The following is a 141,582-nucleotide window of genomic DNA, read 5'->3' on the forward strand; positions in this document are numbered from 1 at the left end:
GAACTCATGAATTAAGTTTCATTCATGAACATTTATATCTAGCAAAGGATTTCAAAACAGACTTTCTTTACATTAAGCGTTCCCCCAGAGGGAAAGGAGGCCGTGAGTAATTCCTGTACTGGTGGCCAAGTGTTTCCCCTCACAACCCGAAGTCATGCTCTAGCACGTGGGGTGTTACAGCTTCTGCAGGTGTTTTCAGAAGAGGTGTCATCCCACAAAAAGTCTTCATGCAGCAAACAGAAAGGAGACCTTCATAAATTACATTCAGTATTACAGAACGCATAAAAGTATCCGTACACGATAGAGCTGTGTGTGTGTGAACTTTACAAAATGGAAATACGTATTTCTTCTTCCACTTAAAGGAGTCAGAGAGACTGATGGTTTCTTAACACTGACTTGTGCCAGATGCTTCCCTTACCTGTTTCCCATTTCACCCTCCCGCAAGCCTGGGACTATTACTGTGACATTTTGTAGGTGAGGAAATGAGACCCTGCGGGTTAAACCTGAGGTCACAGAAGCAGCAAAGACAGAGTCAACCTGACTCCAAAACCCACGTTCTTCCTGCTCGTGGCTCTGCCTTCTCAAGGTCTATCAAATACTTTTGCCTTTTCCTGTGCACATCTGTCAACCTTCCTGTTGGCGTAATGTTGATAGTTCATGAGGAGACGCTGCCAGAAGACCTGAGAAGGAACAGAAGGAGTTTTTTGGAAGGTGCGGAAAGGATAGAGGTCCGACACGTATTTAGGCATTTCCAGAAGGTACAGCACAAGAACGCAATCTCAGCCTTAATTCGCGTCTCCTGCGCATGGGACGGGGCGTCCTTCTGTATCATGTTTAGGAGATACTTCCGGTGCCTTCATTCCAAGCACACACTGCAGCTCGCCAGCATCCCACCGTTTTTGTCCACAATCTCCCTCCCCCATCAGACGACGGTCTCGGTTGCAGGGGTGAAGGTGGTGTCTTCCACGCGCCTGGGTTGCATCTCATCTTTGAAAGCTCTGGTCAGAACCACTTTTAAGGACTCCTTGAACCGCTTCTTCCTGCTGCTGCCCACGAAGAAGTAAATGAATGGGTTGGCGCTGCTGTTGATGGTAGAGAAGAGGAGAGAGACGTGGTGCAAGTTTCTGAAGGTCGACCAGTACTCGTAGTAGAGCAGGTAGAGGAGCCTCATGGGCATGGCGAAGATGAAGAACACGACAATGGTAACCGTGATGACCAGGTACAGCTTCGAGGAATGGGACGCCCACGACTTCTTCTGGATCTTCACCACCAGGATGGCGCTGGACACCACCATGAGGGGAGTGAAGACCAGGAAGCTCAGGACAGCAATGAAGATGATCACTGCCCTGCAGTCGCTTCGAGAGTGGGTCTGCCCTTCGCTGTCAATGCACAGGACATACTCCATGGTGGTCACCAAGCAAGAAAGTGCCCACAGGAGGGCACAGACGAAGGCTGACTGGTGCTTGGGGCGATGACATCGGTACCAGATGGGGTACAGGACGGATAGGCACCTCTCCACACTAATGGCTGTCAGCAGATAGAGGCCCATGTTGTAGCCAAAGAGAAATGTCACTGATAACGTGACAATGGTGTAGTAGTAGCCGGAAGAGAGCTCGTAATCTAAAGCATAGTCAACAGTCAGAATAAAAATGCAAGAGAGTAACGAGATGTCTGCAACAGACAAGTGGGTGATGTAGACGGTGAAGGGGTTTCTTCTCATCCGGAAGCAGAGGAACCAGAGGAGAATCCCATTCTCAACAAAGCCCAGCGGGGAAACGGTCATGATCACCCAGTGCAAAACTGGGATTTCCCGACGCTGGTCCCCAGCGGAGGTGTTCCTGCTGGCGGAGGCATTCACAGAATCTTCAGCAATAAATGATGTCCCGTTTGTCTCATCCATGAGGAGGCCTCAGCCCGGGCTCTTCAGGTAGTTTTCTGTAAAGAAGCAAAGAACAAAACAAAACATGAAAGCTGATGACTTGCAGTAAAAGGGAGATTTCAGCTATAGCTTGTAACCTTCACATTATCCAAAAAAAATGTTTACTACAGTGTACAACTCTCTTTCTAATGAAGATAAAACTAGACCTTTCACCAAGACGGAGAACTGATTTAATGACCTTTTTTGATGCTCCGTCTCCCCCAAGTAGACTTTAATTCTGTAACGTGACTCGCTAGTTGTTAGGTGCCAAAGGGGATCTGGCAAAACAAGAGAGTCAGAATTCCTGGTGTCCATTTCTTGTCTGGCCTGAGCTTTTTGAATGGCATTTTGAAAATCATTGTATCTTCTGTGCCTTCATCTCCTGGCTTGAGGGACCAGGTTAATCACATTAAAATGTAATGACATGCACTCTAATATTCATAGTAGCACTATTTACAATAGCCAAGACATGAAATAACCCAAATGTCCATCAATGGATGACTGGATAAAGAAGTTATGGTATATGTATACAGTGGAATACTACTCAGCCCTAAAAAAGAATGAAATAATGCCAGTTGCAACAACATGGATGGACCTAGAGATTATCATACTAAGTGAAGTAAGTCAGACATAGAAAGACAACTATATCACTTATATGTGAAATGAACTTATTTACAAACTGGAAATAGACTCACAGACATACAAAACAAACTTATGGTTACCAAAAGGGTTGGGGGAAGGGATAAATTAGGAGTTTGGGATTAACATATTCACACTACTGTATATAAAGTAGATAAACAACAAGGACCTACTGTGTAGCACAGGGAACTATACTCAATATCTATCTTGTAACAGCTGATAATGGAAAAGAATCTGAAAAAGAAAAAAATATATATGTATATGTATGACTGAATCACTTTGCTGTATACCTGAAACTAATACAACACTGTAAATCAACTATACTTCAATAAAAATAAGATTTTAAAGATAAAAATAAAAAATAAAATGTGATGACAAAATACATGCTTGGGCAACGCTATTGTCACTTTTTAATGCATAAAATGTCATAAGCGATGGGTGATTGAGAGGGAGTAGCTAGAAAAATACACGTTCAGCAGAGTACCAATAATTTCAAAAGTGTAAACGATTTGAAGGCATGTATTTCACGTAGTCTCAACATCTGCGATGGCGCCAGGCCCCTGCTCAGACTAGGTCTGCCGCACAAAGTAGCAGGTGGCGCGCTTCAACAAGATGCATTCGAGTCCAGCACTCCAGAGGCCAGACCGTGCAAGAAAACAGAACCGACAGACATTACACAAAGCGCTAACCCGAAACCAATAAAAGTGCTGAATATTTGAGACTGCAAAGCAAAAAGCACCAGAAGCTTTCCCTCACACTTTAGGAATTGCAAAATAAACATATACACGGCCCCCACCCTCTTCCTGTCACGTAAGGAACATACATTAACCACTTCCACCACCGGCCAAGGGGAAGGGGGGCATCCAGAGGTCATCTCCTTTGTTCCAGCTTGTGCTGTCCTTGGCTTGCTTTCCCTTTCTTTCTTTCTTTCTTTCTTCCTTCCTTCCTTCCTTCTTTCCTTGCTTTCTTGCTTTCTTGCTTGTAGTAGTAAAGTATTGTTCTTTGCTTTTTTGGTCCTTGAAGACCAAGGCCCTACATGAGCAAAATAATCAACCTTTGGGAAGTTAATTAGTAGATACCTGCCTTTTCCTCGTGAGCTCACCTGAGGCAGCACAGTACCTAGATGTGATATTTTGTGGAGCTTGACTGTCTCTGATGGTATTAGATGCTTCCAGGGTTGACTCAGCAGATCCCCAGCATTGGCAAGGCTCCGAGTTTGGATCTCAGTGCACCTGTGCCTGAAACCTGGACCAGCAGATGTGCTGATGAAAAGGGTATTTGCCTCCCAGTGATGTCATCCAGGAACCTACAGAAGTCCCTGCCTTCACTGTCTGGATACCCCTCTCCCCACTAACGCTTCCCTCAGCTGTTCTGATGAGGTCCTGGAAATTATTTTTAATGGAACAGATTCTCCTTTCATTTCATAATTAGACCAAAGACCCTCACCCACCCAACACAAGGACCAGAATTCATAGTACCATGGCATGGCTGACCAAAGAGCTGCTGTACAGACCAGGCTTTGTTAGAAGTTTGTGGGTAAGCCAGCCATGTTCCCCAAGTTCATCCATCAAATATTTATTCAGTGCCAGCTTCGGGTACTGGGATACAGCAGTGAATGAAACAGAGAAAGCACCAACCTCTTGGAGTTTTTATTTCAGTGGGGAGGCCGTCGATAACCAATAAACAATAACAACAATAAACAAAAAGATGTCAGATTATAACAAGTACAGCAGAGAAAAGTAAAGCGTGGACCATGGCTGGACCAGAGAACAGCTGTGGAGACGTGATGGTAAGACATGGCTGGATCCTGAATGCAATTTGAATTGCTAACAGATGAGACATGAGGTATTGTAGAAAAAGAGAATACGTTTTTAGCCATTGGTTGAAAAGACAGCGCACAGGTGGAGGGGGTTTGGAAGGGGCACATGGAGCTTGGGAAGCTCATGCAACAGCCAAACTATCTCAGAGTGTGCTGGGAGCTGGGGGGATAGATGTAGGCTGAATGCAAACAGGTGAAATGCAAAATCATGAGGCTAGACAAGATTGCCTATGAAAATAGGGGGAATCATAAAAGAGAAGAGGTCCCAGGACTGAGCGCCGGGGCACTGCAAAGTGTAGAGGTTGGAGAATGAGGAGAAGGAAGAAAAAGAAAGTGAGACAGATTGACAGAGAGGTAGGAGACAGGCAAGGGAGCAGGGTGTCTAGGAAGCAAGAACCAAAGACAGTGTTTCAAGGTGAAGGGCGTATGATCAACTGTGCTGACCTCTACTGTAAGTTCAAGTTCGATGAGAACTGGAAATGGACCATTAGAGCAGAGTCATTGCTGACCTGGATAAGGGCAGTTTACCTAGAGTGGAGACCGTGAAAGCCTGATGAATCAGGTGGATCCCAGAGAGGGTGGGGGGGAGACAGGGATATAGACCACCCTCTTGAGGAACTTGAATGCAAAGAGGAGCAGAAAGGGAGCAGTAACTGGAAAGGGCTATGGGGTTAAGGGAGTATGGACAAGATGATAAGAAAGAAAACAACTGATGCTTCAGGATGTTGGGGTCTAGAACTCAGTGGAGTTGCTGGCCTTAGCGAGCAGCATAATTTATACATGGAAACAGGAGGGCAGGCAGAGTGTGTGGTTTCAGATGCAGCTAGGTGGGTAGAGTGATGGAGTGCTGGAAGTTGGAAGAAGTTCTCTTCTGAATGCACGGTATCTCTTTTTTCAGCAAAGTCAGGAGCAAGGTCATCAGCTAAGTGTGAGGAGCTGTTCAAGGTTTAAGGAGAGAGGGCAAGGTGTGAAATAATCAAGTGAAAGAGGAAAAGGACTGGGGAAACATACAAGGAGCAAGGTTGCCCGGCAAACCTTAGAGCCCGCCTGGACTAGTGCTCACAGATTTATAGAGAGAATTCAGTGTGGCATGCGCTCTTCTCCAGCTGTGACTCAGCTGTCCAGGGGTGAGTGTGGGGAAAGAGGAGAGTTGGATTTAACCAAGACTGGGGTTCTGTTGGACTGGTGCAGTGGAAAGCAGGGGCCAATGAAATGGAAGCACATGGAAGGGAATGGAGTACGGAATTCAACAGGCTCAGAGAACAGTGAGGCCAGGAGAGAGGTGGTGACAGTGAACAGGAAATAGAAGCCATCCGTCCTAGACCCCAGTGGTGTCAGAGAACTGAGTGCTGAGGTCCGGGGACTCAAGGCAGAGAACTAGAAGACAGGAGGTGGAAGCTGAAGAATGGGATGCTTGACACTGAGATTGCGGTGCTGTGGTTTGGGGGTTACTGGTATTGATCCGTGCAGAGCACGACCCTGGGAATGAACGACCGAGGGAGAGCTTAGGACAAGACCACCTGAGGTGAGATCAGGACCCAGAGCCAGGGTGTTGGAAGAATTATCCACACGGACATTGAAACCACTGGGAAATGGTGTTGGGATGCAGGAATATAATTTTGAAAAAAAGAAAAAACTGGCTGTGAGTCAGGTGCTAAAATCTTCCACAAATTTGGGAGAGTGACCCAGGGGTCTGTAGACAGTCATGGCAAGGTTGGCAGGTGATAGAGTTGAATGGCATGCCCTTCAGAGCTGGGTGTTTTGTTATTGTTGGTGATGGTGATGGTGATGGTGGTGGTGATGTTTTAGGGGGAAAGAAGAAGCAAAAAGAATAATCTGAAATACAAAAATGGTAGAGGGTAGGAAAGGGCTAGATCAGCGGTGTGCAATAGAAATATGAGGTGAGCCATATGTGTCATTTAAGGTTTTCTGGTAGCCACACACAAAAAAACTAAAAGGAAGCATGTGAAATGAATTTTAATAACATATTTTATTTAACCCAATGTTAAATAAATCCCAATGTGTTCAAAATATCATTCCAATGTGTAATCAATATAACAAAATTAATAAGCTACTTTACATTCTCTTTTCCACATTAAGCCTTCAAAGCCAGCATGTATTTTACTCTCACAGCACATCTCCCTGCATACCTGCCGCAGTTCACGTGTACATCGGCCACGTGTGGCTGGTGGCTACCATATTGAAAGGCTCAGATCTAGGGCCACCACAAAACCAAAAATAGCTTATACAAGGAAGCCAAATGTTTCCATTTTTTAAATAAAAAACCTAAATCAAAGACCAGAAATGTACAAGCAGGACCTAATCAGAATTTTTAAGAAAAGAGACAAGAACATCTTTCTGCCTCAGGTTCACATCCTGGAATCCCTCACAGGTCACAGCATCATTCAGCTTCTGGCTTCTGGCTTCTCATTCCAGGTGAGAGAACTGCATTCTGTTGATTCTTATTTTGTAATTGGTTTTATTCCCTCGGTAACTATGTAAGTTTAAAAAGCTAAAGCTCTAATCTGTTCTCAGAAACAATGATCAGTACATATACGTAAACTAAAAAAAAAGCAATATACTGTTTATATGTATTTACATGCAATATAATGTCCAGTCAAACTGTAATAATTCTACCTAATAAAATTGAAACAGGAAAATAAATAGGTCAGAAAAAAAAAAAAGAGAGAGCGAGAACTCTCATGTACTTCTCATAAAAATCCATTAGGAAATGAGTTCCAACCCATAAGACCAAATTCTATTTTTCTATTGCAGATAAACCCAAGTAACCAAATTAATTTTCTTTAGATAGATCATCTTTTTTCCCCCCATTTTTCAACGAACATGTAGGTTTCAATCACTGTAAGAGTTAAAGATACAGAAATAAATAAGACACGGTCCTCTGCCCACTTTTGCAGGCGAGACAGACAGAACTAAATCAAATTCAGTATGAGAAGTGGGATAAAGGAGGCTGTGAGTGCATCTGGGTGAGCACGCATCAGGAGGCACTGTCCCAGGGTTTCGAAGAAGGCTTTAGAGGGCTGGGCCTTGACAGGTTAGTAGGAGTTTGTTAGCTGAGGAAGGGAAAGAAAGGTATTTTGAGAAAAGAGAAAAGACGGGCAGAGGCATGGAGGCAAGAGGCCGCATATTTTGATGGTGGAGTTTGAGGAGTCTCGTGGACCCTGGGAGGAAGAATGACTTTACAAAGAAATGAACGTCTAGACTGAAGCATGAAGGCTGGTTATGACGCTTCTTTAAATATCAAACTTAGTTTATAGGTTATGCTTATCTGACATTAATGCTTAAAAATTGTGTGGGGTGGCTTATTAAAAATGCAAATTCCAGGGCCCCACTGTTTCAGGAAGCCTGGGTTGGTGCCCTGGAATCTGAATTTTCATAGCCCAGGGGATTCTGGGGCAGATGGGTCATGGGTCACCATTTGAAAAGCACTACTGTTTGCACTAGGGAACCATTAACAGTTTCAATGCAGGGCTGGGGTGGATGAGACCTCAACTGCATTTTAGAAAGTTGACCCTGGTCACAGTCTACCAGCTGGGTGGAAACGGATGGAGCAAAGAAGCCAGTAGGGGGTTGTTGAAATAGTAATGGCTGAAGGAAAGAATGGATTCCAGAGACATTTCAGAGAAGACTGGGCAGGCCCCCATTCCCATGAAGGGGGAGAGGGATGGAGGAGTCGGTGGCCTGAGCTTTCCATCTGATGAGACTGTGTAGATAAACTGCTAATGACTGAGATCAGGGCGGCGGCTGGGAGAGCAAGAAAACAAGGAATTTGCTTCGTCGTGCACAGACGGTGAAGCCCGGGGAGGCCAGCCCAGAGGCTGGGTTCCAGGCACCCTCGCCGGTGCGTTCTCTGCTCCCAGAGGGCTACATCTTTTAATAAGCAGAATCTCATAAAACAAAGAATAATGGACACACATATGAGACCTTTAGAACATTATTCATTACTGTGCACTTGCCTGATCATAAATTTCAAATGCAGAAGTCACCTAAGATCACATTCTCCTCTTCTATTCCCATGTGCCTGGCCTAGATCAGTCTTAGGATCAGTCTCATTTCTTTTTCTCCTTGCTCCCTACACCAATCTATCCTTCCCACATTCTCACACTGCCATCCCTTCCTTTTCTAACACCCCCTTCACCACTCCAGTGTTATTCATTAATTACCTCCATAGCCATGGGATTCCTCTTTATGCAGTTAAAATGATCTCTCTCCCATTAAACCGCAGCCTCCTCCAAGACAAAACTTTATTATACATGTCTGGATCGCCAGCACTTGGCATAGCTATTCAATAAATACTTACTGAATAATTCCAAGAAACAAAGCCATCACAGTGGTCCTGAGAATGCACCCTGGTTGCCGGTGAAAGAAAACCACCATCTTGAGCCTAGGCCATCACAGTTAATAAAAAGTCCTTGAATGGTTAGCATAACTCATAAATTGCATACTTGGGCAGATTTTGATCACGATGCGGTTAGAAAGCAAGTAAAAATCCCATTAAAACTAAGGCTCATTAAAAACTAACAATAGCCATCGAAATTGATTTGTTATAGTGTGGTTGTATTTAAACAAATACATTGCTAAAAATCACATTCCCAGCCTTACCAGACCAAAGGGAATTTCAGTCCCTCAAATGAAATAGCAGATGCAAGAAGAGGCTTGAACACAGCTGGTCCTACCTGCTCACCACCCTGCAAACCCTTTCTTCCTCCAGCCCCTTGGCCATTTGCATGCTGTGCATCTCTGTAGGTGGATGACTAGGATGTTCCAGGTTGGGAAGGATAAGGAGAGTTAGAAGGGTGATTGCTGCTAGCGGGCAAACAATCGCGCTCTGAAAGCAGTGAAGACGAGGGGAAGTAATTGCACAGCAGGATTAATCACTGTGGGTAACTTGTCTCTGTGCTGACCCAGTTCTGGTACCACAGGCTCCATTTTCACGCAGCCCCGTTCCTAGACAGCAGTCATAGTTGCATTTACGCACATTTACCCAGCAGTGGCTCTCTGCAGTGGAAGAAGACTGCATCCTAACAGCCCTCTGAGCCCCCGATGTGGTCGGTAACACAGCAACATGGCACAGGAAGCCCCACCACGCGCTTGAGAACAGATGTAAGTCCGGTAGCGGTGGCATCAGACAGGAAGCGCTATTGGCAACATCACAGAAGCATCTTCCAGCCCCTCTTCCCTCTCATTCCCTGCAAGTCCTACGGAGAAAGCCGCAAGATGGAGGGTGAAAACGCCATTGCGTAGGACTTCCGGATCCAAAGCATCTTTCCACTGGTGTTCATTGAGGAGAATTTGGAAAATTCAGCAGGGAAAAAATTCACACATAAAACCACTACTCAAAATTAACCTGATTTAACATTTTGGGATATTTCCTTTTAGTCTTGTTTCTACATCTCACACACACTCTCTTTCAAATTTGAAATTGCAATTTATAATCTGTTGTGGTTGCCTGCTTTTTTTTTTTCAATAGGACAGTATGATACTGAATACCATATTGCAAACATTTTCTCTGTCAGCATATAGTTTTTTTAAAAAGTGTATCATGCTTTTTTAAATGTTTGAATTTTTGTGTGTGTGTGTTTTGGGGGGCAGTAATTAAGTTTATGTGTTTATTTTTAGAGGAGGTACTGGGGATTGAACCCAGGGCCTCGTGCATGCTAAGCATGTGCTCTACCACTTGAGCTATACCCTCCCCCTCCCCATCAGCATATACTTTTGTGAATGAAAAATATTGCCAGTCATATAAGTAAATAAAGATTTCTGCGGCCATCAAGTTATCAGCCATTACCTTCACCACCCGCTACAGTGAGTGGAGGGAACTCAGGATGCAGACAAGCAGGCAGCCCGGCCTCTGCAGCCGCCCACAGTGGTGCCCCTTGAGAGAACTCAGGATGGAAAGGACAGGACACTGGCCCTAGACAGCTAGGTGCACATCAAAGGAATGATTTTAGTGAGCCCAGACCTTTGCACCTTCCCATACATAGAAAAGCACTAAATTCCTTAACTTGAGACTCTGTTTTTTTTAAATTAACAGTAATCTGTTATGTTCTGACTACCTGGTCTTTGCTGCAAAAATTCCTATATATCCTGGCTTCTCCCTTGCCTGGGTGGAACAGTCTCTTAGAGCGATCTGAGAGGCTGTGTCCCAGGCTCAAGCCCTCAGGAAGTCCGATGCATAAAACATAACTCTCAACTTTTAGGTTGTACATTTTATTTCAGTTGACCCTTAAAAAAAAACATGACTTTAATTGTCACTATTTGGATGCACCATAACTTATTTTTAATAATCCTCTAACTTTGAACATACCAGTTGCTTCTGATTTTTCACCATTATTTTTCAGAACAGCAAAGCAGTGTAATGAACTTTCTTGGATGCAAATTTTGTGCACATCTCTAATCATCTCCCTAGGACATATTTCTAAAGGTGGAATTGTTGGATCAAAGGGGGGAAATATTTTTCAAGCTTTTAAAACATTTTAACAAGTTATCTTTCAAAGTCTGTACCAATTCTACTGACCTCAGCAGTATATGAATGCTTTTTTTCCCACAGCAGATATACCCTTTTGGCCCCACAACATCTCCCTTTCTTAAAATTCCCAACTCTGATAAGTGATTAAAAAGGAACTTTGTTTTAATCTGCATTCATTTGCTCACTAATGAATTTAAATATTTTTTCATGTTAATGGTCACTTGAATTTCTTCAACAGATTATTTTTTCATGTTCTTTGCCCACTTCTTTTATTGAATTAGAAGAATTCTTTGTACATATAATACTTTGTCATATATGTTATCAATTCTTTCCCCTGGAAACTGGATATAGCTTGTCATTTTCTTAATAACACTTTCTTACTGTTACAAGGCTGCCTGTACTCTGTTGATCATTGAGGTTTACAAGTTGAAGGAATCATGTAGATACTGCAAACCACACTTTATTTTACAAGTGAGGAAGCTACCTTATAACTAGTTCAAGATTACATATTTAGCTAGCATCGAAGATGGAACCAGAGCCTAGATTGCCCACCTCCAAGTGGGCACTATTTCAACTCCTTGCCCTAGTCTTTTGTCAATAGTTTATCTATGCATGAAGTTCACTTACCCACGCATGTGGGTAGCAGACCTTTGGGGACATTTAACAATGACATTCATGTCACCAGAATGGATTATCACAATCAATTTGATTGTTAGTAATGATTTTTATTAAAATCCTCAAGGGATGGACTCTTTGTTTATCAAAGAATGTTGTTATTTATTAGAGGATAGATTTTTATTTATTAAAGCACCGTCTACCCAATGCCACACACTGAACAACAATAAAAACAGATGGGGATGAGCTGTTTTCAGTTTCTTCTCATTCCATTTTTTTCTGCGATATGGAGCAACTATAGTCATCACCACTATCAACAAACACTTATATTAAAAAAACAACATAAGGGGAAGGGTATAGCTCAGTGGTAGAGTACATGATTAGCATGCACGAGGTCCTGGGTTCAAGCCCCAGTACTTCCTCTAAAAATAAATAAATAAATAAACCTAATTCCTTCCACCGCCCCCTCCACACAAAAAAACCCAAAAACAACAACAACAACATAGAAAACAAAATTATGGTTACCAAAGAGGAAAGAGAGGGGAAGAGATAAATTGGGAGTTTAGGATTAGCAGATACAAAGTACTATATACAGAACAGATAAACAACAAGGTCATCCTGTATAGGGGACTATATTTGATAACTTGAAATAAACTATAATGAAAAAGAATATATATGTATAATTGAATCACTTTGCTCTACACCAGAAACTAACACAGCATTGTAAATCAATTGTACTTTAATAGGAAAAAAAAAACCCAATAAAAGTGAGATGGTCCACTCAGCGCATCACACTTTTAGACAAGTCCCCCCAAAAGTAAGTAAGATGTGGTCTCATTCTCATCCCAAACCCACATACACAATACGAATTGTGTGATCAATTTCTACTCTGTCTCTCCTTACTATGGTCTCGGAGGTGACACCATTGCCTAGACACACTGTCTTCCCTCTGGCTCGCCTCCTGCCTCCTTTTAGTTTTTCCTCTGTCCCCTTTCTGGGATCTCTTCTTGCCTTTGAGCCACCAGGCTCCATTCCTGGCCCTCTTTCCTTCTTACTCTATAAACTCTCCCCGAGTGGCTTCATCCTGCCCCTCATTTCACCTGTTATAGCATACTGGTGGCATCCAGATCTGCAGTCTGACACAGACGTCTCTCTGAGTATCAGACCCTATAACAAATAGCCCTAGATATCTCTTTTCATTAAATAGAGGTACTGGGGGTTGAACTCAGGACCTCATGCATGCTAAGCATGTGCTCTATAACTGAGCTACACCCACTCCCTAGCCCTGGATGTCTGTGATGGGGCCTCTGGTGGCAGCACACCAGCCTCAGTTGATCTAAACAGAAATCAGACCTTCCCTGCTGTTGCAAGCTTCTTCTGGTACTTTTAGTCTTTCAAACGAAAACACTGGATGTTTTACCAGCCACTACTCATCTTGTATGTTTCCCACACCAGTTCCTAGAATCAGCCATCTCTTCAAAGAGCCCTGGTTCCTATTAGCGGAGGAGGGTATTTAGAAGCCAAGGTCTGGATGCTGGGTGTATCTATTTGCACTGAGGTGTCACTGCTCCCAGGCCCTCTCAGTGGACAAAGCTAAGGAATATTTGGATACTAATATATGTGTACAGTCACACATATACACACTGTCATCTATATTTCTGTATCTTTCTACATATATATTGAATACCAACGACTTCATACCAATATCTCCAATTTTGAACCAACCTCACTGAGCCCAGTTTAATTTTCTTCCCTCTATATTTGGAATTCCTTTCTCTTGGTAAGAAACCTGGCCCCGTTATCCTCAATGCATTCACCTATTTGATCAGCCCACCTGCGGGTGAGCAATCTCCCGTGTCCACCACTGCCCCCCCCCCCCCCGCACAAGGGCCTCCTCACTTGAATGGGCTCTTTCACCTCATGTCAGGCCACCACTGCCACTCTCTCCTGTCCTGGGACGTAGTCCTCCCCCAGCAGAAGCTCTGAACTTGGCCCCGGGTCCCCACCCCCACCATGCATGCCCTCCCTGCCCTGCCATGTCACCATCAGCAGCACCTCCCTCACCCCAGCGGGGCTGCCCCCAGTGCACGCTCCTCCCCTGCTCAGGCTCCATCACCTCGTCAGAGCCACGGCGAGCCAGACTATGAAGGAGGGTATCCTTAACACCCACCTCCCTCCCACAAAAACCAGAAGAATCATAGGCAGTAAGACATCTGAATGCAAACGAGATGTTTGAAGAAAGAGGTCTGACACTGTTCAAACTACACTGCAGGATGACTGTCCATTCTGCCTGTGCCTAAGCCTGCTTTGTCTCCAAGCCACGCTTTCACTCAAACTGACTACTAGATGCGAGTCCTAAACAAAGCTTCTCTGAACCTCAGCGCCTATGTGTGGCACGTGGTTCACTGTATTTCTAGAAGGCTGAGGTATAAGAAAAGCCTGAGACTGAAAAGCACTTTGCCAACAGGAACCTCACGGAAATGTCACACTGAGATCAGAAATCAACAAGCAGAGAAAACAAGTTTGGTGGTTTCCACAGATGTTTAGGGATGAGGGCTTGCAGGTCTATTTGAAATCACTCCCTGCATTTACTTCTCAGTGAAAGCGGGAGGAACAGATGACGGGCACTGAAGCTGACAGAAGAGCAAGAAGGATCAAAGAAGGCAGAGCTGAGGGGTGGGGTTCAGCTTTATTGACGTACAAGGCAGAGGGTTTTTTTTTCCAGGGATTATATGTTTATTTTATTTTTTAAATTTTTTTATTGAAGTATGGTCAGTTTATGGAAACAAACTAAATGTCCATTGACAGATGCCTGGATAAAGTGCTGTGGTACATTTACACCGTGGAAGAATACTCAGCCATAAGGGATGATAAAATGACGTCATTTGCAGTGACATGGATCATCTTTCTAAGTAAAATAAGGCAGAGTTTTAAATGCTCTACTTATGTGCTTGCTGAAGTTTTCGCTAGAGACCTAAGAAGCAGGCATCCCCTTCCACATTCCCATCCAGATGCCCACAGTCCTGCCATGGTCCTGGATTCCCAGTCTCCCACATTACTCATCAAAGCAAGGAAAGAAGGGAAGGAGGGAAAGAAAAAAGAGAAAAGCCAACCAAACGAGGGTCCAGGGAAGGCATCTGAAACCTTGCTTTGTTCCTAGGCAACCAAAAGGAGAGGTCTGACCCTAGGCAGGAACTTCCACATCTGCGGCTCCAGAGAAAAGGGCAAATTCTTCCCACCACGTGCGCAGTAACCTGGACAAACAGAAATCCATTTGTGAGATGGAATTTCCATGGCAGGTATGGGACCTGATGGCAATGTTCTGGGCAGGAACAATTGTCCTGGTCTTAAACGCCTCGTTCCCAGCTTCCTAATACTTGAACCATCTGCACAGAGAAGCAGAAACTCCTTGTTCCCCTTCCAAGTGAACAGCAGCATCTACTCGGAGCTTGCGTCTCAAAAGGAGGGGAATGACTTTCTCTCCTAGGGGACATTTGGCATTTTGATTGTCACACTGAGAGGAGGAGGCTACTGGCATCTAGCTGGCCGAGGCCATGGGTGCTGCTAAACATCCTGCAGTGCACAGTGGAGCCTCCCACAACAAAGAGCTTCTGGCCCCAAATGTCACGGTGCCAAGGCTGAGGCACCTGGAGCCAGACTCGTCACCCCCTTCTCACTGCTGCCTACATAGCGATCGGACACAATCCTGCACATTCTCTCCCCAGTTTCCCCCACCCACCCTGCCTGGGAAATATTGCCAAGACACTTACGTCAAAGAGCAGAAGATTCCTTTCAAGAGTACCTTGAGCCCCATGGGCTGCACACCTGACTTTATTATAAGCAACAGAAGCCAGTCCTCATGCCGGTGCCCGCTGAGGAAAGGCGAGGGAAGTCAATCCAGCTTGTTCGCAAGCAGGTGATCTCCCCAGAGGCACCAAGCACGATCCCTGCAACGCCCCAGCTCCTTTATCATTTACAACATCCCGTTAAACAACCTTGAACTCCTCCCTCCAAGTCCACCACTGATCCCAGAATTGATCCTGAGATTCCTGCCCCCTGCCACGAGTCAAAAAGGAAAAGTTAGCGCCGAAGTTTCAACCCTGAAGTTGAAAACCAACGTCGGGGCCAGTTAACGCAGTGAAGAAGCAAGTTTTCCAAAACGAAGGCAGGAGGAGACAGGGGTTTTTGCCAACATACACCAAACATCTAACACACTATAAAAACAACTGGCACAGGAAGAGTGGCCCAGGCAATAGCTTTTTGAAGAGGGAGAATCTTACTCTGGTTGTCAAGGGCGGCTGAACAATGAAAAGCTGGGGTGCAGACTCACTAGCTCCACACGCTCAGGGAGGGCCAGAGGTGGCCGCAGCCGGGCTCGCCCTCCGCATCCAGGGGCACCGCTGCCCCGCCAGCCGGCAGGGTCTCCGGTCCCAACATCGCCTCCAAGACGGCTGCAGCCTCCCTTCTCTGAAGAAACCAGCGCTGCTCTCCCACCGCTGAAAATATTTGAGCTGTGCCAAGCAGATGGTCCCACGCTTATCAGCAGAAGCTGCGCTTCAAATGGCATCACTCAGCGACACGCTCGAGTGAAAGTCTCCACACAGACCCAGAGCGGGAACGAGCAAGTGATACTTAGAGGTGATTGATCCCTTTAAACAACTAGGGCCAGCCAGGGCTGAGGACAGAGATGACGCAGGGAGAGGCTGCTTGGAAGGGCAAAATCACGTGTGGAGCGGAAGGGCAGACCCAGATCAAATTCCCGACTCAGCTTGTAATTAGCCAAGTGATCTCTGCCAAGCTCTGGAAGACTCAGTTTTGTCACCTGTAAATGGAGCAAATCGTGGCCATCAAAAGTCGCGATGGTTAAATGAGATGAAGGTATACACCTGCCCTGTGAGGACACCTTGTTAGGGAATTCCACCTCCGTCCCCTTCCTACAACCCGGACTCGGAGAGTCTCATGCCCCCTTGAGTGTGGAAGTGCGATGCCACGGAGGGGGTGAGAGAGAGGACCCAGGCTCCCAGGGATGGAGGAACATCACCGTCCCGACAGATGCTCTGCCTGATTCGAAGACTATTCCTGGGAGCGGCCGTTTCTGTTAGTTGCAGATTCTCACCCAGGCAGTCAGGTAGCTTTTTCCCCTGCCCCTGCTCCCTTTTTCAACAGACCCAATGTAAAGGTGCCAAGGCCAAGCCGGAGGATTCTGGAAGGTCGGACTCACCAAGCCCTGTGGTGACGACCCTCCCCACATTCACAGCAGCATTTCTTTCTTCTTTTTTTCAAAAGTATTCCTTCACGGTAATTGTGTCAGTGTAGTAATGGGCTCCTGGGACTGATTAAATCAATCAGGGCAAGAAGGCAGATTTCAGATTCTCTGGGAAAGCAGACTTAGGAACCCACATGTGAAGCTTCCTCAGACTGTTTTCGTAAGCAGCAAGACGGAAGATGAGCCAAACGGCTCTAGTGGGAAACCCGACCTGTGGGTCCGTCCTCCGATGGGAAGAGGAGAGGGGGGACCGGGGCAAGTTCCCACAAGACCTTCAAGCCATAGGCAAAGCGAGCTGAGGTCGGGGCGTCTACAGGGAGGCAGGTGCTGAGTGGCAAATCAAAAGAGAGGATGAACTCAGTCCTGGGAAGCCAGCAAGCATTTTGGTTACCTGGTTTTGATGTTCCAAGGGAGGAAAGGTGATCTTCCTGAAGATCTTACATTTCCCACAGGATAATCAGAAACTGTGAGGATAGCCCGGGCCGTCTAAGGCAAACGGCCAGGCGGAGAGGAAGGAGCCCTCCGTGGAGAGGGCATCAGACCTGCAGAAGAAGACACGGCTAGGAGAGAAGGAGCAGGCTGGCTGAGAAGTCGTCAAGGTCAGGGGCAGGAAGAAGAGAGCGGGAGGGAGAGGGGAGTGAAGGAGAGCAGAGGGCTCTGCTCCTCGGCTCCACGGTTGCTGCTTCTCAGAATCTCAGGAACCGTCCAGATCTTATGAACGTTTCACCCTGTCCCTTCGGGGGCTGTGAAACGCCTAGCAGAGGGACCAACGGGAAGGAAGTCTCCAACGTCACAGAATAGAGGGCCTCACTGATTTGCCTTCCTCAGCTCCTAACAGATCAGAGACATCTGTCCATACTGCAGGGAACGACATGGTGCCCAGTTTGGAAACTGGTAACAGTTACAAGGTGAATGAGGAACAAGGCACCAGGAAGTGGTGCTTGGAGGGGCCGGATGGGGTCCAGGTAGGGGGAGAGGATCTGGGGTGGGCGTGGGGGGCTGGCCAGTCGGGGGGTGCCTGGAAGAGCTGGGGCTCTCTTCCCCCGGACTGAGTGGTCAGGAGAAGGCGCCCATTGTTTTGTGACTAATTGGCACCGCTCACAAAAGCAGGAACTCTTGCAGATGGAGCTGGAGTCTCGCTGTTGGGAGATAATGATTTCTACTCAGAGAAAATACAGCCACTCTCTGCAAAAATAAAACTGCTTGCATTTAAGCCACAAATAGGTTGGCTATTTCTGTGTCTGGCTTGTCTTTGTGAGTAATCATCCTCCTCTTGAGAGGCAGGGAGAGTTTAAGGAAGAGTAACGTAGAAAGAAACAGTAACGGAGCCAGGGGAGCCCAGGGAAAATGAAGTTTATGGTCCCAAGTGTCCAGTGTGGAAGGAATCCTAGCTTCACCTCCACAGGTTCCCTAGAGAAACCCTTCTTTCTCCCATCAAATGACAGGGAAACATGGTGGAGAAGGACTGCAGGGTGCTTTATGGGGTTAAAGTAGGAGGAAGCTTAGGAACCAAGGAGGCCATACAGTGGACCCATAAGTGGGAGAACCCACGAGTGGTAGACCCGTTAGGTGGTGGACCCTACTAGTAGACCCACACGTGGTAGAATTCCTTTCTTCCATCAAGAGTTTACTCTTAAGTTCCAAAGCTCCTCAATGCCACGTGGGCTTTGCTCAGTGTTCACCCCAGGGACGCCCAGTGGATTCCAGTCACATCCCAGAATGTTCTCCTCATTTGGACGGAACTCTGCTTTACTCTAAATGTTGAGCCCTTGTTATAGGGAGACAGCCATCAAGTGCCTCCCCAAAGCCCAGCACCGAGTGTCAGAAAGCTGCGAGCGTCAGCATAGCAAGGGCATGGGTCGCCCATACTGAGGCAAGGGCAGTGAGTGGGCCAGGGGCCAGTGCTCACCCTCATAGGAAGAAGACTGGCCCCTGAGTCAGGGCTGGAGACAGCAGATCCCCAGAGTGCCGGGCAATTCATTTAGGACCAATTGTCTTCGTTCACCATTTGGCGGTAGAACAACTTCAGGTATGTTAGAAATGTGGACTTGCAAACTTGACTAGAGTGATGAGTGATGCTTTATCCCCTCCATTTGATTGACAAGGTCGCAGAGCAGGGCTGGCCCCGCCCTCTGCCTTCCAGTCCTGCAAAAGGGACTTCAGATCCCACTGGTCAGATAAAAGTCCAAGATAAAACTCTGAGAACAGAACTCTGATCTGAATCCCATCGGCCTGAGGGAATCTTCGCCCTGCCTCTCCTAGCCTTCCCGGGCTGGGATCGGTTGGGTCTCTCCCAAGGAAGGTCTTTACTTTCAGCGCACGTTTCTTAAACAGCAAGTCTTAAAGAGAAATGCATTTTCCATCCCCTGCCGTTTGTTTTCCTCCCACTAGACAGGGGCACGTGAGAATACGGTGGGGAGCAGAACCCCCGGCGGGGGCCACACCAGGAGACACAAACCTACGCGAGGAGGCTGGAGAAGCGGTAGACCTTGGGAAGGACCCAAACCCAGATCAGAACCAGCTGTGGGAGGCTAGGTCTCCAGCCCTGAGCCTCCCAATCCCTCACCTCGGTATTTGGAATTTGCCAGAAAGACTCTTCCCGCCCAGCATGAGCACCTTTGCAGGTAGAATGTCGAGTGCCTGGGGAACATTCGTGACGCGGTTGTCACCCGTGTACACACAGCATCGGGCAGTTTCCTTAATGGTAGTAAACGGCCGGCTCCATCCCCTCTGAATCAGCACCTGGGCGGCCACACTGACACCCTCCTCTCTAGACCCCTTACTTAGAGCACGTGCTCTCCCTTGTCCAAACATCATGAAAAACCCCACTTGTGAGAAAGAGTATTTTTGGAGCATTGCCTTGGGACATGGAGTCTATCCATTCCTCTGGATGTTCTAAATATTACCCTGGGTTCAGCCCTGCATACTTGGCCAGCCTTGTCTTGGCTCTTCATAAAACTATAATTTCTAAATTATCCTTTGGAGATATTCATCAGCTAGCATTTAGAGGCTCTATTAAAAAAAGAGAGAGACATAAAAAGATAACTCTGTTCATGGAGGAACTGGCTAGCATCCTTCCCACCCTACCTCTGGAGTCACCTCTTGGCGATTGCTGCACCAGGAAGAGCTGAATTTCTTCTGAGCAGCAGCCAATCTATTTCTGTCAATAGAACCCCATATAGTGTGGGATCGGGGGGTTTCTTTTCCCACCAGGAAGCCTGAAGACACATATTGGACCTGCCTTTGCAAATGCACCACGTGGCTACTTTAAAGAAAAATGTCTGAAATTACAAATTTAGTGAAAGGTCAGATTTAGGCACCATTAAACTTGTGTTCATTGTCCTTTTTCTGCCAATAACTGTGGATTTGGGCAAACAATGTACGTTTCCCCTACAGTTTCCTCAAGGAGACTAAAAAAATAAGTTACCTGCAAATGACAGAAACTCACACCTCGGGACTGCTACGAGCAGCTGTGACTCTGGGCCCGCGCAGAAGAGCACTTACTCTGTTATGTTATTCGCGTTACTTGCTTATGTGTCTGTTTTCCCCCAGACACTTAGCTCCTCGAGGCAGAGGCCGTGCTCTACTCACTTAAGATGGGCTGAGTTAAAGAATAACTTGAATAAATCGATTATGTGTAAAACTGCTACTATAATTTTAAATATTGGTTGTTTTATCATTGTTTCTTGGGCATTAGTCTAATTTCTCCCACATGTGCACTTCTGTGTGTGGCCGCCTCTGGTGCTGAGAACACGAGCGGCTGAACCCTGGCCAGGGGTTTGACAATTATCTAGTTCCACAGGACTGAGTGAGACTCCTGGAGCCCTGGGTGATAGTGGCTGAGCTGATCCATCTCTGCTGATCACAACTAGCACCTAGCATAACCGAGCAGCACCCATGGGGCCTTCCCGGGACAGACCACCCCCCCATAGCCTCTGCTTTAGCTCCTCTCTGAAGGACCCAGATAATAGTATCCAATGTGCATTCCCTGAGTTGTTTTACAGACGCTAAACCCCCACCAAAGGGAAGAAATTAACTGCTTGATGACCATGAGCACAGAGCCCCCAGGCCTAGGGAGCCTGAGGATGGGTGATGTTAACCCCTGCGACACCCCCTTTACCTCACCATCAACCAGACAACTGTGCACAAGCTGATCACATGCCCTGCAGCTCCCCTCCCTCACCCGGCCTTTAAAATGCTTTGCTGAAACCTATCGGGGAGTTCGGGCATTCTGAGCACTAGCTGTGTGAACTCCTTGCTTGGCGCCTGCAGTAAACACTGCACTTTCCTTCCCTGCGACCTGATGTCAGGAGGTTGGCTTTACTGCACGCGGGCGGGCGGATTCACGTTTGGTTTGGTGACACCAGCAAACCCTTCTAAACAGAACACGCTATCAAGCCGCTGACTTCTGTTTCCTCAGGGTATGAGTGGACCTCTGTAGTGACTGCCCGCCTCATTTCAGAGGGCAAGGACTTGCTAACTCTTCTGTAAAACCAGAACGCCTTATCGGGGCCTCGTATGTGCTCGCTGGGTGATTCGGGTGGCAGGTTACGAAAGTGGAAACGGATCCAACTAGCTTTGCTGCAGTTGTCTGAAAACAGCCCGTCCGACAGCCTCACCATCGGTGAGTCACAGTCCACACATTGCCCTGACAGAGGGCACTCAGAGTCTGCAGCCAAGAAAACAGTAGTTAAGTATTTCTGGCAATCATGGCTGCTTTGGAGCTACCCAGCTGCCCTGTGCTTGGTTATGAAAATTGTATCGGACAAAAGCAAAACCGTCCAGCCTACAACAGAGTAAATTAGGCAAAATAAATAAAATCAACCTTCTTTTTTTTTTTGAGTGAAGGTAGATTTATTCGGAGAGATACGTTGAAAGGCAAGAGAGAGGCCACGAGGTGTGGGGGTTGGGTGCTCAGGTTAAAAGCAGGTACACACTCCACAGACAGAGTGGGGACCGTCTCCAAAGAGGGAGAGAGACGGGCGGCCATCAACCTTCTTAATTTGCCCCAGCTTTAATCACTATTCTGGGTAAAGAGGAAAGTACAGTCAAGTTCCCACTCGGTGTGTGGCTCTCCACGTCCTTGACCCATTCTTTCCATGTTTGCTCCTTCCTCATTTTCACAGATCTGTCATCATGCAGGGGTCAGCCAGGGAAACACCCACAAAACTCACACCTTTAGCAGAACGTGCTGGAGGAGGAGGTTGTACTACTGGCCCAAAGGAGCTCAGGGCTTTTCAGTATTTTCCACTGAACGTTCCTCCTGTGCGCTGCTGTCAAGGATGAGTTAGCTCACCTCTGGTCACCATCCCTGAGTCAGAGATGCTGGCCTTCACACGTCCTCCAAGCCCCAAGGTGGGGGGTGGGGGTGGGGGGACTGGTACGGAAGTGGATTCCTAAGTGCTGAGAGGAGAGAAGAGCATCACAGAGAAAGCAGGAGGCCTCAGGGCAAAAGTGAGTGACCGCTGGGACATGCACTTCTGCCCCTCAGGGCAGAGACCTATTGATACAGGTCAAGCCAAGCCCAACCTAGGTTAATTTCATCGTTAATCTGAATTACATTCAATCCCTTAAATAGTTTCAATACCCCGGAATTGTAAAAGGAGTAACCTGAGGTGAAAGTTCTAGAAAGTTCTAGAACGGGAGCATTCTAGGATCAGAGCCTTTCCTGAAAAGAGAAAGAGTGAGAGGGTAGAAATTAAGGCATGTTACCCACTGGGCGTTGGTGGATGGCTTTGTTACTAGCAAACATGCAGTCTGTGTAAACTGACCAGTCCCAGCCAGGCTCCGTTCTGCCCAGCTCAAGCTGGGATCGGGGTTTCCCCTGCACGCTTTCATCAGTCCACAGATGTCCAAGTGTCCCGCTCTCTTCTGGAGGACTGTGGGGCAGAATGCAGTTCACCTAGCTAGGGGGTGGCAGAGCTGGGCAGTCCTAGGTGCAGATGGACAAGCACCCTGCTGCGCCATGGACAACAGCTGACCTCAGGGACCAGACAGGATGAGAGGGACCCTCGGAGCTGAGTCTCGTCCCGGTGGCCCCCGCAGCCCAGCACATGCCCCCACTCTCTGGTCCACACAGTTCTTCTTCCAGCCTGTTACCATTTACCCTGTCACTGTCAGTGGGAAGGCACTCTGCAAATGTACACCTGATCTTCCCCTCTCGGGCAAATGGCAGCCTCCTGATCCCCACCCCCATCACTGAGATAGGTGATTATACTGAGCAGTGAGGGCTGGGGGCTGGGGAGGAAGCTTCAGAGCACAACGCTGAGAAGACGGAATATCAGAAATTTTTTGTGTCCTACTCCAGATTTCCTCCAAGAGCAGAGTTGGGATTCTGTCCCCGTCTCTTCCTCCAGAAGCAGACTAGCAAGGGGCTGAGTGAAGCCAGGGTGTAGGACGGCTTTCCTGCTCCCCCAACCCCCTCGCCCCGGTCGAAGGGCTGTTAGCCCTGCCCCTTGCCTGCATGCACTACTTCCTGAGGCAAGGGTAGGACCCTCCCTGCAGGCGGCAGTCTCCTCTGTGGACAATGATGTCTTGTCCTCGTTCAGCCTCCTCTACTTTATGGGCACATTCACTTCCTAGGGAAGACTGGGGGACCGAGACAACAGAAATTTACTTTCTCACAGTCCTGGAGACTAGAGGTCTGAGGTCAAGCTGCTGTCAGGGTTGGTTTCTCCTGAAGCCTCTCCCCTGGGCTTGGAGATGGCCGTCTTCTCTCAGTGTCCTCACGTGGTCTTGCTGTATGTCCCTGTCCTAATCTCTCCTTATAGGGACTCCAGTCATTCTGGATTAGGGCCCAACCTGGTGCCTTATTTTAACTTAATCATCTCTTTAAAGACCTTGTGTCCAAATGCAGTCACCTTGTGAGGTGCTGGGGGCTAGGGCTTCAACACGTGAATCTGTGGGGACACAATTCAGCTCACAAGAGCCAGTTAGCTGTCCCAGGACAGGACAAGGAGGGGCTTCAGCAGTTTTGGACCCTTTTGCTCCTGTCCTGCAGACCCCAGTCCCCCAGCAACACTCTGCCCTGCAACAGCTCCCAAGCCCTCACCCCGGCACCCATCCACTGCCTGTTCCCGTCTGAGGAGCTCCAGGACATGTCAGCAGCTACTCACACAGTTCTTGTGTTTGTCCCTGAAACTAGCTGCCACTGGACTAGGTTTCCTGTGCCTTGACCCTTTCCAGACAGACGTGGGCAGCCAGGGTTCCCCTCAAGTCCTCCAACACGAGATGGCTGTGGCATCACTCCCAGGGATATTATGGACATGCAACTGCCCATCATCTTTAGGAAGTGTCATTAATTCTCCCCACTTGAGACCTCTTTGGGAATTGTTGGTGGACAGTTCTGCACTTCTGCCCTTCCCCAGCTGGGTCCATGCTGTGTGCATCACCCCAGCGTGAGAGGATCCTAGCAGGAGGCCCACACCCTGAAATGTTGTGATTCCGACCCTGGCAGGACTTGACATGTGCATGGCAGTTGACCTGGGAAGACACACCAATGCATGCCAGGCTCATGGCCTTGAGTTTCCAGGACAAGTGGCCCAAGGAGCTCAAATAGAGTTGCCACATCCCGCCATCTTGGACCAAGAATGTGCCTTCTGGAAGTCCACAGTCATGTGGACCATGAACTTTTATCAGGAGGAAGGACCACCCTGGAGCACGGCTCAGAGGCACTCGGGTCAACACCCCCCTCTACTCTAGTTTGCAGTAAAATGTTGCAGCCCCGGAGAGGAAAGCCTTACTCTTCCCACTCGCTCAGACCCCCTCAGCTCAGAACCATCCCGTCTGCGTCTCCTTCCACTGGAGCTGCCTAGTGTCAGGGTGTTCTCGGCTTTGGGGGTGGGGCTCTCAACCACAAATCCTCACCAGACCTCCAGCACCAACATCTGCTGACCAATTTGAGCCCCAAATTTTCTCGAGCCTTTCCTGAGGACGACTCTTAGTGATCTGTACACAGGACCTGCAGGGAGAGGCGTGCACAGCTTCCGGGCTGTGGCTCGGTCCATACCGCAAATAATTGTTCGCTAAGACTGCCCCACCTCAGACCACCAGCATCTGTCTTGGACCCAGTGAGCAGTTACATGAGGGACCACTGTCGTCCTTCCCACAAAGACGGCACTGCACACAACCTCCTGCCAGCAGTGCCTAAGGGCCAACTTGAGGACTCGGAGAATCTAATTTGAGGCAGGGTTCAAGTCTCACTACCAGGCAGACTCTGATACACAAAGCCTTCTCTGCAGAGGACATCTTTTTCTTTTTTGTAATTTTTATTACACACTGTTGTGCAACCATCACCACCATCACCTCCAGAACATTTTCCATGTTCCCAGACTGAAACTCTGTGCCCATTCAATGATTTCCATTCAGCCTTTTCCCCAGGCCCTGGCAACCACACTGCTACATTCTGTCTCTGTGGATTTGACTTCTCTAGGGACCTCATTTAAGTGGAATCACACAACATTAGTCCTTCGGTGTCTGCACAATGTCCATCTTAGCATGATGTCTTCAAGGGTCATCTGTGTTGTAGCACATGTCAGGGCTTCATTCCTTTTAAAGGCTGAATAATATTCTATTGTACAGAATGGAATGTGTGTGTAACACGTTTCATTTGTCCATTCACCCAGTGATGGACACTTGGAGTGTTGGAGGACATCCTTTATAAGAGCACTGAGGGAGAGTGTATAGCTCAAGTGGCAGAGCGCATGCTTACATGCACAAGGTCCTGGGTTCAATCCCCAGTACCTCCTCTAAAAATAAATAAACCTAATTACCTCCTCCTCACACACACAACATTTTTTTTTTAAAAAGAGCGCTGCATTATAGATCAATGTCCAATACCCTCCCTTCCACCTAGTTTTCAGGAGCATTTCTGGAATCAACAGCCTGATCTACATCACTTAAAACTACACAGGAGGTTCTTTAAAGGCACTTCTGGTCCTAAACTCCACGCGTGCCAAAGGACCTATATCAGTTAGGGCTCTTAACTGCAAACAACAGAAATAGACTCCAGCTAATTTCAGTAGAAAGGGGATTTATTAAAAGCACATCAAGCTAGCTCACAGAATCTTCAGGACAGAAAAATCCAGCCTCAGTCAGGCTGCCAAAAACAACTGCACGATGCTAAAATTGTGCGGCAGAATTAGCTCCATCAAGTCGCCGCGGCCGCCTCCACCGAGCCTCGGATGACTCATTCGCTCCCTCATGACCACAGGCTCCCGGTCCTGCTGCCCTGGGCTCTCAGTCTCCCTAACCACCAACCCCACCCAAGAGATGATTCTCAGTGTCCCTGCTCCTGCTTGTTACCAGCAGCTGAAGCAAGGCCAGGATTGGACAAATCTGGCTGACTACACAGGATCGAGTGTCTCAGCCCACAGGAAGGGAGGCCGGGAAAGCGGGGTGGGGAATCCCCCTAGGTGGAAGGGCCGGTTCTGCGGGGCCAAAAGGAGAGAGAAAGATCCACGTCAGGCTTAATGGCCTCTCCAGCCTCACCCCACCCTCATCACAGGCAGTGCGTGTCCCAAACTATCCAGTACTGCCTGAGGCCTGATTACGTGGGGCCCCTGCCCTGAGCCCCACACTTTAAAGACCTCCAGTGACCCTCCCCCATCATGTCCCAGCTACCAAAGTGCGTGGGATCCAGGCCACGGGCCCATCTGCATCAGTAGGTCACACTCTGGGTACCCAGGACCCTGGTTCTCTGGGCCAAACAACACTGAGCCTGGTTCTGGGTCTACACAGGCTTTGTCCCTGGCTCCAGCCCCATGAGGGTAAACTGTGTTGCCAGTAGGTACACCCCTGGGCCAAGAGGTGGCCAAACTGGGCTGTCTGTAGTGGATGTGCATGGAACTCAGATATCCTGCGGGAGCAACCAAACATGTATGAGCGAGGGCCTTCGTGGTCAGGGTCACGGCCAAATGCAGAAGAGGGTTGACCAAAGGCCAGGGCCCGGCTCTCCAGTGTGTCCATGTTCCAGCACAGAACTCCAAGGAGTCCAAGACGTCTAAACTTGAACTTGGCCTTCCAATTGTTACAAAGGCATATTGTCAAGGTAGGATAGAACGCATATTATTTAACAGTTTGGTACCTTGTGTTTTTGTGTGTGTGCGGTAAGATGCACGTGACATAAAATTTACTACTTCAACCATTTTGAAGTGTACAGTTCAGCGGCACTAACCACAATCACACTGTTGTGCAAGCATCACTGCTGTCTATTTCCAGAAGATTTTCTTCTTCCCAGACTGAAACTGTACCCATTAAACAAACACTAACCCCACAGCCCTCCTCCTCCAGCCCTGTAACCTCTAATCTGCTCTCTCTCTGGGAGTTTCACTGCTCTAGGCACCTTATGTAAGTGGAATCATGCAATATTTGTCCCTGTCTGGCTTATTTCACTTAGCACGATGTTTCCAAGGTCCATCCAGGTTGTAGCGTGTCTCAGAACGTCCTTTTCAAGGCTGAATCATATTCCCACATGGATAGACCACATGGTGTTCATCTATTTGGCCATCAATGGACCCTTGGTTGCTTCCACCTTTGGGCTACTGTGATTAATGCTGCAAACATGGGAGCAGAGTCCCTGCTTTCCATTTTGGGGGCTTTATAATTAGGAGTAGGGGTGTTGGGTCAGATGGTAATCCCACGTTTAAGCATCTGGGGAGCTGCCAAACTGTTCCCCACAGTGACTGCACCATGAGCAACGTGCGAGAGATCCAGCGTCTCCACGTGCTCGCCAACACTTGCTATTTTGTGGGTTTTAAGTAACAGTTATCCCAGTGGGGATCAATTTAGATACTGAGACATAGAGGATGTGGGCTTCCATTTGTACTCTTATCTGGGCCCCCAGATTGCTAGGGTTGGGCCTGGTCTTATCATTATAATAATATTGGAGAGGTATATTAGCTTCCTGCGGCCGCCATAACAAATTACCAAAATCTGGGTGGATTAAACAACAGAAGTTTACTCTCTCACAGTTCTGGATGCCAGAAGTTTGAAGTTAAGGTGTCAGCAGGGCCAGGCTCCCTCCTAGGGCTCCAAGGGAGGTTTCCTTGCCTCTTCCAGCTTCTGGTGGCTCCCAGCATCCCTTGGCTGATGGCAGCATCACTCCACTCTCTGTCTCTGTCTCCATGGCCTCCTCCTTGGGTCTGTGTGCCCTCTTCTGACTCTTGCAAGGACACCCTCATTGGATTTAGGGCCCACTTTAATCCAGTATAACCCTAGCTCGACCCTCAGTTACATCTGCAAAGACCTTATTCCCAAGTAAGCTCACGTTCTGAGGCTCTAGGTGGACGTGAATTTGGGGGGAGACACTATTTAATCCACTCTAAGATGTAATTCCCTTCCCAATGCTCCATTCCACTAACAACACAGAGCCAGCACGCAGAAATGGTGCAGGAGAGGTGAGAGGTCACATGAATGGCCACAGATTCACAGTCAAGAGCTGCTCAGACAGGCTCCAAGTGCAATGAGTCTTGTGGAGGTCGATTCACTCTGACTCAGTGAGAAATACACTCGTCTTTGATTTTCTAGAACCAAGCTTATTTGCTCTTAAACTCCTGCAACTACTTTGTTCTGGAAACATCCTTCATCTTAGCACCCCAGTGTTACGCATCTCTTCCAGTTTAAAGTTTCTTTCGGGTAGGTAGGCAATTGAGATCTTCGTTTCAGTCATTTCAAAGTCCTGCCCCAAGTCTCTCTGCCTTCCCTTCCGCAGAGTAGAGATGGTGCTGTGTGTAGGGCCAGCTGTGGGGCCTCCTGGCGTCAGGAGGTGTGTGAGCAAGGACGGTACTGGGGGAAATGCCTGTGTGGGAGGAAAGGGGAATGAAGCAGCGGGCTGGGAGAGCCACCAGCCTACAGAGCAAGTCTGTCCCCGCGGGAAGGGGCAGGGAGGACGGCTGGTGGACTTGTCCTGACCGGCCTGCAGGAGGTTCAGTGGGGCCGATGGGGCATCCTTGAGCCCAAGCTGGCTGTCAGTGGAGTCCCATTCACCGCAGCGCCTGCAGCTCAGCCTTTGCTGGGAGCAGCCCCCGGGAAGTGAGGACTTGGGCACGCACAGAGGTGAATTCCCTGCCATGGACGCAGCCCTCCCCCAGCTGTCACCTGAGCTGCTGGCCTGGGGGCCTCAGCAGTGCCCTCCTGGCCTGACTCTGGGACGTCTCCTGACTGCATCCCAGTTCCATCCCCAGCAGAAATGTAAGTGCTCGTTCGCAGCCCCGTATGATGAAGCAGGAAGTCATCCCAGGCTGCTGTGGGACACCCACCCCACCAGCCCACGCCACAGCAGCCACCCTGGGTATGTGCAGGATGCCCCGAGGCCCCTCCAGCCAAGGTTCCCAGCAGGAAGCAACACAGGGCCACCCCTCCTGAGGTCCCCCGCTCTCTGGGCTACTCTCCCCCGGGGAACAAGTGCAGTGCCACGTGTCCCACAGTCCAGTCCCCTCCACTTCCCAGGCCCCCACGCCAGCTCTAGTAGGACTTCAAGGTGGCACCAGCCCCTGAGTGTCTGTAGTCTGTCTTAAAATAGACCCTCCAGGCTGTAGTCCTCCAGGCCAGACCTACTGACATTCACAGCCCCACCTTCAAGTTCCCAGGAAACCTTCCCCTAATTGTCACAGCCATCATTTTTCAAACTGTTTTAAACTCCAGCCCTGGCAATGATGTCCATCCCAGGCAGGAAAAAGACAGAGTCACAGATAACAAGCTCTTCTGAGAACAAAAATACATCAAAACGTATTTCAAAAAATAGTACCCGTCCCTCATATTGGAGAAAAATGGAGTTTTCAATGACTTCACTAGTTCTCAGGGAGAAGCCCTCTTAGGTTTCTTATTTTTTGGTGCCATCAAGTGGTGATTTAGGTTTTTACAAAATGGAAGTCATGCTAATGAATATTTTTCTTCTTCTGTTTCCTTGCTTCTATAGGACTTCGCATTTTTATCTCTTTGCAGAGGGTATAGCTCAGTGGTAGGGCACAAGCTTAGCATACGCAGGTCCTGGGTTCAATCCTCAGTACCTCCATTTGGAAAAAAAAAGTTATTTTAGGGAAGTTTTTCTCAAAAGATAAGGGAATATCCCTTTACCTTGGCAGACTAATTAAATAGGCTGTTTTTAAAAGTCGGTGAGTGAGATTCTGAATTTGCAAGAGGCAGCACTCAAAAGAAAATTTTTTTTTGAAGTACAGTCAGCTACAAGGTGTCAGTTTCTGGTGTGCAGCATATGTCCCAGTCGTGCAGATAGATAGATAGATAGATATTCATTTTCATACTTTTTCATTAAAGGTTATTACAAGATATTGAATATAGTTCCCAGTCCTATACATAAGACTTTTTAAAAATTTTTTATATATAGTGGTTAACATTTGCAAATCTCAAACTCCCAAACTTATACCTCCCACCCCTTTTCCCCCAGTAACTGTAAGATTGTTTACTATGTCTGCGAGTCTGCTTCTGTTTTGCAGGTGAGATCATTAGTGTCCTCTTTTTTTCTTCTTTTTCTTTTTTAGATTCCAAATATGAGTGATATCATGTGGTATTTTTCTTTCTCTTTCTGGCTTACTTCACTTAGAATGGTCTCTAGGTCAATGCATGTTGCTGCAAATGGCATTATGTTGTCCTTTTTTATTGCTGAGCAGTATTCCATTATATAAATGCACCCCAACTGCTTTATCCAGTCATCTGCCGATGGACATTTAGGTTGCTTCCATGTCTTGGCTATTGTATATAGTGCTGCTATGAACACTGGGGTGCAGGTGTCTTTTCAAATTAAGAGTTCCCTCCAGATAAACGCCCAGGAGTGGGATTGTTGGATCATATGGTAAGTCTATTCCTAGTCTTTTGAGGAATCTCCATACTGTTCTCCACAGTGGCTGCACCAAACTGCATTCCCACCACCAGTGTAGGAGGGTTCCCCTTTCTCCATACCCTCTCCAGCATTTATTGTTTGTGGACTTTCAAATGATGGCCATTCTGACTGGTGTGAGGTGACACCTCATTGTAGTTTTGATTTGCATTTCTCTGATAATTAGCGATATTGAGCATTTTTTCATGTGACTATTGACAATTTGTATGTCTTCATTGGAGAATTGCTTGTTTAGGTCTTCTGCCCATTTTTGGATTGAGTTTTTTTGTTGTTGTTGTTATTAAGTTGTATGAGCTGTTCGTATATCCTGGAAATTAAACCTCTGTTAGTTGCAACATTTGCAAATATTTTCTCCCATTCTGTAGATTGTCATTTTGGTTTACTTACTGTTTCTTTTGCTGTGCAAAACTTATGAGTTTAATTAGGCCCCATTTGTTTATTTTCACTTTTATTTCTATTGCCTAGGTAGACTGCCCAAGAACTCAAAAGGGATTTTTAATGAAGTTCTTTCATTTTCTGCTGAAGACAACATTACAATATTCAACTGTCACCCACACTGTTTCCTACACCTTCACCGATGTTTGCCCTTGGACTGTTCTAAAGGTCTAGTAGAGACTGGAGGGATGCCCCGTCTTACAAGGGTGGATAAAGGCAGACCCAGCCCAGCCACAGTTCCTCTCACGAGGTGACCCGTCTCCCTCTTTTATGGCCCAAGATGACAGATGACAATGACATCTGATTACAACCATCCCTTTCCTCCTTTGGGACACCAGAGGTGGGCTGGTTCTATACCTTAACAGAAACATGATGAAATGGCAACCACGCTGAAGCTGTCATGACATAAAGAAAGCTCTGAAGACCAAAGCACAGATTATGTTCTTGTTCCGTTTCATCATTCGAGCTTCCTGTGGGTGGTCTCCAGGGAAAGACACGGCTGAGGCCTTGCTGGGCCCAGCTCTCCCGGAGAAGAGAACAGTGCAGGAGCTTCTGTTGGTGACCTGTGAAGCCCTCCCAACCCTTGGGCCAGCCAGGGTCCCTCAAACACCTGCAGTAACCGAAAAGTTCAGAATAATCCTCCAGGTGCCACAAGTCCAGAGAATGTGGGTGCCAGATAACATAAACAAGATACTGGACAAAATCGATTAAAACTTCAGACACAAAACCAAACTTCTCATATTTATCAATATGGCATTTCTCAGGCAGAAAACACAAAAGCAAAGTATCTGGACCCAAATTAGCAACTGACAATCCTTGAAGTTCTCAGGCCTTCAGGCAAACAAGACTCTCCAAGGCCAAATAAGCCCCGAGTTCTGACCGGGCGCACACCAGTCCCCTGCCTTCTCCCCCGCAACTCTCATGGGGATTCCCCAGCCCCACAGGGTGACTGGTCCTGTGCCCACAGCAGCTACATTGCTGCAAGAAACAGGAAGCAGTAGCCAGTAAAGCCCACAGACATGCAGCTGCAGGAAACGTCCATCCATAAAGATTAATTTACTACTTGTCTTTACCTTCTTAATTGCACAAAACGTTTGAGATCACTTGCATGAATTCTTATAGTAAATGATGTATGTGAAATTAAGATCTTATCATATGGTCAACTAATATTTCATATGAGAGCCAAGAACATCCAATGGGGAAAGGATAGTCTCTTCCACAACTGGTGCTGAGAAAACGAGAAAAACACAGGCAGTAAAATGAAAGCGGACCCCTACCTTACACCACGCACAGAAATTAACTCAACGTCGATGAAAGACTTACACGTAAGACCTGAAACTTTAAAACTCCTAGAAGAAGCTTCTCGTCATTGATCTTGGCAAAAATTTTAGGATATGACACCAAAATTACAAACAACAAGACAAAAAAAATCAAGTGGGACTACAACAAACTTAAAAGTTTCTGCACTGCAAAAGAAACAAGCAGCAAATGAGAAGACAGCCTACAGGATGGGAGAAGATATTTGCAAACCATGTATGTGTCTCCCCCACTTTTCGAAGGTTTGCTTTATGCCAGTTTGCTTTTACAAAAGACCGCTTTACGTTAGTACCTGTGTTCCCTAACTCAACGAAATCAAAGAAGTTTTTCAATTTTATGGAAAAAGGCAAAAAGCTAAAAAGCATTCAGCATCTGTTTCGTAGCAAGATGTTATGGGGCAGTGCTCACCCCGAGCAGCGAGAGTGACACCACCATCTCCTTTCCCAGGAGCTACACTCAGCACCTCAGCACCACGCTGCCTGGGCTTTGAACTGTGTCTGACCACCTGCACTCTATGTCGATTTATTTTGTTCATTTGTTAGCAAGATGTGTCCTAAGGTAACTGCTTCTTCACCTTACTTCATTTTGGCTTTCAAAAGATTTCAGAGGAATGCTCTACTTTCAGAGAGTAGGGGAAACTTATATCAGATAAGGGGTTAACATCCAAAAAAATACATTAAGAACTGATAGAACTCAATAAAGAAAAAGCAAACATTCTGATTAAAAAGTGGGCGGAGGAACCAAATAGACATTTTTCCAAAGAAGACATTTTTCCAAAGAAGACATTTGAATGGCCAACAGGCACATGAAAATGTATTCAATATCACTAGTCAGGGGAATGCAAATCAAACCCACAATGAGATATCACCTCACCCCTATAAGAATGGCTGTTATCAAGAAAACAAGAGATAAGAAATATTGGTGAAGCTGTGGGGAAAAGGGAACACTTGTGCACTGCTGGTGGGAATATAAACTGATTTAGCCACTATGGAAAACAGTATGGAAATTCCTCAAAAAATTAAAAATGGAACTACCATATGACCCAGCAATCCTACTTCTGTACATATCCAGAGGAAATGTAATCAGATTATCGAAGAGACGATCGCATGCCCATGTTTATTACAGCATTATCCAAGCCAAGATGCGGAAACAACCTAAGTGTCCATCAACCGGTGAGTGAATAAAGAAGATGTGAGATACACACACACACACAATGAAACACTACTTAGTCTTGAGAAAGAAGGAAATTCTGCCATTTGCAGCAACACAGAAGGACCTTGAGGACATTATGCTAAGTGAGATGAGCCAGGCAGAGAAGGATAAATATAGTGTGATATCTTGTATATGTAGAATCTAAACAAACAAGCAAACAAAAAACTAAACTCAAGAAAACAGAGTGGAATGGTGGTTACCAGGGGCTGGGGGCTAAAGGAATGGAAAAGATGTTTAAGAGTACATGCCTACAACTGGTAGATAAATAAGTCCTGGAGATCTAATACACAGTACGGTGATTACAGACAACAAAACTGTACTGGGAACATTAAACTTGCTAAGAGACTAGATCCACCACTAGAAAAAAATGATAATTATGTGAGGCAACAGAGGTGTTAGCTAAAGCTACAATGGCAATTGTATTGCAGTTCGAATGTATCAAATCAGTATGTTACATACCTTGAACTTACAGAATGTTGTATGTCAATTATACCTCAATTTTTTTTTTAAAGATCTTAAATGCACAGGTAGGATGAGAGATTTAGTCCAAAGGAAAAAATTTTAAATGTAGATATCCTGACTGCAGTCCTACAGAAATTAACAGGAATTATTATTTATCTACATATTTTGATCTGAGCTTCCTGGTGGTTGAAGCAAAATGAGAAATACAGTACGGTACATAATTTGCATTCTCCAAAAGGAAAATACAGTTATGTTTCTTAGCTCTCCTTGCACTTAGATCTGAACAAAATTTCTCTCATGGTCTTCTCTGGAGTGAATAACGAATGATATTATAGCATTTAAAACACTATAGTCCAAGAAGAGCTTTTTAGAGGTCCAGCTTAGAACATGGACAAAACCTACATTATCCAGGAATAGACTAACAGCCTTCCAAATATCCTTCATAGATTTTTCTACATAGGTTTTTGATAAAAAGTGGTCAAAAGGCTATTCAGGGATACCTTCTCAGTCAAGAGCTTGTGGTATAACACACTCTGCATTGCTGATTAAGAGTAAATCCACATACTTCAAAAATTAGCTGCCCAAGGACTTTGAGTTAAACATAGTAGATTGACTACACACATTTCTGCCTCAACCTCACCAAGATCCCACTAAGATGAAAATAAAAGAACAGGAAAGTTGGGAGAGGTAACATTAACAGACAAAAAATATGAATGAAATTTCAGGAGTGATAACTGACTCACTTGGTAGAACAAGAGGCTGCATGCAGAGAAGGATGCCAGGTTGCTGTGGGCTGTGGGAGGCGAGAGTTCTAAGATGTTCCCAAGATTCCTGCCCCCTGGTGGATACACGTTGTATAATTTCCTCCCATGGAGTGTGGTTAGAACCTATACAATTCAGGTTCCTCATGAGTTGACTCTGAGTTAATAAAAAGAAATATTATCCTGGTGGGTCTGACCTAATCAGGAAAGCACTTCAAAGGGGGTCTAGAGGTAAAGACATGAGGCATCAGCAGATGCTCTTTTTTTTGCTGACCTTGAAGAAACAGGCTGAACGGAAGGGGGCCTCAGCCCTATGACTGCCAGACCCTGAATCTTGCCAACAACTGGAATGAGACTCAGAGGAGACACAGCTGCAGCTGGCTCAGGGATTTCAGCCTAATGAGACCCTGGGCGGAGGTCGCCACTAACCTGTAACTGGACTCTGACCCATGGAAAGCGAGGGGTGATAGATCTGTATTGTTTTAAACAGCTAAACGTCTGATTGTCTGTTATGCAACAGTAGAAAACGAGTAACATGGACCAAATCATCCTGAGGACCCTCTGAAAAGAAAATAAGGAACTAGGGGAAGGAAGGACAGGACAGAGGTGACATCAGACACAGGAAAAAAAAAATGTCACAAAAAGACCAGAAATAGAAAAAAGATAAAATGATCAGAGGAACAATTCAGGAGGATCAGCATCTAAAAATAGTTCACAAAAATAGAACAGAGAAGACCAGAAAGGAAGTTGTCGGGCAAATAATAACATAACTTCCGAGAAACAAAAGCCACCCATCTCCATGCTGAAGGACCCATGGAGGGTCCAGAACAATGAATGATAGAGCACTCTAGGGCCAATCACTGTGAAACTTCACAACGGCAGGGCTAAGAAGATTCTGAAAGCTTCCACAGAGAAAAAAATCAGTATACCTAAAAAGGAAAAGGACTCAAAAAGGCACTGACTTTTCAGTGACTCTGGGCATCAGAAAGCGTTGGAACCAGTCAGTTTCCTGGTTTGCTGCTGAGTAAGATGTCACCTTAGGGGAGAGTGAGTGAAAAATTGATAAATAATAAACCAAAAGAATCAATCATCTTTCCTGCCTTTCCTGTTTAAGCTTTATTTTAGGGCAACTAAATAGTTGACAAGGGAAAGCTCTTCCTGTAAGTTCTACATAAGTAGAAGGCATGGTAGATTTTTTTAATGCCACTTTGCAATCTCCGATGAAATGTGTGCCTGAGGGGGAGGGTGTAGCTCAGTGGTAGAGTGTAGGCTTGGCATGCACAAGGCCCTGGGGTCAATCCCCAGCGCCACCATTAAATAAATAAATAAACCTAATTACCGCCCCCCCCCCCGCCACATACATACACAAAATCACAAAAAACAAATAAAACTAAAACTTTAAAAAATAATGTGCCTAGAAGACAATCATCAGTGGGTGTAAAAGTCATTTGGTGAAAGGTTCATGGATCAGGCGTCAGACACCACTTAAGCCAACTGGTCAATCTGCCTCAGTAAAAACGGACCAACCAATCATCGGTCTCCTGATGGGATGTCATAACGGGCACACAGCACCACCTATGACAGCTGGGGGGCTGGAGGAGCGGGCACTGCTTTCTCCAAGGAAGGCTGACCAGGAGGCGCCCAGGCCGAGTTGGTGTATCAGGCACCGGTGAACCGGGCCCAGAGAACGCCGGCTGGGGAACCAGCTCTGGCCGCACACCGGCAGCTGCGAGGATGACCGAGGGCAGAGGGAGGAGGAAGGCCAAGCCGCGTGAGCTGTGAAGGGCCCAACGGTGAAGGCAAACATGGTGGGAAGAAGGGAGGCAGCCGGGGCCCCAGGGAGGGGCGCAGAGCGCAGGACGAGGGGAGAGTCTGGTTCGTCTGTTTGCTTTGGTTCTTTCATTCACTGATGGGAGACAGAGCTGGATGAGAAGCACCGACCTGAAGAACCAGAGCAGATGCGAGAGCAGGGGGGAGGGCAGCAGAAGGCCCCGCAGCGAGGGACCCGGTGGCCCAGGGAACCCCAGACTTTCCTTCTGGGGACACGGAGGGGGAGCTGATAAGAGCAGGGCACTGCCCCCACCCAGCACCCTGAAAGTGCACAGAGAGCCCAAGGTGAATCTAATGAACAGAGTCCCAGCACGGTCATGGGCCTTCACAGCTCAGAGGCCGGAGCCTTCCCGCCCCCGTGGTCAGCCAGAGCGCCCACAGATGGACGGCAGGACACACCAACAGCACAGACGCCCCACTGAACGCACACAGCAGGGACTGGATAATGACCTGTGAACAGATGACAGGCAAATGAATACTGTCTGATAGCATCACTCCAGGCTTGCACCCCAGAACCATGAAACAGCTCACAGCGGTCAGGCCCTGTTCTGACCCCGGGAAGTCAAAGTGATCCCCCAGTACACTTGGCTGAGAGGTCTGTTTTCACTTCTCAGATTTGCTCACGTAATTCAGGGCTTGTATAAATGAGACGGGGCCCCACAAGCTCACACAAAGGGGCGGTTTTCCTTAGCATGTACAAAAGGAACATCCCACGAGAAAACAAAAAATCATCCCACCAGGATGCTGTTTGGACAAACAGGGAAAACCTCGCTCCCACCACCGAGAGCAGGTCTGACCACACGCTGCCTGATCTCGTAGGGAGAGCAGTGCATCAGTCACTGTCACTCACACCCCAGGACAGGCATGTGACTCCTGGAATGGCAGCTCCCAAACTCCCAAATGGAGGGCTGCCAACACTAACACATCTGTTTTTACAGAGAAAAACTTCCACACGCAATTTAATAAGGTTTTGCTGAATCCTTAAGTGAAGTTCAAGGCTGAGCAAACAGCCCAGCTGAATTCAGCCCCCGACAGAGAAGAGCTTCTGGCAAAGCCAAGTGCCATGCACAGCAACACCAAGGCAACAAAACAACCTGATTATCCCTCGATTCTGGGTCCACACCTGGGATACAGGTAACTGTTTCTAAAGTGAATATTGATGGCTTAGGGTTTATAATATTTATTCAAAACATGGGTGCTCACCACATGCTCATGGACACTTGGCTTCATCGCTCCCTTTACTAAACTTAGGACACTTCTCAGGCCTAAGTCCCCGCCAGCCTGTTGGCTGGTAGCTCCTCTCCCACAGACAACGGCACCTTCTGTTCACTTGGTGTCCGGCTTCCACCATCCAGGTGGTCTGATCAGAAGACACTCTGGAACATGAGCTTAAGTTCCCACAGGTGGTGACTTCTCCCCAGTCATTTACAGAAAGAAACATTTGCGCCACAAAAGAAGGATTTACCATTGATAGTTTTTACAGAATTTCACATCAGAAAATGTAACAAAGTTTCTCATCCATGCAGATCCACCTGCAAGCAGGGTAGGATTTAAATGAACAAAACCCAGGACGGCCGCCCCGGGACGTGCGGAGACGGGACAGGGCTGCAGGCAGCCTTGCTGTACTCAGGAGTGAGGTCTTCCAAGGAGAAAGGCGACAAGGGCCCAGGTAGTGACCACGCCACAGACTCTGCAAGACAAGGACAGCGGTCAGCGGCCCGGATGGCGTGGGCTGGCCCCGCGTGCGAGCCGGGCGGGTCTGAGCTGACACGGCCTCGCCCCACTTCCTCCCCAACTTAGTTGCCCCTGGTGTTCTCTTCTCTCAGCGCCAACAGCACACATTGCCCCTTGAGGTCATCTTTCCTAGTGATTTACGTTGGAGGGTGAGAGGAGGAAGGATTGCCCAGCAGCCAAGTTTTCTTCAACAATACAATTTTGGCAGACACGGCTCCTAACGGAAAGCCCACATCCTTCAGAGCTCAGTGAATAGCAACTCTGTCTTTCCAGTTGCTCAGGCCAAAGATGCTGGATTTAAACTTGACCCTGGTCCTGTCTGATTCCGCTCTCACCACCCCCACTCCCCTACACGGCCACCAAGCAGTCCAAGCCACGACTGACCATGTGAGCAGTGGCCCAGCTTCCTGAAGTCCCCCTGCCCTGTGTCCTCCAGTGTCCCAGCACACAGACAGAGCGACGTGTCATCCTCTGCTTAGACCCTCTGATGATCCAGCCTCTTCCGAGGTCCTCACCTTCAACCCTCTCCTTGACTGGAATCCACCTAGTGCTCTGTCCTCGTCTCCTTGCTCCTCTGTCACCTCGACGTACCAGGCGCCTCCCTTCTTTGAACAGCAACCCCCCAAGACCCCCGCTCCACCTCCTGACCCCACCACCTAGCACACCGGGCAGCTCAGCTGTCTGTCACGTGTGACCTCCCTCTACGACCCGAGCTCCACGAGGACCGGGCTTGGTCTTTGTCACTGACGAAGCCCTGGGCCCAGGACAGGCCCATCCAGCAGATGCTCTGCGTGCACGCGCTGAACGTTACCGCGTCACCTGCAGGTCCCTGCACTCGTCAGCGACCTCTTTACAACCACACCAGCTGGTGAACGTGCTTGACCCACTGGACAGTCCAAAGCCGCCTCAGCCCGGCCACTTACTGTAACAAGCAGTTGATGTTCGGGGAGTGTCTCCAGTACCGGTACAGGGAGACGCGCAGGGTCGGGTGGCCCCTGTACTCCTTCAGGACGCTCCGAGCACTGCCAACACAGGGGCTGGGTCAGGCGCGGTGCCGGGCCTGCTTGGCATGGCCGCAGGCAGAGGCGGGCGGCTGCGGGCGGGAGGGGCAGCCCAGAACCTCGGCACCTACTCCTTAAACTTGTTGGTCAGGAGCAGGAACTGGCTCCGTGTCAGTCTCCTGACGTCGAATTTGCAGAGATTCTGAAACTCGCGGTAGACTTGCTGCTCGCTGACCCCACGCCAGCTCCTGACACTCAGGATGAGGATGGGAGGTCGGATGCTGGGATAATCTGGACCAGAAAAATTCTAGAAGACAGAGAGTGATCTTCTGTCTAGAAGACAGAAGACGGAGATTTTCCCCAGTTCCCACTGACCACCTACCCAGTTTGAAAATCCTGAGAGACTAGGAGAGGCTCTGTTGGAGTTGGTAGCGGGGCGGGAGGGAGGCAGAGGAGAGAAGGGGTTAAGAAGCAAGTTCACATTGATTCTGGCAGGAAAACACAACAAGCTTAGCAGGGCATGAGCCCCTCTTTGACTCTGAGTTTGGCTGTCATCACAACCCATCTAAGACACCCCAGAAAACCCGGCTGCATCCCAGCACCAGCCTCTGAATGAAGGAAAAAGCAAAAAGAAGTCTACTTACGATCTTGGGGACCCCGGCTCGGATAAGATTCACCTGGTTCACATAGGGCGCCAGCACATCGAGGTAGAGAGGGAAGGAGGGCTCAGGCATGGGCACAGAGCTACGTGGGCAGAGAACACCCCCCGGTGCTCAGGCACACGGGCGGCCGTGCACGAGCCCCAGCACAGCTCAGGTCCAGGGACAGGCGCTGCCTGAGACCACCCTCCCAGCCTCCCTCACAGCTTTGGGGGCTTATATCGGTGCGCTCCCCCCAAATGACCAATCTCCACAAGCTCTCGCGATGGCCCGAGCCAGAGCAGAGCTTCCAGGGCCACCACCCATGGGCAGCAGTTTGGTAGAGAGCCCTCCGTTGACAGACACGAGCCACAGGCTCAGAGAACGAGCGAGTGGATGCTGCTGAGAGGAAGAGAAGCTTTCTCACCCGGCAGGACACCACCCTTGATGCCACATGGCCGTCCCTCACCCCACAGCCTTGTTGGACCAGCAGCCCCGCCTCCCCCCAGACACCACCACACCCCTGAGCACGGGCCCCAGGAGAAGGCACCTGGCTCTGGGCTGCTACAGAACTTCTCTAAACCTGGGAGGGTTCTTAGGTTGTGAGGGTTAAAGGCAGTTAAGGACCCAAGGCCCAGGTGCCAGGGCACTGACAGGCCCCGGGGCTCTGTCCAGCACGTGCGGACCGCCCAGTCAGAGCACAGGGAAAGGGAGGACGGGGCAGAGATGTTCTTAAGCTATAAGCCCCAAGTCAATGTGTCGTCGGCTATTTCTACACATAACACCATTTCCCAAAATGGACACGTATGAGCAGTACCCAATTTAACAGGGTACAGTCTAAAAATGTTTCCAAGTCAGCCCCAAAGAACTCAATTTTGATTAGCTCCTTCACCCAGCCTGCTAAATCCTGTTTACCAAATGTATGCGGCAAGAGCGGTGCCACAGGGACGCGTAGCTCAAGTGTGGAGCTGGTTCCTCTAAGCCCAGCACTGTAGGCACCTGGGGTGATGCTGCCACGAGCAAATGCATTTAAGATTCCACCTGGGAGTTTTGAGAATCTCTCCCGTGTGCCTCATTCCAAGTCACTGCTTCTCCCCAGCCTGACTGTGTGGACCCCAGGGAGGGATCACTTGTTGACCTGAACACTCTGTCCTCCCTCACTGTGATTTACACGACACAAGAAAACAGGAGAGTGACAGACACAGCAAGCACACCTTGCTGGGAGCACTGAAGCAGGTGATGGAACCTGAGCCTGACCCTTCTGCCTCGCTGTTTGGCAGAACATTTTCCCATGGCCAAGAGACCAGGGTTCCAGGACCAGCCCCGGTGGGGAAGGCCGGGGCGGCGAGAAAGGCAGCCTACAGAGGAAGACCGCTTCCCCTAAGTGTGTCCTTACACAGCAACATCCGCATCCTCCCCCTTCGGGAGCCCGGGTCTGGGGGCTCACCAAGTCCTGCCACTGATCAGGGCACAGGAAGAAAGGACCACTCACCCGTGCACTCTCCAGAGAAGCAGGTGTGCCACCCTCAAGAAAACTGGAAAAAAAAGCTAGAAATGTAACAGACAATCAAGGCTCAACCTGATCGCCTCATCAAAACATGCAAACTCAGGCTTTATTTCCACATGTGCAACCCACCTGGAAGTAAACGGAGGGGCTGGGAGGTGGGGGGGCATGAGTCTCCCTTTAGGACAGCAACTCTCACCTGATCCGCAGAGGAAGGCATCGTACGCTGCTTCATGGGGGTACTTTGTCTCAACTGGAGTGTTTTCCGGAAGCAGGAGAGACAGTCAAGCAGCAGTGAGCACACAGCCTGGGAAAGGAGCCTCCCCTGCCACACCCGCCCCAGTTCCACACCCGCGCCAGCTGTGCGCACACAAGCAGCCCCTGCTGCTCCTCCAGAGGCGCGCACCCTCCTCAGACGCCGGCGCCATCCTCGCCAGGGTCCTCCCCACGGCGCCAAGAGCACCCACGGGAGGGGTAAGCAGACAGCTTCCCGGCAGACTAACCACCACGTCGGAGGGGAGCTGGCGGCCCCCGGGCCCTCCAACGCCTTCCAGAATGGCTCCTTTGGAGGGAGGGGGTTCTACGGAACATGGCTCAGGAAACGAAGCCCCCACCACTGCCCACGCTGGCCGCGTGGAGACCCGGCCTGAGCCCTGGCCGCTCAGTGCCGCGCCAGCCGCGGAGGGGCAGGTTTGCGGGGACGCACCGTATTTCTCACATTTGCTTGCGTGAATAATCACTGGCCCAGAATCCTTCGTGGGATTCAAGTCACTGTTAGAAAAATAAAGAACGTTCATTGAGAACAATCCCTTCTTCCTCTCCCTCTTAGGTTAACGTAAGTAACTGGAATCATCACTGGAATTAAAAAAAATAGAGGCCTCAGCACGGTCAATGATGCTGGGGGTGCAGAGGAAGGAACAGATTTTAAGAACACTTAGGGACTAAAACTGACAGGACTTGACTAGAAGATATAGGTGGCCCAGCCCTGGGGCCCCTTCCGGGTCTCGGCTCTGGCCCGCGGGTGAATGGCGGTGGCACTCAGTGGGGATGCCTTCCCTTCATTTGTTTTCCAACAACATCTCCTAGTGCCTCTCCATGTGCTTAACATCTCAGAGCCCTGTTTTCTCATCTGTCAAATGGCACATGCCGATGCCATGCAGCAGCCACTGGGATCAGGCGGACCGTCAGCAGCAGCCGCAGCAGGTGACGCTTCGTAAGCGTGGACTAAGTGCCAGCACGGCCGTGAGTTCTGCCCCACACGGGGCCCCTTTAATCCTCAGGCTACATTGTGAGTTTTGTGCAATGACTGCCTCACTTCACAGATGGTAAATGCGAGGCACACGGATTAAGCAGTTCTTACCAGGTCACTCCCAGAGCTAGTGAGCGGCCAAACTGGGAACGCAACCCAGGAAGCTGGGATTCAGAGCCTGTGTCTTGAAAACCAGGCTCTCACACCTGCACACATAGTGCCTGGCAGCGTAAGGACGGAAAAGAAGTCCTCCAGGCACGGAAGGTGCCTGGAGGCCACGTGGTGTCTGGGTCAGTGAACGAGGTGCCTGGGGCTGCCGAGGTCTGGGCACCAGTGGCACGGAAATGGTGGCAGCAGAGGCCGAGGGGGTGGATTTGGTCACCCAGGGACACGGTAATGAGCCAGAAGAGGGCTGTGGAGGGACCCCTGAAAGATGGAAGGGACACATGGAAGAACAAGGGCCTGCAAGGAAAAGATTAAAAACTCACTAGAAGAGAAGAGAAACCCAGGAGAGGACACTACAGAAGGTGAGACAGGACAGGGCCCAGGGTGTCCGGTGCCAGACAAGGTGACACCTGAGCACCACCACCTGCCACGCCTGTTCCAAGTGCCTTCTGTGCATCGTCCCATCAGCTGAGACAGGAGACGAGTTTGCACCGGGCAACCACCCCAGACGGAAGGGAAGAACAAAGATGGAGGTAGCAGGAGTGTAGAGCCGCAGGGCTCCGTAGCTCCAAGTCAGAAGAACAGAGGCTGACGCAGAAGGGAACGACAGAGGAGGAGGCTGAGGCCACAGCAGGTGGGGCGGGCTGCCGAGCGGAGGGAGGGTGCGGGGTCCGGGGCAGGGAGGCCAAAGGAGCGCAGCCTGCCCTGCCTGGGCCCCGCACATGGCGGCGGTCCTGTGCGCTGGCTGATGGGAGAGACAGTGGCAAAGATGACAGTGCTGCAGAAATGTCTAGAGGGGAGGAGAGGCGGGTGGAGATGCCTGCCTCTGGCCTCGTACTTATTTCTTAGAAATGAGGACCAGGAGGGCTGTCTGAGAAAGGAAACGAGGAAGCATGAGGGGCCGGAGGAGGCTCTCACTTTAGAAATAACTGCTACCGTGAGTAGGAAAGATCGGGGGAGGGTACGGCTCAGTGGCAGAGCACGTGCTTAGCACAGGGGAGGTCCTGGGTTCAATTCCTGGTACCTCTGCTGAAAAAACAAAAGCCTAATTACCTCTCCTGAAAATTTAAAAATAAATAAATAAACAGGGACTGGTCTTCCTACAGGAAGGCCAGGGAGGTCACTCATTCACTCAAGTACGTCCACAATGCCTCGCCCTACTGCAGGCCCAAGAGAAACAACAAGGTGCAAGAGAAAAATAAAACCTGGAGCTTCTCACTCCAATAGTCAGAAACAGATCAAAAGGAAAATAAAAGCCTGGCCAACAGAAAACACGATATAACTAAATAGCTGTAGGCATTTTTCCAGGCCCCCTCCCCTCTAGAGCAAGATTTCTCAGCCTCAGCACCAGGGACGTTCTGGGCTGGAGATCCTTTGAGTTGGGGCCTGTCCTGTGCACCCTGGCCTCTACTCACTAGCACCCCTGAGCTTAGCACCACGCACATCTCAGCATCACCAAACGTGACCTGGGGAGCAAAGTCGTCCTGATGGGGAACCCCTGCTCTATAGCAGCTCCGACAACCAGCTTCCTTACCTGTTCAGGATGTCGTGAAGCTCTGAAAGACTTGAAACCCTTGGGAAATTCAGTTCCTATAATTACGGAAGACAAATTAGACTAAGACATTTGTAGGTTTTCTTATTGTCTGTTCAGGTATTACCAAACGGCCATTAAAATCACCTGGAAAGTGCTAATCCCTCTCTTCATACATACCTACTCTTATTCCTTAACTTGGATGTCAGGGTACATAGTGTCTTCGGGTTTCCTATAAGGGACCTGACAACCCAGCCTACAAAAAACCTGCCACAAGCACACCTCGCACCATCTTCCTTCAAAGACAAGTGTTTAAGGGGTTTGAGAAACTCAGGACCCCAAGGCACCAGACTGCGACCAAGGACACATGTAGGGCAGTAGGCACTCTAAAGGACCTGCCAGGTCCCCCAGTCCCAGCATTCACCTCGTCCTGTGCAGAAAGGAGCACGTGCTGGTTCCCGCACGTCAGGCCCCGTGTCCCCCCCCTTCAGCTGAGGACCCCGCTGGGTGGAGACAGGCGGCCACAGAACCAGGGCTAGAAGCACACGAGGCCCAGTAAGAAGTGTGCCTCTGGGCAAGGACGCACCAAGTAACCCAGGCCCATTTGTGTGGCTCCCTTAGTGAACGATTAGCTTTGATCAGCTTAAGGCTTTACTGAAAACACTGATCGGCCTCTCCTTTCTCTGTTTCTCAGTTTAACATTGAAGCAGCAGTTACACCAGCTGGGTGCTTCCCTGCTCCACGTGCAGTGCACAACCCCCGCTGCAAAGTGGAAGTTACCTGGCAGCTTCAGAATCAGCCCCTCTAAACCAGAGAAGCTGCGGGTGGGGCCCAGGTCTCAGTACTTAGCTTCCCAGGTGACTCGAGTGTGTCATCTAGGTTGAAATCCCATGACCCTAATGCTCAGTAAACTTTTCCAAGAGGGAACTCCACCCCCTAACCCTGAAGCTCGTCTAGCGTGTTGCAAATACTCCCCAGGTGTGTGCCAAGCTCGAGATCAAGCTGTTCTGTTGTCCATCTAAATAAGCACGTGAACGTTACACAAACGTGGGAACTCGAATAAGAGAAAGAAAAAAATCACATGTGAGCCAGTAAGACTCAGAAGTGGTAAAGCAGAAGAGGAAAACCAATACTGGTTGTAAAATACAAGAAAGGGGTTCAAGAAAAAACTTTTAAAGAGCGAGAAAGCTAAGTGTCACTGGGACAAAGCTCTCCTTTCCCCGAAGCAACGCTTACCTTCCAGATGTCCTTTGTCACATTCTTGGTGTCGATAAGAATAGGAAATAGATTGTGGATGTTCAGCTTGAATTCATCGTAGCTTTCTGAAGGAAAAAACCCAGATAGTCAGAAGTGAGTTTGTTAGTAAAAGCGGGAAGAAATTCTCCAATCTGGTTGTCACCAACTTGGGCTAATAAAGCAAATAAAACAATAGGAATTGAAAATATCCTTACTCCTAATCATGAAAGATTTCTAAATCTCAAACCAATCTGCCGTCACCATTTGAAACAGCAAGAGCCAAAAGGTTTTCCATTTTTCAGGATACTGTCTATTGCCAACATTAGCTAATGCAGTTTGCAAAGTTCTAGCCAATGGAAACAGGAGAAAGAGGTGTTACTGGATAATGTGAATATCCCAACAGATGTGAAATTATTTGTAAATGACTATTCAAAGGAAAATCCAAGAAGTTAAAAAAATTTATCAGGGCACTTACAATTTTAAACTTTTAACTGGCATATTTATCAAAATTATACCTGCACAGAAGGGAGGGTATGGCTCAGTGGTAGTGTGTGCTGAGCATGCATGAGGTCCTGGGTTCAATTCCCAGTATATCCATCAAAAAATAAACAATCCAATTACCTCCCTCACTCCAAAATTATACCTGCAAGTAGTTTAAAGAGGTTTATTGCAAGACAAACCAAAATCCCCCCACTATCCCTCTTTTCATTGTCCTCCCCTTTCCTATTCCCCCAAAGCAACTACTTTTCAGTTTTTCCTTCTGGTGTTTATTCCCATCTCCCTAAATAACATGCTGATGCTGCTAGGGGACTTCCTGCTTTGGGGCACTAACTGCTGACTCCCAGGAGGTAAGATGATTGTTACCTGTTCCACCGCCAGCCCCTCCTCATTGCCAGCACCAGCCCATTACTTGCCAAGGGGCCAAGTGGCCTCCTCCAGTGACTTCCTCTCTGGCAGTTTTTGTTCCAGCAATGTTTTTGTTCATCTGTTTGTTTAGTTTTTCAGTGAGTGATCGTTAATTTTACCCCTAATTCTCCCCCAATACTCTCAGTGTGCTCAAACTGAGGTGTTTTATCATCTTAGAGAATCTCTCCTAGAACCCTCTTTCAATCTATACTGGTGTTCTCTGTACCTTAGTTCATTTAATCCCAGAGCAACTTTGATATCGACACTATCATTACCCCCATTTTACAGACAACGAAACAGAACAGGTACGTCACAGTAACTTGCTCACGATCACACACGACAAGGGGTGGTGGAATCAGGGCTCAAGCAAGACTTCTGAATGCATGTGTTTTAATGCTCCATCACACCGCTGTGTCAAATGGCATCAGTCACGGAGAAGACTGGGACAGCCGTAAGACAGTAACATGGCCTTTCAAATGATACTAGCTTAACGACACAAATAAATGCTTCTGATAAGTGAAAAAAAGCCAAGCAAAATCAAATAGTGTGGTCAAATATGTAAAAAGCCACAACAGAGGAAAAGCAAAAGTGTTAGGATTATAGCTGAGATTAAAAGGTAGCTGGTCTCCTTTGCACATTTCTGATTTTGCTAAGTTTTATACAATGAGACTGAACAACTTCAGCGGTGGGGGGAGGAATGTTAATTCAAGTGTTTTTCTCCCTGAGGACGTCCCCCAGCTCCAGGAGGATGGTAACAGGCTCCGAGGAAGGAGGAGGACAGGTGTGTCCCTACCTGGGAGAGGCCTGAAGAACTTCTCGTGGAGATGCAGCAGATCCATCATCATATTATGTCCCACTAAGGGCTGCTTGGAGGAAATCGACAGGTGAGAGAAATGAAATTTTAAAAATAAAACAGACACTGTAGACTAATCACTGTCTCTGGCAAAGGGTGTAGCATTAGAATCCACTGTACTCCGACAACACGGTCATTCCATCCCCAGCTGCACTCCACCCCCATGAAAGGGAGCTGGACTGCTTAAATGCCAGAAAAGCAAGCAGCGAGTCGGAGGGACTTGAAGCCTGGGCCACAATGGGCATCCAAGCTGTGAAGCAGATACATGCAGCCCCCGGGTAGCTTCAGGTCAGTTAGTACTGAAATACCCACGTGCCTGAAAGAAGCAAAGAAGATTGATTTGGGGAAAGACTGTCCCTATGAAATATTACTATCATCATTTGGTGAAAGCAAGGTTAGATCCACAAAGCCAGGTAACAAAAAGGAATCACTCATCTTAAGGAAACTTAGTTTACCACTGAAGGGCCTGTTAGTATCTATAGCCAGAAATGCAAAAGATGGCTAAGGACCGAGAAAAGAGATCTTTTTCCTGCCTTCTGGGCTTTCACCAGCATCTGGAAAAACACAGAGAAACCCCTTGCAGAGAGGAGAGTCTTCTCCTTCCAACAGCTCTCTCGATCACAAGAGGTGTTCTCAAGATACCAGCGATGCTGTTTACTCACTTTCTTCACTATCACCTGAAAGGAAAAGTAGACAAGGTCCTTGAATCCTGGCTTCCAGGGAACGAGGCCAAAGAAGTGGTCCTGCAGCTCAAAAGGAAGAGGGGAAAAAAAGCCTTTCCCAGAGGTCAGGTCTGGCTGAACAACAGAGAAATGATGAAGCCACCGAGGTGGCCCCACTCCAGGTGAGAACTCACCCCGTGTTCTCTCAGCATCGTCCAGATGTCGGGGAGGGCCTTCCTCAGCACAAGCTGGACCTCGAAGGCTTGGAAGCCTGCAGCAGGGAAACACATGGCTTGCACAGACCCCCGCAGACCCTGGGATGGCAGCCCATGCCCCGAAAAGCCCGAGAGGAAGAGCAGCTGAGAGATGGCTGGTCAAGTGGAAGGCCAGCTCTCAGGTGTACCCAAGCCCACGAGGCCGAGCAACAGGGATGGCATGGCATGGTCTAGGGCAGCTTTCTGAAAGTCCCTGATCTCAGGGCCACTCTGAAATCGAGGACCCCAAAGAGCCTTTGTGTGTGTGGGTTCTCGTTCTTGATACCCACCATGTCAGAAATTAAAACCACACAAGAAATTAAAAATTGCAAAGTTTAAAAAATAAGCCCATTATACTTTTGCCCTTGATTTTATAACATCAAGCATCGGTCATCTGAAAAACACTGGTTTGCTGAGTTACACGGGTCTTCCCAGTGTTCACACGTTACACACCATCAAAAGACACTTGTACACACGGCCACTGATCTCATTAGAGAAGACTCATAAAGCTGTCAAGCTTATGGTGGCAGACGCAAGTATTCCAAAATTCCAGTTTCTGACTAAAAGCTCAGATTTCATCTCTAGCAAATACTGTGAGTTAGTCTCCTCGAAGCAACAAGGCTTACTTTTTCACTTGAGAAAATGACTGAATACAACCAAGTCTGACCAACCACAGTTCAAGTAAAAATTATATTCCATGAGGGGGTGAAAAAAAAAAGCTAGTTCAGCTTTCAACACAGAAACTTACCTAAGTGCTTTTCCTCAAGCCAACCGGTAAGCAGCAGTGATGTTTCACGTGCGCTTATTTCTTTGCACGTTATTTTAAAAGATGGGCAATCAAAGGTTGAGATTTAATAAAACTAAGAATGACTATTTCACAGAGAAGATTAAACAAAATTGGAATTTTTTTTTAAACCATAAGTGGTAACAAAGAATACCATGACCACCAAGGTGGTCTGAAGCTCCCGCCCTCACTGTGCCGAGGTGCCAGCCAGTGTACCCACCAGCACTTCAGGACCATCAGTGCAAATGGCACGGTGACAATGGGGAGTGATAGCTGATTAATGTTTTGACTAAAGTTATGATTTTGTGAACCCCTTGGAAAGAGTCTCAGAGACCCCTGGGGCCCACAGACCAGGGCTGAGAACTGGAAATCTAGGGCATGTTCATTGCGATTCCACATTGTACTGGGGGGCAAAATTCAGAGATTAACAAAAGTAAATATAGTAAGAATCCACAGGGCACTGAGGATTGGGATAAAAAGGATGGCTCTGGATGGAACTTTGCTGCCTCAACCTTAGATTTCAGAATGGGATGAAAATCCTTCAGCCTCTGAACTGGGGTCAGGGCTTGATCTAAGCACAAGGACCTCACGTCTGCTGAGCCAATGCCCCGGACCCACGGGAGGAGAAGGGATGCTCCCCGACCCCCGGCGCGTGACAGCGACCAGTCCCAAGGTTCCCAGGCCAGGAGTCACCTCCTGCCTACCAGCAATATCAGGGAGGGTCATCCAGTCGCCTTCCTCAGCCAGGTCCAGCCAGCGCGTCACCTCGTTGATCACCGCCTTGATCTGGTCTTTGTGCAGAGAACTGGAAGTGGGCACGTGAGTGTGGAGATGCGGGAGGGGACAGTGCTCACGTGGGAGGGGCTTCTGAGGCCTTCTGTCTTAACATCAAGATCTCAACAAGGAAATGGGCCCAAAAAGACCACTTCTTTCCCGAGTCTTATTCTGCAACAGGAAACCAAACACGTGGCCTCTACCCTCCCACCGGCCACACGAGCACGCCCATCTCCTGCCGCTGACAGGCCAGTGGAGGGACAGGCGCTGGGAGCCAGCCAACACTAAGCAACGTTATCAGGCCTGAATCTCAATCCAGCTTTCAGAGGTGAAAAAGCACTGTCTGGTGAAATGAGGGAAAGGCAGGCGCTTTGGGAAGCACGTCTTCTCCTGCATTAGAAGCAGAAGGACGTGATGTTACGTTGAGAAGGGGAAAGACTTTTCTCCAACATTTGAACATAACAGAAGGTTAAAACTTCAACTTGTTTTTCCCTTACAAAAGCTGTATTTTTATATAAAACCACGAACAAAAATTTTAAAACTCCAACATTACATAATTATTTGGACCAGATAATTGTGATGTTCTAGAGTTTAAAACTGTCTGATTTAACTCCCTTCATGATAAAGGCAGACTCTGAAGCCCAAAGAGCATAAACACCTGGCTGAAAACCACACAACTGGTGGTCAGCAGGGCCTGCCTGGGCCCGGGCGGCTGCTCCCTCCAGCACACAGGGCTGCGGCTCACACATGGCCCCAGCGCTGCAGGCCCGGGAGTCAAGCAGGACAACTGGAACCGGGGACCAAAGGAAAAAGGCAGAGATCCTGCCCTTGGGGAACACAGCGGGGTCAAGCACATGGAGCAACATGCCGAGGAATGTGACACACGGTCAAGCTGCCTGAGACTTACCTGAAAAATCCCTAAGATCACATGGAAGGCCAGCACAGCATCTCACGTTGAGCCCAACAGAGCCATTTCCCCCTTTAGCACTGGGACGGAGTTCCTGCTTCTCTGAGTGCCAAACTAAGTCAGTTCTTAGGGGGCTGGGATATAGCTCAGTGGTGGAGGGAATGAACTCTGGGGTTCAATCCCCAGTACTTCCATTTAAAAACAAAACCAAAAAACCCCCCAAAAACCCAATTATAATAAAATTGAATAACTTAAAAAAGTCAGTTCTTTTTCCCCATCATTTTAAACACTAAAATCACACTCTATGCAGGGAGATTTCTTGTCTCAGGTGTAAGAATGGAATCACCAGCACTTCAGGCTACTGTGTTTGGCTCAACACAGGCCAAGGAAGCCACACTAGCTAAAGGAGACGGTGTAAGGTCACCACGTTCTGGACACAACACGTCTACACACAGGAAAGCCAGAAACACAACAGCAACAAAGAAACCCACAAAGCGCCCAGAGAAGCAGACTTACCTGCGAACTCTCCAGTTCCCAGTTAGGATGCTGTGTTTTATTGTCTTCTCCTGTTCTTCGTTCATATATGGGATTCCTTTTTTGAGAAACTAAAACAAGGAAGTAAGTCAGAGGCATCCTCCATGCCAGCAGCAGAGTGGAAAGAAACTCTGGTTTCGCACAGGCAGCAAGGGGAAGAGGAGGTGGACTCAGAGGCCAGGTGGACCAGATGGCCTTTAAACCCTTTCCCTCCCCACCTCTCCTCTGAAGCCATACCTTGTTATAGTCGAAGCCATACCGATTCAAAAACTGAATGCTGGAAGCCTGGAAAGAGAACTCTGAATCCAAAATCCCAAACGTTGTAGGGAAGAGAAAGAAGTTACACGAATGGGCTACATACCTAGGGGGAAAAAAAATAAGGAGAAAAAGGTGGAACCATTTTTAAAACTCTGGCTCACAGAGCCAGCCTCAGAGTGGGCTCTTCCTTTCATTTGAGAAGTACAGCCACGTATAATTACAGTCGGCCCTGTGTCTATACATGGGTCCTCCACATCCCAGTTCTTTCACATCCCGGGACTCAAACAACCACAGATCATGTGGTGCTATAGTACATATTTAGTGAAAGAAACCTGAGTGGGCCCATGCAGTTCACACCCCAAGTCATTCAGGGTCCACCACATTTGAATGTCAGCTATGCTTCAACTACTATGACTGGTACTGAGGGCCAAAAAAGAACAGCAGAGATCCTGCCCCACCTGGGACCAGTGGGGCTGCCATTCAGCACCCTGTCTGTTGGGGCCTGGGGGCTACACCACCCTCATCAGAACACTGTGTTAACTGCAATCCTGAAGGCGATATAAGAGACAAGGAAAAGAGTAAAAGGACACCCAAAGGTACACAGGTGCTAGAAAAGGCCCCAGGAATGGTGCTGCCCTGAGAAACCTGAAGGACCAGCCAGTATTGGGGGGGGGGGCACAGAAGCAGGAGAGGCCATGGAGCATCCAGGGCCAAAGTGGTCAGAGCCTGAAGCAGAAGCTGGAGGTGGAGCAGGTGGAGAAAATAAATGGGCAAAAACTATGTGTTTTGTCAAAGGTTTTTATACATACTTGCTTGACTCTCCTTCAATACTGGAGAACGCTGACAATCCTAGAAGAATCATGGTAGAGAGAATGAATACCAAAGAAAAGCTACCAGAAGTTAACTACAGAAAAATATTTTTAGCAATACATGCACCCAAAGATACTGTGTAGGCTTTAAGATTATCTCTTAAAAAAAAGAATAGATTCAAAACATGAGAACTGTCAAGTTGTAATTCACAGTGAGATGACTAAAATATCATTATAAATGTTACCTCAAGCATGGAATGCTAAGTTGACATTTTTAGTTTTAAAACTAACCAAAGGAAACACTATAAACTATGAAGATTTATCCGTTTCATTGCTTTAAGATGTCTCTGTTGCTAAAAAGACCACAAAGTGAAAAAGACTTGGAAGCAGGGGCAGAACAATAGAAACGTGCCCCAGTGCCGTTTCCCATACTTTGCAAAGAGTGAAGAAAAGCAATCACAGTAGAAAAGTAGCAAAAGACAAGGATAAAGAACAAAACACACACAGGTGTTCATCATTCATAGCAAAAGAATCAGTAAAATGTCTCATGACCTCTTTTTGTAGATAAGGTTTTATTGGAATACAGCCATGCTAATTCATTTGTGTATTAGCTGCAGCTGATTTCCCCCTTAACAGCAGAACTGAGTAGTTGTAACAGAGACCATATGGCCTGCAAAACGTAAAATATTTAGTCTAGCCCATCACAGAAAACGTTTGCTGATCTTGTATTAAAAACGTAAATCAGGATGACAATTTTAGGTCATTTTTCCTCTCCCAAGTGGGCAAAAAAATTTAAGATTGATAATACCCAGTGTGAGTGATGGAAACAGGCACATTCACTGTTAGTGTAAGTTGTTGGAAGAGCAATAGTTTGGCAACAAATCAACACTTCAATGCACATACACTCTCCTGCTATAAGTATACCAAACATACATGCCCACAAGCGCACAGTCATATATAAATACCAAGACAATCAATGCAACCTTGTTCCATTACACACAAATGGTACCCACCATATGCATCACTAGGAGTTGGTGCCAACAGATACAATCACTTCGGAATGCTATGCCATTGTTAAAAATGAACAAGAGATCTGTATAAGCTGACACAGAAAGATCTCTAAATGCCATTAGTGGAAAGATGCAGAACGTGTTTATAGTATGATCCTGTTTTGTATGTTTTCTTTCAGCAAAAATCATACACACACATTTTTCCTGAAAGATAGTACGAGTTCCTTAATGTTGATTTAGGCATGGAAACTAAGGTTCTGCTTATTTCAAAGCATTAGGTCTTGTAGGAATAACACGGTCAAAAACCAAACAAGCATGCAAACAGCCAGTATCTCAGAAAGGCGCCAAAGCTGTTGTACCAGTGGGAAACACAAAGACAATAAAAATATCCCCTTCAGTAACTCAAACAGCTGAAGATTAAACTCACCTATCTGACAGATTGTGAATTGCTGAACACTCTGACGAGTCTTTAGATACCACTCTGACGGCAAGTCAAAAAGACTGCGGAAAAACAGGCATCTCAGTCCACAGGCAATGAGAGCCGAACCGACTCCACGCTGAATGGCCACCTCTCTACCAGGGGCTGCATCTTTCCTATTACAACAGCTAGGCAACACTGCCAGCGTTTCGTGGACAAGGGCCTCAACCTCCCCACAAAATGTTGCCCTGCCCGCCCAATGCCAACACAGGGCCTGCTGAGAAACAGTGCTGGCTGGCTGGGGTGCCATCCAGCAGGGCACAGAAGAGCACCCCTCCAGCACAGCTCTAAGGCAGCTGGAGCTTTACCTGATCTGCTGGGGCCTGGACAGGTTAGAACGAAGGCCTGTGAATTCTATATCCAGACCTGCAAGGGAGGCAAAAAAGACAAGAGTCCCGGGGCACAGAACACTACCACCTCCCTCATGCTGTAAATGCTGTAGGTGGCAAAGGTACTGGTCACCTTCTTGGTGCTCAAGAGGCCAGATGAGGTCAAGAAGGGAAAACAGGGAGACAAAGCAAGGACAAGCCAGGCCACCCCGTTCCACCTGGACCACACTGGGGGGCAAGGGTGTAATTGCTGCTTAACTTCCCACCGCCCAGGCCCGAGAGGGAATCTCTGTCCTGCTCAGGGGCCCTATTTGAGCCTCCTGCGGCCTGGCGACCACCCGGCTGGGCCTCCCCTCTCCGCCCTGTCCCACCCGAGCCACATCCTCCGCAGGCTCGCCCGGCCAGGGGGCTCCGGCGACGAGGCCCGCAATACAGGCGCCTTACCCAGGAAGTCTGCGCCCAGGACGAGCTCCTGCAGCAGCGGGAGGCTCTGCTCGAACTCGTCGGCGCCCAAGTCCATGGCCACGCAGCTCGGCCGAGGGCGCCCAGTGCGGCCACGCGCTGCCACGCGCTTCCGCCGCGCCGCCGCCTTAAAGGGCTCGCGCGGGGGAAACGCAACGCCCCCGCGCGCCACTGGCCCCGGGAGCCTCCGTCTGTGCCGCCCGGCTGCGCTGGCCACCGCCCGCGCCCAGGTGTTTGCCCCCAGGTGCTTGCCCTTAAACACTTTGCCCGCTAGGGTGAAGGGTTGCTTAGACTCCGCCTTAGCAATCAAAGGCCGTTTACCCTGCTCCGCGGCGATTCCTTTGCAGTCACTAAAAGGGCAGAATGCCATTTACGTAGACCTAGAACATGAAGAAGCATGATAGGAAAAAGTAGAGCCTGTGAGAGTAAAAACAGTCCAGTAACAGCACCTGAAGGCACTGCAGTAGGCAGGTACTGACTGCAGCTGCAGTAGGGGGATGGGGGCCACCTCTTGTCTGTTTTCAAAATCAGCACCTCTCAACGTGGCAGTCACTGCCAGTGTTGGGCTGTCCGCATCCCCTCCCCCACACCGCATCTTTTCCCTATTTTGTCTGCATCATCTCTTTCTAATACCTTGTTTCAAACTTGCCACACAAAGCCCCAAGAAGTGAGGAAACTGAAGGAATCCTCGGTACGGAGATGATCTAGAACAATCATACTCCTTGCAGAAGAATCCCCGCCTATAGCATCGCAGGTGAACCCTATTTTTGTCACTGTCAATTTCCAAAGCCACACTACTCGTGGGCTTCTTTACATCCTCCCTTGAATTCTGACTTGTTTGAACAGCCTTCTAGAACTGTGGTCTTCAAAGTGAGATGCTCCAATCTTTAAGAGGAGGGGAGAAAATATTAGAACTATAATGTATACTTGTAAATGCCTCCACTGGAGTATTTATTGATCAAAAGGGGACTGCTGAGCCATTGCATTCTGAAGGCTCCTCAGAATCATAGTTCTTTAAAATGTTGGTGCATATTTATTTATTAAAAAATATATTGAATACTCAGACATGACAGTAGCCATGTTGTTTCACTTCTGTATAAGATAAACATACAATTGGAGTACACATTCTAAAATTGGGGGGAAATGCTCTAGAAACCACCTGAACTGCTTACTGAGACTTCTCTTCATATGTTTCAGAAACAGTTAACATCTTATTTTGACTTAATCAACTCATTTAAGAGAACTGCCATGATTCCCTTCTACCTCATTTCAGCTTTAGACTAACTTGAATACACTTCAAGCTTCATCTCCTAACAAATTTCCACTTCATGGCAAACTTAGCACATACTAACCCTGTCCCTATCCTTTCCTCGCTGCACTCCTTTCTTCTTTCAGATCTGGTTCTGCCTGTTAGGAACCAGAGCCCAACTGAGGCATTTGCCCCTCTTATCTTCACATTACTGAGTCTGTTTCTAATAAACTGATACTGACATCTCCTATTAACACCTCCACACCCTGAACAGCAACAGCTGCCATTTGCTGAGACCACCCACTCTGAGCTAGCCACGGTAACAAGTGCTCTGCATAAACCTCCTATGTGTACCCTTGCCACAGTCAGCTCAAAGGTGGAGAAAATTTCATATAGCCAGAAAGTAAGAGTTTACAATATACCTTTATTCTTTAACTTCTAAACAACATTTAATTTGTCCTTCAAAAGTTAATTATAATTGGCAACAGCTTTTCTCAGATAACTTCTCTCATGTCTCAATAGAGAGGAAGAATTTAGCCCTTGATTTAAAACACACACACAAGGGGAGACAGAGAGGACCTGAACTACTAGCGACACTCTGCTGTCAGACCGGTGTATGGAACGTCCAGGCCGGCGGTTCCTCCTGATGCTGTCTTCAAGTGGACGAGTAGCTGACAGCTTTATATTTACAAGTTCCGAACAGTGCTTGTTTCATTCATAGATTCTCCGAGGCTCCTGCAGCACCACACCACCTTCTGTCATAGCACTCTCTAGTCGTTTGAACTGGTTTTGAAGATGAGGAAAGAAGGAAAAAACTGAATCAGCTGACAGTAAATAGTTCACTTCCCAAGAGAAAAAGAAGTAAACTGATTTGCTCCTTGCTAACTTCCTAGCCTACACTGGTTTTTCAGAAAGTGATCTTAATAACAACATAGACAAGAAAAAAGAGGATGAAGAATGTCAAAGATTAGTAGCATTTTAAAATATCATACAGACAAGATGTTAATATATGAACAAAGAAGTAGTGCTCAACGTTACGATTGTAGAATCAGTCAAGTGGGTTTGAACCCTGCCCCTGCCACACTGACTGGGCAAGCCAGCCTCAGCTTACTTTATACAGAAGCAGGAACGCCAGTCCTGATGCTATGGGCTGCCGTGAGGATGATGTGAGGTGACATACATCTGGATACTCACCGTAGGGTCTGACACATGGAGAGAACTTAGTAAGTGGAACTATTATTATGTAAGTATCTGATGTCAAGAATTAACCCAATACCTTTTAAATAAGTACAGGAAAACAAAAATACCGAGTCTGAGGCTGCCTCCCAAGGAGTTGGTTGGTAGACCATGAAGTTGATTCCTGCTTCTAAGCATCGCTCTGCCAGCACTCGTCCCACACTCTCACAAGCCACCACGTTTCTGGTACTATAAAGGTGCCTTTTAATAGCCCATTCACGGGTGGATGCTGAAACCACAACCTGGCCACTGCGGTGTTCCACAAATGCTTCTACATGATGCTGAGTCCTTATGACTCTCAACCTAAATGAGGTGAGAAAATAAAATCATAAAAGAATCCTAAAGATAAATGACCTCTGGTGAATAAATGCCTAAATATTTCTCAAGAATGCAGTGTTTGGTTCATTTACATACATAAGTATGTTATGGTTCAACATACTTAACCTGGATTTTACTTGGGAAAGGTGTTTTTCTCTGTCTTTATGAGGATATCCTCAATAATAAACAAAATATTTCTAGTTAACTTCAAATATCCAGGAGAAATTTGGTATTTGAGAGCTAAGATTTATTTACACAGCATCCACTTTACAACCGGATTTGAGGAGGCAGAGCTAAGTTGCTGACGCTCCACTGGATAAAGATATACTTACTCTATGCTTTTATTTTCCAGCTAACACCAAAATAAATGTAAGATGAATCAAAGACTTAAATACAAAAATAGAAATCATAAAAGTACTAGAAGACAACATGGGAGAATTTTTTTTAATAATCTCAAAGAAAAGCCTATTTAACTATATCAAATTTTTTAACATAACATCAAACTATGTCATATGGCTTAAAAAAAAACAAACTGACAAAGTTTCCTGCATGGTAAAAAAACCAAAAAAACAAAACAGAAATGAAATCAAAAGGCAAGCAATGAAACAAAAAATATTTTAAAATCATATATTGTTCAAAGGGCTAATTCCCATAATATGCAAAAAGTCTCCTATAATAAAAAATGACCAGTAACTTAACAAGCAAAGAACCTGGACAAACTGTCCACAGAAAAGGAAAATATTAATAACTCAAACCCATGAAAATATGGGAGGAAAGGATCTGGCACATTCTTTAAATGAGTTGATGAAAACCAATTGTAGGGCACCGTGCACCGCTCTGTGGTCAGTAACTAGCAGGCTTAATTACCTGTGCCAGAACTCCCGGGAGGGCCACACTGTCCTCCAGCCCCGCTCTTTTCTGGCAAAAGCCAAGAGCTCCAGATTCCGGGGGTTCCGGTTGGTGAACTCTGGGGCAACAGCTTCATTTTCCACAACGTCCGCTTCAGGCTTCACCGCTGGCTTGGAACTGGTTGAGAGAGCCGCCACCCCACATCCTAACAATGGAAACAACCACATGGATCTTAAAAAATGACGAATACGGACAAAACAGGAATGTGATCTAAGTTCTAACTCCATCCTCTCCCCTGTCTTCGTACCCTGGAAGAAGGACAAAAGGTATGTTTGCTCAGGGGATGCAGGGGGAGTCATCATAGACCTGGTTCTTAATTTTCTACTAGTGTCATTACAATGCTGTTCTCCTTTACTTTTCGATGGGGCATGTGGAATATAAAATACGACTTGCATATGCACATTGTGCAGACCCTGGGGAGTCTGAGAGAAGTGGGGAGATTAATTACCCGGGTTCCTGCAAACCGAAGACAACTCCCAGAGCCGCGACCGAAGCGCCATCGCTGAGGAGATCGCAGCCGAAGCCTCGGACAAACCTCGTCTCCTTTCCTCAAGGGTGTCCCAGCGGCTGGCCGGCCGCAGCCATGTTAACTCAGGGAATAGCCTCAGGATCACACGGGTCACGACGCCTCCACCCGAACTAGCAGGCCCCACGCAGCTGAGTGGTGGAGAGGGCAATCTGTCACTTCCGCTCCTCCAATCAGCGCTTACGCTGGGGAGCCCTCAGGCGCTGAAGCCAACCAATCACCTCGTGGTAACGCACTTGGGGGCGGGGCGCGACCCGTTAGGTTGAGAGACGCCGAGTTGACTGCGTCCTGGATACCAGGTACGCAAGGCTTCTCGTTACCTTATTTGCGCGCTCGGGTCACAAAACATAGATCTTTGTTGGACCCACACACACCCCAGGTGGATACCGGGAGAAAACGGGACAGTGCGAGACACACAGTTTTCTTTTCAGGAAGGGTGGCTGTCATTTTCCTGTATGGCCCATGGAAAACGCTTGCCCTGTCCCACCCAGGTTAGGGTCCCCAAGGTTATACTCGTGAGCCCGGGAACAAAGCCTGCGCACCAGCTCCTACATTTAAGGAAAACAAGGAAGCCAGTTTATAAACTAACATTTAAGACTCGCTCAGAACACCGGACTACCTTAGACGACCCCACCCCTTACTGCCGTCACACTCCAAGCCCCGCCCTATCAACCACCTTTTCTAGAAGGCACTAGAATGTGCAAACGCGCACGCGCAACCCGGGCTTGATCCGAGTACCATCTTCCTCAGGGGTCCGAGATCCTGACTTCCGTTCTCCTACCTTCGCGCCCTTCTCATTCGCTTTCTAATTGGGCAAAAGTGCTAAGCCCGCCCCCTTCCGGCGCCTCGCTTCCTGCGCATTCACGCTTCTCGACCCCTCGCCCCATCTTTCTTTCCCGTCCTGCCGCGCGGCCCGGCTAGGGAGCTGGGAGCTGAGGAGCGGTGTTCCCAGCAGCCCCTGCGACGTGGCTCGGGTTCCTTTCCACGCCGTCGCCGCCGCCCGGCGTACCGATCCAGACGCTGATTGTGCGCGGTGTGAGTGAAGCTTGAGGAGTACCCTGCCGCGAGGATGGAGGGGCCTTTGTCCGTGTTCGGGGACCGCAGCACTGGGGAGGCAATCCGCTCCCAGAACGGTAAGGGCGGGCGAGGCCTGCGCCGGGCCCGCGGCGGTGCGCCTCCTTCCCCGCCTCGCTCTGCCGCGGGTACCGTCCTTAAACGCCTTCCCTTTTCTGTCTCCCGACAGGGGCCGCCCGGGAGGGGCGGGTGGTGTCTCTGGACTCCGGCGGGTCTCGCCGCTTCTGGCGGCGGCGCCGTTTTCCCTGAGGAATTCCCGAGAGCGCAGCGCGGTTTTAACGGGAACTGGGTGTTAAAACCCCTGGGCAGGCCCGGCCCTGCGGCTGGGAAAGCGCTCCCCGGCCTTGAACGCTAGCTCCGCGAACTGACACGTGCGAGCCACACCTTGAGTTCCCTGGGGTCCGGGTGCCCTGCGCTTTTTTGTTCCGATTCTTGCCAGGAAACGTATTCCTCTCAATCCTCGGCCTCATTTTAGGGCCGTTAACCAGAGAAAACTAGTTTTAATTGCTAGTTTACCGATGAGCGAATGGCCATCGGTCACAATTCAGATGACTTGTCTGTTGTACCCCGTTGGTTATCACCTGCGGTAGATGCCGCGTCCCCAATGTCTAAATTCAGTTCTTACCCCACCTAACAATCTCTTATAATAAAGTTAACTGACGAAATTATTGTTGCATGTTAGAATGTGCGATACTTAAAATGAGTTTATTTGATTTATTTGAAGTCATGAGTGCCAGTCGATCTTACCGTTGATAGATTCCTAGTTTTTGTCATGAAGTCAGAACCTTTGGATTACCGGGTTTTTAAATTTCACTTTTGAAAACTTGTGGCTTTTAATAGGATTTAAAAAAAAAAACTTGGCGGAATCTTAAGGAAAAGGCTGATAGATACCATTTTCTCTTCTGTATGAAGTGGCAGAATTCAAATTACGGCTAGTAGGTTTTGACACTCGGTGTCAAGTGGAATTTTCTGGTTAGCTTCTTCCTCCCTCCCCCATATTACGCTTGTAATAACTGATTTCCAAATTAGGACGGATCTGTAGACTTAAAAATTCAGAGGCTCTCGGATGTTATTTACTTTTTTTAGGCTGAAATGATTGATTCTCTTGAAATCATAGGTTTTCCTTTTTTTACCCCCCCCCCCATTTTTATAGTCATGGCTGCAGCTTCGATTGCCAATATTGTGAAAAGTTCTCTTGGTCCTGTTGGCTTGGATAAAATGCTAGTGGATGATATTGGTGTAAGTACATTTAAATGTGTTAGTTTAAAGGGGAAAAGGTTCATAAATACCTCACTTTGTAAATTCTGATTTTATCACCGCTGGAATTGGAAGATGTAGTGTAGGTGAATGTATCGTGGGGTTGTGCTAATTTAAAGGATATTCTGTTTCTGTGGGTGATTATATCTTTTTTCCCTCCTTGGAAATTTCTTAGGATGTAACCATCACTAATGATGGTGCCACCATCCTGAAGTTACTGGAGGTAGAACATCCTGCAGCAAAAGTTCTTTGTGAGCTAGCTGACCTGCAAGACAAAGAAGTGGGAGATGGAACTACCTCCGTGGTAGGTAGACCAGTGGTTAAAGAGTTACTTTTTTTTTTCCCTAAAATTAAACTTAAAGAAAGTGAAGCCATATTCACAAGTAAGTGATCTGCTTTTGAGTCAGAAATAAGTTACATACTTAAGATGGGGAAAATTTAAGTTGTTTTGGGGGTAGAGATTTAGAAACAAAATTTGAAAACTCACTATAACTTCTACAATTCAGGTAAAAAAAAATTAATACAGTCGTTTTAAATGTTTCCACAAGTTTTTCCCTTGGCTTTAACAGTATTCATGCATCACATAGAGGCATGGTTTTTAGGTTTTGTTTTCTTAATGGTTTCATTTTAAAGAAAGTTTCCTTCTCCCCTCACTACCTGAGGCTTAAGAATTTCTAAAAGCTTATTTTTAAAAAACAAGATGGCTTTATATTTTAAATGCTGACAGACCATCTTAAGGATTCATAATGAGAGTTGGAGAAAGTTGATAAAGATGTGATCAATAACATGACATAAGCTCCTTAAAAATTACCCAGCACACTGATATAGTAGAAACACTATTATTTGGTGAGGAATAAATAATAATTTGCTCTAAAGAAACAAGCAATAGTTTGTGAGGAAAATGTGTTTCTAGATTAAGGCGTAATTTCCCTGCAAACACGCAATTTTTTGAAGTCCAGGTCATCTGAGCGGTCAGGCTCTCCTGTTAGCTTATGTTGAGCACTCCATCTTGAAAAGTAATGGATGTGTCTCCTGTACTATTGTACTGCAGAACTAGTTTATTTGCCAGAGCATTTTTCTGACTCCTGTCTGGCTTTAGCCATTTGCATATAAATCACTGTGTACAGTTGCCTTTTCTCAGGTTTCTAATAAGCAGTCATACATTTCTCTGCCATCATCATTCTGGTTACTAATATCTGATGCATGTTAGTGTTGTTTTCACATATGCGTTGCACATGATGAATGGCAGGCTCATATGAGAGCAATGAATGTTTTCCCTACAGGTTATTATTGCAGCTGAACTTCTAAAAAATGCAGATGAACTAGTCAAACAGAAAATTCATCCCACATCAGTTATTAGTGGCTATCGACTTGCTTGCAAGTAAGATTGTTTACATTCAGAGAAAATTTTGTTATTTGATGTAATAGTTATAAATAATCTGTGTTCTTTAAGTGTTCCAATTAATGACTAAATTTTATTTTGAAAAGTTGTATTTGTGTTTAAGTAGTAACATTTGAAGTAAGAAGTAGACTCAGTATTTTTTTCCCATTTGACTACCGCATTATCTCCTAATAATAGATTTTAGTGGCTATGCTAATGGGATAGATTAAAATTGCCATGATCTGAAGAGGGAGGGTTTATTTGTGTCCTCCTCCTATATGAAATGGCTGAACAGAAAACTGAAGCCTCCTGTCATTTTGACACAATGATAAAACAAAATTTTGAGTGAAATGTATTCTCCCCCACACTTTAAACAGGGAAGCAGTGCGTTATATCAGTGAAAATCTAATTATTAACACAGATGAACTTGGAAGAGATTGCCTGATTAATGCTGCTAAGACATCCATGTCTTCCAAAATCATTGGAATGTATCCTTGTGATGGTCCAGTAAAGTTTTTAAAAGTAAGATCTTGTGTTAGTTTTTGTGCCAGATGATGCTGTATTGAAACTTCTTTTTTCTAGGAGGAAAGGTAATACAAAGTGTGTGTAAAAGTAGTAGCAGATAGTGTTTAACAGTATTCTGACATTTCAGTGGGATAATTAATGCTTGTTTCTTTCATGAGAAAGCTAAAAGGAAGTGCCTTTGAATTACTGCTGGTTTTCATGTGTACCCACTGTTCATCCCAAGTTTCTTGTTCTCCTTAACTGATGGCTTAGAAATGGTGATTTCTTCGCTAATGTGGTGGTAGATGCTGTACTTGCTATTAAATACACAGATATCAGAGGCCAGCCTCGCTATCCAGTCAATTCCATTAATATTCTCAAAGCCCATGGGAGGAGTCAGACGGAGAGTATGCTCATCAATGGCTATGCCCTCAACTGTGTGGTGGGATCCCAGGGTAAGGCTTGTGATGTAGTTGTGAAATGAAAGCACTAAAGGTTAAAGTTAGCTTTTTGTGGGTTGCGTAACTCCATTTTCAGAAGAACTATCTTAAGATGTGCACTTACTGTTCTTAGCGAAGCCCAGAGAAAAAGGAAATGGTACATCGTCAGTTTCTCTTTGTAACTTACATGTAACTTAGGAAGATGCCAGTTATAAGAAAGTACATGTGTTTAGTGCCATAAGCATTTGTTCCTAAGGTTAAAAGTAATAAAATCTAAATTTGTTTATATATAACAATTTAAAATCTCTGTGCAACTCTAAGGAAAGGAGTGTTTCATAAAATGTAGCATTGATATAGTTACCATTGAAGGTACTTACTGCTGTGTTCAATTATAGGCATGCCCAAGAGAATAGTCAATGCAAAAATTGCTTGCCTTGACTTCAGCCTGCAGAAAACAAAAATGAAGCTTGGGGTACAAGTGGTTATTACAGACCCTGAAAAACTGGACCAAATTAGACAGAGGTATGTTGAGAGATTGATTTTTGACCTGGGAAAGGAGTGTTTGTAAATTGTGGGTGTTTTGGAGGACTTTAAAAATTAACATTGAAAACCAAAGTTAAACTGTTTTGCTTAAACTTCCAGGAAAATTAGAAAACGTGGTGATGTTTTAAGAGAGATTTAGGTGATGATAACATGAAAATCAACTTTTTTGTGAAATTTTGGTCTTATAGCGTGTTCATATTAAGAATTCAAGATACAACCAGAATATGTTTCCTCAAATAAGCAGTACAAGAACCAAGCAGATAGTGGGGAGGGTATAGCTCAAGAAGTAGCCAGTACCTTCTCTAAAAATAAATAAACCTAAGTACAACACCTCCTTCCCCCAAAAAAGGAACCAAGCAGATAGTGTTGACTGTGTGCCAGGTTAGGGAGTGGACACGGCATTATCTATTGCTTGACAAGCTAGAGGATGTGCTCTTCTATCTTCTAAATCTGTGTGTGTACTGTTCTTTCCTTAACTGTCCCCATCAAGGGTCAGTCCTAAGAATGAGTGTTCCAGATCCTGTTGCCGCCTACCTTTAGAGTCTTGCTTCATTACTTTTTCTCAACTGCATCTTCAACTACTAGTTCTATCCTTCATTCCTTTCTCGAATCCACATGTAACCGTCTTATCCTTAAATAAGTGTCTTATGCACACATCCTGTTCCAGTTACTCCCTGTCCTTCCTCATCCCTCTATAGCCAGGTGTTGCAAGATTGATTTACACAAAAACTTTCCTGGTGCTTTATTTGTCGTACCCTTTTCAGGTCTGTTCTCCAGTGTAGGACCGCTTGCTAACATCATTTCACTGCTGTGAAATTCACTACACACATTCAGTCTTCACTTGACCTTTATCAAACCTTTGACTACTTCTTGAAAGACTTTTGGAGGATAGAGCAGTTTTGTGATACTACCCTGTCTGTATTCCTGTGCCTGGGGTGGCCAGACATCTCTGCCAGAGACTCCCAATTCCGCTCCTCTGAACTCCATACACGTGTGTTTGATTGAGTGCCTCTTAAGCCTCTCCAAGTCAGTATGTCTAAAACTGAACTTGTGATGATACCTCCACATCTGCTCTTTGCCATTGTAGTGTTAGGGACCTCTCCACTCAGGCAGAAAACTAGGAAATATCCTTAATTCCTTTTTACCTAATACTCTTTGCCTTCTGATCTGTCACAGAGTAAAATGTAAAATGGCTTCAATTATCTACATATTTCAAATCTATCTCTTTCCTATAGCTTGTTTGTGGTTTCCATACTATTTCTGGCTGCCTTCTGGAAGTTTTACCTGAACAGCTTCACGTTCACCTTGTTAAAATCTGAACTCTGTTTTCTTATCTGCATCCTCCCGCCCCCCCCCTTTAGTATTTATTTTATTCCAGGAGTCAGTGGCTGAACCTCCCAAGTTACCCAGGCCATAAACTTTGATTTCTCTGATCAGACCATCTGTTTTCATTAGATGCCCCCTTTCCTTCAGTCTATCTTTTGAAAACGCAGATTGGTACTACTACTCTTACTTAAAAATATTAAACTTCCCCCCAGTCCAGACTCTTACATCCCTACAAGGTTCTTCATTTTCTGGTCCTACCTGCAGTTTCACCTTCCACTACCTCCAGACCTTCAAGCTTTCCTTATCCCACCTGCCAGGCTGGAGTTGTGTCTTATGTGCTTGTAATCTCTTGTGTTACCCTCTGTAGTAACACTGCCCTGGAGTTTGGTTGACGGTCCATCTCCCTGCCAGATCCCCAACGGCGGGGATGCTGCTTCCTTCTAACCACAGTTCTTGGTTAGGAACTCAGATTGGGGTGGTGGAGAGCTAACTGGTAATTTTTAATCACTTGAACTTTTCTGTAAATTGGACTGATCTAAATTCTGGTCACAGAAGGGAAAGAATAGTTAATTTAACCTGCAATCTCGTAAAAAAATACTTAATGAAGTTAGAGCTATATTTAATATAAAAAACACAGATGGTAACTGTGGGTTACTACTCAAATACTTTGTCTTTATAGAGAATCAGATATCACCAAGGAGCGAATCCAGAAGATCCTGGCAACTGGTGCCAATGTCATTCTAACGACTGGTGGGATTGACGATATGTGTCTAAAGTACTTTGTAGAGACTGGTGCTATGGCAGTTAGAAGAGTTATAAAAAGGGACCTGAAACGCATTGCTAAAGCTTCTGGAGGTACGTCTCCTGCCAGCTCTCAGGTACCCCATGTTACCTCACGTGACCATGTCTCTTTATATTGGAGGTTAACTCTAAGCAGCTCCAAAAACATAACAGTTTTTACTTTTTCCTCCCTTAATGCTTTGTGCTACAGATGTATGTATACAGCCATTTCTCCTGTAACTGGGAAAGTTCTTTAACTTTCTTCACCTAGAAGTGATGTAGTTCCATCCTAGGATAAAAGGACAGTTGCTTGCTTGATGCCTAACTGTAAACCTTAAACTTGCGTTTATACATCATTTCTATCGTAAATACATGTTTCTGAATCTAAGGTAGGATATGAAAGTATTCATGGGAGAAAAATGTTTACAGGTCTTTGTAATTATTTTAATAGCGACTATTCTGTCAACCCTGGCCAATTTGGAAGGTGAAGAAACTTTTGAAGCTTCAATGTTGGGACAAGCAGAAGAGGTGGTGCAGGAGAGAATTTGTGATGATGAACTGATCTTGATTAAAAAGTAAGAGCTACTTGCTAAATTATAAAGCTAGAGATTTTATTAAGGAGTAAAAATAGATCACCTTCCCATTTATTTGCTGCTATAGTCTCTCAGTGACATGAGCAGTTATACGCATGGGATAGAATAATGTTGGACCATTGTAAATTGAGATGGACTAACCATTTCATCTTTTTTGCATGGTCTGGACATTGCTTCCATGTGTAAGTATCCCGTTAAACAGGATTTAACCAAGGTGCTTATAGTGAATTTCTGTGTGATCTTGTTCAAGTGTTGATTTAAGAGTTTCATTGTTTTTTTTTAATAGCACTAAGGCTCGTACCTCTGCATCAGTCATCTTACGTGGGGCAAATGACTTCATGTGTGATGAGATGGAGCGCTCTTTACATGATGCTCTTTGTGTAGTGAAGAGAGTTTTGGAGTCAAAATCTGTGGTTCCAGGTGGGGGTGCTGTAGAAGCAGCCCTTTCCATATACCTCGAAAACTACGCGACCAGCATGGTAAGAACATCTCAAAGCCTGTTTTCTTTTGAAGAAGGGCATGGGAGATGTCTTCAGCATTTTGTTAATATGAATATGCTTCGTCTGAGACCTTAACTGGTGGTGTGGGTTTTAATATTCTTCCTTTTGTGAAGACTCTTCATTGTCTGTCTTCTTAGGGCTCCCGGGAACAGCTTGCTATTGCAGAGTTTGCAAGATCACTCCTTGTTATTCCTAATACTCTAGCAGTTAATGCTGCCCAGGACTCCACAGATCTGGTTGCAAAACTAAGGGCTTTTCATAATGAGGCTCAGGTTAACCCAGAGCGCAAAAATCTAAAATGGTAAGGATGCTTTCCCTTTTTCATTGTCATCTGTATGTCTTGAATGGTAGTTTGGTTTTGTTTTAAACTCATGAAAGATGATGACTAGTGATTATGTTAGGTGTGTCTTTGTTAACAAATCTGATTCCTAATCTCTCCCTGCTTCTCTTTACCTACAGTAGGAAGGTCCCACAGAGGCAAAATGGAGATTAGTTTTGGGTGATACATACCTATTTTTAAGCAACCTCCTAAGATACTAAGTTACGCTTAGAAGCAGTTTCTTTATTACCATCCATAATTTTCTACAACTTTCAGTGCTGAATTTTATCCATAATCAACTGCTTTAGACTTAAAGGGGTCTCCCATAACATCCCAGCCTTTCCCAAAATGACCATCTGGATGGAATAGCTGGCATTAATGAGCCACCTAGTCAGCTTTTAAAGGGATGGGAGGGGGTGTGTGTTATATAAGGCGCTCTTTAATATTCTTTTCCTGAAATTGCAGGATTGGTCTTGATTTGGTCAATGGTAAACCCCGAGACAACAAACAAGCAGGAGTATTTGAACCAACCATAGTTAAAGTTAAGAGTTTGAAATTTGCAACTGAAGCTGCAATCACTATTCTTCGAATTGATGATCTTATTAAGTTACACCCAGAAAGCAAAGATGATAAGCATGGAGGTTATGAAGATGCTGTGCACTCTGGAGCCCTTGATGACTGATCTGATTTCTTTTATTTATAACAATGTTAGATGCAATTTTCTTGTACCTTGAGTATTACACATTAAATTGCAGCAAGCTGTCAAGCGTTCGGTTTCTTGTGAAATGGGACATCATTCCCATCCTCACTTTGGTCCTCTGACTTCACATGATTCAGTATTGATTAGCTTAAAAATGAGGTTCAGGTTTAGTTGAAGCATAGTTAATTGTTAAGCAGTTTCATGCTCTCTGAACACACATTGCTATTCCCATCCCACCCCCGACGCACAGGGCAGCAACACCACGGCGTCCACCCTTGCGCTCCATCGTGTGTAACAGGGTGACAAGGATCCGACAGCCAGATGCTCCAAGAGGATGGCCCAAGGCTATCGCCCCTCCTTCAGTGTTGACCTAAGGGGTAAAAAGACAGAATTAAAATCCTAAACTTAAATTTTTCCCTGTAACATCACACCAGTAATCTACCCTTTCAAATTCAATTTTTATTTCAATTGCTTAGGAACTGATTTATGCCCCTGTGACATCCATTCTGTTTTCGTTTAGAAGATTTGGTTGGGAAGTGAGTCCCAATAGGAATTTGCCTTGTTTCAGCCATTACCGTATGGCCAGTACCTGGGACATACCTGTACTTTGCTATTTACAGTCTTAAAGTTGCATTGTGAATGTTAATTTGCAAGCTCTCGTCCGGACTACAGGCTCATGTTTACCTTCTCTGGGTTTAATCCAAGTTCTTTAGTTATTGCAGCAGACACGGCTGCAAAGGCTTCATTGATTTCAAATACATCAACATCCTCCAGTGACCAACCTGCTTTTGCAACCTAAAAGAAAGGTTAACAAAACAGCTCTAAAAACTCATGACCCATTCATTGTAGATGTAAAACAATATTGTATACTTAAGGATCTCAACCCAAACTGCCACTTTTGAGTTGTTCCTATGTCAGCCTAGTGGTAACACATTTTGCCTTCGTGACACTAATTCTTAACGGTTAAGGATTAAAACATCCCTTGGAAATGATAAAGTATCTTAAAATTTGAACCAGTAACATGTATGTGTACATGAGGTGGTATGATAGTCCCCTAAGAAGCATAGGATCCAAATGTTGGCTGCTCTTCGTGGCAGGGAAAGAAGACTACAGATGGATCTAAATGAAAAAAGCTCATTTAAGGCTAAAGGGAAAACTTGAAACAACACAAATGGAGCCTGATAGGCATGAACAGGAAAACAACAATCAAGCTCAATTTTGGTGCTTTGGAGTGGGAAGGACCTTAGGGCAGAGGTTAGTAGGGGTCTGCAGGTTATTGGTCTGGTCCTGAAGGGTTACAGCAACAGAGTGAAGGGCAGGTGCTAACGTTCAGAACTATACTCACGGCTTGCTTTATTGCTGGAATTGGTCCTGTTCCCATAATGGAAGGCTCCACGCCTGCTTGTGACCAGGAAACTATCTGTGCTAAAGGTTTAAGGCCACGATTAGTAGCTTCTGACTGCTTCATGAGAACCACAGCTGCAGCACCGTCATTGATTCCTGTAAAACATGGATGCCTTGGATTTCCAAAGTACTGCTCGTTAAGCTATATATTTGTATCTGCTTTCTCCAACACCTGAAGACGAGTTAAATTAATCTCAACACCTCTTGGCAGTCACTTGCCATAATTCAGACTTCACGTTGTAATTAGAAATGGTCAGTTTGGCAATAGGACATAACACAGCAGAACAATGCAATGGGAGGGAGTGAAAGAAAAGCAGTGGGGGGAGGGAGATTAATGAAAAGAAATGGAATAAATAGCCCAAACCTCACAAGAGGCATTGGGAGTTTCTGATTTTGGAAAAGTACAAAGGTAGTACATAAATTCTGGAGTTCCCTCATTTGCTTTTTTGTGTCCTGGGATACTGTAGGGTAACCAAATCCATTTCTCAGTATGTATAGGTTAAGTCAATAATGAAGTAGGGAGAAACATGATCAAAACTACATTTTTCCCTAAAGCAACTGAAATAAGTTTTAGAATAATTTGTATAAATAATTGATCAAATGAAAAGTATTAACTTGGCAGACCTAGCAGAAGATGGTATTCTCCCAATTGCCCTTCAGGAAATCTAACCTGAAGCATTAGCTGCGGTGACGGTTCCTGTTCCATCTGTAAGAAAGTAAGGCTTTAGCTTAGACATGTCTTCTATGTTGCTCCCATGGCGAGGAAACTCATCTGTTTTAACTTCAGTAAGACCTGCAAAAGGAGAACAATTACCAAGACCAGCACAGAGATGGCAGGCAGTGTCTTGGGAATGGGGGATTCCTCAGGATGTGCAAGGATTCATACTTGGAAGAAAGGTTTATCATAAAACATGGTCATTCCAATAGGAGGAAAGTACACACTAATACGAATTATTGGATGTTCAAACACTAGCACTGTCTTCATGAGACATTTTGAGTGTTTTCTGTTTCCACATCCATAGCCCTTTCTGAGGGAGGCAGTTCAGGGAGTTCTTTGTGCAGGTTGCTAAGGTTTGGGGTATAGGTCTTGGCCGGTTACAACTGACTGGATCAGGGGTATCAAAGCCCATCTCATAAAGGCTGGATGTAATCAGTGTCATTTATCGGTAACAACTTGACAGGAGTGTTCCATATCAGAGAATAGCAAACTGACCCCCCAAAAAATCCACCAAGAAATATGAAATGTACACAGGAGCAACAGGAAGTAATGGGCGTCCGCGTCCCAGGAGACAGCCTACAGGGGCAGAGAGGTCGGCTGCTGCCTCCTAACCGCTGTGAGCCAGAGCGCCAATTTCTCATGAAATCTGCAGTATCTGCACAGCAGTGTGGATACTCTGGGGCCAAAAGTGGATGCCGACACTGCCTCCATGTGTCCTCCCCACCCCACGTTCAGATGTATCCTCAATATACTGCTTGCAACCTGAAGAACGTGAGCTAACACCATTTTTAAACATTCCTACGTATTCTTTTGAATATTAATATTACTCTCACCTATCAATATCCACATTGATATTTAAACTGTTGACTTATACACTCACCTTTTCTAGAAGATACAAAAACTGATACAATCTCTTTGTCAAAATGGCCGGCTTTCTGTGCATTCTCCGTTCTGTTCTGGGACAGAACTGCGACCTTGTCCTGGTCTTCTCTACTCACTTGCCATTTTTTGGCTACATTTTCAGCTGTAAAAGAAAAAGTAAATGAAGCAAAAACCCAAACATTTTTCAGTAACTGGCTTTTGGTAGCTCAAGTTTCTCACATGTAAACGAGCACTGACACCAGACACTAGAGGCTCACTGGTGGCTGAGACAGCGCTCGGTGGCGATCTTGCCTCCCACCTAATGTGGGAAAGTTGCAGTGATCCTTTTTTTTCACTTCACAAACAAGAATTTTATAAGTAAAACACTGATGAAGGAAATAGAGGATGATACAAAGAAATGGAAAGATACCGTGTGCTCTTGGATGGGAAGAATCAACATCATTAAAGTGGCCGTACTACCCAAAGCAACCTACAGGGTTTGCAGTGATTCTTAGGAAACCATATTCTTTATTTGCTTCTCTCTTTTCTATAAAATAAGAAACTTCCAGAAATTTCCTTCATGCAGCTTCACTAACTGCTTTTATTTTTGGCCCCATCTGCTTTCTCTTCTCTTTCTGAACCTTTGATGGAAGGTTGTAGGCATCATGCCCCTTTATCTCTAAATTTTAATTTCAGTGTATATTTCTGCCCCCCACCCCCAAAAGGCCATTTTCTTATATAACCACAGCTGCCAAAATCAGGAAATTTAACAGCAATACTATACTGTCTAATCCTTGGTTTATATTCAGTTTCACCTATTGTCCTAATGATGTCCTTTAGAGCTGATTTATTTGTTCAGTCCAGTATCATCCAAGCCAGGATCATGTACTGCATTTCACTGTCAATCCCTTTAGTTTCTCTTTACTTGGAACAGCTCCTTAGACCATCTTTGCGTTTCTTGAAGGGCTGGGGCCAGTTCTGTTATCAGATGTCCTCAATTCAGGTTTGTTTGACTGGTGTTTCCTAGAAATTAGCTGACGTGGGACAGCCCTGAATGGGGCTTGGTCTTCTCGTTCAGTCTCGTCGGGATGCCTGTGCTAGTTTATCTCAGGTGACGCTGGTCTTGCTCACTTGATTCAAGTGGCGTCCACCATATTTCCACGCTGTAAAGTTACTATTTTTCCATTTATAATTAATCGGTAATTTATGGGACATCATTTTGAGATTATAAAAATACCTCCTTAGCAAATTTCACCCACTGCTTCTAGCACTTATTCATTACTTTTTTAGTCCATTTACATTTTTATTTTTTCATTTATTACTTTCTAGCCCCAACATTCCTTCTGTACATACTAATTGACATTCTACTGTAGAGAACTCTTCCTTCTCTTTCCATCTACTATTACTTACATCAGCTAGGATCATGGATTTTTATTTCATTTAATATGTATAACCCACTATTATGATTATTTATTTTAACGCTCAGATGTGGGCGGTAGGAATCCTTTTGACGTGTCCCCATGTGCTTGCTCTAAGCACTTCACTTCCTTCTTTTTTTTTAAGCATTATTGTCCTAACCTTGGAATGAGCCATTTCTCTAAGGATCCCTAGTTCTTTTTTGTGGAGAAAGGTGTTTAGAAACAAAGATCTAGTTGTTGGCACTGCTCATTGCTACTAGCATGTCACTGTTTCTGTGTGTGCTCATTAGGACTTACGTACACATACAATTTACAGTTGAATATAAATACACACGGGGTATCTGAATGCAATCTAACGCAACTGCGTTCTTCCTTCTTTCCATACTTGAAACTCCCTTTGACAATGGTGAGACGCTTGGCTCCCATTATCCTCAATATATTCACTCATTTGCTCAAACCTACAATATACAGAAGGTAGTTTCAGAATTTGCTACCTGTATCACTGGAAAAGCAAACCTATTAACTAGAGTTCAGTATTTGTTTACAGCTTTTTTTCTTTTTTTAGGTAAAATGGAGTGAAATACAAAAATCTGAAGTGTATACTTCCATGGATGTTGACAAATTCACACAACTGTATATCCCAAATATGTAACATTTCCACCGCCCCAGAAAGTTCTGACATCCCTTACCCATCCCCCTTCCTTGAAGCAAATAATGTTCTGATTTCTATCACCATAAATTATAAATGCAATTCAGCATCTTCTGCTCAGCATTGGGTTTGTCGTATTCATGTAGCTGAGTTTATCACTGTTTGTTCCTTTTTATTGCTGAGTAGGTACTCCATGGTATGCATATACGACTATTATACATTCTCCTGTGGATGGACACCTGGACTGTTTCCAGTTATTGGCTAATATGAATACGGTTGCTAGGAACATACTTGTGCAAAGGTTTTAGTGATCAATGTTTTCATCTAGCTTGGGTAAAGAAACTATCGAATCTTTCTCCAAAATAGTCATACCATTTTATACTCATTCCTGCAAAGTATGAGAGTGGTAGTTCCTCCACATCCTTGCCAACATTTGGTGATATTTTCATTTCAGTCTTTCTAGTGGGTGTATAATGGTACCGTATTGTGGTTTTAATTGGCAATTCCCTCATAAGTAACGTTGAGCAACTTTTTATGTGGTTATTGGTCATTCATGGGTCACCCTTTGTAAAATACCTATCTGCCCAAATTTTTAGCTCATTTTTCAATTGGGTTTGTCTTTTTATTATTTTTATAGGAGTTCTTTGTATATTCTAGATGCAAATCCTTTGTCAAATACATGTATGCTGAATGTTTTCTCCCTATCTGTGACTTGCTTATTCACTTTCTTAACAGACCTCTGATGATGAGCAGAAGTTTTAATTTTTAGTAGTCTAATTTATGAAATTTTTCTTTTTCTTTTTTTTTAAATGGAGGTACTGGGGTTTGAATCTAGGGCCTTCTGCATGCTAAGCATTCACTCTACCACTGAGCTATTACCCTCCCTGTCTCAAATAAGCTATTCTCTTATGCTGACTTCTAGAAGCATTATAGCTTTAACTTTTATTTTTAGATCCATGATTTATCTCAAATTAGTATTTGTATATAGTGTGGGGTAGGAGTTGAGGGTCATTTTTTCTATATGAGTAATTTGTTATTCTAGCACCATACATTGAAAAAGCTTTCCCCATTTCATTCCATTGGTACCTTTGAGTCTATTTCTGAACTCCCTATTCTGTTCCCCTGGTCTACTTGCCTACCCTTATGCCAAAACTACACTGTCTTGATGACTGCAGCTTTACAGTAGCTTTACAGTAAGTGTTAAAATCAGATAGTGTGAATCCGTCTATATTCTGCTTTGTCAAAATTGTTTTGGCTATTCTACGTGCCTTCCACTTCCATGTAAATTTTAGAATCAACTTGTCAATTTCTAAGAAAAAGTCTGCTGCAATTATGATGGGACTACACTGGGGCCATAATTCTTTACATATTTTTTAGTGACTGTCCAGGAATTATAATATAGATCCTTAATTTATTACATTCTACTTATAGTTGATACAGGCATACCTTGGAGATATTCTGGGTTCACTTCTAGACCACCACAATAAAAGCAAATATCACAATAAAGTGAGTCACACAAGATTTTTGGTTTCCCAGAGCATATAAAGTTATGTTCATACTGCAGTGTAGTCTGTTAAGTGTGCAACAGCATTATGTCTAGAAAAGAAAAAGTACGTACCTTAACTAAAAAACACTTTAGCAAGCTGTAACATCAAAGATCCTTCTGTTTCATGGTTTGTCAAAACTGTTTTGGCTATTCAGATCACCATAACAAACATTATAATAATAATGAAAAATTTAAATATTGTGAAAATTACCAAAATGTGACACAGTGACATGAAGTGAGCAAATACTGTTGGAAAAATGGTGCTAACAGACTTGCTTGACACAGGGTGGCCACAAGCCTTCAATTTGTAAAAAATACAACATCTGTGAAGTACAGAAAAATGAGGTACACCTGTTCTGGGTCTCTTCACATAAAATTGAATAACCTTGTAACAGTATAGTTTTACTTCCCCTCTTCCTTAGTTCTATTACAACCATGTATGTTGTAAACTCTATAACAGTGCTGTGCTTTTCGCTTTAAACAGCCACATCCTTTTTAAAGATAAAGAGAAAAAAAGATACCCTTTCCTACTTACCGCACAGTTACAGTGGTGTTCTTCCTTCCTTTCTGTAGCCAAGCTTCCCTCTGGTGTCAATTCCCTCCCGTCTTTAGAACCCCCCTTAGTACTTCTTGTTACGTATGTGTGCTGACAGCAAATTTGTTTTACTTCATCTTTAAAAAAGGTCTTTATTTCACTAATTCTTGAAGAACACTTTTACTTGATGTTGGATTCCATTGTTTTTGATGAGTTATCTATCATTCATATTGTTGTTCCCTTGCACAAAAATATGTAGTTTTTCTCTGGTTGATTTCCTTTTTTTTTTTTTTTAATCTTTAGTTTTCATGTTCAGTGGTTTTACTACAGTTTACCTCAGTACAACTTTTTTCTTATCTTTCTTGGTGTTTGAACTTTGTTTTTCACCAAATTTGGGCATTTTTCAGCCATTTTTAAAAATTTTATTGAGTTATAGTCAGTTTAAAATGTTGTGTCAATTTCTGGTGTACAGCACAATTTTTCAGTCATACATGAATATACATATATTCATTTTCATACTGTTTTTTCACCGTGAGCTACAAGATCTTATATGTATTTCCCTGTGCTACACAGTATAAACTTGTTTATCTATTCTATATATGCCTGTCAGTATCTACAAATCTTGAACTCCCAGTCCGTCCCTTCCCACTCCCTCCCCTCTGGCAACCACAAGTTTGTATTCTATGTCTGTGAGTCTGTTTCTGCTTTATATTTAAGTTCATTTGTCATCTTTTATCAGCCATTATTTCTTCAATGTTTTTTTCTGCCTCATTCTCTCTCCTCTGAGACTCCTATTTCATGAATGTTAGTCCACTTTATTTTGTTCCATAGGTCATCGAGGCTCTGTTCATTTTTTTCTCAGTCTTTTTTCTTTGGGTTCTTCAGGTTGTATACATCGCTCTATCTTTAAATTCACTGACCCATTCTTCTGTCTCCAACTTCCTTCTAAGACCATCCAGTGAATTCTTTATTTCAGACTGTGAACTTTGAAGTTCTAATTTTCATTTGGTTCTTGTTTGTACTTTCTCATTTACTGCTAAGATTTCCCCCAGCTGTTCATCCATTATGATCATATTTTCCTTTATATCTTTAAACATGGGTAAAAGAGCACCTTTAAAGTCCTAATGCTGCTAATTCCAGTATCTATCACTATAAGGATCAGAGTCCATTAGCCGTCCACCTCCAAAGCCCCCTCCCAGCTACAGGCTACATATCCTACTTCTCTGAATGTCTAGAAATTTCTTATTGCATGCTGGACATTATAGCTGATTTATTGTTGAATGTCTGAATTTTATTACCTTTAGCGAGTATACTTTTATTCCCAAAGGCATTTAATACACTGGCAGACCATCTTGATCCTTTTGAAGTTTGTTTTTAAGCTTCCTGGTTTGGGTCTAGAGTAGCCCTTACCCTCGGCCCTACGCCTAAACCGTGGCCTTTCTGAGATGTCAATGGAGTGTCCATTGGGTTCAGGTTTCTACTCAGGTTGGTTAAAACCCCTATGTCTCTTAGCAATCTATGAAATATCCATTCAATTCACAGCTTCCTAGCAGCTGTTTCTACTAGGCCTTGTAGAGTGTTGCCCTGCACATACATAGCTAAGCATCTGACCAAAGGCTTAAGGGGACCCTTAGGCAGACTTCTGGAGTTCCTTCTCTTCATAGCTGCCTTCTCTCCATTCTGCCCCACGAACTCCAGCCATCTCAGTAGCTCCAAACTGCTCTCTGCCTCCTCAGTTCACTGGGGTCGCTGGTCCCCCAGACAGAAAGTTTAGAAAGCGCTCCAGGTTGAAACCTAGCGATAGCGGGCCTTTCCCTTTCAGGAATTCTGGGTCTCGCAAGATTGCTGGCGGGCATTTGAAAAGAGTTGTTTGATATGTTTTGCCCTGTTTTACACTTCTTTATAGTATAAGGTGTGGTCTTTACTAATAACTGTATCATGGCCTGAGCCATTATCTTTTTTTTAAGCAACAGAAATTTATTTTCTCACAATTGAGGAGGAAAGAAGTCCAAGATCGAGGTGCCGGCAGGTCTGCTTTCTCCTGAGGCCTCCCTCCTTGGCCGCCTTCTCACTGCGTCGTCACATGGTCTTCCTTCTGTGCTCACATCTCTGGTGTCTCTTCCTCTTCTTATAAGGACACCAGTCAGACTGGATGCTAAAGGCCTCATTTTAACTTAAATACTCCGTGAAAGACCCTAACTCCAAATACAGTCACATTCTGGGGTCCTGGGGGTTAGAACTTCAACATATGAGGTTTGGAAGAACAGAATTCAGTCTATAACACCTTAGAAAGGGCTTGGGAGCTGACTTTTTAATGACCGTCTCTGCTGAGGCAGTTAGCTGGAGTATCACACTTTGAGAAACTCTGGCCTAGACACTCTGGCAAGTTAGGCCCTGGTATGGCACACGCCACCTTGCACAGTCTTCCCACGAGCCCCAGCCTCCTCTGCTGTGGCTCTCACTCACACAGTGATGCAGATGCCTTGAGCTTCTCACTGTTCCCTATGTCTCCAAGTCCTTCCTTCCCTCCGTGCATTTGCACACACTGCTCCCTCTGCTTGGAATCTTGCCTTTTAATCCCTTACCTTTTTCATATGAGTACTTCTCATAGAATCAGAGTCATTGCCACACATATGAGCAAGGTGCTTAACCTCTCAGGGTTTGTTTCTTTACCTCTAAAATTAAAATATTCTTATGTTTTATACTTGTATGCAGTAAAGATATGAGTTCTTTTGATCTTCTAGCTGCTTTGCCAGTAAACCTAGACCACAGAAGCCTTCTAGATGGATGAAGACTTGACCGTGTAGTACAAAGAATATAGAGTTAGGTACCAGAAGTACTAGTTTATCTCTGATATTGCCTTTGCCACGAAACTACTATTTGTGAACCCTTGTTTCTTCATTTGGTAAAATGAGAGACTGATCCAGAAGAACTCTGAGGTACCTCCCACCTGTAAATTCCCTGACAGTCAAGGAGTCACAAAGGAGAGAGGAACTATTTCCCCACTTTGGTTCAACAAATGAAAACTATCCCTGTCACCAGGAATATAAAATGATTAGGACATGGGCCTCACATCTGCAAAGCTGGTGCTTATACAGTCTTGAAACTTTTCAGTTAGTATGTTTTCAGCCATGTCTGCCTTACCTGTGATGCCCATATGGTAGTTGTGAAATGCATCAGTAAGCCCATCACAGAGTATACTGTCAGTTAGTGCTGTTTCCCCAATCTTGACTCCTGTCCTCAAGTGAACCAAATGAGGAGCCTGGAAACAAGAAACACGAATGGATTAGGCTTAGTCATAACTAGTCCTCTTCTTAGGATCCCACTCAAAACTATCCAGTCATTCCTCAGTCTTCACCTAGTCTCCCTGGTGACACATCTCCCTAGTTCCAGCCCATCGTCCTGCTCACCCAGGGCCTGAAGACCCCTGGAATCAACAGACTACTCCACCCTACCTGCTCTTGGGAACCCATTACTCTCCTCCCTACCCATTTTCTTTTTCCATCAAACAAACTTATGCATTCTGTGTCCCATTTCCTTAAAAACCTCATTTATCCTTTCCAAACAGGCAACTACTTATCTGTTAAATGAAGAGCTCATCTAAGAGCTTAAGTGATGCTAACTATGTGTTACTTATTTAGATGCGAAATATAATGCCTATAGTGAGAATAATCAGGTTGCCCAGTTAACTGACGGGAAGAGATCTCTTTGTAGGGAGTCCTCTTAATCCCCACCAACTCAACAGCAGCTATCATAGAATGGGAAGTCTTAGAGTCAGAAGGTTTGTATTTGAATCTTGGCTCTGGGCCTAAGTTTCCTTACCTGAAAATTGGGAATAAAACCATCTAGCCTCTGCTAAGGGCTGTTATGACAGCATGTTTAAAAGTACCCCATAAAGTACTACACGGAAACTAGTACGGTTCCACCAGAATCACTCTGATTGTGTTTGCTACCTTCAGCCTACCTCCTCCTGAGCCTCAGCAGAGGCTGGGCTGAGCAGGCCTCTGCCTAGAAGATCCCCAGGTCAGACCTTGAATTACCTGCAGGAAGCAGGGAATTTACTTTTTCCTTTTCACGCTGTGCCAATTTAAGGGATGGATCTTGGTGAAACCAATCTCGTCCAGCAAGTCTATCAGAGAAGGGCACCACTCAGTGGTCCTCTTCTTCACATTCTACATTACACGAGGTCAACAAAATTTGGTCCCTGGATTATGAATAAATACATACAATTTTTATAAAGGAGTTAAGTGACAACATCTGTTTTTGAGTTCTCCTCACAATGAGAAAAAAATTTAAAATCAAGGATCAACTGCCTAATGTTATAGGTTTAATTCAGAAAATATTTTATCCTTCAGTAACATTTTAGAAAAAATATATTTGGATTTCCCAACCAATTTGAAGAGTAATTAATACTCAGGTAGGGATCAAGGCTGGATCCTTGTTTACTTGTTCCCTGTTTGGTTCCAGCTCTAATAAGTGTCTGTTTACTCTGCGTTGCCGTGAACATGAGTTAATCAGCTGGAGGTCAGTGAAAGCCATCTCTTCAGAGGCCTTACCTTGCTCATACTTTCCATGCCTCCTGCAACCACAATGCTGGAGTCTCCTATCCCTATTGACTGGGCTGCAAGGCACACTGCTTTTAGGCCTGATCCACAGAGCATTTGGCAGCTCCATGCTGGAACAGAGTAGGGGATTCCTGCACCCACACTGGCTTGTCGAACAGGATTCTGCCCACAACCTAGAAAAAGAAAAACAGAGGCCTCTCAGCAATCAAAGAGAAAGATGAAATGTTTGGGTGAAAGTGCATCAAAATCAGGATACTGCCAACTGGGTCTCCTGCCACTTCCCAGCCCAGCCAAGTCAAATTCCCGGCAGAGGGAGAGGCCTGTATGCACTTGGCACCTGTCACAATCTAGCCCTTGAATATGTGTTATCTTGTGGTGTTCTATAGATATTTCATGGATATCGGCTTTCTTCTCGACAAAGAAGTTATCAAGGAACTGTCTTCTTGATCCTTCGATAGGGCTTGAATAAGCACACATTCCCTTATAAACATAAGGGAGAACTTGGGCATTATTCATGCTTCTAACTAGGGCTATTTGCTTCCACGATCACAGCTTAAGATATCCTGGAGGATAAGAGGGTTATTTAAAAGAGAAAACCTCTGCTAGGAAGCACTTCTTTTCTTGCTTAATATTCATCACACCATGGTTAACTGGTTATGTAACAAGATATGTACGAAATCGGAATTGACAAATACTTTTCTATAATTCAGCTGTGGGTACTTCATTCAGGGGATGGGAAAAAATATATCACATACTTAAGTTAATCAAAGTAGCAGAGAAGGGGATGGAGCTGAAAGTTTCAAATATCTTCAGCCACTATTGTCTGCTATCAAATGGTGAATGTTCACACAGTGGTCACTGTATTGTAAATTTCAGATATACCCATACTAACACCTTTCCTTGGTGAGTTTGTTGGAAAAAATTAGCAAATAGGTCACTGAGAAAAATTTAGAGATTATATTCATCAGTGTTATTATGTAGGATTAGGCTGGAAGCCTAAAATTTGAGATTGAAAATAGACGCAGGAAAAATTGTTAAAAAAAAGTATCAAAATATTCTCTGAATTAAACTCATAGAACACTAGTTAAGAAAAAGATTAATCTTATTTAAGGCTCCTGCTTTTTAAGCTACAATGAATTCCATGTGTATTTAGGTAAATAACCCCTTTATAAAAATTGTATGTATTTATTCATAATCCCCATCTCCAGGTACTTAGAGTTAAGAAATGAGTACTAAATATAATTAATTAATGTTTTAGCATTTAACAAGAAAATGAGCCCCAAGAGGATGAGGGTTTCTATCTGATGTGAACACTGTTTATCCCCAGCTGACAGAATAGTGCCTGGAGCACAGCAGGTGCTCAGTATTAGTCACGTGATTACAGAGGGCACCTGGGCTTAAGAGGTAGGACAAGTGTGGGTGATGTGATCCTGGATAAGTCGCTCGACCCCTCAAAGTCTCATTTACTAATCTATAAAGTGGAGATGATGTGATCCGACGGACTTACCGAGAGGACTAAATGAGGAAATGAAAGGGAAGCACTAAGTACAGTGCTTTAAAGGCCCAGCACGTAGCAGGTCTTCAATAAACGCAGCTACTATTTTTATTGTGTGGAGATACCACAGAGGTGAGATGTGAAAGAGATAACAGAGAAACCAGGAGTGGAGGACCCCGTGGTAACTGAGTAAGTCTGAGCCGAGGGTCTGGGAAGGAGAGGGAGTAGCCCAAGGGTGAGCCACCTGAGGGTGTTACTCCTATATTTTAAGGCCTTGGAGAGTCATGAGAAACTGGTGTGCTTTGACTTTAAGGTCCACAAGGACAAGAAGGGAGAGGAGAATTAGGAAGAGGAACAACACAACTACAAAGTAAATACACAGAAAAATGGGCCAGGTCTCAGATAAGGTAAGGACAAAAGCCAGCTGTAAGTGAGTATGACCAGTTTCAGCAGGAGTAATCAGAATTTATGCTACGAGCCAACATGAAACTAGTTATGAAAAACCAATTAGGAGCTGTCAGTGGTCGCAGGTCTATAAACCCAGTGGGACTGAGAAGTGAAGGGGAGCACTCCGCTGACTCACCTGGAACAGCCCATCCAGGGGTGATGCGCCCCTCTCTGGGAGGAATAAGAAGTGCAACACACCTGGCCCCCTCAGAAGCGAGCCCTCAGGGGCAAGGACTGGCCTGCGTGGGTGGAGCCCTAGCCCCAGCATGCAGCACAGGTGCAGGGCACAGAGGAACTCACTACTTCTTTACTGAACATGTGACACTTTAGGGAAATGTGGAAAGCGGAGCATACTCTCCGATGCCTCCAGCCGACCCTGCTTCTAAAGAATGAAAGGGCAGTGGAGGACGGTGATCTGGGTTCATTCCGAAAAAGCATATTAAAGACGCTTAGTGTTCAGATGGGGAGAAGTTACCGAGGGGCTTGGCAGAGGGGCGACAGTAAGTATTCTACCAGAGGGAACTTCCTAAATAAATTTATGGAGGCAAGTTTCTGTATAGGGGCGGGGGCAGGGGCGGGGGTGGGGTGGGGTTAATGGGCTGCTTCCAATAAATCTGAACTTTGAATAGTTACCTGCTGCCAAAACATGTCCAAATATGACCTCTGACACCTCTTCGGGAGCCACAGCAGCCCTCTTCAGGACTTCTCTGATGACAGTTGAGCCCAGGTCATGGACAGGAACGGAGGACAGGGCACCATTGAAGGAGCCTAGAACAGAAGCAAAGGCGAGGGCGATGGAGAGGGCGCCCAGAGCAGCGGCGGGCCGGCGAACTGTGGGTCTGGAAAGAAGGAGGGAGTGGCCCAAGGGCAGCCACCTGAGGATGTTACTCCTATATTTTAAGGCCTTAGACAGTCATGAGAAAGTGGTGTGCTTCGACTTAAAGGTCCACAAGGGCAAGGTGAGGCCTGCACAGGCGCCCACCGCATCTCGTCTGGACACGGAGAGGAGAATGTGTGACTCGCAGAAGCCGAGCCCGGGGCAGTAGTCCCCGGCGCGCGGGAAAGACGTGGACCCGCGGGTAACCTGCCCATTCATTCCCCCTAGTCTGAGCGGATGGGCGCGGCCCACGCTTCCCCCAACAAAAGGGGTCGACACTCCCGCGCGTCCAGGCTCTTTGAAATCTACAGAGCACTAAGGACATTTGGGCAATTCTCAGTAAACGTCCGGTGACCAACTCGACCTGGGCCCAGCGCCGGGGTTCAAACCACCGAGCGGCCCCGCCCCTGAGACCATAGAACTGAGGTGGCGCCTCCTAGAGCTGGCCAATCAGGGGCCTCGCGCGAGAGAGCCTCTCCCCGTCAGCCAATGGGAGAGCCGGGAGGCGCGGTGGCCCTACCCAGGAAGCCAATAGGAGCACACGGAGCGAAGTGGCCCTCACAGCGCGAGGAGGGGGCGGGGAAGCCGGGCCAGCCGGGGAAGGCGCGAGGCACGGGGTTCCGAGAGTCCAAGAGGTTCCGGGGGTTCCTGCGACCGAGCCGGGAAGAGCCTGCAGCTCAAACCCCGCGCGCAGCCCGTCAACCACTCACCTATGGCGGTCCGCACCGCCGAGACAATGACCACGGGGTCCGAGCCTGCATTCATCCTGCCGCACAACCGCCGCTCGAGCTACTGTGGGCTCCGCGCAGCCAGCTAATGAGAAAAGTCCTGTCCTGTTGCTGACTAGCTGCGCCGGGGGGCGGGGCCTCAGGCAGCCCCGCCTACCGCCTCCGCGGGCGCCGGTGCGCAGGCGCGAGGGCGGAGCTGGGCGGGGCTCGGGGTTGCGGGGGGCGCGGCAGCGGCCAGGGCAGAGGGTTAACTGTGTACCCCAGAGCCAGAGGAGCGCTGATGAGCGCAGCCCACCGGCCGTTCAGACCCGCCTCTGAACAGCCGAGTGCTGTAGTTTCTGTCTTGACGTTTTTGTTTTGAGGTGGGAAGATTGTCTTTCTTGAACTTAATGTTTTTGGAGTCAGTGAAAAGTATGGTGACAGAAGAGGGTCACGCGTTCAGCCCAGGCTCTCAGTCTCGATGGCGAGAATTAGGTGTGAAATCTGCCAGCTACAGGCCTTGGGGCGGTTGTGACCTGTGCTTTTGCCCTTTTGGCGTCCAAAGTCCCTCTTTGTTTTGCTGATAATTAATTATCCCTTCAATTAAAGGTTAACTTGGTTCTCTGTGTAAACCGTAGGTGGACTTCATGCCCTTCTGTGGGGTTGGCACCACTTGCCTTTCTTCCTTTTATTTTATTTTATTGAAGTATAGTCGATTTACAGTCTTGTTAATATCTGGTGTACAGCATAGTGATTCATTTATACATGTATCTAATTCCTTTTGATATTTTTTTATTATAGGCCATTACAAGATATTGAATATATTTCCCTTTGCTGTACAGTAGGACCTTGTTGTTTATCTATTTTATGTATAGTAGTTAGTATCTACACGGCTTGCCTCTCTTATCCTGGAAGATCAGCTGTAGCGGTGAGTGTGTGAGGAACCGCAGTGTCCCGGTATCCCACAGATCAAAAGAATTTCCTCTGGTTGATAATATGGACAATAATGGACAATCTGGCAGGAGAGGAACCTGTGATAACCAGTTGAATCACTCTTCTGTTTAAAACCTTTGACAACATCCTATCCACTGTTGGGCAAAGTTCCAAATCTTTCAGAGCTCTCTAGAAACCTCAGTACCTGGCTCCCACTTAGCCAGCCTCAGCTCTGGCTGTTTTCCCCTGGACACAGCGCACAATCTAGTCTAGTCTCCCAGAGAGAACTTACTTTGTCTTATTCTCTCTAGCACTTAGAGCAGTGTTGGTCGCACACTAGGGATTTACTTAATACTTATCAAATAGATGTTAACGCATTTTCATGATATTATCTAAAAGCTTTAACTGTCCCCAAGAACTGCATGAAGCCCCATATAGAATGGTTAGAGTCTGCTACAGATTTAAAAGTATTTGAGTAATGATTAACATCGGACAATCATCAGTTGTTAATATTGGCAAGGGTGTTTGAGTAAAGGGTAAGTACTTGGTGGGGCAGTCAGTGATGGCTGGAATGTTAAAGCTATTTAGAATAGACTTGAATAGACTTGAAAAGAATAAAATAATGCCATTTACAGCAACATGGATGGACCTGGAGATTGTCATTCTAAGCGAAGTGAGCAATAAAGAGAAAGAAAAAGTACCATATGAAGTCACTTATATGTGGAATCTAAAAAAAAAACACACACAAATGAACTTATTTACAAAATAGAAACAGATATAGAAAACAAACTATGTTTACCAGGTGGAATGGGGGTGAGATGGGATAAAATGGGAATTCGAGATTTGCAGATACTACTATATATAAAATGGAAAAACAACAATTTTCTGCTGTATAGCACAGGGAACTATATTCAATATCTTAGTAACCTATAATGAAGAACAACATGAAAAGGAATGTATGTATGTATATGTATGGCTGAAACATTATGCTGTACACCAGAAATTGATGCAACATTGTAAACTGTATTTCAATAAATAAATAGAATAGACTTGGTGTTTTTCACCTCTTTCCATGAATCCAGTTATAGTGACTGATTCTCAACATTCATTTTACTCCAAATAATTGGTCTTAGTCCTGGCCAGTTGTTTCAGAACGGACATGCCACCCAATCTTGTCCGCAAAGTGTGAAGGGAAGCTTGCTGGGTGGCTCTGGGAAAGGTGTTCTCACTTCTGACAGATACAAAGATGAATCCTTCTTCTCTTTGGACATTGTAGTGTCTGGGTGTGATACCTGGAGCTGTGCACCCACTGTTTGAGCATGAGGGGACCCAGCATGACTTCAGGCCAACACACTGAGGACAGCAGAGCAGAGATAGAAAGAACTACCAGACTCTTCAGTACATCTGTGAGACGAACTCTAGAATCCACTCAGTCTCTGAAGTTGCAACTGTGTGAGACAGACTTTCCCAGTTTTAGCCAGCCTGGGTTAGGTAAACTGTAAACTGTTCTGGTACGTGTGTTTGAAATCATCCTGATTCATCTAGGCTGACTTCCTAGTAGGAAGTTAAGATTTTTAGATGTTCAGTAAATTAAAGAAGAATAGCCTAATGCGCTAAGAAGGAGTTTCTAGGCAGGCCGTGCAGCTTGTTGAGAACACTGGAGCAAGAGTACTTTGTTACAAAGTTGTGGAGGGAAAACTGTTGGCAAGACTGGGGAATTCTCCTGAAGAGCTTTCAAGTAGATTGAAAAGACATTAGGTCCTGAGAACCTACATTGAGCCTTTGGAGAAATATGTGGCTGGGCCGGAGAAACCAGTGAAGATAACCAGAGCAGAGGCCGCACAGGCGGGGCTAAAGGAAATGCTTGGATAACTGCGTTCAGGAGAAATCCTGAGGGTCTGGGATAGTGATGGAACCACGAAGTCTCCCTAAGAAATCAGCGACGTGCTCTAAGCTTCTGTCTGGAGTGTGTTCCCTGTCCCGAAACATGAGTCTCCAAGGAATTTAAGGAACCTGTCCTCGACTTCATGCTCTTTTCTACCCCGGTGTCCCCTTACATCTCTGGCCACGCTCCAGTCTCCTTTGCGGGCTTACTTTACCTCTTAATATATTCCCCATGGTTCTTACTTTGCACGGGCACCTTGAGTAGAACCAGTCACTCCATGGCTTCAGTTACCACCTCTGTGCTGACAGCTCGGAAGTCTCTCCCTAAGCTAGATGTCTCCTGAGCAGAAAGAGCCTCTCTATTAAAATTTCCCATCAGCACATCAAATTTAACACATCTAAACCAAACTCACTGTATCTACCTCTTCCAGCCTTTATTGTTTCTCTTCTGTTCAAATGCCAGTAAGCGTCTTCTGTTAACCAACCTACTGTGCAGCACTCCACTCCGACCTCTCTTCCTCCAGGAAGCCTCCCTATCTCCTGCATTTGGTGCCTCTTAGCATCTTCTACCTCGCTTTATACTTCCCATGTTAAAACTCCTAGTTTCACCTGTCTCCTCTACTAGACTATACACTTTGATCTTGTTTTACTGCCTTATGCACAGCTCCCAGCACATTATAGGCATTAAATATGAATGAATACCAATATGTTCTTTATGCCCAGTGCCTTACACATCTGAATGAATATATTCTTTTGGATGCAAGGGATGTATTCACTTGTTTCCTACCTGGAGGCTCTATCTAGAACCAACGGAAGAACAAACACTGAGAAGATGCTTGCTTTTGTTGAGTGGCCTCTCAGCCTGTGTCCTCAGGGGAGTCCTTGCTAGAGTTGCTCATCAGCATCTACTCAAAGGCACAGATGGGCCAGACAGGGACTAAGAATACTGAGTAGGTGAAAGAGGAATTCATTTTAAAAATCGCATCTCCCTCATGATGTGTTCCAAAGGTAATGAAATGACATTATCTGGGGTTGCAGGAAGTGTTCACTATAGTCATGGAATAAGTGAACTTCCAAGGAAGTGTCATCAGAGAAGAGCAGTAGGCTCTTGGGTACAGGGGACAAAACTACTAAGAATGAGAATTAAAGAACATCTGAGAGAAAATTGTCAGAAGGAATGGCTTTGCATTATGTTTGCAGAAGTGTCACAGAAACTGGAGTGGTCATTCGCATTGAGTACAGCTGACGGGCCAAGAGAACTAGGGACCAGTGAGCCCTGTATAACAGGCACTTTTACAGTTTGTCTCATTAGATCTTCCCAGCTGTCGTATCCACTAAATCTCATGTGAAGAGATGGTAGCTGGTACATCCTCCAATGCCAGACACTGTGGAAGTCTCAATCCTCTTGTCCACAAACTGCTATCACTTCCTTCAGTGGCTAAATTAACCAGTTCTAAGAGACAATTCTTAACTAAACTCTCTTACCTTAGCCAGCGTCTTGAATATACTTAGAATCTTTGTAACTTGCATTTTTTTCCGTCACTGCATTGCCATTTCTGGTGATTGTTTCCCACTTGTTTAATTCAGCACAGCAACCCTTTGGATGGCTTGTAAGATGTCATCCTTAGAAGCTCAGGTGCATTTCTACCTCCGTCTCGAGGATGAAGGGAGGATGAATGGCACAGCGTCCAGCATCAGCTCTTGGCCTCAGCCCTGGTTCAGCTGCTAGCTTTGAGGCGGGTACTGCCCAGGAAGCTTTAATGACAGCACCCTGGAGGGCATCTTAAACCTTTACCAACTCTGCTTTTTACTTCAGCGTTTTGAGCACATTTCTTATCCTGTATATGGGGATGTGGCAAAAATGATAATGCATAGAAAATGTAAGTACTCAACAGGTGTCAAAAAATGTTAAGGCATGTTTTACTACCTTCACAGTACAACTCTCTGAAATAATGCTTAAGTAGATATTGAAACTCATAATCTTGGACTTTATCCAAGTTGATTGCCCTTAAAATTACCCTTCTTTGGCAGTACTCAGCAAGCTTTTTGCCAAATGCAGGGTGTCTCCATTTCCAGGAGTCATCGAAGGAATAAAGCACTCGCACATGTCCGGCTTAAGAAGTTAACACACTTGTAACAGAGGACGGAAGTAAACAGGCAGCTTTTCACTTCTCCATCGAAGATCCAAAACCCATTCAATGAAAGCTACTCTTTTCTCTTGCTGTGAAAACTACCCAAACAATAAAATTTGTATTTGTAGTGTGATCAAGGGAGATGGTCCATTGATAGGACTGGAACTTTAAGATAACTGTAATGACAAACATTTACTGAGCAGTCACTACGTGCTTGGCACTGTTCATGTATTAACTCATTTGATGCTCTTTATGGGGAAAAAATTGAGCCACAGAGAGATAAAGTAGTTTGCCCAAGCCATGAAGTAGGACAATGGTAAAGCCAGCATTCAGACTCATTCAAGTCCAGAATTTTCTCAGCCTAGATGATGATTTACCATTTTATCCTAGTAATGCCAGCAAATAAAGCATCCAATTCCAGAACTGAAGAATGCTTACTCTGCACAATCTTAAGTTCTCCCTGCCCAAGTCATTTATCCACCAATGCAGATTCAACAGAAATGTGAAAACTGGTAAAATGACACATAACAGGTCTATTAAATTTAGTCACAAAATTTTATCACCAGTTGAAAAGTTAATTTCTTCTTGCACACCAGTGACTATGTTAACACCAAAAGAGAAATTCCATTTCTGTTTAAATTGAGCAAAAGGATGTACAAAACAAAAATTAAAGCCAAAGCCCACAGTATGTAATAATCCAAGGGAGTACGTAGTATTTTAGTACACACCAAAATGTTTATAAACAAATTTATTTAAAATTGTGGACTTTTTATTTACTTGAAGACTGCACAAAAGGTTAATCAAAAGATAGGAAGTGCAGTATTTTAAATACACCACAAAGATTTGTATGCCAGTTAAACAAGCAAAAACAGTTGTTTTCAAGTAAGTTGTACCTCAGTTTCAAATGTCATTAACTCCACTTCTGAGGTTCCCTGACTATATTACAAGTAATATCTAAAACAAGAAAATAATTTGCTTTCAGTAAAAATCATATTTTATCTCAACCAAGTCTGAAAAGCTAGTCTAAAGGATTCAATTCCACAGACCTCGATACTTAACGTTTAAAATATGACAGGAAACAAAAGCAAACTTTGTCTTACTTTAAAATATTTCACCGTCATGCGAACACCCCACACCCTTCCCGTGTAGTATTAGCAGCAAGTCAGCAGCAGTGGCCAATATTTTCAAACATCACTGACCACACAGATACCTAATTACCTGAAACCATTTCACAAAAATGAAGTCTACTCGTCAATTAAAACCTAACAAATACTTAGGTGACTATTTTCTTCTTTATACTTTTCTATATTTTCAATTATTTTAAAACAATTATTTTTACAAGTCAGGAGAAAACATTAAAGTGTAGTCCTAAACGCCAAGTTCACTTTGCAAAACAAGGCATACATTGTTTAAAAATTACTCTCACAATTAAATTTACGCATGGACTTAAAGCTTCACTTTTGTAGTACGCTGAAGAATAACGAGTAGACATTCAGCAATTCAATGAAAAGAAATGACAAATGCTAAACACGCATACAGAAACAAACAAAAACAACTAATGTAAGGAGTTACAATAAAAATCTTTATTTAGGTTTGGTCAGTACAGGTAAGATATACTGGAGTCACAGAGCAATATGCATTAACAGGATACAACAGTTCATAAAAACTGAGTAACTATGCACACAAATTTCTTAAACATTCAGTCATCTAAAGAGAAAATGCACAGATGTATGGTGGAAAAAACTGTATCTAACACTGAACTACTATAGGACTCCATCAAAAGTCCAACTTTTAGTGATAAAACTACTGTACTGGGCAAACTTGGCAGTCATAAACCCACATCTACTCTAACAAGTCTGAATGGTGCGTAAGTATAGTAACAGCAGGAGTAAGAATGCCCTCACACAGCACAGGATCTAGGGCAGACAGTTATACAGACATCATTGTGTTATACTTTAAGGAAAGATTTCCATTTACAACTTCACATTAACTCATACAAAAATAACTTGACCCTACACAAAATGTCCTTTTAGCAACATTCAAAGTAATTAACTGTTACAATTTCCAGAGTGGCAGAGATATTGAAGCAAAGAAAAAAAAAAAAAAAAAAAAAAAGGAAAGGAAAAAAACACACACCCACAAAAAAGGCAAATTGTGACGAAAGTATGCATTAATTTTCTGGACAGTATCCTCTCCCAAATTAAATGACACTGTATAAAAATTTGCTGGAAAAAATTTTACAAAATGGAACCCTGTACATTTACACTTGAGTCCAAGCCATTCTGAGCGTGGCGGGAACCCGCAGTTCGGTTACCTTTCCCACTCACTGTCTTTTCCTCTTGAGGGTCATGACTGGAGTCTGTGTCATTTGAGTGGTGTGTGAGAGAGTTTTCACTGCCCGTGGGAGAGTCTACACTTTCATACCCCGCACTGAGTTGGTTTACGTAACTACTACCTCCTCTGCCAGTTCTCTCCTCTGAGCTGCTGGAGGCCTTATTACCGTTCCCTGGAGAAGAAGGAAAGTCATCTTCGGTTGTGTCCCCCTCCCTGTGAAAGCCAGACCCAGACGTCCTCTGCCGGGAGGAACTGCCGTTGCTCGGTCCGTTGGCCAGACGACTGCAGTCTTTACCTGCGGCCTCCGCCTGTCCTACAGGCTCAGAAGACGCAGTCCTGCTGGTACTCGGGCCTGGGGCTTGAGACTGCTGCTGTTGGTACTGAGCCAACTGCTGGCGCGTCTCCTTCAGTTGCTGCTGAAGAACTAGAATGGTACTCTGCATACCCTCTACTTCTTCGTCAAGTTGAATGATGAAGTCATTCAGTTCTGTGCAAAGGAGAGTCAAACCTACTTTAATATCTCTGTAACACTTAAAAATATTTCTTAGTGCCTGCACAAAACCAGGCAGTAAATGTTTAAGTAAACAAATACAATTCTAAAATCACAAAAGAATATTTAAAAATTCTGCTTGGAATTTTAAAACAGCCGTTCAACAGAGTTTGCTTTGGGGGGAAAGGCAAAAGCTTAAAATAAATATACTAAAGCAACCAAGTTTAAATTGATTCAAACCATCTTGCCATATACAACTGGTTACAGCCCATAAAATCTGCTGCACACCTGTTTACCTGCGGGCCATGTCTGGCCCCTTACTCCTCACCCTCCTAGCCAGCATCTCCGCTCCATAGCAGCTTCGGCCCCTGGGCAAGTACGGGCCCTACTCTAATGCTCCAAAGAAGCCTATGCTATAACCAAGGATCATTCCACATGGAAGAACAAAATTCAAAGACAGTAACTCTTGAAAACTGATAAAAATACATGTCTATTGAGTTCTAAAAAGACTTTCGGGGAGGGGGTCCTTTACTACTATACAAAATCTCCTATTTATTGTTTTTACATATAGTAAGGGCTAAGAACTATTACTTTAAAAAAGCAATTTTAAAAATACTATTTGACTACTGACCTTCTTTGCAATTAACTGTCGGATACACAAATTCTCAGTTTAATCTTCAGAGATGGGACATCTACCTCACTATTAATTTTCCTCACAAAGGAGAAACAGCATGGACACAGCCATACTTGCCCAACATTAAAGGGATGGCAGCTGACAAGTTCTGTTGTCTTAGCAAACAACCATCACATCTTATTCACTAAACAGGATCTTAAAAGGTACAACCAATTTTATCTATTTTTAGATCACTGGAAATAGCCAAGTACTTCACTTACAGAAACTGGTTAAATGAAGATATATATTCTCCCCCTTTTAAGCACTAAATAAAAATTCTACAGTTATATAATGTAACAGGCTTTCTATCTTTTGCCAAATCCCACCCCCCCCCGAAAAAAACTTAAGAAATTTGCACAATAAACAATTAGGAGTGGGGGGTGGTTACTAAAATGAAATGGCTTTGTTTTCCTGCCTCAACTGGAAATACTTCAGTTAAAATTTTATAGAACCACTGGCAGAGATTAGCATATACATACTCTACTCTATAATATTCATGCCTGGCAGTACTTTAAAGCCAGTGCAAAGTTAACCAAACTTTTCAAAAAACCCCTTACCATCCTGACTGCTTTTAAGCTCCTCACTATATTTCTTCTGTAAAGCCAACTCTGCTTCAAGTTGTGCAATACGTCCCTGGGACAGCTGCCTTCCAAGTTCTTGATTCTCCTGGATAAGCATTCGACACTTCGCCATTAACTTTTTGCCTGTTTGGCTGCAAAGGAAAGAGCCATTCATCACAAAATGAAGACAAAACTCTCTACAACCTTCTTTGCTTGCAATTATTATAGCAACAGATATAACACGTACAGAACATAACTATGGCACAGCAGATGCCTCCCTATAATTACCATCTTCTTTTCCGGAGCATGTCCATCTTGTACACTTCAGTCTTTTGCCAATACAGCAACAAAAGTAAGATCTAAAGAAGTACCTAAATGGGCACTTTTTGTTTCTATTATGTTATTAATTGATTCCCTATTTTTAACCCAATATTATTTGAAATAGAAACAGGCCAATTAATTAACACACATTTCAGATATACCAGTATTAATAAAACACTAAAGTACTTAGCTTTATGGAACAGAGAGGTTCTTGAAAAGGTAAATGCAACATCAATCACAAATGCACAACTTCTTCAATACTTAAAATATGAAAAATCAGTACCTACAAATATATAAATGAATGAGAGTATATTCTTGCTAGATTAGATAAGATTGCCTCTTTTTTTGGGGGGGGGGAGATAGTTAGATTTACTTTTTATTTATATTTAGAGGTACTGGGGATTGAACCCAGGACCCTGTGTATGCTTGCACTCTACCACTTGAGCTATATACCCTCTCCCCTTTATAAGGTTGCCTCTTAATAGGTAGTTCTCACAAGAATGTTTATTGCACTGAGAGGCCTGTTCAGCAGTTGTTTTTAAAAAACCTTAAGACTATTTCTATTCATCAATCCCTTATTTAACTTCTTTATGTGATATGAATACTTTTGAGCTATCTTAAAACTACTTTTGAAAACTTAATATTCATATGTGATTTTATCCATGTTGTAAAAGATTATCCTTGGGACACAAAAAAGATCGGGGTTACTTATCACGAATAATGCAAACTTCTAAATATCTGCCAAATTAGGAGTGCCATAGTTTCAACAAATTACTTACTAACTGCTAGTGCTATGTACTGTATGCATATACACAGCAACTGCAAAAATGCAATCCAGGTTCATCCTATATATTACTATCAAGGATGAGATGAAAAATAAAGAAAAAAAAGGATGAGATGCATTCTGAAGTAATATATCAGGCAAATGAAAGCTCCATTAAGAGACTTAAAAAGAATAGAGTATGTCAGCAAAATTTTTAATAAGGTCATTCTGAATTTTACTCCATCACAAGAATATCAAACTATCCCTATCCAAGTCTCAAAGGTAGTATCACAATTTTATACTTAAATCAGAATCCTTTAAAAGTGACCATTTCTATTATTTCTGATGAGGCTAAAGAAAAGTAGTAGCTTTACTGAGACGCTGTTACTAGTGCTTTTGGTTTCATTTTTGCAAATGCTGCGCACACACTTTTTAAATGTTTTAAAGTGGGGGCACTTTCTAAGTGATTCTCATTCTCTGGCTCAGTGTTGCCAGTTTCTTCTACCAAAAGCACATGTTCTAGTCTAAAATGATTCAAGCAAATTTGTAATAGAAGTTTTCCTTACATAAATCCTGGGTTACTACTGCTCAAAGGAGACTCAGATGAAAACCACAAGTCAGCCTTGGTAAGGGTTTTATTCTGTATATAGCAACTGTATCAGCCTATATTCCTGTTCATGGCTATTATAGCTCCAGATAACCCCTAGCTCCTATGAGCACACTCAGACTTCAGATACTACTGAACAGGAGTTTAGAAATCAAATGAGGAATTAAGACACAGGCACCACTGTCAAAGACAGTGGTGTTCCTCCCACTTACGCTCCCACTTTTTTTTTTCCCCGAAGTGTATAGCATCACTGTTTACCAACTAACCTGAAAAACCTTTTATTATGAATTTAAAAAAGGAAACTAAAAAATCAGTAAATTAATTGTGACCTGATTTAAGCTCATATAAAATATCAAAAATTCTTTATTATTTTAATGGAGGTACAGGGGATTGAATCCAGGAACTTGTGCATGCTAAGCATGCACTCTACCACTGAGTTGTACCCCACCCTCTAATCACAAATTCTAATGCCAAAAATATTTCATTTATATTTTTATAAATGCCCATTCTAAAATAATCCTATCACTTCTAAAATTAGTGATTACTAAAACAAATCTTAACAAAACTGCTCTTTAAACATTCTGTAATTTTAAATCATTTTACTAACTGTCATGTAAAATATGTTGTTTATCACACCACAAAAAATGGTAAGAATAAATTACAATAACTTGTCTTTGGAATAATTTCTTTTAATTACAAAAAAAAAAAAATCCAACCCACTCCCCTAAATCAAATAACCCACAAAGAAAATGTAATAGGAAATAGTTTAAGAAAAGGACTTATAAAAGAGAATGGACACTGTACATTGCTCTGTTATCAAGGTGAAGGGAGGCAGGGTATTTGAAAGGTGTACACACCAGTACCTAAATGTTTAAATGCAAACTGAAAATTGTCAAAATATTGCAGTATATCCCTCTAAATGCTCTAAAATAGGTGCACTGTCACGTGTATGAAATATTTTAATTAAAGAGGACCACATAATTCAGGGCATCTTTCTCTCTCTCAAAATTAAAACAATAAAAAAGTGAAAAACAAAACAAAAAGCCCACAACCCATTCTATTTGAATTATTCCAGAGTATTGACTGAGCATTATTTGTTTCAAATTAATACTGGGTTTATAGTACCTGAGAAACTCTGGCTTATAGCTTAGTTTTACAAAACAAAAATCCATTTATAGGTAATTAAAATAAATTATGATTCATTAATACAATGGAGTAACCCTCACTTTTCACCTCCACCTTTCTTCACACTGTTTCAATTTTATACGTATGTTATCTTATTAATAAAACATAATTTAACAGTAAGAAGAAAAAAACCTACCTCAAAGTTACTGTTATTAAGTGGCAAAGAAAGACCCTGGCTAAATTTGAGTACATGTTAATAAATACATTTTATGAATTATTTCTTGACCTACTAAAAATACATATAGGCCTTTTCTACTGTGATCTTAAATGGCATAAAATATACACAAAAGCCTTAATTCAGGCACAATCAACTAATTTCAAACAGATTTGGTTACTTACCCTCCAACCCCCACAAATAGTGAGATTTTTAGAAGCGGATTTCTTGCTGTAAAGTCACACAAACCACTTCTTCATCCCACCCTCTGCCCCACAATCAGTTCCCTAAAGCACAGACATGTAAGATACTTACAATTGATTTGAATGATTAAGAGAACTTAAGTCACCCTTGTTAAAACTGCACTTAAACGTTGGGACAATCTGGAACATTTATCTTCCACTCATCTTAGACTCCATTATCACCAAGTGAAAATTCGAATTGGTGACTTAAAGAATGATCTGACGAAAAAAATTCACCTCCAGGATTGGATGGAAGCATGAAGAAAATAATGCCTCATTTATCTAAATGATCAAATGAATTTGCTAGAAATGATCACTATACCTTTTTTTTTCTTCCCCAATTCACAAAATGTCTCACTTAGGCCAGCCCACCGTTCCAATACATTCTGTCCCCAATCTTCTGGCAGGCACCCTGTGAAGCTGTCCCACATTACTTTCTACTGCAATATCCTGGGACAAGGTGTCAAAAAGTAACAAGTGTCAAGTCTCCTTGTCTTTTATGATACCAGCTGGAAAAAAGTAGGTCTTTAAAAAAAATGAGACACAGAGCCTTTTCCTTCACTTTGAAGAGCACAGCAACAATTTTTTCAAAATCAATCTGCTCTCCACAGCCCCCCCAAATCAAAACGTTAGAAGTACAACAAAATCATCATAGTAATCCTTGAACTTAAAAAAAAAAAAAAACCAACTATTTCAAGGCACATTTAATTTAATATCAAGAGTGCAATACAAAAGGCCCAAATACAATGAAGGAACACATTCCCCCATTAACACCAACGACAATGCTCTTTCAACATGTGCCTGTTGAATGGAACGGGGATTTAATAAATTTCACTACTGAAAAAAATTACGCAGTGAGTCTCATCACAGCCAATATCCTTATACAATCTAGTCGTGAAATGAGTGTTTATAATGCTTCAAACAGTTTAAATCTGAAGTTTGATACCACACCATGTTTGTACAGTCCTCAATAAGATTATCTACAGTATTAGCAACCATTCAAAGAACAAACCATTGAGTAAAACCACATTGATTTAAGGCTCAATCAAGTAATATAGAGCCCCAAACTAAATGGTTAAATATATGAACTACTTGTACTTATTTGATTCTCATGACTATTCAGTTGGTTCTTAGCAAATAAACCCTTTAAAGGCAAAATTCACCTTATTTGAGTTTTGACCCAGAAGTTCAACAACAATCACGAAGTCCACAGTCTTATTGGCAAAACTGATATACAGTGTCTCTAAGTCACTATGCTCAAGGTTAAGAGCGATGCATATTCCATCTTTACATTTTACTGAAATTTTACATGTTCAATTCATGATTTTAAATCTCTAGGTTTTCATTCCTCCAAACTGTCTGAAGACACAGTGTGCCACAGACTTAAGACTTCTGTTTCTCCCTCTATTTTCTTCAAACAGAAACATTTCTCAAGTGTCTACATGTTCTAGAAGGGGAATTTTTCGTAGGTGGCCACTTCTTCGGAATAGTCCGACGCCATCAGGCCTCTGAAGCAAGGGGAGGGGGAAGAGAAAAAAGCTGAAACACAAGGTTCATCTGGTAAGTTTTACATTAACCATTTACAAGCTGGATAGTATAAGAATGTGGCTTTTTTGGCTCAAAAAGTCTGAGTCTTGGTGTGGAAACGAGTACTTGGCTGTCCCACCACAGCTTTCTCGTAGTGGGACTGTCAGGGAAGTCTTGACTGGGGAGTATGATTTGTTTACCTATCAGGCGTAAACTTCCAGGCACTCAGTTCATTTTGGGCTTGTTCCAGTTTGTCTTTAGTCTGTTCCAGTTCACCTTTCATTTTTAGGAAAAACAAGTTGATCGCTGGGTCCACCATTGTTGATCTCAGTTGGGCAACGCTAGGCTGCTGGACTTGCTTGAGGTACTGGATTTGAGTCTGTGCAAAGCAAAAAAACCAATTACTACCAAATCAAAGGAAACATATACAAGATGGGATAGAATCTGTTTCATTCAAGTCCCTCTCCCACTTTGGTCTTAAAATCTTCTTAAAAACAACTATTTAAGGGTATCCATGTAGGAATGAATAAAGGCCATTTGATTGCATTCTGTATTGGGAAACTTTAAAGAGACACGTTCACGACCAAAATAGTACCCCCTTCATCAGTGTTCTATTTACTAAAAATGCTGATACCCACTGGAAAAAAAAGCCAAGTTTAAAATATTAATTATATAAGAGTACAGCAGTTTACTCATTCAAGTCTGTGCTTATGGGAAATTACTCTTTACAAGACCCCTAAAAATACACCAAATCCAAGATTATAATTTCTAATATATTTGCATTTCTAAATTTTAGAATATATAGTACTTACCTATTTACATGAGTTGACATTACAGCTTTATAAATAGCACCTTAACCCAAAGTTAAGCGTATATTCATTTTTTTTCCCCCTTCTAAGTACATTTGAATCACAGCTTTGTAAAGCTAGAAGGTAGCTGACCTGGTCCAAACTGCTTATTTTTGAGAGATTAAATAAGCCAATTGTCCAAGGATACAGTCAGTTCAGTGCCAGTACTAGAACTAGAATTTTAATTCTCAAGCCTCCTGACTCCCAATCTAGGATTTTTTTCACCACACCAAATCCCTCTACTTACATATGAAACCTTCAATTTCAACTTCAATTGTACTATTTACTAGCACACTAAAAATACATTTCTAAAATATGAAATAGAGTTTATTAGCATTAAATGCATCACTTTCTTCACACCCAAAGTAGATAGAGTTCAAGATCCTCCTCCACACTAAGCCTTGAATAGGATTAAAATGAACATTTCCTAGGCAGCTAATTCCTACCATAAATTTAGTAAAAGAGACAAATATACTAACCAGATTGGGAGTATATTTAATCACTATTTTTACTGAGCAAACAGAACTAATTTTTTTTTTAGCTTAAGGAGATTTTTTAAAGTACCTCATTTTAAATAAAGAAGTACTAATTTTAATTCACTGTAAAGCCAATTTTTAAGGTAATTTAACAGGAATAAAACATGTCACGCAGTATATATCATGTACTGCTATCACTAAAGAAAACACCGCGTAACACCAACACAGACATATTTAAGTTTACGAAGTGAACTACCCTCTCTGCTACCTATAATCTTGCCACTTCCTGTGGTTCTGTCCCTGCTGCCCTTCCTGCAAAATGTCACTGTGTGTTCTAACTGAAAGAACAGTGAGTTCTTCAGATGAAGAGGAGAATTGTAAAAAATGTGGCTGGAAAAAGTTAGGTTGTAGTTGAAAACAACCTTAAAATCTAGGTTAAGGTGACAAAAGGGTGATGAGGCATCACCAAAGGTTTTGATCAGGCATAATATGGTCAAAACTGCCAGTGTACATGGGACAGCTAAAGAATCACTGAGGTGAGTCAACAGCACATTCTGTCTATGCAAGTGTTAAGCAGTACCTGGACTAGGATGTCAAGAGTAGGACTCAAGAGAGAAAGAACTCAAGACACACTGGTGCTTTGAGACATCATCAGCACCATCCATTCACACTCTACCTACCAGGTGCCAGCCCTTTGAATAAATGGTAAAATTCAGAATCCTAAATATCACAAGAATTAAACAGTTTTTTGAGACCAGGCACCTGAGAGGTAGTACTCACACCATTAGATGTGAAAATGCCTAGAGAAAAAAAATTGTGGGGTGTGGGGAGGGAAGTGAGATAGATGTTACAGGAAAAAAAAAAAAAAAAAAAAAAAAAAAAACCCTTAAAAGATAAAATGTTGGTGAGACTTCTTAGAACCAAGAATCAAGGTTTTAAAAAAAAAGCCAAAGGTAGAAATGTGGGAATGGTCAACAGCTGAAATAGGGAAAATGAAAGCATACGAGGGGAGGCTACTCGTCAGCAAAGTAATAGGTAAAGAAGTCATTTTGAAAAAGTGAATGAAGAGAGACTAAAGACTTGTGCAAACGTGGACAATCTCTGCACAAAAAGTGTAAGGCCTGTGAGTGAGCCCTAAAGATCATTTTACTGGTGAGAGAAGAAACAGAACTAGAACTGTGCCCCATAGATTATTAGTCTCCAGAAACAAGAATATTGCCTTAATGCGTTACATTTTAATAAAGTTATCAAACGGAGAGTACACACAAAAATTCAAGAAAATTTTAGCTTTTAAGATTAAAAACAACAGGGATAGAGCTACCTCTATTTTATGTACTCTACATAAAAGAAAGGGCTAAGACTGTCAAAGACAGTGTAAAACTGAATCTAAATTCAACCAGAGCTAAATGATCAAATGTGTCACTAGATTTCTACACAGACATGGCAAATAGTATAAATGAAAGATGTCACAATTAAAAAGACATGGTAGAAACTGCTGATACTAAGAAAAATTGTTTTATGCAAAGAGTAAAGATAGCAGAGGAGAAACTAATTGAACAGCTTGCTTAGAGTAAATGCTCCTTACACTCTCAGATATCAAATTACTTAAACGTTATCAGAACCAATACACTGATTCTTATAAATCACGGAAATTTCAAAGAATAACTTAAAACTTTTGACTTCTTGGCCACAAGAAAATTATTTAAAATCTAATTATGAGAGGTTGTCTATCTAGTATTAAGTATATAAAATTAGCTTAATACTAATTAATACATGTAATAATGTGAACCCAAAACCCATTCCTCAGAAGACTTAAAACATTTGCAACACTTACAGTACACTCTTGCATCTCCTGCTCCTTGGTTGCTAGGCGCATTACAAGGATGTTTTCCCTGCGTGCAGATTCTTGCTGTTGCTGCTTTAGCTTTTCTTCAGACTCCCTTAAGCCAGTTACATCATTGGCTGATGATTAAAAGAAGAGAAAAAAAAAATCCCAGAACACTATGAAATAGTACTTCAAGATCAAACTGAACTAATTAGAAGTAAATTCTGATTGCCTTTGTCAAGGACAATAAAAACCACTAACTACTTTTATTAACAAGGGAATTTGTTTCTGATCCTGAGTGCTCTTTTGGGGAGGGAGTGGTGTTACAGTGGTTCACAACCATCTATTGGTAGACAGAATCATGTCGTTATAATCTAATCTGTTCCCAACAGAACACAGGAAACTTAACTATTTGCATTTGTTATACTATACAGTACTCACAAAGTCCTGATTAATATTGTTTTTAACCTATTCAAAATAAAAATGCCCATAACTGCATGGGTAATTATTACTTTAAGCTTCCATAATGTTAACTTCTATGGATTATAACAATGTCATATAATAATTGAAATTTTAGGATATTAAGCTTTCTGAACTTGGAAAACTGTACTGGTTTTTATACTTACAAAAATAGTACATTAACTCTAACTCAGTGAAAAGTGACAGACTAGAATGGTTTGAAATTATATACTTTACTGAATTATTTTCAGCAGATTTTGAAGAATCCACAAATACACTGCTATGTCCTACTATTAAAATATAAGCTATCATAAATTTATCACTGGTTGCTTCTACATTCCTCCCTTCCAGACTAATAATTCATGCTTCACTTCAAACTTCTCTATGGAAGGGACAGATCAAGAGAAGTTTCAAGCAGTTGTCAGTTTCCCTGTCTATGCTCTCTCAGAACCTTGTACATAATTCAGTTAAAACAGTCATGCCATTACAGGACGACTGCATGTCGATCTTCTCCAATGACTGGGAACTCCTCAGAAGAGAGATCATGTCTCATTCACCTTTCTATTCCTTAACAGCCAACACAGCACCTGGACATAATTCTTTAATAAAATGCTTGAATAAAAATTACTTAGTAAAATCAATTATCCTGTGTTTACAACAACAATCTAAAAGGAAATATTCATATAGTCTTTAGGAAGCTAAAACTCAAACTTACAGTTAAGATCTGTGTATTTGCCCTCCAAAGCTTGCACGTATGCTTCATACTGCTTCCACCTAGAACAGAAATAAATCCATTAGTTCTTACGTTGAAATTGCTTTTATTACATACAAGAAAATCACTTTAAATAATACTGAGAATTCCACTGCATGAATTTTAAGGCCTCTTCCATTTTGAGATTATAAATCTAGTTTAACTTATAATAAATTAGTCACTTCAAAATTATTCCTTCTCAACTTACAGGAATTAGCTAAGAGGAAATAGAGAAAAGTGTTCTCTGCTGAGAATATACTGTCGCTCCCCTGGGTCAGATCACACACCATATAGGACTTTGTATCACTGGCGGTCAGCACAATGCATGGATTACAGAAGATGACTGAAAAACTTACTACTACCTTCAGATATGCTGGCCACCTCAAACAAAAGGCATTTCAAAAACATACCTAATTATAAGGGACTGAAGGTTTTCTCGGCTCTTCTGTGAAAATACTATGTGACTCTCTCCAAGTAAAAAAAGGGGAGAGAATATACTATTTTTTAAACCATACCTAACTGGCAGAAACAACTTGCATAAATGCCATATGCTATTAGAGTATGAGGGGACCTTTCTTCCGTTATATTCCTCTACCCTCAAAATATAGGCCATGTTAGCTACTCCTGGCAATTACTGCAGTTAACAAACTTTTCCCAGTCTTATGCTCCTGGAGAGCAGCCTGTATGCTATCTTGCTTACTGAAGAGCCATATTTTCAAGCTGCTCTTCAGTTAGAGCTAATCAAAATTTACTTGGATTTTAAAATATACTTTTATAATCTTAAAACCTTAAAAACTTTGACAAGTTTGCCATGAGATTTATTAATATTACAATATACCGAACAAAAAAAATTCCATAATGTCACGTTAATCCATTCTATATAAAGACTAGGCCAAGCGCATGCTTATTTTCGGCCTCTTACAACCTAGGACACAAACAGAAGTTCATTCAATGTTTGGGAATGAATAAAGGTGTTTTGTGGAGGCTATTTACTTATTTTAGAGGAACGGAGAAATATGAAAGTTTAACCAAAAACATCCTATCAAGAAGACAGGAAAAAAAAAAGACCAATTAAATAAGCAGCAGTTAAAAATCACCAGGAGAATTAATGAGGAAACAACTCACTTAAAAATCATAAATGAGAAGTCCTTAAAGAAGTTAAACTGACCTCAAGAATATAAACTGCACCTGATTTTGAAAACTTAAAGGTAATTTAACATCAAAAATTGATTTTTAAATTAAGATTGTAGTACTGATTCTGCCCCCCTGCAGTTAAATCAGGGGAAAAGACTTCCCATAATAACTGGAGGAATTATCTAAGAAAGGGTAATAGGCAAGGAGTGTACCGTATCAGAGGTACAGAGAACACAACACATCAGCGGTAGTATATCACAAGTGTTTACCTCTGCAGGAAAGGGCAAGACTATTTTAAAATACTAAGTATTTAGGGGAGGGTATAGCTCAAGTGGTAAAGCGCATGCTTATTAGCATGCAGGAGGTCCTGGGTTCATTCCCCAGTACCTCCTCCAACTGCAAATAAATAAACCTAATTACCTCTCCTTCATAAAAACAAAAACAAAAACAAAGCCAAAACACAAACAAAAAAGAAACCTAAGTATTTAAATTTTATGTGCAGGAAAATAAGGGAATGCAACAGAAAAACTGTCCTATGCATGAGATTAGGGCAAGTAACAGAAAGCATGCCTGCAGCAGAGCAAGAAGCAGGAGGCTGGGAAACTACAGACCCGACAAAACAGTGGAGCATGTCTTCTGTGCTTCTCTGTCTTACAAACCACCTTTTCTCGCCCCCATTTCCAATCTGCTAAATTTACTCAGTTCTTGAAGTAAAAATTCCTTGAAATTTCTAGAGGAAAAAGTTCAGTGACCTTGGCAAAGGTATACAAAAGACATTCATTTTATTTTTATCTAAAAGTTATCTCATAAAAAACTTAACCATAGTGATAAAATGTAGAAATAATATATTTAAATTGTAAAACACAAAACGTGTGATCCCATCTTCTGATTTCTTATATTTAAAAAATGAATAATATAATGCTGTACTTAATCTGCTTTAGTAAGACATAACAGAAACTCAGAACTGGAAATAATCTTTTAAAATAATTTAATCCAACTCCTCTAACCTAAGAAAAGAAAATGAAGGATATAAAGTTAATGAGCTGACCAAGGTCCTAGTTATGAGAAAGACTAACTTTGCTTCATCAGTAAATAATGTATTTCTTCCATGAGAAGTGTATCCTTAAGGACTGCAACTTTTTCACATGTTAAACAGGAAAAAAAAAAAAAAAAAAACCCACATCAAAACAAGTCTATTATTTGTTAAACTGAAAGCTGACAGTAAGGTCTTTCCCCATAGCAAGTTAAACACATGAAGTACAAATGCTTTTCAAGTTGAAGTTCTGAATATTTTTCCTCTACAAGAAAAAAATTCAGGTTACTTGTCAGTCTAGAAGTCACCCAAGCTAGTGCTTTTAGCTCTTTAATGTATCATGCTTTCCTCAATGTTTATATGATGAAGAAACAGGCCATAGGAAAGAGGTTCAAAAAATACATTAAATAATTTGAGGTTGTATTAGCATTAAAAACAAACAATATCTGACATAAAGATTAACAGTATAGAATCACAACATAACGTCCTATAGGAAGACCTTTGTATTTTTGTTAAAAGAACATTTTACCTTAAAATTAATTCATCTCGTGCCATAACTTTGAAGTCTGTTTCACTCAGCCGAACCTATAAAGAGAATTAAGATACAAACTAAGTGCTCCTTCCAAAAATTTTAAATATTAAATACCACTGGCACCTACATTCTTATTTTTATGAAGATAGGATCATAACTTTTAATCCCTCACCTGCTGGTTTCTGTTATTAGGAATTCCTTTATTACTGAAGACACACAAAGTCCCTCCTAAAAGGAACTCTGTACTGATATATGGAACACTTCCATAGTCTGAAACTTAAATGGCTCACTCAGTACATATTATGATTAAAAAACTCACTTGTTTAAAAAAGATAGACTATTTGTTATCTTTAAAGTGGGCATCATTATTAGGGAAATGCAAATTAAAACCCAGTGACTATATTACACCCCTACTAGAATGGCTAAATAAAAAACTGTGGTAACACTAAATGTTGGATGAAGATGGAGAGAAACTGAGAATGCATACACTCCTGGTGAGAAAGTAAAACGGTACAGCTGCTCTGAAGAAGTTTGATGGTTCGTTTTTAAAACAAAAAAATGGATGTGTCATACAACCAAACAGTTGTACTCTTAAGCACATATTCCAAAGAAATGATAATTCAATTTTCACACAGAAACTTGTACACAAATGTTCAAAGCAGCTTTACTTGTACTAGCCAAAAATTGGAAACTACTGAAATGTCTTTCAACAGGTCAAACTATGATACATCCATACCATGAAATACTATTCAGCAATAAAGAGAAAAACTATTGCTATATGCAACAACTTGGATAAAGCTCAAGCAAATAATGCTATGTGAAAAAAAAAATCTCAAAGGATACTTAATACGGCACAATTTCATGTATACGACTTTTGTGAAATGGCCTAATTATAGAAACGAAGAAGTGATTAGTGGTTGCCTGGGGATAAGGACAGAGTGGGAGGGGACGGATGTGACTATAAAGGAGTGGCATAAGAGAGGCTTGCAGTAATGGTTTAGGTAACTATTTTGGTTATAATGGTGTTTACATTAAGTTATAAGTGATAAAACTGCACAGAGCTACATACATGCAGAATGCACGTATAACCAGCGAAGTCTGAGTAAGCTCACTAGATTGTACTAATGTCAAGTTCCTGGTTTGATACTGACGTTATGCAAGATGTTAACATTCAAGGAGGCTGCGTGAAGAGTACAAAGTCCTCATACGTTTCTTTGCAACTTCCTACGAATCAATAATTACTTCAAAATAAAAAGTTTTTAAAAATGGGCGTAATATTCTAGTGAGATGAAATTGCTTTGTAAATTGAGAAATATTAAGTGTTTTTTCTATACCAAAAGATTGTAAAGCTGAAGCACCTCTCCTACTTTAATACAAAATTAAAGCTTTATTAATTTCTCTTGTAAGATATTAAAACACTTTTTCTTTATAAAAATATTTCAAATTGCAGTATATATCAGTAACATGGTATTATCAGGAAATAGAAGAGGGAAAATCATTATACCAAAATATATTTTAAAAGGCTAACAAAGCACCCAGAAATTCTCAAATTAAATCAGTTTAACTCCTTATTTTCATGAATAACTGACTTCAAAACCTACTTGTGACAAATTTCCACAACATTTATTATCTAACTGTCGTGGGAGCTACATGTCATTATGCATCTGTCAAAACCCATAGAATATACAACATCAAGAGTGAACCCCAATGTAAACTATGGACTTTGGTTGATTAATAGTGTGCCCATGTTGGTTCACTGATTGTACCACATATGCCACACTGATGAGGGATGTTGAGGGTAGGGGAGTATATATGTGTAGGTGGGGAAGGCTTATGTGCAAACTCTGTATTTTCTGCTCAGTTCTGTTGTGAACCTGAAACTGCTCTAAAAGAATAAAGTCTACTTAAAATATATATATTAAAAAAAACCAAAAATAATTATTAAATTGTTCACTTATTCACTGGTTAGTAAGCACATATCCCTGCTTTCCCAAATGAATTATAAATTCCTCTTAAAAACTGTTACATCTTTTGACTTCTTTTGTGTGTCATACTGACTAAACTGAATTAAGGTAGGAATTCAGAACAGGAAAAATGAGACTAGAAAATAAAACTTCAGAGTAAAAGGTAGAATCTAAGAACCAATTAGCTGTAAACCTTATTTGAAAAAATAAAATCGCTTTTGCATCACAACCAAAGGGATTTAAATTAGGAAAAAAAAAACAAGTTAACTTGTAATCTCCTGTTTTTGACATTATTTGTAGTTACATAGCTGGAAATATTCATATGAAAAGGCTACAAGATCATGTGGATATTACTGTAATGGAAGTTTTCTAAAAGCTGAAAATATTCTAAAAATGTTACATATTAGTTACAATGTCTAACATTATATACTTACAATGCTATTACTGGTACAAAGCAAGGGAGTAAATAAGCAAATAATATGGGTAGTCCTTTCAACTCTGTACTTCCAAAAAAAAAAAAAAGTGCTTAAAAACTACTTAAAAACAGAACAAAACAAAAAACCAAACCTTTTTGGGAAGAGGTTCCTCGTTGGTCATCTTGAATCCTAGAAAAAGGAATAGAAGAGATTCAGCTTATTTTCTTCCAGTTAAGGTAGGGAACAAAAAACACTGGCTTTTTCAAACCAATTTATTACTGAACTCAGTTACGACTGAATCATTAGGTTTTTTTTTTTAAATTAAAATACACCTTTTAGACTAGTTTTAGATTTACAGAAAGGTTGCAAAGATATTACAGGGTTCCTGTATACTCCATACCCAGTTTCTCCTTTGTCAACACCTTACATTATGGTTGTTAATGGGTTTTTTAAAAAAAATTCTTATAAAAAAAGCTGATTATTCTTTTTTAATATTACCATAAAAACTTGAGAGAGATATAATTTTTCAATGCATTCTTACAAGAGCCCTGTGAAAGACAAATCTTGCAGCAGAATTGATAGGTTTGTGCTTAAGTCAGATGCCGGCATCTTGCTGAAAGGATAATACCAGTTGCTACTAAGCCTTTCCTTTTACAGAATGATACTGTTATAAGGTTGAATCTATCATCATGATGAAAATTCACCACTATATAATGCATACATATATGTATAAAAAGAAATGTCATTTACACATTAATAAAAATATTCCTGCATTATTTAACTTCATATTACGGAATAATCTGTAACTCAAAATTAGCCTCTTATAAATTTACATAATTTCACTTAGTCCTGTTGAAAACAACAGGTTGATGACAGAAATAGTCATTTACTTTATTATGCTTACTGAAAACACTTCTGTTACTTCCTAAATTCAAATTTAACAAAGAGACAAGCTAATTTAAAGTCATTCCTAGGTATCATTTCTAATAGCATAGTCACCATTATTCCCTCATATCTTATTTTAGTTTATGTTACTTACCCATACTTATTACAAACTCCAAACTATTAAAAATTTAACCAAAGAGAAATAAGTAAGTCATGGATATGTAATGTACAGCTTGGTGACTACAGTTAATACTGTATTATATACATTTGAAAGCTGCCAAGAGTCAATCTTAAAAATCTTCATCACAAGAGAAAAAGAAAATTTTTTTAAATATGTATGGTGACGGATTGTAACTAGATTTATGTGGTGATCATCTCACAATGTATAAAAATACCAAATCATTATGTTGTATACCTGAAATTAATGTTATATGTCAGTTATACCTCAATAAAAAAATTACTTGACCAAAGAATTTATAGCATAAAACTGAATTTTAAAAGCTACTTGATTTTATTTCCCCTTTAACAGAGGCACTGGGGATTGAACCCAGGACCTCATGCACTCCAAGCACATGCTCTACCACTGAGCTATATTCCCCACCCCTCTATTTGACTTCTTAGCAACTGAGATTCCTCACAAGGAGATGATCTTCCAATACAATTTTTTATATTTCATACAATTCCACCTCTACAAGTCAAACACTCTAATCATACTGTCATTAAACCCCGATTTTCAGATTAGGTACACTGAGTTGAAGTAATCAGTACATATTAGGGGAAAAGTTATATATCATATCACAAATTACTGGCTTAATTCTTCCCTCTTTGGTAATCTTATCATTGGCTGTAACAACAAAAACTTGAGTATATATTATTTGTTTTTGAGCTGATGGAACTGATCAAGTTTCTCTGACCAGTCAACACCTATGAAGACATTATCCTATTTCTACAATTTAAAAATCTGTATTTTATTTTCTTTAAACTGGTCCCTGCCTACTTGAAGCCCCTTATTACCCAGTTTATAATCTCTGTTGCAAGTTACAGATAGCTGCTTAGTGACTATCCTAACATGACAGTTGTGAATCCAATCATTTGAGAAACAAACCGTCACCATGTTTACCTCCACAGAAGCCTGACTACTTCTCTGTTAGCATGGTTTTAATGTGCACCCACTCTACTAGACTGCAACCTCTTGGAATCCACAAATCAAGTTAACATTTCCTTAGGCCTTCCCATTTGTCCAGAGCTGAACATAGTAGGTACATGTCAATGTATCTGATTAAAAAAAAACTACTAGAAAAATACTTGAACTTTTAGACATACTTAACTAGTATATAAATGTGTACCTATGTGTGTCACTATTCTGATTAAATTCTTCTAAAGGCTTCCCATCTCACTCAAAATCGTGCATGCCAATCCCTTGCTAACCCCTCATTTAGGCTTTTTCTTCTCAATTCTTATCACCACCTGACACTTTATACACTTACCTGTTTCTTCTAGTTAAAACATAAGCTCCACGAAAGAACTGTTTCATTCACTGCTGATGCCTCGGTAGGCATCCAAACATGATAAATGAAAGTATGAACAAATGGATTTGCTTCAGTTACTGTAAAATTTTGAGAATAAATTCAATATAACATGTACTGTGTTAGAATTCTATGAGTGACAGTTTGAAAACAGCTAAATTTACCACTCTGGATACGTAGTCCACCTGTTACCTGATTCCTAGGCACCTTAGCTAAGGATTTTGGCCATAAAACTTAAATATCATGGATGATGTTCAATTTAAATTCCAGTTTTTTTTAAACTAGTACATGCTTCTACAACCTAACACTTCCCCGGTTTATTTGTTCATGCTTTTCTTAATACATAGTTATTCAGATTCTTAACGGAACATTAAAATAAACTTAATTGCAAGCTTAATTAGTAACAAGCTAAACTGTTTTTAAAGGTCATTTAAAGGGCTGAGAAACACATGAAGGAAGTTCTAATAACTTGGCTTTTCCAGAAGAGGATGGCAAACTTTGAAAACAAACAAAAAAAGCAGCCTTTGAGCCTCAGTTTCCCCATCTCAAAAAGGATTACCACCACCAAGGCTCAAAATTACTGAGCTATTTTTGAAGATAAGCAGTATTTAGCATAGTGACTGACACAAGGTAAGCATTTTTATTAGTTTCCTTCTTCTGGGGTTTGGGGGGAGGCGCCTCCCACCACAAAAAAAGACTTTCAATCATTACTTCTCAAAGAATCTGAAGAGAGAATTCACAGGTTGAGGATAACGATCATAACATGTTCCTGTTTTTGTTTCTAAGACCTGCTGCATAATTCTTGGCGACCTCCAATTTTTAGAATTATGAACAGCGAGTTATTCCCATTTCTAACACTGGCTTATGCTTTTTCCCTTTTAAAAAGTTTGATGACGGGTAGATTTTAATTACACATTGCTTAGAGGGTATCTGGATTTTCTTTATAAAATAAATGTCTAAATTTGTAATGAAAGTCAAGAATAAATACAAGTTTTGTATATATGTTCGCTTTTCACACATTATGGAATGTGTGACTTGAAAATCAAAGCATAAGCACTTAGAAAGAAATCCTCCCTTATGAAAAATCAATCTTTGGTTGAGATATGACTTAACAGTTGAATGGACACTGGCAAAAGGCAAATTAGAACAGGCTTAAAATTTGAAAAGCATCAACAATTCAAATATATAATCAAAATAGAACCTGGTTCTCAATTCTGACTTTCACATTCTACATGTGCTATGAAATGTATTACTTCCCAAAGCACAACCGACAAGCACAATAACCATCTAAAGTCAATTCTAAATTCATAAAGACAATGGAGATTTGAGGTTCTTAGAACAATCTATTCTCATATCAAGAAAAAAGAATGAAGTATCATTTGGAGTTGAACCTTGACTCTTAAAAGGAAAAAATGAATATATACCCAGTGCTATGAATCACTTATTCAATAACCACAACTTTTCAAAGTCAAAGTTAGTCCCTATTTTCCAGATGATGAAAAGGGTTATGAGCCATTAGGTGATTAGCTCAGATTAAAACAACCATTAATTTAAAAATGGGGGGGGGGTTTTAGGACCCCAAATTCAGTGCCTCTCAAAAGTTGGTAACCCATGAAGATGGATAATTCTCCCACTCCTGCATCCTCAATGATGATTAAGCTTAACTACCTAAGGTAGAGAACACAGAAAAGCAAAATAGAAAAAATTTAAATCGGCCAATTTGGCTACATTTTAGCAAGAAGATTGGTTAAAACATGATTTTGTGTTTTGTGTAAAGATTCGTTATCCACATGGATAATTCAGAGCTAATACACCTCTTAAGCTTAGAGTATCAGAACCACCATCTACTCTTGATGCCTTTACACTGAGAAACAGCTTTTGATGGAGAGTTCAGTTTTGATTGGCTAGGTGCCTAGCATCCCAGATCCTAGTACCTTCCGGGCTCTTAGCAGTATGATCTTGAGTCACACAACTCCAGGTCTCCTTTAACATATTGATCGCCACGTCAACCAAATCTGGGTGACAGTTGTGTTTCCTCACGGGCACCCCATCCAGAGTGGGAGATCAACATGTTAACAGAGAGGCAAGCAACAGCCAACACAATTTCAGTAAGAAAAACATGTACCTCCCTGAAGCTAATCATAACTAAACCCAAGAAACTAATAATCTGACATGGTACTACCCATGGCACTATAGTAGAAAGCGTACTAGTTAGGAATTGGAAGATAAACTTTTCTTAACTTTGTTAATCGTGGGATCTTGAGCAAGTCACTTTCTCTGGACTGCAGTCTCCAAACAGCAAAGAGAGGATTCCAATTCTGCCTGCCTCACAAAGTGCTGCAAGTCTCAATGCTTTAAGTGCCATAAAAATGCTATACAAGCAAAAGGTTATTTCAAGTAAAATACTAGCATTAACATAAAAAAGAGTTTTAGTGTGTATTTAGGAAAGATTAAAGTAAACTTCACCAACTACACTGTCCAGAGTTCAGAATGTTTGTTTATAGCATAGAGTTCTAGCCTGATGCTCCACCATTATATCCAACGGGATATTCTGTTAAGAATATTGAAGTTTTCCTCTGATAATCTTAGTAACAGAAAACACTTAGAAACAGAAAAGTGAGAGACAATGAAAAAAAAAAAAAGACAAGAATAAAGCCAAATACTAGCTAAATCTTGTGTTGCTAAAGGATCTAACAGAAAACTTTTAAGAGCAAGAAAAGCTTTTTTTTTCAAGAGCAAGATAATGTACAATTACATGAAAATGATCAAGACTTCTAAAGAGTATATTCAAGGGTATTCTATACTACATACATACAAGACTATATATAAGAGACTCGGAAAGCTGTAGTGTACAGTGCAAATGTAATTATTACAACTCTCATCTTCATACTATGAGACTACTATGGATTTTCTGTATCATATATATCAACTCATTTCTGACAAATACTCAGAATTCAATTAGAAAAGCTAAATATGATGAAGTTCTATAAATAAGCTAAGAAAAAATACCAGGGACACACTTTTATTTTTAATGTTGCCCTTTGGGACTTGGAAATTTAGGTAGTTTGCCTAAGTTCCACCATTGTGAAGTGAAAATACTGATCACTTAGCTATAGCTATCTGCTTAAGATAATGTAACATCTGAACACAGCCACCCAAACCCTTAAAATCTAACCTCATTTTTATCACAAGCCGCAATGTCTTTCCCAATTTCTAATGTAATTTCTTTCCCTAACATTCCTAATCAGATGCTACTGAATGACATATAATTAAGTAAAATTAAGCATCCTGGAAAGATTTTTGCAGTAGTTTTTTACAGGGGTTTAAATGTCTACAGTATGTTTATCTGCCACAGAAACCTTAAAGGTCAAAATTTTAAAATAAAAAAACCCTGTAGATTATCACTTTGCCCTACACCTGAAGCTAACACAACATTTTAAACCCCCAATACTTCAAATAAAAAAAAAGTGGGCGGGAAAAAAACCCAGCAGAACTGTGGTGACAGACCTTTGGCTTCCACTTACCTTCCTCAGCAAAGAAATTAAATAAATTCTGAGATGGAAAACTAGATGGACAACTCAGAACTATAATACGCTCATTGAAATACTTCTCTGTCTCGGGCAAAAAAAAATCATTTCTTACTTTAAAAACACGGTTATTTAGGATTTTAACATAGTCCTTTGGGATCAAATATCCAACCTGACTTCATCAAAACAAGAACTTGGACTTTTCCACTATGTGTTCCATACTGACTCATGAAATATGGTTTAAAAAATTACTAAGTCTTACAGGGATCCAAGGAGAGATTTTAAAATTTCACGAGAATCTCGAGTTCAATAAATATACATACATATTTTGGCCAATATGCATGCATTTAGAAATGGAAGTCTACAAGGGAACGCAACTGCAGTAACAGCCTACTGCGCGATGAGAAATTTGGTCAAAGAACGTTGCTTCCCGTCCCTTGCTGAGCTAGTTGGTGCCGCCAGTCCTCGGGATCCGGCCAAGAGGGGTGGGAGCCGGGGACACCGAGGCGGGGACAGGACGCGCACCGAGGGGGCGGCCTCCTGGTGTCGCCGGCCCTCGGGAGCGCCCACCTCGCTCCGGGGCCGCAGACACTGAGGTAAAATGGCCTCGGGGCGGCGGAAGTATCCTCACAGGCGGGAAGGTGGCGCGGCTAACGGGAGGCCGGCGGGTCCGGGGACCCCGAGTCGTTCTCCGTGTCCTGTTCGCCCCTTCCCGGCCGGGCGGCCGCGCCTCAACCCTGGGGACCCCGAGGTCCTCGCCGCCGCTCTGGTCGGCGGCCCGCACCTACCTCTCCAGACGGAGGCCGCGCGGGCGCCGTCCAGTCACATAGGCCGACCCTGCACCGCCCGCTCGCTGCCCGGCCGCGCTGCCGCCGGCCCCGGGCTCCTCCTCCCGCCGCAGCCCCGGCGCTCCCCTTTATTTGAGGGTCTCGCTGCCACAAAATGGCGCTGAGGGAGGAAGCGAGGCCCCGTTGCCCCACCCCCTTCCCGCTCCTCCCACCGCCCCGCCCCGCCTCGCCCCGCCCCGCGCCGCCCGGCCCGAACGCGCGGCCGCCAGCGCCCGCCCGCTTCTCCGCCCCGCCATGTTCGCGCCCGGCCCACTCACCGACGAGCCGCCTCCCGGACGCGGCTGCAGCCACCCGCCCGCCAGGCCCCGCCGCGGGAAGGAAAGGCGAACGGAGGGCGCCTGATGGAGGCCTCGAGGCGCCAAGGGAGGAGCTACGCCTGGTGGCACTCCCTGCGGCCGCCGGAGCGCTGCAAGCTCGGCGGGGGCGGGGAGGGAAGCCGGCCGCAAGGAGGGGTGAGCCGCGAGGTCGCAGGTCAGCCGCGGGGCATCACGGGAAGGGCGGCGGGGGTCGCGATTGGCCGCGCTGGGCGAACGCGCTCGCCGGCCACCTGCGGCTGCGGCGCGGCCTCTGGCGGAGGGATCTGGGCAAAGGCGGCGCGTGATTGGTCGGCTGAGGTACCGCGCTCATCTGTGATGCTTCCGCGCGCTGGCGGGCCAGGTGCGACCTCAGGAGCGGGGCCGTGGATCGGAGTCCAGTCAATTTAGGCTGTGAGCACCCTCACCGTTTTAAGTTTTGAGAGTTTAGAAACCGACGCTTTCTCTTTCCATCGGCAAGTGCGGCCTCCTGGACGCTTGGTTTGTCCCTGCCTTGACATCTCGAGGCGAAACCGGGCCGCTATTGTCTAGCAGACGGAGGTTGTGACTGTATGAGCAGCCCTAGGGGCACCTTGCTAGCTCAGAAACGAGAGGAAGGCGAACCTAGTGCAGCTTTAATGAACCATATAATACAAGTTTTTAAATTCGAATATACTCATTTACGCAAGACTGTGTGTGAGCAGGACTATTGCATAAGAACGATCGTGTTACCTGATAGACGTGAAACAGTCTCTTGCGCTTATTACGGGAGTCTCGTAATTCTTTTGGCCTTTATCCAGCTTTACCAAAACCCCAAAGGAGGTGTCCTGGAATGAGGTGATTTATAAGGATAAGATTGAAGTATACTCAAGATGGTCAGGGACCAAAATGCAAAGAGAAAAATGGGCAAGGACATGAATAATGTCCTTACTTATAATGGAAATACACATTGAAATTACAAGGCTGTGGAGAAACAATGCTCAGATTTTCTGATGGGAATGAGAAAATTATTCAAGCCCTGTGGAGTACTAATATTTTATATTCACTTATCCTTATGCCTTGCAATTCTGCTTTTAACCCCTACCTTATTCTGAAGATACACTTTCACATATAGAAAAACATGTAGGCAAGGTTACTTGTAATGTCATAACAAAAGTTTGGAAAAAGCCCAAATGTCCATTAACAGGAAGCTGATTGGACATGATATATCCACACAGTGGAATACAATGCAATCAGAAAAAAGAATGGGAATGATACTCATATGTTGCTTTGAAATGCATCCCAGGCTATATGGAAAACTGGAAGCATATCCTAGAAACAAGAAAAATGGTTACCCATAGAGAGTGGTGGGGAAAGGTGGAGGAGAAGAAATAGAAGCAAGACTTCTTTGACTTTGAACATTTGAAGTTTTATATAGCCAAAAAGTAAATTAAAAAGGAAACAAACCCCAAAATTGATAGCAAATTGAAATAAAGAACCAGTAAGTCAAATTGGTAACATAACTGTATTGTTACACAGAGAAAATAATTATTTCCCCAGGGCTTCTGGAAATTGTACTCTAGTTAAATTATCTGTGATGGGGTGTATGCTAAGGATGAGAACACACTGCAAAGGAATCTTCAGCTTCACTCAGAGGTTTATAATTATTGGTACTATTGTTGCTGTGGTCTTGAAACTATATCATAGGATAATACAAATGTTATAATGTACAAGACTTTGAATGTAAGAGAAAATGAGATACAAATACAAGATCAAAGAACCTGTAATACATTTAAATGGGATATATCAGTTTGATCACATGATTTAAAAAATAAATTTACTCGTTCTATGCACCAAAAGGACCTAGAAGCACTAGGGTGATAACCAATTGTCACAGTTTTCTAGGGACTGAGAGGATTTCCCCTGGATGCTAGACTTTGTGTTAAAACTAAGTGTCCAAGGAAAACTAGGATGGGTGTTCATCTTACAGTTAGCAGTCAGCACACTTGCCATTCAGATCATGGTTTCTAAATTCCATTCCCACTAAATAGATCCAGAGCTCCTCAGAGAATTGGCTGATTCCAGTTCTAGGGCAGGGAAAGTACAAGATGAGTCAGACATTTTGTTGTGCCTGAATGCAAAGGAAATGCTTAGGATAATGAAAATGTGTCTATAGGACTGAGGAGAACAGGCAAAACTAACCTATAGGGATAGAAGTGAAATCTGCTTGGCTAGGAGTGTAAAAGGGCAGGAATCAACTGGAAAGGAACATGGGGGCACTTTTGGGGGTGATGAAAATATTCTACACCAGGATTAGAGTTGTGGTTACCCAGTATACACCTTTGTCAGTATTCATTAAGGTGTACCACTAAAATGAGTGTGCTTAATGTAAATTATACCCCATATATATTATACATTTATTATACCTTATCTGAATTTTACCCTCATTTATGTAAATTACACCTCAGTAAAGTGTGCAAATAAATGAAGACCGACCACATGAGAAAAGAAAGTCTGTTTTGTCAGAGCTTGCGTGCAAGAGAGTCCACCACCAACAGTTGCATTTTGGCAGAGACTCAAAGGCAAGCTTCATAGTGGAAGAAAGAACAGCTTCAGGTGTGCGTGGTTGGAGGCTATTAGCCCAGAGAAGCTGGAGGCAGCTAACTGGAAGCAGGCCTTCCTATGGGACTGGTTGGCGATGCATATTTGGCTTTCTCAGGGTGATTCTAAATTGGAGATGGGGACAAAAATTAGAGAAGCTATCAGTTTTTAATCGAGTCCTGGCCATTTTGAGCCTATTGTTACAAATTATTGTTTATCTTCCTGGATCGTTACTTGTGGTAGCAACCTGACTTCCCCCAGGTCTGACCTACAGCAGGCTGGCTTCCGGGGCTGGAGGAGGCCATTGGTTTCCTGGGCAGGTTGCTGCAGGTTGTGGGTCAGGGTTCTTTTTCTACATGTGGTCTGGATGTGTATCTATATGTTTGTATATTCAGTCTTCAAAAGTAAATTTTAAAAGCCAGTTTGAAGGATCTCCCACGGACTGAATTTAGGGCAATTTTAGCATCAAAAAAAGAAAATGAGTACAATTGATTGTAAATACTGAACAGATAAAAATCTATGACTCTACAGTTTGAGAGACAAAGGGGATAGGGGACTATTTTTCCATCATTGCAAATGACTACGAAACCAGCTTCTTACTATGAAAATCAGTTATTAAAAGGAAAAATAGTATTTGTCCTGCCTTTTTTAAAAAAGGAGAATTGTGGTTCACTCTGGGCAGATGAGGAAAAACTCTTCTTTACAATAGGGTGCTAGCACATAAATATAGACTAAATGCCGGAGTTAGAAAAATATCCAAAGGGAAAAGGTGGGGGAGGGGTAAGTTAGGAGTTTGGAGTTTGCAGATACACACTACTATGTGTGAAATAAATAGAGTCCTACTGTATAGCACAGGGAACTATATTCTGTATCTTGTAATGATCTACAATGAGAAAGAATATGAAAAAGAATACATATATAAATGTATAACTGAATCACTCTACACCAGAAACTAACACAGTGTTGTAAATCAACTATACTTGAGTTAAAAGAAAACTATTATGCAGAAATAATTTTATATTACAAGTTAAATATTATAAAGAATTCATTGATTCAGCAAGGATTCTAACGGACTTAAAAACCTTTAGATGACAGAATTCTGGGAAATGGGGGTTTTCATGCGGTTAGTTAAAGAAAATACACTTGTATAGTGGCGCCATCCAGTGGTCACCACAGGTTATTTATCTCCACAGGTTATTTAAAGAGAATACACTTGTATAGTTGCGCCATCTAGTGGTCACCACCTGAACCAAACGGTCAAATTTAGAATCTGAGCTAGTGGGACAACCTCCACTTTACAGAAAATACAGGAGAAAAGGTAGTAGTGCAAATCTAGTAATACTCTCAAAATTAATTATTCTCTTCAAAACTTTGCGAAACTATGAACAATAAATACTGAGTTAGGCCTGCTACTGCAGTGCTCAGCTCCATCCACCCAGCTTCAAGCTACAGTTTCAAATCAGATAACCAAAGTATGAAAGTTACTTACGTATTACTGTTTAAATAGCACATACTGTTGAGTTAGGTTGATTTAAGTAAATCGACAATTTCTTTCCTATCAGCCTGCTACTTAGCCTCTAACCTGTATTCCTACTACTTTGCTTTAGGAACCACCTAATAAAATATTACAAGGGAGACCAGAGGAAGAAGGAAAAGGCATTGGCTGTAAGTCTGGCTTTTGTCATTGGCACCCAAGAAGTCTCGGGAGCCTGGAGATGGGCAGAATTGGTGGTAGAGAAGCAGCAGTGATTCGTGGATGCTCTCCTGAGCCCAGAGCTGGTGTGACCGTGACCCTGAGCCCACCATGCTCTTCGATGAGTCAGTACCTTTGCTCTGGCCATTCTTCCTGCCTGCAGTGCTCTTTCCACTCTTCCTTACCAGGTTGTCTGCCATTCCTCATTAGCAGTTAGCTTTAGAGACATTATTTCTTTAGCTTATTTTGTGTCAAATACAGAGATTTGTAATTTTATAGATACAGGAGCTAAACCAAGCTTTGTAGACTAATTTTCTCTTTCTAAGCTAGTGGGTTCTACACTGACTTTCTTCCAACATTCTTCTGTGAGCAGCAATGCGGTATGCCAACCCAATGTATCTAATCTTTCAGATTTAGCTAATACTTAAATTGTGTAATGTGAACAAAAATACTGCAATGTGAATAAAAATACTGCAACCATATCAGTAAACAAAGAATGCTGAAACCAAGTCATCAGGGGCTGCCGCCACCCCCCCAGCGAGGACAGGCCTGCAGCCAGCCTCTGCAGCCACTCACAAGAAAGGACAGGATACTGGCCCTAGATAGCCAGGTGCTTGTCAAAGGAATGAATTCAATGAGCCCAAATGTTTGCTTCCTCCCATACATAGAAAAGCACTAAATTCTTTAACTTGAGATGCCTGGTTTTCTTTAGATAACAAGTAATCTTTTATTGTTCCAACTACCTGGTCTTTGTTGTAAAGCTCCTATATATCCTAGCTCCTCCCCTACCTCTTTGGAGCAGTGCCTCAGAGCGATCTGAGAGGCTGTCATCCCGGCTCGAGTCCTCCCACCAAATAAAACATAACTCTTAAGTTTTAGGCTGCGCATTTATTTCAGTCGACAGTAACTACCATTGAAGCTAATAACGCTTAGTCTTCATTTTGTTTGCAGACCACAAAGAACTCCACTGGTACTCTAAAAATTAAATATATATATAAAATTAGATTTCTATCATAATTTTTACTAGTACTGTTTTTTAAATGCTCTTTCATTATACCTATCTCCCTGAACATAACGCTGAATACTCTTCTAGGCTTTGTTTCCTTGTATTATTTTGAATCAACATACACCTAAGAAATATTTATTAGATAACCTGTGACATTGTACTAAGTACAGTCTTTAAAGGAAACTGTCTCCCAAATAGTGGCTGTAGAGTTGGGTTTTAATCATTCTGAGACAGGAAGGGGGCAGGACACAGCCATTCAAGGAATAACACAGCAAGTAACACCAGAGTGGCGAATGATTCAACCCCCTGTAGGCCTTGAGGCTCAAGATGGTGGGAGATTTGACTTCTTGTAGACCTTGAGCTTCATTATACACCCATTTTAATATATTAACATGGTGAATAACGTGCCCACAGGCGCCATGGCAGTCCCAAGGCTAGCCACAAAAGGTCAAAGACAGGGAAATGGCCAACTTCCTGGGAATCCCAGCCCCTTACCCAGGCTGGTTAGACTGGTCCTCCCACTTATTAGCATATGAAGCCACTGAGCCCATAAAAACTGGCAACATGGCGCCTATGGCCGCCCCCTCTGAGACGGCCCGCTCTCTGTCTATGGATTGTGTACCTACTTTTACTCTAATCTGAGCACCCAACCCCCATACCTCGTGGCCTTTCTCTTGCCTTTTGATGTATCTCTAAATAAATCTACGTTTACTCAACAGTGGCTCGCTCTTGAATTCTTTCCTGCGCGAAGCCAAGGACCCACACTTGGCGGGGCACGTCCCAGGGGCTCAACTGAAGCCTGGGACACGACCCTCCTCACGCCCCGGACCCTCCTCACGCCCCGCATGCGTTTTTCCTGCATCAATTCTGAATCCTTGGTGGGTGCAGGGAGCAGAGATAATAGAGGTGTGGGAAACTCAGAGCCACTTGTTCTTGAAAATACACTTGTCCAGTTACTAGGAAATCCCTTCATTAGGAAACATAAAGGCACCCCTTGGAGATAATTTCCCTATCTTGATTTCTACGTATTTTTCCATGCCACCCATTCAGTGCAAATAACAGTGATTTCTTACTTATTATTTGTTTGTTATTTTTTTAAATAGAAATACTGGAGATAGAACCCAGGACCTCGTGCATGCTAAGCATGCGCTCTACCACTTAGCTACACCCTCCCTGCAATTACAGTGCTTTCTGAAAAGGATTCAGTGTGGCAGCATGACTAAGCATCGCTGTCCTCCATCCGACTTCCACCAGGGTACCACGGTACCACTGCTGGGAGCCATGCTCCTCCTCTTGCTGCTGGTCCCGTGACTTTTTGAGTCATACTATCTTCAGCCCATGGGATGAATTATGGCAGGTATGAGCCAATGTTTCTTAACAGAGGTGCGATTGGTATCCTGAGCAGGACAAGTCTTTGTGTGGGCGTGTAAGGGTTCTGTGCGTTTTAGGGCATGAGCACCCCTAGGCTACCTCACTAAACCCCAGCAGCACCTCTTGTGTGTGACAACAGAAAACGCGCCTTCTGTGTTTCCAGTCCCCCTGGATGGGCAGGATGCCCCTGATGAGAGCTGTGGTCAGTTGAGGGTGTCATCATCTTCTTTACCAAGGAGTGATGCCCAGTCTTCTTGCAGGCAGAGCTGGCCAGTTGACCGGTTCTGGCCAGGACCGGAGGACCTCTCCTGGGACTTGTAAGAATAGTTTTCCTCCACAAGAGAGCTGTGCATGAGGAGAAAGTGCTTTTTCTCCCTCCCTTCCTTGTCTCTCAACAGGCTGGGAGAGGCTGCGATGCTTACATCTGTTGTAACCATCTTATGACCATGAGACACCAAGTGGGAAAACAGAAGCCAGCCTGCTGAGAATTCAGAGCAGAGGGTGGAAAGTCCCTGGATCCTGAATGACATCGTTAAGCTTCCAAACTAACCCAGGGGCTGCCAGTTACTGGGATTTTTATGAAGTAAAATAGAAATGTCCTTGTTGTTTTAAACCACTGTCCACCAGGATTCCTGTTACCTATTGTGAAACACATTCTGACTTACACAGTTAGAGAAAAGGGGTATTCACATGATACACAAGTTAAAGAAAATGGAAAAGTACCAACAAAGCTAGCTTTTTCTCAGGACAAAAAAAAAAATACACACACACACACACACACACACACACACACACACAATAAAGGAATTCACCTGCAGAGAGTTGAATGTTCAAAGTCTTAAGATACGAACTGTGTTTCCTTTACTGAATCCATGCATCAAAATAATTGTTCCTCCTGCAGCATTTTGCTTTATGGGGGCTGTTTTGACATCATGACTTCAGCCCTCATTTGTTCAGCGGTGTGATGAAGCAGACATTTAAATTCCACTATTGACTTCCAGAAAATTGAAACTTTATGAGACACTGCCCTAGGGTAAATTAAAAATATAAGGGGCTTGGAGAACCTTATTTTCAGAATTTTTCAAAATACAGTTCTGTTTGCTCTAATGCTCTCGCTAACTGTGTTTAACCTGTGGAAGCAACAGGCAAATTCTGCTGGGTCAAACACTCAGTGAAACTTTTTCTAATATTTAAAAAGGACAGCTCTTTATTTCCCATAAATTACAGACCCACTAGCTCAGGAGACAGTCCATCTGGAAACTGTGCGCCTGATTCCCCTGGACAAATTGCAGATCTGCCAGAGAAGCGCGTTGGACTTTAGGCAGTTGTTCTGCTATTGACTGTGCTGGCCACCTGCTACAGATGTCTGTGAGGAACAATATCATATTTATTTTCATTGCTCCTTTCTGCCTTTTTTAACTTCCTATCTTCCTCTGTTCCACTCATCTGTGTCCGGTGCTGCCAGCCAAGTCCAGGCTTCATCTTTCCTCGTGAACGATCGCAACAGCCCCCACTTGGTTCCCTGCCGCCCATCAAAACCACCTGGCACTCAGCAAGCCAGCCCTTCCTAGAGTCACTGAGCGAGGGCTCGTATGGCCACCATGCAGAAAGCCAGGCTTTGACGGTGTGTGCTGCAAAGCAAGGGTTTATTTGCAGGGTATTAAGCAAGGAAGTGGGAGACACGCCTCAGATCTACTCCATCTTGGTCTTTGAGTGAGGGGTGTTTTAAAGGGGAAGAACAAAGAAACTGGGGTTAACCATCGCCTTGTGGCATTTCTCGGTTGTGGTTTGGAGAGTCAGGATGTCTCTGATTTACGATTCTCTGGCCAGGTGGTCCATGGCTCCAGGGCCTGTGAGCTCGTCTTGCCTGGAGAAACAACCAGAGTTTGTATATTAATGATGATATTTACAACAGCAACTTTAGCACATTAATGTTATCAACAACAGCAGTCTCCATCATCTGACTCCAGTTAGCACAGGATTGAGATCAGGGTGGATAAGAAAGGGATTGAGGTCAGAGGAGACAAGCAAGAGAATGAAGTTTTGGATAGAGATTTATCATAAACTCAGCAGGGAAGCTCAGTTTTAGGAAGCCTCGGTTTCACTAATACAATTCTGGGAGATTTCCACCTCTGGGGAAACGAAGCAGACGTACTTTTCCACGTTCCTCTCGCAAAGCACAACTAAAACTCCCAGACATTGCATGCGATACAACCACAGCAAGGCACGTTGGCCGGGGACCTCAGGACTCTAGGCTCTCTTTTTGCTTCATAAACCCCAGAAACAGGCAGTCTGGCAATACCAACAGGTACAGACAACACATGCCCCCCAACAAAAGCCTGCTCCCTGTAACCAAAGAACCAGGAAGACAGAACAATTTTAGACTGCAACCACTCTCTACACCAACACCACCATTTTCTCCTGCTCGGGCTTCTGAGCAAGACCCCGGCAAGCCTGGATGTGGTTAATTGGAGAGACACTAGGGCAGGGTTACCCCACAACCTGAGTACTGGAATCAGAGTCATTTGATACAATTTTTCAACAAATTGCAAAACAGGAAGTGCCTTATAGTATTCTGGGAAAGAGCATCACCTAGTGATGAACCAAAAGCAAAAGGTGTAAATACTGTGCTTCCAAGCCCTAGGTCAAAGACAAGTTCCTGTGGGCTCTTAGATCACTACACAGGCTCTGCCAGGGGAGGCAGGCAGGGGTGTGTGGTCAGAAGACACTGATGAAGCCCAAATGGAATGTGCTAGTATGTTCCAGTTCAAAGCTGGCTCACCCCATCTAGGGAGGGAAAAGCCTGAATGAGGTGTGTCATTCTGGGAAATCCAAGGTGTTGCCGGGTTTCTGGAGAGGAAAGAATACGGAAAGAGGTGTAGACAGGAAAAGAGGTGGGACACAGTGGCTACCATTTTGCTGAATGTTTACATACATTCCTTCATAGTCCTCAGCATCAGGCCCCTGGGAAGTAGGGATGGTATTGGTCCTGCTTGACAGGTGGGACAGCTGAGGCACAGAGATTAAATCACAGCACAGATAAGAAGGGGTGATCAGCTTGGATGAAGTTAAGCCGATTTCAGAGTCCACTCTTAAACACACTACAGGCTTCCCTGAGGGACGCATGCAAAAATAGAAACCTTGAGCAAGATAACAGTCCAGCTACTGCAGGGAATGTGACTGATACTGGGATAAAGTGTCCCCTGTTTGGAACATCCTTACTTTCTGCCTGGAGACCCTTGAACTGAACAACACATCTCCCTCTCAGCAGGAGAAACCTTAGACACAGAGGGAAGGGAGTTTGCTTCTGTTCCCTAGGAAACAAATGCTTAATATAACCAAACAATCCGCTAAGTCTGAGCGGCGCTCGTGCCCCAGATGGAGGCATAGCCAAACGCTCGTGCGTGCAGGCTGGGTAGGAGGCAAGCCAAGAGGGGCTGCAGTGGTCCCAGAGCCCTTTCTTGAAAAAGAAGACTGGGCTGTCCAAGGCCACGGCCAGAAGCATGGAAAACTTGGATGTGTTTAGGCAAACAAGTGTTTCCAGGGCTCAGCAGTGAGGGAGGCCGGAGGTGGAAGCGGACGCAGGTCTGAGCCGGGGGCCAAGTGGCGGCAGCTGCCGGTACTCTCCCAAGCAGGACCCCAGGCGGAAGCCCCGATGCAGAGAAGGAGACCAAGCCGCTGGAAGAGGGGCCGGGCGAGGGCCAGGAAGTGTGTGGGCCTCACACACTGAAAACAGGGAATAAGCAATAAATCCAGGATAAAGGCCAGCCAATACATGAGCTTGTTCTGTATAGAAATTTATTAGAAGGCATTAAGAAGAGGCAAATATTTAATAAGTTTTTAAAGGATAAACTATGGTATGGCTTTGCCCTAAGTATTTTTCTAAACTTTGCACTACGTCATACATGGCTTCAGCCTTGGCCTTTGGAAAATTAGAGTCAAGTGCTTTCTTGAGTGTCGTTTGGGCCGTCTCTGCCCATGTGAGTGATTGTGTAACAGCTCAGGTCACTGCCATGTTCAGCTGGGCTAATAACCTAAGTGTAATAACATAGGTCACACAGTCAAGGCATATTGTTCAGATTAATTTCAATATCTAGTGTGGCGTGGGGTGAAAATCTTCTTAGGGTCTGTGTTCACTGAAATTCTATCAGTTAATTGTATAAATGTATATTCATTATATGAGAACTTTAAAGGAGCTAAATACACCTCCCTTATTCTGTCTAATATCATTATTTAAATTCTTAGAAACATTTATGGACTCAAAAGAATAGACCTGTCTTACCTACCTAATATTTAATATTCTTATTAACTTTCAACCTGTCCTCAAATGTATTTAGCTCTTTTAAAGTTCTTAATCATTATCTTTGGTGGGGAGGGTATAGCTCAGTGGTGGAGTGCATGCCTAGCGTGCATGAGGTTCTGGGTTCAATCCCCAGTACTTCCATGAAAAATAAATAAATAAACCTAATTACTCCCCCCGAAAAAAACCAAACAAAAATTATTTTTGTACATAAAACCCATTATTAAAATTAACTTTTAAATATTCTGGGATTTAACCCTTGCAATAATAAGTACACAATTACACTTTGACAACAACACTTGCCATCAGGCATAGCCGTGACCTCAGCAGTAATCCAGCAGCTGATGTGCTGAAAAATTAGTATAATATCAATTATTTAAAATTAATTTAAATTTAAACTACTAAATGTTTTCTTAAGAGAATAATTTTATTCATTTTGAATGAAAATTCAGATTTATTCTTGAATTTCAAATGTTCATTCTGTGATGGGGCTATTTGTCTTTGACCAAACACTGATCATAACAACTGGCCACCAGCCGTTCAACCAGAGTGCATTTATTGCATTTCTAAATGTTTTAGAAAGTGACTGGTGGAATTAGCATCGTATTTCTTGGTATCCTGTGAATAATAATTTACATCTTAATATATCTTACAATGACCAGTGGTGGAATCCTTAATGTATCTACTTTTGCATGTGAAGGACACTGGTAAGTACTCACCAAGCCCACTCCTCTTCTTCCTGGTCACAGACGTGAGCTACATGGTCCTGCTTCTCTTACAGTCGGGTCTGGCCACGTGGCTGAGTTCCAGATAATGGTATGTGGGCAGAGGGGATGTATTTCCAGGCTGGGCCCATTGCACCCTTCTCATCCTCTCTCCCATTCAGGCCGGGAACACGCACACTGCACTGTGTAATGTAAACATTTTCTGTTTATCTGTCGGAGGAGGTAGTGCCACACTTACTAACACGCTTGTAAAAGAACTTCAAGAAACATTTAAAACCAACCCAGGAGGCCATAAAATGCCTAGAAGAATCTAAGTTGTATCTTTACACACAACTTTTTAAATTTAAAGGTCACATTTGGGCTGACTGGGCATGGGTGCTCTAAGGCAAGCTGGTGGCATGAGCAAATGTTCTCTAAAATCCTCACCGAAATGACTCATGGGACAGACTCGTGGGGAAAAAAATCCACATTATTGCTGAAAATCTGGAGGTCACTCAAAGACCAGAAATACGGGAGGATTTCTGGTGGCTCTAGCGATGGTAATTACATTGCGCAACAGTGACTCACAGTGTGCGGTCATAAAGTGGCTTCCTTTCTGTCCTCGAGTGTGTCATTACACCGGCCTTGTGGGCTTGTTTTTTTCTTTGCCCCTGGACCAAAATGCTGGCCCTGTGACCTTTTAAAAAATACATTCTTAGGTAATAGAAAGTCATATAACTCCTTTAAGTCGGAACACAGGCATAATATTAAATGCCCAGTCCCACGCCATGAAACTCTGACTTAAAGTTGGGACATCCCCTACTTCAGCACGAGCCTGTAGGAAGTTAGCAGCCCGCCGAGGGAGAAGGAGGTGGGAAGCTGGCTGATGTTCAGTTCCCCACCTTTCCCTTCTGCTAGCTAACTGCTAACCGAGGTTTCGGGCTTCTCCAGGGATGGAGCTGTGCTGCGGTGGGGTTGGGAGACGCGCGGGGACCTGACTTGACTACCACTGTCTTGCTCAGCAGTTGTTTAAAGCTGACTCTTCCTCTCTTGGATTTGGAGACCACCCGTCACTGAGGATGTCTCACCTGAAGTTCAGTCTAAAAACTGAGGGACTGTATCCTGTTCCAGGAAAACTTAAGAAAAGAAACCCAGATTTCTGCCTTGGACTTGAAAAGTTAAAGCTGAACCTAAAAGAAAACCAGGCCAATGGAAAGCCAGATTTTACAAAAATGGACATTATGTCCCAAAGACCAGGCATTTCAACACAACTTCCAAAGCACGCTCAAAGAGATACTTGTTCTTTAGTTAGCACTAAGAGATGGAAGTCTTCTGTGTGCTCAAAACAGCTGGAGTCAGAATGAAACATCACACACTTTTAAACAATGCATTTCAAATTAAAGCATGCAAATGCATATTCATTCAATACTTTTCATATGAAGAGCCAGAACTAATGATGCATGGCCTATGATTTCCATTCTCAATTCTCTAAAGTGGGAACTTAGACGTTTAAACAGCAATCAGATCCTTCAACCATTTAATGGTTTTCCCATTGTTGTATGTTTGTTTTGCCCACATCTAACTGAACAGTGATGATTTCTAGTGGCTCACCTTTATTGAGTCTTCACAAAGCATTCAATTTAGTTTTCATTAAAATAACTTCCTTTTCACACTCATATTTTATCACTGTACTTAGTACTTAATTAATTTACATAATTTCAATAACTGGTAAATAAGTAAAACGAGGCATGAACCTGTTTTGGGAGGAAATACACCTGACTCTCGGCAAGCATCCGACTCAGCTGTTGGGGACAATGGTGAGTGATCTGGCCCTGATCACTCGTGGGCTCTCTGGGCATCTGTCACAATGCTCTACAGAGGGAGGGGAGAACGTGTTAATCTGGAAAGTTGTTGAAGTGGGTTGTGTATTAAAAATCTTCTACCTTATTTATTCTGCCCGAAACAGCCTGGTGTAGTGGAAAAATCATGGACCTTGGGGTCAAACAGACCTAGGTTTAAAATTTTGTATTGTTTGTTTACAGTTCAGGGACTGTGGGAAAATTACTTAATCTTTCTGAATCTCAGTTTCCTTATTTTAAAAGTTGATAAACTATTCATGAGAGTTAAACAAAATCAGTTAGTAAAGATCCTGGTACAAAGGTGCTCAGTAAACAATAGTTGTTACTATTACTCTTCTGTGTGGTGGCTTCCCCGTTGCTGTCCTGCTCATTGAACATCTGGTTCACCAACCTGTTTCCCCATGTTGCCCAGCGTCCCAATGTGTTGCTCACAGCTGCTCAAGTAATGCCTCCCAGAGGGCACTAGTAATTGCTCACTACTGTGTTTACCCCTGTGACTCACACTTGTGGGCAGTGATGTAAGGATCTTTTTCCTTTTGCAGGTTCAAGAGTTCTTTCCCAGGTTGTTGTCATCATTTGGCCTAAGTTTGCTCCAATTTATTGGTTTTCTCCCATTTTAGTTTTTCTTTAAAAAATTTTTCTTTATTTATTTTTCTTCAAGTAAGTTGATTTACAAGGTTGTGTTCGTTTCAGGTGTATAGCAAAGTGAATAACTGAATATATATATGTATATTCTTTTCCAACTATTTTTTCTTACAACAGTTAAGAACTTCTTTAATCTCCCTGAGAGGTAATCTGTCTTGCTACTAATCGTAAACTCATCAGAGCAAGCTTCAATGCAGTACTGTATGGAGGCTGGGAAGACTTGAACACAGAGGAGCTGGGGTACCATCACACACAGTGAGCAAACTGTGCCTCATGCATCAACAGCCTGGCGCCTGGACATCTCTGATCTTCTTTTGAGCCCCTCTTGGACCCTCATTCTCCTCCTAAACTTTGCCTCCTGACTCACTCACTTGGTTTGATGTTTTGTAATAGTTTTACCTTTGGGACAGTGGTTCTCAGCTGGGGGTGATATGGCACCCAGGAAACATTTGGGACATTTTTGGTTGACACAACTGGAGGTGGGTGAGTGCTACTGGCATCTGGTAGGTAGTGGCCGGGGAGGCAGATAAATACCCTACAATATAGGACAGTCCCACAACGGACAGTTGTCTGGTCCAAAATGTCAACAGTGCCAAGGTTGAGGTTGAACCCCCTGCTGTCTGGGTTCTGGCTTTGACCCCAGACTCCAGCCTTTGGGTAGCCTCAGGCCTTCCCATCAGCACCCCCAGACACCAGTACCCTTCCTGGGGAATAGGCTCTGCAGGACTATGACAAAACTCCTGAGGGTGGGGATGATGGCTGGTTCTACACCCAGCTCACAACAGGCTTAGCACCCAGAGGACAGTCAATGCAGGGTTGTTTAGTAAGTAAGAATAGAACATGAAGGTTAAAGCACCGATTGAAGTCCTTTCTCATCCGCCCTCCAACTCCAACTAAGAGTCAGTTGCTACTGAAAGCAAGATTATGAATTTCCCAAAGCCTGGACCAAAGGTGGAGAGGCCCATGTTCTGGGCAGGCTGTGCAGGTTTGGCAGCTTTTCCCATCAGGAAATATAGAAGTGGTGGGGGGAGGGTATAGCATGCATGAAGTCCTGGGTTCAATCCCCGGCACCTCCATTAAAAATAAATATATAAATATATTACTTCCCCCCAAACAAACAAACAAAATTTTAAAAAGGAAATACAGAGTGGGGGTTGGAGCAAAATTAGAGCTGTCTCAGGCTTTAACAGTGTTGGGCTCCATCTTTCCCCACTTTGCTCCACCCTCATGCCCTTGGAGGAAGGCGGTGGTGGGACACACGCACCCTGTGCACTAAGGGTGAACTTGGACACCAGAGCCCACTTTTCATCAGGACATTCGGAAGGTGGGAGTACCAGCTGGTCTCAAAGGGCCCATGGCAAGGAAGCATGGACCAGGCTACGCCGGAGGCTGCAAGGCCGATCAAAGGAACATTCATCCAGAAAAGGGGAAGGGGGGCCAAACAGCAGCATGATCACCCCTGGGCACATGCCGGGGAAATGTGACAGAAAGCCACTCGGGGTGGAGCCGAACCAGATGTGTCTCCTTTACCAAAACTCCAACATGTAGGGGGCCATTAAAATGAAGTTGAGCCAGACCAAGAGGGAACACACGTCTTCCCTGTCAGCCCCTGACTGTGGGTGGAGCTGGCATCACTAGTACCTGGGGCCAGATGACACCAAAGTGGGAGCCAGCTGAGAAGGGCCGTCCCTCCTGAACACAGACACCCCCTCCCCTTTCTGCGATGGGAGCTGGCAAGGCTCTGAAGAAGCAGCGCAGGGAGGAGAGGGGAGTGCTGCGGGGGAAGTCTCTGCGGGGGAGGCGGGGAAGGAGACCCTGTGATTCCGATGATGAACTCCACAGTGGCTGACAGTTTGATACCAGATAGGATTACAGAAATCACTGAACCGCTGAATTACTTTGCTTGGGTTGCGGTAACAAAATACCACAGACTGGGTGGTTTAAACAACAGAAAGTTATTTCCTGACAGTTCTGGAGGCTGGGAGTCTGCCACCAAGGTGTTGGCAGGACAGGTTTCTCCTTAGGTCTCTCTTCCTGGCTTGCAGATGGTCACCTGCCTACCGTGTCCTCCCATGGCCACCCCTTGGCCTGTGCGTCTATGTCCTCAACCCCTTTCTTATAAGGACCCCAGTCCCACTAGTTTAGCGCCCACCCTAATGCTCTCCCTTTTAAAGGCTCTATCTCCAAATACAGTCACACTGTGAGATACTGGAAGTTAGGACTTCAACATATGAATTTGGAGGGATACAATAAAGCCCATGACAACTGAATTAAATTCTAAACTGGTCTGGGACAAAACTAAGATGTCTGATCAAGGGGAACTGGAATATTCAGGGCCAAGGCTGGGGTTAAGAGAGCCTCCAGATAATATATCACTGAGAGGAAACTCTTCAAATTCAATGCAGGAGTAATCCATCAACCTTCTCATAATTAACCAGAGCATCTTGTACCAATATAGCTGACTAGTTCCTTAAATTAATATTCTTAGGGTAAAACTATTGGTTTATTTTACATGATTTTATTTAATTTCCTACCAAAGGGCCAGTGCAGATGTAAGCCAGCACCAGAGTAGGGTGATGCTGGCCAGGATGGCTAGAGTTCTGGGACACGCCTGAGATGGGACCCAGTGTCTGTACTGTTGTCAGTGGACCAAGTTCTAGCGTGAACCTCCCTGGTATATGAGGCCACGCCTCCTGCATACCGACTGTGGTCTCTCAGAGTGGACCTCATGGTGGGGGTGCAGTCCCTGTCATTTGCTGGCCAGGAGATGTAGTTGGCCTGATCTCCTTATGCTCGGTCATTGCCCTCAGTGGTCAAGGTCAATTCATCATGGGTAGCTCTTGAGAGTTATTCTTAGAACTGAATTCCATCTCACTCCATGATAAATCCTGGGCTTTTAATTGGAATTCAGTGGTGTAATGACTAACAAATCTCCCCACCCTTTACATGGAATGCATTGCCCATGTTGTTTTTTACCTGGTGCGATGGTTAGTTTTAGGTGTCAACTTGGAGGGTATTTTGGATGAGATTAACATTTAAATCGGTGAATTTCTTGGTAAAGCAGGCTGTCCTCCATACTGTGGGTGGGCCTCATCCAATCAGTTGAAGGCTTAAAGAGAATAAAAACTGAACTCCCTCCAGCAAGACAGCGTTCTCCAGCAGATGCCTTCACACGGAACTGCACCGTTGGCTCTCCTGGGTCTCTGGCCTGCCGGTTCACACTACAGATTTTGGACTTGCCAGCCTCCAAAATCGCATGAGCCAGTTCCCTACAATACGTCTCTTTCTCTCTATGCACACATCTTACTGGTTCTGTTGCTCTGGAGAACCTGGACTAATTGACCTGATGGAATGATGGTGGAAATTCATCCCCCTGAAGGGGCAGACGTGGCAGAGTTTTCATGCAGGGATCTTATGGAGGCACCTCCTGGACTCTAAATATGGGAAAACCTTTCTCTTCACTCTTCCTCCATTCTGTTCTGTTTTCCCAGGTTCACAGCCAGCCAGTCTGATTCTCTCCACAGACAAGGGTGGGAAGAGTCAGTCAGGTGGGTTGGTGCCAAGGGGTGCACCAGGAAGCTGGGTCTTTACTGCAGCTAAGAAGCAAATAGGATTGAAGGCGCAAATGACCCAAGGGACCAGAGGACCAGTTCAAACTTCAGGTCCAAGAGCTATGACCTAAGTTATGCAAGAGATGAGGCCACAGATCAATCAGGAGTTGAGGAGACAGGAATAAGTTGGGAAAAGGCACAGGAGGTGGTTTCAAACATTGGGCTGCAAACAAGAAAAGAGCTGGGCTCAATTTTATTGGGGGCAAGGAATGCGGCAGAGGGCGTGGTGGCTGCTTAAAGGCACAGGCACGCCAGTGCTGAGAGCGGAGAGAATATTCAAAGCCCAGCTCTGCTAGCTGTTAGCTCTGTGTGTGACCTTGGTCAAGTCACTTACCATCTTAGTGCAAAAGAGTAATAAGAAGCCAATTTACAGAGGTGTTGTGTGAATTAGGAGATGATATGGAGCATTGGACCTGGTACCTAGCACACACTGAGGATCTTCTCAGTCACCTCAGCTCCCTTCTCCCTTCACGGACACGTCAATCGACCACATGTTCAATAAAACACTTCTGTTCTGAGCCAGCCTTCCCCTTTCCCTTTTAGTAGTTAATGTGTTCGAGGATGCAGTCTATAATCAGCCTGATGAGGCAGGGAAAAAAAGCTCACTTGGAAATCTTTATTAATGATACTATATCTCTACCATCATCTTCTCTTTCAGCCTAGATCATTGATTTCATTTTAGCAATTTAAGTACTACTCTTGGTCCTATTAGCAATCCCAGTTATGCAAAGGGAAAGTTGGTACAGCAATTTTCACTTAGATTCCTGCCTGGGTAAGATTTGTGATACAAGGGGTGAAAAGAAAAAAGAGAGAGACAGACAGAGACAGAAACAGAGAGAGGGAAAGGGTGTAGTTGAAGTTAACCCATCAGCAGCCAGAGTTCACAGCCAAGCATAGAAAAAACGCCCTGCAGAAGGATATGTGGCATGGACTGCTGTTTTCCAATCCACTACTCATTTCCCCTTCGGTTAAAGAATTCCATATCGTTTCAGACTGGAAATTTACACAGCTGAATGATCACATCTCCCAGCCTCTTGTGTAGCTAGGTTCAGCCTCCTAACTAAATTCTGAGTGGAATTTCTTGGGTGAATCTATCACAAAGGGTCCTTAAAAGGGAGCCAGCTGGGGCCCACCTTTTGTCCTTCCCTCTGCATGGACAGGAGGTGAGATGGCTGGTGCTCTAGAAGCTGTCAAGGACCACAAGGCAACTCTGAGGACAGAGGAGCCTGGTTCCTTGAAGACTTCATGACACTGTCATCCCAGCCCTGGACTACCTACTCCAGATCTCTCTTACATGAAGGAATACACTCTTCTGTGTTTGAGGCACTGTGACTGCGTCTCTGTCACTAGGATATGAATGCAATTAATAACTAACTCAAAATGATTTCATCTCAATCCACATTTTGCCTTCTCCAGACAACATGTTGGTCTAGACTGTAATGAATCTGAGGATGGCTGGGAAGTAACCTCGGTAAGTTTACTGAGGGGAAATCCATAATTATGGTGCCCTGATGTAGCAGGTGACATCCTGAGCTGGCAGGAGGAATTTAGGACAGACCCCAGCCAACTGTAATCTAACTCCTTCTTACAGTGGTCAGCTAAGAAAGAAAAAGAGGACTGTTTATTGAGTGTAAGAAAATCCCCATTACTTCTTGTACCCCCCAAACCCTTGGTCTCAATCCTGGTCACTTTCACAGTTGGAGTAATCTGGAAGGATGTGGCTGATGACAGCTATGATGTTAGAGACACTTTTATTTGACTACTAATGTCACTTCCCCACAGCGCAATCTTTGTTGCTTGTCCAAAGGGGGAGGAGTTCAATTTATATCTCAAAGTATCATCAGCTGGAGGAGGTGGGTATAGCTCAAGGTGGTAGAGTGCATGCTTAGCATGCATGAGGTCCCGGGTTCAATCCCCAGTACCTCCTCTTAAAAAAGTAAATAAATAAATAAACCTAATTATCCCCCCCCAAAAGTATCACCATCTGTATAAACAAGAAGTACATCAGTGCAGCCTGGCTGGGCTCAGTCTCCTTACGGTGATGTGATGTTTTGTTTTCACTAGAGCAAGTCCTTGTATTAGTGACTGATCTGTCACTGAATTCAGTTGATTCATCCTTAAAAATGCCCTTTTCTTCCAGATCCCATAGCGAGTACCTTAAACCGGCTCTTGTAACTCATGCTAGGATTCCTGCAACAGCTTTCCAACTAGCCTGCACCTCCAATCAGTGCCAGACTCTCTTGCCTGAAAAACTACTTTCCATGTCCCCCACTTCAGCTGAAATGCTTCTCAATTTCCCATTATCCTATGATTGAGTTTTAAGGACACCCAGAACCTAGTCCCAACCTGAATTTCCTCCTTCCTCTGGTCACATTCTGCTGACTGTCAGCAAGCCCTGCCTTCTTGCTGGGAAGCAGTGCTGGGTGGTTCTCCTTTGCTGTGCCCCTAGTCATCCCAAAGCCTAGTCATCTTTGGGCAGGGGTGGGGTAAGGGCTGTGAAGGGCCTGGGAGGGAGTAACAGAAACTATTCAACACCTACTATCTGCTTCCTTTTCCATAATTCTATTCAGTAAAGGTCCCACTCAGGCCATGAAGTGTAAAGCTTCCCTAACTTCTATACAGGGAGAATTTTACACAATTCAGCATTGGTTTTTCAATTGTTAAGAAAGCAGTTGATACTTCCAGTTTATTAGATATAAGACACTGCAGGAAAGAATTTTCTGTTGTACTTCTTTTATGTTCTCCCAACAAGCACTCAAGACTTGGCCGCTAAAGCTCGGTAATCAACAAAGTATGAACTTCGGGTCCTAATCCCAAATCTTTCACTTATTAACTGTGAGACCAGGGCAACCTGCTTAACCTCACTGTGCTCAAGAACTGTCTCCTGAAATCAGCGATACCTACCCTAGGGGTGAAATAAGGATAAATGTATGTAAACCCTGCAGCGCAGTCCTTTTACATCGTGGGGGTTCAGTAACACTACTATCAGGCCTGGCGGAGGTCCCAAGGTCAGCTCACTAGGAAAGGTCACTCCGGGCAGCTGTTGGAGGGGCACTGGGCCTACATCTTATCAGCAGCGCCAGGGCCTCACCAGCCCGCTGGGGCGCTCCGAGGCAGGGAAGGAAACTCGAGGCTTTCCTTAGTGGAGGTCGCAGGACCCCGTGGCTGCCCAACACACCGCAGCAGGAAAGGGGCGGGAACCAACCGGCCGGCTAATCCCCAGCTCGCCGTGGTGGGTAGAGCCCTGCACCTCGACCCCGTAGGGCGGGTCCCTCGCGGGGCGGGACAGAGGGACGTACCATCTCAGGCCAAGCGCGGGGGGGGGCCCTCTGCGGCCTTCCCTCTCGGCGACAAGTCCAGAAGCGCGGAAGCGGGCATCCTGGTTCGAGCAGACGCTGGAGAAAGTGCAGGATTCCCTTTTATCGCGTGCCCTGGTCTCAGAGCGTGGGCGGGGGCCGGCAGCGTAGACCCTCGGACCTCGCACCCCCCGCGCCTCCCTGGGGTGGGAGCGGCGAGCGCAGGGGGCGGGGCTGCGGCAGGCTCAGGGGGCGGGGCCGAGGCCGGCGGCAGTGTCCTTGTGGCGCGGCCCAGGACGCTGGCCCAAACGCGGCTGTCAGCGCGGCGCGGCGGCTTGATCTTCAAGAGACCTGCGGGCGGCGTCCACCATGTTGTGCCGGGCGGCGTGCAGGTGAGGCGCCGGGCGGCGGGCGCAGTGGGGATGCAGCCCTGGCCCCGCGAGCGAAGGCCCCCGCTGCCTCCGCTGCCTCCGACTCTGCCTCCGGCCCGGGCCCACCCGCGGGGTCCAGGCCACCTTCGGGGTCCCGGCGTCGCGGGGCGGGGCTGGGAGGGCGGCCCGGCCTGACTCAGGTGTCGACCAAGCGCGTCCAGGTGCCGGCCGGGTGCGGGACCGCAGCGTTGGTTTAATGCTTCAAAGACTGGACGGCTAAAGAGCTAACGATAGAAAGCCCCCGGTGCGCAGGTGCCTCTAGCCCGGTCTGCTGAGACCGGCACGCGGGTTAAAGGGAGCTGCCCACGTAAGCGGATCGGTTTGTGTGTGCTCTCTTTGCAGCGCGAGCAGGAAGCTGGTGCCGGCTTTGGGGTCGCTGGGTTCCAGGCAGAAGCACAGCCTCCCCGACCTGCCCTACGACTATGGCGCCCTGGAGCCTCATATCAACGCCGAGATCATGCAGCTGCACCACAGCAAGCACCACGCGGCCTACGTGAATAACCTGAATGTCGCCGAGGAGAAGTATCAGGAGGCGCTGGAGAAGGGTAGGTGCCGGGCGGCCTGACATTGAGAAACTGGCTTCAGGGAAAAGTGGCAGCGAGGCGTGTCTCGGTAAAGACATGACCCTCCCTCCATTCAGTAGAACCGCTTCACGTGTTCGTGCATTGACTTAGGGGGCAGAATTCACATGGAGAATATCCGTTTTCTGGGGAACTGAGACAGGCTTGTATTTATCTGCTGATATTTGAGATTCAATGAAAATGTACTATGGAGTTAGTTTTTTTTCTTTCAAAAAAGAGCTCAGTTGACAAAACAGTAGTGCGTGGACCTTTTTGTGTTTTGCGTCTGGGGGTGTGTATGGGAATACTGTGTTTTAATGTTTCTATACAAAATAGTATTACACTTTCAATCTATTAGTTGATCAATGGTTTGCCCGAGGGAAGTAATTGACAGTCATGTTTCCAGACTGTACGTGTGGCATAAGCTATGCAGTTAAAAGCGTGTTTTTCTTAAGTGTATTTTTATTGAATTTCAGTCCTGTGACTTGTGTTGAGTAAGTTTTGGACAGTGATATCTTGTTGACTGGGGGCATCTAGTGGGAAAATGTAGTATTTCAGTCTGATTGTGTAAGAGGTAATAAGCAAAACAAAAAGAAGAGGAAGTTGCCACATTCTGGAAGCTTACTTGTGAAATCAGAAGAACTACAAATAGGGGGAAGAAAAAGTCTCCCAGTACGGGAAAAAGTTCTATGATTTAGGGAAAAACAAATGCGGGAAGTATGTGGTCATGATGAGAGGCTGGGGCAAATCCCAGTTGTGAAAGTATTTCCTGCAGGACATCTGACACCCATGGACCTTTCTCATAAGTGTGTTAAATATTGCTTAGCTTCAGCCCTTTTCTTGTGCAGTTGAAGCTTTACTTGCTTAATGAAAGCCATTGGGAAAAAAGCTTTACTATATTAAATTTACTATATTAATAAGTATTTGCAGAGCACTCCTTTATTTAAAAAATATTTTAGAAATCATTAAGGAGTTAATTTTTTTTCCTTTTTTTTTTGGTGGGTGGAGGTAATTAGGTTTATTTATCTTAATGGAGGTGCTGGGGATTGAACCTAGGACCTCGTGCATGATAAGCATACGCTCTACCACTGTGCTATACACTTCCCCAAGGAGTTAAATTTTGTTTGAAAATTTGGGGAAAAAGAAGAGTATAAGGAAAATAACGTCATTGATCTTATCACATCTAAGTATCGTAAATACTTTTCAAAGAAAAGTACTTTTATCATGTTTAACAGTGGAAAAAAAAACATTGAACTTCAGAAGAGTGTTCTTGAAAGCAGATATTAACTTCCACAACTTTATATTAAAATTTAAAAATGATTAAACTTTAAAAGATAGTGATTAAACACGTTCTCAATAAGCATGTTTCTTTCGCACTTGAAATATTTAGTTATTGCTGACTTATTAAAAAACAATATAAAGTTACATCTATTATTTTAGGGTGATTCTCCAAGAAAAATGAATAAGGGAAACACTGATCAGTGAGAACATTATTTTGTAAACATGACAACAACGACGAAAAGCTGACGTCTTAAACAACTCTCAGAGATTGTATTTAGATATCACCGGTCCTCCCCGCCTTACTGAATGGCTAAAAAGCTGGATGTTTCCTGTTTGAGAAAGCGGCAGTCCTTCCGTGTCTGAGCATGCGCTCACCGTGGGACTCAAAGGCTTGCGGTTATGTAAACGCCCCGGGGCGGAGCTCGCTGTGGTTGCTGGCGTCCTTCACTTTGCCTCTGGGTGTCTTGTGAACCCCGAGCGCCTCATATGTATTGAACAAGGGAATTCCCATTTTTCCTAATAGTTAAGTGAACCTGTGGCTTCACGAAGACATAGGAAAAAATATTTTATTTTGCCTACTTGTTGAGCAAGGCAGGAAAAAACGGCTTCAAACATGATACTCTTTTTAAGTATAGCTGTCAGAGGGTTTTTTTCCCCCATGGAAACTACACTCAGTATTCAAGAGTGCGTGCTACTTATGAGGCAGTATGTTGGGCGGCCGGGAGAGGGCAGTGCGCGAGAGTCCTTGTCCTCCCTGGGGCTCTCCTTCCAGCAGGGAGGCAGGTGACCAAGTACATATGGAGAATGCTGGGGCTTGTCAGTCCCATCGGGAAAAACAGCAGGGGAAGTGGTCTGGGAGAGGGTGGGGTTTGCCCATTTTATATTGTGCTTGGTGACCCTTATGATGAGGTTGACGGTTCAGAGGAGACTTGATGGAGAAGCGGGGGAGTGAACCACGAGGCTGCCTCCAGGAAGACTGTTCCCGCACAGTCAGTGGAAGCCCTAAGCTGGGAACATGCCAGGCTTATCATGTGAGCGCCAGGAGGCCGTTGTGACTGGAGCTGGGCCGGTGAGGAGATGGAGAGTGTCGGCTGATGTGCACCTCTGTACCGATTGTGAGGACTTGGGGTTCACTCTGGAAAGAGCAGCCTTTGGAGGGGTTTGCCTGGAGATGTGCCATGATGAGTTCGGGGTCTAGAGGAGCCCTCTGGCCACTGTGTTGAGAATAGACTGTGGGGGGGCAGAGGTGGTAGCAGAATACCACTGAGAGACGGTGGCCTGCGAGCCCGGAGGGGGGGGGAGATGCTGCTGGTTGCATCAGAAGAAGGAGGAAGGGATGAGGTTCTGCACGTGTTTTAAAGGTGGAGCTGGCTATGCTGGTGGATGTGCTGCTGTTTTGGAGATGGGGTGTGAGAGAAGCAGCTGGCACTTCCTGAGATGGGGAAGGCCATTGGAGGAGTAAGTTTGGGGTTGCAAGTCAGTTCAGTTTTGAATCAGTTGAGTTGTTTTGTAACATTGAAATATTTCCCAGCGAATAGTTGTCTATTTAAACACTTTCCGTATCATCTGTATAATAGGGGCCATATATTTTATAGCATTCTATTATTTCTCTTTGTTCTCTCCGTAATTTCATTTACTGAAATCTTTTATAACCAAGAAAACTGAGTTCTTTGAAGCCCAGGAGTGAATTTTCTACTAGCGTTGCTCCTCTGCTGACTTCTCAGTAGTTGTTTGGCACGTTATTAGTTGCACTGAGAATCCACTGAGACATATATTTTTGGGAAGGTTATTTGTTTTTTTGAGAGGGTAGAATCTTGAAATTATGGAATTTTGAGACCAAGAGGGATGTTACAGATAAGCTGGTCCAATTATCTGACATTTTACGAAGAAATAGTGTATAGAATGGTTGAAAAGTAAGAATTAAAAAAAAAATGTGTTTGTGTTTTAACCTTTCAGGTGACATTACAGCTCAGGTAGCTCTGCAGCCGGCAATAAAGTTCAACGGTGGAGGCCATGTCAATCATTCCATTTTCTGGACAAACCTGAGTCCTAATGGTGGAGGAGAACCCAAAGGTCGGTTTCTACTAGGGCAACCTTAGCCCGTTTTGTGCACTATAGGAATGACGGTTGAATTCTTTAAGTTACCTGGCTTGTCCCTGAGATATTTTAATGGCATGTCTTTCACAGCAAGGAAGAACAGAAAGCTGTAACTTTCAAAGGGCACACAAGCGAGTGGAGAAGCCATTCAGGGAGTTACAGCATCAGATTTTATACACACACATACACACATAATGGCACGTATGCTGTCACCCTTTGGTTGAAATGTACTGTACTTCCCAGTAAGGACAGACTGAGAAACTTAGTTTTTAGAAAAGACGAGCCTTGACTTACCAGCCTAGGCCTTGGGGGAGGTGCTTAATCCTTCTGCGCCTCACTTTCTTCATCTGTATGATACGGGGAGAATGGGGCTGTTTTGAGAGTTAAGTAAGTTATTATAAAATAATGCCTCTTGTTATTCTTTTACTACTCTACCTAATTGATAAAAAGTCAGTTGTCCCAGAAGATGAGGTTTTCCAGGACAACCGCAGGTAACGAGGGAGTACAGAGCTGATGGTCTTGTTCGCTCTACTTGTTTACTTGACTTCTTGTGTCGCACGTGGAGGCCCAGGTGACTTTCATCATCCTCCCCACCCCAGGGAAGGCATGGGGCGTACATCTAGCTCTCCTTTGTATCTGGGCTCCTGACATGTACCCTAAGTTTCTGGGTGGTTTTTTGTTTGTTTGTGTATAATTATGTTATAGAAGGCATCTTATGCACTTAAAATAAGCAGTTTCATTTGGAAGTAAGGATGGATGGAGTAAGTATGGGAAACTGGATAGTTTATTTTTTCTGAATTAGGGCTTCAGACCGTGACTTAATACTTTTGAGGCTTTGTGAGTTACCAGAATATCAGATGCACCTGTATTCAGCTAACAGGTTTTGGTACTCCTGCCATTTTGTGTTATCTCTACCACTTTGTACTATCATTTCTTTCTTTTTTTCTTTTTTAATTTTTTGGGGGGCTTAATTAGGTTTACTTATTTATTTATTTTTAGAGGAGGTACTGGGGATTGAACCCAGGACCTTGTGTATGCTAAGCATGCGCTCTACCACTTGATCTATATACCCTCCCCCTATACTGTCATTTCTGCTTGTAATAGATGATTACTTTTAAACCAGATAGAGTAAGAGAAGTGATATTTTTGGCTTGGTTCATTTAGTTATGTGCTCAATCTAGAATTATATTCTATATTGCTACAGAATAAAAAGGGAGATAGCTATTAAGGTGTGCCCATAGTGCACTGATAGAAGGTAGAATCACTCTTTAAAATAATATAATTGAGATAGGAAGGATCTGGGCTGCCTTGGAGAAGAAGCAGATAACAACCATAACGTTTTCTTCCCACACTGAGATAGAGCAGGTAGGGGAGAAGTCAAAGTAAAATTTTCTATTGAAGGGGGGAAAAAAAAGCTAATGAAAAATGTTATTTCTTTCCTTGTTGAAATAGAGTGAGTGAAGAAATCTCTCTTGTAATATGTTTCAGTAACAAACATGTGAGTTAAAATTGTGGGACCTTAATGACATTGGTGTCAGGGCAGGAGTAACACTGTTCTGTAGGCTCACTGGGTTGTGTAATATTTTCTGTATGTTGTCTGGTTGTATCTTGGGCCATATGATAGGAATGTTTGAATATGTATAATAGAATATTTTATTGTAATTGGTGCGATCTGTTGATTTGTGGATGTTTTTGGATTTTCTTTTAAATAGGGGAATTACTGGAAGCCATCAACCGTGACTTTGGTTCCTTCAGCAAATTTAAGGAGAAGTTGACCGCTGTATCCGTTGGCGTCCAAGGCTCGGGTTGGGGTTGGCTTGGTTTCAATAAGGAACAGGGACGCTTACAGATTGCTGCTTGTTCTAACCAGGATCCCTTGCAAGGAACAACAGGTTAGGTTTGAGAATTGTTACACATTTATTCAGAAGAGATGGTTCACTATAAAGTGTTTACCTTAAAATAAGGAAGACTAGTGCTGTTTAAACCTGTTTTGAGCAATATGAATCTGAGCATATCTTCACATGGGATTCCCAGAGTCTTGTGTGAGCAAAAATGCTGTGTAAGTCCTTGATGCTTTGTAAAATTCCACATGTAATACATTAACAAAAATGTTTGAAACATAAACTCTACTTCATTTGACAGAGAATTAGTTTCAGCTTACGTAATTAATTACATGCACTAAAATAAAAAACTAAAATTAGATAAACAACATGAAGGAGGAAAAGACGTATAGGCTGAATCTGACTCAGACCTTG

General features: G+C 43.9%; 7 protein-coding genes, 2 long non-coding RNA genes and 3 other non-coding genes across 16 annotated transcripts in view; 5 read left to right on the forward strand and 7 right to left on the reverse strand.

Moving 5' to 3' along the window:
• Nucleotides 1-619: 619 nt before the first annotated feature.
• MAS1 (MAS1 proto-oncogene, G protein-coupled receptor) lies at nt 620-1,900 on the reverse strand. Its single transcript, XM_010993381.3, has one exon. It carries the CDS (start codon nt 1,898-1,900, stop codon nt 923-925), a length of 978 nt encoding a protein of 325 aa, XP_010991683.3. The 3' UTR covers nt 620-922.
• A 36,176-nt stretch (nt 1,901-38,076) lies between these two features.
• On the reverse strand, nt 38,077-56,222 carry PNLDC1 (PARN like ribonuclease domain containing exonuclease 1). The gene is made up of 19 exons (XM_064486508.1): nt 54,677-56,222; nt 54,212-54,269; nt 53,853-53,926; nt 52,416-52,455; nt 51,586-51,709; nt 51,331-51,419; nt 49,838-49,938; nt 48,290-48,366; nt 47,967-48,110; nt 47,374-47,443; nt 45,675-45,760; nt 44,442-44,497; nt 42,200-42,264; nt 41,693-41,746; nt 41,482-41,524; nt 39,996-40,095; nt 39,483-39,658; nt 39,274-39,372; nt 38,077-38,306 (listed from the first exon to the last, which is right to left on the reverse strand). Exons 1-19 carry the CDS (start codon nt 55,062-55,064, stop codon nt 38,243-38,245), a joined length of 1,908 nt encoding a protein of 635 aa, XP_064342578.1. The 5' UTR covers nt 55,065-56,222; the 3' UTR covers nt 38,077-38,242.
• Nucleotides 56,223-56,347: 125 nt separating this feature from the next.
• MRPL18 (mitochondrial ribosomal protein L18) lies at nt 56,348-59,031 on the reverse strand. 2 transcript variants are annotated; one of them, XM_064486509.1, is made up of 4 exons: nt 58,855-59,031; nt 58,365-58,551; nt 57,400-57,482; nt 56,348-56,726 (listed from the first exon to the last, which is right to left on the reverse strand). In XM_064486509.1, the coding sequence occupies exons 1-4, from the start codon at nt 58,904-58,906 to the stop codon at nt 56,659-56,661; spliced, it is 390 nt and encodes a 129-aa protein (XP_064342579.1). In that variant the 5' UTR covers nt 58,907-59,031; the 3' UTR covers nt 56,348-56,658. The 2 variants fall into 2 exon arrangements, with proteins under 2 accessions (XP_064342579.1, XP_010991681.1); XM_010993379.3 differs by having other exon boundaries at nt 57,251-57,482; nt 58,855-59,024.
• Nucleotides 59,032-59,821: 790 nt separating this feature from the next.
• Nucleotides 59,822-68,415, forward strand: TCP1 (t-complex 1). Its single transcript, XM_031456639.2, has 12 exons — nt 59,822-60,065; nt 61,160-61,245; nt 61,439-61,567; nt 62,547-62,644; nt 63,022-63,132; nt 63,422-63,603; nt 63,984-64,110; nt 66,137-66,312; nt 66,689-66,812; nt 67,117-67,309; nt 67,468-67,631; nt 68,115-68,415. The coding sequence occupies exons 1-12, from the start codon at nt 60,002-60,004 to the stop codon at nt 68,329-68,331; spliced, it is 1,671 nt and encodes a 556-aa protein (XP_031312499.1). The 5' UTR covers nt 59,822-60,001; the 3' UTR covers nt 68,332-68,415.
• Nucleotides 62,806-62,945, forward strand: LOC116154545 (small nucleolar RNA SNORA29). Its single transcript, XR_004138519.1, has one exon. It is a non-coding gene; the product is annotated as a small nucleolar RNA SNORA29 (small nucleolar RNA).
• On the forward strand, nt 66,874-67,003 carry LOC116154544 (small nucleolar RNA SNORA20). The gene has a single exon (XR_004138518.1). It is a non-coding gene; the product is annotated as a small nucleolar RNA SNORA20 (small nucleolar RNA).
• ACAT2 (acetyl-CoA acetyltransferase 2) lies at nt 67,872-83,731 on the reverse strand. The gene is made up of 9 exons (XM_031456642.2): nt 83,575-83,731; nt 82,621-82,755; nt 80,037-80,218; nt 78,625-78,742; nt 71,352-71,495; nt 70,424-70,546; nt 69,695-69,849; nt 69,034-69,144; nt 67,872-68,719 (listed from the first exon to the last, which is right to left on the reverse strand). Exons 1-9 carry the CDS (start codon nt 83,627-83,629, stop codon nt 68,549-68,551), a joined length of 1,194 nt encoding a protein of 397 aa, XP_031312502.1. The 5' UTR covers nt 83,630-83,731; the 3' UTR covers nt 67,872-68,548.
• A 6,350-nt stretch (nt 83,732-90,081) lies between these two features.
• Nucleotides 90,082-114,032, reverse strand: WTAP (WT1 associated protein). Of its 4 annotated transcripts, none has more exons than XM_031456636.2 (8): nt 113,858-114,032; nt 106,966-107,003; nt 104,432-104,487; nt 101,700-101,758; nt 100,535-100,662; nt 97,577-97,755; nt 92,575-92,729; nt 90,082-91,341 (listed from the first exon to the last, which is right to left on the reverse strand). In XM_031456636.2, exons 2-8 carry the CDS (start codon nt 106,993-106,995, stop codon nt 90,758-90,760), a joined length of 1,191 nt encoding a protein of 396 aa, XP_031312496.1. In that variant the 5' UTR covers nt 106,996-107,003; nt 113,858-114,032; the 3' UTR covers nt 90,082-90,757. The 4 variants fall into 4 exon arrangements, with proteins under 4 accessions (XP_031312496.1, XP_031312494.1, XP_031312497.1 ...); XM_031456634.2 differs by lacking the exon at nt 113,858-114,032 and adding an exon at nt 113,541-113,703; XM_031456637.2 differs by lacking the exons at nt 90,082-91,341; nt 92,575-92,729; nt 113,858-114,032 and adding exons at nt 96,539-97,357; nt 113,541-113,698.
• On the reverse strand, nt 108,226-108,297 carry TRNAS-GGA (transfer RNA serine (anticodon GGA)). The gene has a single exon. It is a non-coding gene; the product is annotated as a tRNA-Ser (tRNA).
• Nucleotides 113,933-119,888, forward strand: LOC135321470 (uncharacterized). Its single transcript, XR_010381199.1, has 2 exons — nt 113,933-114,071; nt 118,081-119,888. It is a non-coding gene; the product is annotated as an uncharacterized LOC135321470 (long non-coding RNA).
• Nucleotides 119,889-122,170: 2,282 nt separating this feature from the next.
• LOC116154455 (uncharacterized) lies at nt 122,171-135,155 on the reverse strand. The gene is made up of 3 exons (XR_004138396.2): nt 134,962-135,155; nt 125,563-125,750; nt 122,171-122,410 (listed from the first exon to the last, which is right to left on the reverse strand). It is a non-coding gene; the product is annotated as an uncharacterized LOC116154455 (long non-coding RNA).
• A 157-nt stretch (nt 135,156-135,312) lies between these two features.
• The window catches only part of SOD2 (superoxide dismutase 2), an 8,005-nt gene continuing 1,735 nt past the window's right edge, over nt 135,313-141,582 (forward strand). The window contains exons 1-4 of the mRNA NM_001319878.1: nt 135,313-135,350; nt 135,732-135,934; nt 139,187-139,303; nt 141,040-141,219. Coding sequence (NP_001306807.1) covers nt 135,328-135,350; nt 135,732-135,934; nt 139,187-139,303; nt 141,040-141,219 — 523 coding nt within the window. The 5' untranslated portion in view covers nt 135,313-135,327. The remainder of the gene's footprint in view (nt 135,351-135,731; nt 135,935-139,186; nt 139,304-141,039; nt 141,220-141,582) is intronic.

Source organism: Camelus dromedarius, chromosome 6 (assembly GCF_036321535.1).
Source record: "Camelus dromedarius isolate mCamDro1 chromosome 6, mCamDro1.pat, whole genome shotgun sequence".
NCBI classification, from domain to species: domain Eukaryota; kingdom Metazoa; phylum Chordata; class Mammalia; order Artiodactyla; family Camelidae; genus Camelus; species Camelus dromedarius.

Excerpts from the sequence above, each read along its gene's own strand:
- TCP1 (XM_031456639.2), top strand. The coding sequence starts at position 60,002 with ATGGAGGGGCCTTTGTCCGTGTTCGGGGACCGCAGCACTGGGGAGGCA. Across the intron at positions 63,133-63,421 it reads TCTTCCAAAATCATTGGAAT|AAATGGTGATTTCTTCGCTA; the intron begins GTATCCTTGTGA and ends CTGATGGCTTAG. Across the intron at positions 67,632-68,114 it reads GAGCGCAAAAATCTAAAATG|GATTGGTCTTGATTTGGTCA; the intron begins GTAAGGATGCTT and ends CTGAAATTGCAG.
- MRPL18 (XM_010993379.3), bottom strand. The coding sequence starts at position 58,906 with ATGGCGCTTCGGTCGCGGCTCTGGGAGTTGTCTTCGGTTTGCAGGAAC. Across the intron at positions 58,552-58,854 it reads TTCGGTTTGCAGGAACCCGG|GATGTGGGGTGGCGGCTCTC; the intron begins GTAATTAATCTC and ends TTCCATTGTTAG. Across the intron at positions 56,727-57,250 it reads GGGAGGCAGCCTCAGACTCG|TTCAAACGACTAGAGAGTGC; the intron begins GTATTTTTGTTT and ends CTTCAAAACCAG.
- WTAP (XM_031456636.2), bottom strand. The coding sequence starts at position 106,995 with ATGACCAACGAGGAACCTCTTCCCAAAAAG. Across the intron at positions 104,488-106,965 it reads AGGAACCTCTTCCCAAAAAG|GTTCGGCTGAGTGAAACAGA; the intron begins GTTTGGTTTTTT and ends TTCTCTTTATAG. Across the intron at positions 101,759-104,431 it reads CGAGATGAATTAATTTTAAG|GTGGAAGCAGTATGAAGCAT; the intron begins GTAAAATGTTCT and ends TTTCTGTTCTAG.
- PNLDC1 (XM_064486508.1), bottom strand. The coding sequence starts at position 55,064 with ATGGCATTCTGCCCTTTTAGTGACTGCAAAGGAATCGCCGCGGAGCAG. Across the intron at positions 44,498-45,674 it reads TGACAAAGGACATCTGGAAG|GAACTGAATTTCCCAAGGGT; the intron begins GTAAGCGTTGCT and ends CCGTAATTATAG. Across the intron at positions 41,747-42,199 it reads AAGCAAATGTGAGAAATACG|TTGAGACAAAGTACCCCCAT; the intron begins GTGCGTCCCCGC and ends AAAACACTCCAG.
- MAS1 (XM_010993381.3), bottom strand. The coding sequence starts at position 1,900 with ATGGATGAGACAAACGGGACATCATTTATTGCTGAAGATTCTGTGAAT.
- ACAT2 (XM_031456642.2), bottom strand. The coding sequence starts at position 83,629 with ATGAATGCAGGCTCGGACCCCGTGGTCATTGTCTCGGCGGTGCGGACC. Across the intron at positions 82,756-83,574 it reads GGCGGTGCGGACCGCCATAG|GCTCCTTCAATGGTGCCCTG; the intron begins GTGAGTGGTTGA and ends CTTCTGTTCTAG. Across the intron at positions 69,850-70,423 it reads CACCGCAGCTAATGCTTCAG|GAATCAATGACGGTGCTGCA; the intron begins GTTAGATTTCCT and ends CATGTTTTACAG.